The 144179-nt window shown below is 37.7% G+C and overlaps 2 protein-coding genes across 3 annotated transcripts; both read left to right on the top strand.

Annotated features, from left to right (window-relative positions):
• The first annotated feature begins 57985 nt into the window (after window positions 1-57985).
• GUCY1A1 (guanylate cyclase 1 soluble subunit alpha 1) lies at window positions 57986-94251 on the top strand. Of its 2 annotated transcripts, none has more exons than XM_054291582.1 (9): window positions 57986-58065; window positions 80618-81015; window positions 83615-83676; window positions 85259-85317; window positions 86117-86826; window positions 88266-88751; window positions 89273-89416; window positions 91261-91415; window positions 92579-94251. In XM_054291582.1, the coding sequence occupies exons 2-9, from the start codon at window positions 80767-80769 to the stop codon at window positions 92778-92780; spliced, it is 2067 nt and encodes a 688-aa protein (XP_054147557.1). In that variant the 5' UTR covers window positions 57986-58065; window positions 80618-80766; the 3' UTR covers window positions 92781-94251. The 2 variants fall into 2 exon arrangements, with proteins under 2 accessions (XP_054147557.1, XP_054147566.1); XM_054291591.1 differs by lacking the exon at window positions 57986-58065 and adding an exon at window positions 73881-73895.
• Window positions 94252-100517: 6266 nt separating this feature from the next.
• Window positions 100518-142426, top strand: GUCY1B1 (guanylate cyclase 1 soluble subunit beta 1). Its single transcript, XM_054295213.1, has 14 exons — window positions 100518-100593; window positions 100865-100938; window positions 116361-116461; window positions 117465-117583; window positions 121899-122096; window positions 130655-130885; window positions 131279-131395; window positions 132221-132354; window positions 133030-133227; window positions 134871-135108; window positions 135958-136098; window positions 137236-137390; window positions 137705-137831; window positions 141107-142426. Exons 1-14 carry the CDS (start codon window positions 100591-100593, stop codon window positions 141128-141130), a joined length of 1860 nt encoding a protein of 619 aa, XP_054151188.1. The 5' UTR covers window positions 100518-100590; the 3' UTR covers window positions 141131-142426.
• The last annotated feature ends 1753 nt before the right edge of the window (window positions 142427-144179 follow it).

Here is a 144179-nt window from a genome sequence, read left to right as displayed (position 1 = left end):
ATGCATCCCCAGTAGAATTTCCATTTCACCTGTTCCATTGTTCATGTATGCACAAGTACCTGTCTGCAGAAAGAAAATGCTTAATTTTAAGATCAGACACAGACAGAATCTTGCAAAATCAATTTTAAGACTAGAAGGAACCTTAATAATCTCAGATTTACTCTTCTGCATGCAAGTGATAGGGTTTGTAGACAGCAGATCTGTGTATTTTCTGCTTCTAGTAGATATTCAAGGTTGATACCAGAAGTACTTCAAGAAAATAAGAATCATTAAGCGAGATCTTTTGACAGATAAATGGAACGGCCACGTTGCCATTGCTTTAGCTGATACCAATGTTTTTGGCTCTCTTTGCAGCAGACTATGATTAACTGCAGTCAGTTCATGTATTGGTACTTAGAGAATGGCTATTTATTGGGGCACTGATCCTTATCCCAGTGTTTCAGTAGCCAGTCATCTAATTTGATAAACTGTGGAGAAATTTGTAACTAAACGCATGATTGTTTTTAAGTTTCAGAGCAATGCTTCCTAATTATACACTCATTCCTTAATTCCAATATTTTTTTTTACAGTACCAGAGTGTGCAATGTCTTGTTAATAATTTTGGAGCTGAAGTCCAGGAACTAGACTGTTGTAGATGGAAGGCCTTGGATACCTCCTCTGGTAACGGAGAATGGCCTGGGTAACAGAACAGATCCTGGGTAATAGTCCTGATACCGAGGGTAGTAGAATTGCCCCGGGGTGGTGACCCAGCTGGGCTGTTTAGCTTTAATGATACAGAGGGTGAAACTGATGTGCTTCAAGCTCAAGCATTATATTGCTTCAGGGCATTTCTTTGTGGGGGAAGAAGTCATGAGCAAACACATTTGATACTTAATCAATGATCTTTTCATTTTGACACCTCCCCACCTCCTAAAGGAGACAGCCCTCAGGGCATAGGGAATGAAATGGAGTCATTGAACTATGGTTTAAAACCTTTCAGCAGATTGAAAATAGCTTTCCAATATTAACAATTAATTTAATCTCTGCCTGCAGAGGTTTTCTGGGCTAGTACTCAGACAAACCTCTATTGATATGAGAAGATAAGAGAACATATGAGAAAGATTGTTCCTGTTAAGCCTTTTGAAAGATTAGCAGTTTCAACAGTGATGTATGCTCCTGCAATTTCTATTTGCAGCCTTTAGTTTAACCTCTTCAAATCTCTGATATAACACTAGAAGTGCTTATAAACCCGATAGAGTGGATTTTTAGAATTTGTAGCTACATATGAGTTAAAGTGGGTTCTTGTTACAAAGAACGTGTTCTTTATTATTTTTATTTCAGTGAAACAAATTTCAGGAGCTACGTTTGAGAGTATATATTCCAGGATTTAATTCATCCCCTGGGTTTCAATAATGCTCTGATTTACATTCCACATAATCCCCTAAATCAGCGCTCCTACTCCACTCCCTATCTTTAGCTACCAGTTAATGCTGCGCTTATTCTTATATCATGACTCTCCATCAAGGAGAGTGAAGCTCCTTGATTAGAGTAGAGATGGTGTGTGTTCCTGATGGGCAGAAAAATGGAAGAAATGGATACCAATCCTGACACCAAGACCTCATTTACAACGTGTGGCCCCATTGTTACACACAGCTGCCGACAGTGCATGGTGTGTGGTGAAGGGCATGGCACAGCTCTCACTACACAAAAGCCATCAGGAGAGTTTGCGTGCAGCAGTTACACTTTCTACTGTCATCTCCCTTGTGAGCTCTCCCTTTCTCAAATATCCATGTAAGACATTGTGGGAAAGTTTGTTCACCTTTCCTCAGAGAAGTAACACCATACCCGCCCTTTGATATCTAAAAGAAGCCTCCTGCCCTTTTAGAGAAGCAGAGGGATTGGGATGCAAGCAAGCCACTTCAGCTGAAGTAATTTTGCTTTTCCTGTGTCACTAAGAGACACAGCAAAGAGTGAATGGTGTTTCTTCTGTTTCAGAAAATCCTTTATTTGTGTTCATGTATTTAAACAAAAATAATACTGCTTGGTATATGTGCCAGCATGTGATACTGTTACTTGCTATAGGATAATGAAAAATTCATGCAGTATGTGTTGGCTAAGAATGTCTTTCTTTTCTAAAGCCCAAAAGGCAATACTTCACAGAAACATTGATTCAAAATAAAAATATCACAGAGAACTTGTCCCCAGCATGGTACATTTAAAGCCATTTAAAATGAAGAAAGGAAAAAAGGTCACATTAAAGGGAATGCAAGTTTTATTTAATTTGGATAAGCAGACAAACTCTCCAGGGCAGGAACTGTCTCCTTACGTGTCAATATAGTGCCTTACACAGCAAAGCTATTACCCAGTGGAGCCTTCAGACCCTTGAACAACACCACCACTCAGGATTTTTGGAGTTAAGGGAAAGGCTGAGGCCCTTAATTGATTTTCATTGGTGTACCTTTTTCCTCTGGCTTTTATTTGTATCCTTTGCATCTCACTGTACTTAAAATACAAGCAAACCCTGCTGCAAGTTACATTAGAGAGACTGTGCTATTAAGGAATATAATTTTCTAATACTTGTTAAGAGGATTCTTGTGGCACACAGGCCTTTCAGTTTGTCCATGGAGAAATGTAAGAGAGGACCAGGAAAACGGCAAAGTAATTGCATGTGATATTTCAGTAAAAATATATCCAAAGATAGACAGTTTGCAATGTAATTTGAACTACTGAATTTCAAAATAGAAAATTACCTGCCTAATAAAAATATCACTGGTTTCAGTTCTTATATGAGTAGCCACTTACTGCCTTTTATTCTATTAACAATATCTACAACAAAAGATGCATATCTCTGTAGGTACAACTGAAATATTAATTTCACAATTATAACATTTATGGTCTTTAACTAGTGGCTTCATACAAAACAAAACAAGACTAAAAGGATTTGTGGGATTGTCTGTACTGCCCAGCAGTAGTAGGAAGTCTTGCTGCACACAGTGCCTGCCCTGATATGGTGGGGGAGTGGAGTGGCTTTGATATATAGAAGCAGTAAAGGGGGTGGAATTGGCAAGATTTAGGGATAGAAATAAAATCTTTAGACCAGCTAACAGAGGTGAAAAGGAGCAAAAATTCTTTCTGGCAGAAAACCACTTCTACAGGTTTTACAGCTCTTCATTCTGAGAGTCCATCTATGTTTATTCTGAGTCTGCTGAGTGATCCACTTGTGAGCTTACCTTCTAAATCTTGCCCTTCTTCATATTCCATTTTTTCTTACACACTTCTCTAACCAGCCAGTCAAAAACATGCAGTAGTAACCCTCCTTCCCCCTTTCAACTATTGCTCTCCTGCTGTGGGTATTTAGGCTTTGGAACAGATGAATGTTTAATTTATTGGATCTCCAAGCAAATTTTTTATAATTGCTTACTTTTCCCTCTTCCACAAACTGAATTTATGCTTAATTACATCCTGACCACCATCTTCTGACTGTTTTACTCTATTTTAATGAGGGACAAGCTGTGCACTAAGTAGCAGAGGTTTAATCTCAGGACATTTTATGGCTCAAGTGATTTCATCTTAAAAGTACATGAGTTATAGAAGACAATAATGAGACATTAAATAGTTATGAATGTAGAAGATGGTGCTCTTGTATAAAAAGAGTACAGAATTAGTTTGATAGCTTTTATCTTGTGTATTTGAAGTATTTTCTAAGATAATAAGTTTACCTGTCCAATGAGAAAGTTTATACATATTCTAGTAATTTGTTTCTCATTACCTTGAAATTTAGAGAGTCACTTGATAAATCCTAAATTGTGCACTTACATGGTAATGTTCTGTCCTTTTATTGTTCTGCTAAATTTGCATTCCAAACAATAAGTATCTTTTAGTGCTGACTAAGTTAGCCTCAGACAAGTGATTTTTTTCTACCAGGAATGTCAACTTTGCATTTGACAGTTGGCACTGTCATTTTTTTCATTATTGGACCAAACCTAATTTAAAACACATAGATTCCATCTGTCAGGTGTTTTTTTAAGAATTGAATAGGTTACTATTTGTCACCCATTATTAACATGTTAGGGAGACCATGGAACTGCTTTCATTTTAAAGAAGTAGTTTTACTGTGCATCGCTCCCACAACCACAGTGCCCTTCTTGTCCTTTTCTAAAGAAAAGTTACCTCAATCATTTGGGAGTACTATTTTTCTGCATTTGATGTATTAACTGAATACTGAATTTAGTTAATCTTCAGTAAAGAAAATAGACAGAAAATATTTCAATCAGAAAGTTTTCTAAAAGCTACAAAGAAGCTTTCTTACTGACTGTGATGTCCTGTGTAGTCAGGTTGGTGATAGGTCTAAATGGATATTACACAGTAAATCCTTTTGAACTGCTTTTCACAGGGAGAAACCCTTTGACTGAAAGTGATTATTAAATCCATCCTACAACATACTTGTTTTGAAGTTCCTCTGTTTGGGGATGAAATATTAAAACAGATACAGATTTACACTTGCTATAATTTAAACTTGGTGATGCTTTTCCTTCCAATAGAACTTCTGTCATGTGCTACCCAAAAATTCTCACTCTAAAATCTCAGTACTGAGACTTTGTGATATGAAGGCTTTTCACTAAATAAGACCTGAGCTTTCCAACCTTTAGAGACAAGTCTGCCCTTCTTTCAGATTGTATGGAAGAGTTTGCCTTTCATGGATGTGCATGATCTAACATGATGTGAATCAGGTTCCTCTTGGAATGATGGTTATTTTGGGCAAGTAATTTAAAATTACCAAACACAACTTTTTCTAATTTCGGAGCTCATACCCATCAGTCCCCTTCCTTAAGCTGAGGGAACATCACTGCCAATTGAAGATCTGTAGGAATCCACTTATATGGGGCTATAGACAAGACTGTGGGACTAAAATGACAATGCAAAGACAGTGGCCTGGCAATAGTTATATTGAGTTGTGTTGCCAGTGTCTGTCAGACTATGTTGAACTCTTTGTCTCATAACTGTTGGCAATGCCAACAAATGGTAGTGGGTTTTGGGGTTTTTTTGGCTAAATAGAGAAAGAAAAAACCCCAAACTTATAACAAAAATCTTAACTCAGGTTTCTTCACCTTTCACATCTCACTATTAAGATCATAGACAAAGAAAACCTCAGAAAATACTGTATATTTCTTTGTCCAAATTTCACATGACACAGTGGATTAATATTTGATCCTTAACAATGGTTTGCCTACTCTTGCTATTCTGAATGCAGGTGAAAAGAACAAAGAGATACACATGTAGCATTAGCCTGTTAATATTAACTTCTCTCAAAGGGCAGTTATTCAGGAATTGCTTGATTGATATGAGTCTAAAGACTTTGTGTTCGTGAGATAAGAAAATGACTAATCTGTCCAAATTGTCCTCCTTGCCTTTAATAGGCTGTATAAGGTATGCAATACAAAATTCCCCTTGTGTGAATGTGTGTACAGAACCAGTGACATATTAGATGTTTTATCCTAACATAAGCATTTCTTTCTGACAAAATTTGAATGGATTTGGTCATAACAGTGGGAAATGTGAAAGACCTGTAAGACCTGTGTCAATAAAGGGTTTGGTTACCAAATATGCTACATGTTTTTCTGTGCTTTCTGACAGAATAGTTCAATGCTTTGCAATGTAATTCAGCTTTCCCTTTAAAACCAAACACAAAGACTGCTTGCAATTCATGTCAAACCCCATGTAAATACTGCTTTGCCCTTCTGCTGTGCTTTCCGGATCAAAAGCATCTGCAAGTATTTCATAAATATTTTTCCAGCCCCCTTGGAGGCTAGCTAATTAAATTGCATGACTTTGGAGATATATCTGGAAACAGACTCTGAAGTTGAATAATGTGCTAGAGAAAAGGGCAGAAGTATGCATCTTAGTTAAGAACAGAAGCCAAACCATGCAGGTACTAGCCATCCATTTTAAGTTATGTGACTGCCTCTCACCTTCTTTTGGTTAGAGCTATTTTTTGACCATATACACATACATGGTAGTATAGTAAAACCTGATGGTTTATCTTCCTCAATGTGCATAATTTAGAAATATTTTTTCCTTTATGCCTACATTAGCACTTTTTCATTATATGGTTCCTTGGTGAAATGATTTTGACACTCGCTGTTCTGACTGCTCCCTGGATGCAGTCCCTAAGGGTGGATTTGGAGGAAAAGGCAGCTTTGTTCTTTTAGAAAACATGATCTCCCAACTGAGCTCCTGTGACTTGATTGATTTATAATTGAGGCAATTCTGATTTTACACCAGAATCCCAGTTCTACACCAGCTTTGCAAGTTTGCTGTCTTACAGGAAGGTGCTTCACCCTTAGAAAGGAATTAATTTAGTGCAGCAAAGTCCTTTCTCTGACAAGCACACAGGACTAGCAGCAGCAGTGTTGAACTGCTGGCTTTGATGTGAGCAGGGAGCAGCTCAAGCTGCCTGGGGTGCTTTCCCTAGGACTGCCACAGTTCCGCACCACTGGGGACCCTGAGCGGAGGAGGTCTCTCATAATCCTATTGCAGGGAAGTTTGGGTTGCTTTTGGCTTTTGCTAGCTCACAGCCCTGACAGAGCAGCTGCCACAGCTTTCATCACTGGATCTGGCAGGACTTGTGCTCCAGTGATGAAGCCAGGACACTGGTAACAAAATATTCTTTGCCAGATTTACTCCACAAGGAAGGAAGCAGATTCATCCTGTGCAGGGATAGCAACCCAGCATTTCATGTGGCAACCAGAGCTATTCTAAGCACAGAGGCTGTCAGATTGCAAATATTTGGATGAGACATCACAAGAAATATAATGTGAAAGAATCCTACTGCTTTCTTATTAACACAGTATTCATCATTATCTGAACTCCAGCATAAGCTCAGGCACCAGTTGGCCATTATGTTAATCATTTTTATGTCTCAGCTCCAGTCACAGAAGAAAAGGAGTTAAATAACTCAGTTTACAGCTACTAAAAATAAACTTGCAGACTTGCTGGATTCCTCTGCATTAAAATGTAAACAACTGTCAGCTCTTCTGGAAAAGCTAGTTTTGCCCTGCTAGTAACTTCCCCAGGAGAATTTCTGTGTTTTTTAAAAGTTTTATGCTGAAGATTTGTTTCCATAATTGGGACTGGCCAGCTTTCTCTCAGAAAAATGAAATCTGAACTCTTTCCAGTTAAAACAATTGCTACTAGAACTTTGGCATGCAGTCCCTGGAGAGAGTGGTGTGAGCTGCTCCAGTGGGGATTGCAGCCAGTCATTTTCAAATTTGGGTGCCTCAAGAGAGGTGGTTTAATCCATATTTAGACACCTCTATTGGAGGTGTCTGGTCTGGCTTCACTGCCAGCACCCACATATCCTATGGGTGTCTTCCACTGTCTGTCAAATCCAGGATATTGGAAAGCAAATCTATGTCTTTCAAGGGCCTAAATTAAGAAACATTTTTTTGGCATTAAAAAAAATATCTCAGGCCAAAATTTTAAATGCTTTGATCAAAATGTTCTTCTCAGGTTGTTAACTTAGTTTTGAAACTGGTCTATTAAGCATGTGCTCATTGCTTCAGAGCACCACATGGCCCTCTCTACCTGAGATGGACTGATGGAGAAATGGAAGTCCTGGGGTAAGAAAAAAGATAGAATATCATTGATTAAGTGCAATTTGATTGATATACTGCATTTAGTTTTAGATTGAGGATCTTTGCTTGGGAATACTTGGACTATATTATTAAAGCACGTTGAAGTCATTGTGTAAATAATACAACAATTAGCCAGTCAAAACATTCATCTGACTACAATATACTTCCTTACTATTTAAATTGGCTTGGAGAATCCATTTTTGTTTGGTTTAGACATCTGTCAGTCACAGACAGCTGTTATCTTGCAGAATGTCTACATCTCACACATACTACTTTTTCAGATCTGGGAAGTAATGGATTACATAGATAGACATAGAAAGTTGGCAGATGGGTCAACAACTTAAATAAATGCATGAAAGAATAGTCAGAAAAAGCCAAAGTAAAAGGGAAATAATGTTTCTTCTCTTACTTTGAGGAGAGAAAAATAGCAACAGAGCAGATAAAAGATTAGATATCCCTCAACAGGCAGTGTAAACCATCCTCCTATCACTGTATAATCACCCAGTACTCCTGTCAGTTTAAAAAGCCTTCCAAGGGTAGAGGCTCTACTGAGTCTCTAGGGAATCTCTTCTAGTGCTTCTCTACCATTAGAAATGTATTCCTGCTATTAATTAGTTTGCAGAGAGAAACCTATTCCTTTTTGTCCCTGGAGGACATGGAGAATAGTCCCTTAGCTCTAGGAAAACAGCCTTTTAGGTACTTGAGAACTTACATCCTCCTTCAGTGACCTCCTCTTTATTTAAAACATATCAATTAAATCTTTTTCTGTATTTTTTTTCTCCTAGCCACCAGTCTTTTTCTTTGTTCTCATATGAGATTTATCCAATTAGGAAACAAAAATCTTCCCAACTGGACAAAAGTCAAATCTGGACCAAAAAAAAACCAAAAACAAACAAACCCAAAAAAACACCCAAAAAACCCCAAAAAACCAAACAAACTCAGCTTTTCTCATAAGATAAGAGGCTTTGCAACTAAAGTAATGATTGTTTGAAATTTTTTTTGTTTGAATCTCACACAAATTAGTTTAATTTGATATTTGCTTGTTCAAGCCTTAGAAAAAATGATGACCAACTTTCCATACTTTCTGTAACATGTTCCTTTCTGCAGTGTCATGGCAGTTGCCTCTTTTGCAGGCGGGGTAGTGCTGATCTACTTAATCATTCATCATGCTGAAACTGTTGCAAAATTTTGATCTTTTTCTGTTCCTTTGTATTGTTCTCTGAACCTCTTTGTTGAAAGTCTTCTTGCCCTTCCCGTTTGCACCTTATACATAGGTGGCTTTAAGTGAGAATTTATGTAGTCTGGCTATGAATTTTTATAGTTCAGCCATTTCACGTTTGCATTCCTTAGAACTTGGGCAGGTGCCATCCAGCTCTGGTGGTTCGAGTATTCTGTCAATTTGTTCTATAATCTGTTCCACTAACACTTCAGTTTGTGACAGATTCTCTAACACCTCCTCTAAAAAGAAGAGTTTCAGCATGGAAACTTCCCTAAGTTTGTACATGGCAAATGCTTTTATGCCTTGCTTATCTATTGGCTCTCACACTTCTCTGGCAAGCTTTCTACTCCTGATGTGTTGGAAAAAGAATTTATTATTACTTTCCATGTCTTTGCAAGTTTTTTTTCTCAAAGCCTACTTTGGCATACACTTGCATTTAACCTGCCTGTGCTTGTGGCCTTGTCTGAGACCCTCAGTCGGACAGAACTCAGCTTTATGAAGGCAGGCTTTTTGTTCTTAACAACTTCCCTGTCCATTCACCTGAGGCCAGGCTGGAGGAGTCTTTGGATCTACTGGACCCTTCCACTTGGTCTACTGGAAGATGTTCCTGACCCCTGCAAAGAGGCTCAAATTAGAACATCTTTAAGGTCCATTCCAACCTAGCCTAGGTTGGACCTTTTTGACTATGACTCTATGATTCAGTTTAAGTACCCTAATTTTACTCTTTTAGGGCAGGAGGTGTACGTCTGATGAGAGCTTCTGATACAGAGTCTTCAAATACACTCTACATCACCAGTAAAAATGTCATACTTTGGACCACCTTGTTTACCAAAATACAGAAGAATGATTTTGACTTAATTCCTAGAGGGTCCATCATCTCAAATGGTGGTTTCTTTAATGTTTGATGTTTTTCTTCCATTCTTCTTTCCTTTTTCCTCCTTAAAATGCCCCCTGTAGCATTTTCATACAAAGCATTAGCAGCTGGTTTCCACTTTGTTTTTATGAAGTCTTTATTCCCTACTTGTATGGACTCCCTCTCTTTCTAAGTTATTTTGTTTTGGATTTTGCTTTCTTTGTTGTTGGTGGTGGTTTTGTTGAATGGGCTTTCTTAGTTTGGTTTGGTTTTCTGCTTGATTTTTTTTGGTGGTGTTTTCTTTTTCCCCTTGTTCCCTGTAAATCAGAACCTATCTCATTTCTCAGCCATGCATTGCAGCTTTTCTTTTCTGCCTAAATTTTGCCCTCAGCATGGCAGGAAGATTTCAGAGACTGTGAATTCTGAACATCCTGGTTTGCATGATTTAACTTTTGCTTCAGAACCTCTCTCTTACCCTCCTTCTGGCTTGAAAGTGCTATGAGGTTAAATCTTCTGCTTTACATACAGTCTTAGTCATCTGCTTTCCATATCAGGATATATGTAGTGAGGAGACTACAGAAATATGCTTGCAGGCCCCTTCAATTATTTGTGTTTATGAACAGATTTTAATTTTCAAAATTTGCTTCTGCCCAGAAAGATTAGCTAAGGAATGCATCTCTTCTCTTTAATCGGGAGAGCATGTTTTATGAATTACACTATTTCTGTATACTTGTGCTGAAATCAGATTTTAAATCTAAGATAACTAAATTAAGAGATAATAGCAGAATAACACTAAACAGGGAATTCATCAAGGCAAACGGTCTATTGAAGCAAGAATTGTCCTTATACCAGGAGACTTAAATATATCTCATATTGCACAATTTGACAGTTGACCTTCCAATGTCCTTAGTAAATATTTCCATTTAAATTATTTCACAATGATTACATCTATTTTTATTCTTTTGTGTGTGTATGTATATTCTATTTGTTAATAGTGTTTGTTATGTGACCGTAGTTTAAATTATTTGGGTTTTTTCTTTTATTGTTTCTCTTTTCCAAAAGTTTTGAATTTTTCCCTTCTGCTGAATTCTCTATAATTTCATTACTGAAAATTAGGTAAAAAGTAAAACTTCCACAATTCAGCTTTGCAAACCAAGCTCAATGTAAAAATCCCTAAGTATTTTTTTTTGCAGGGGAAACTATATGTTCAAGTATACTTTCCATATACCCAAACACTTCACATTAGCGCACAAGCATATATTTTTTATTCTAAAATATTTGATTAATTTCAATATATTAAGGTAGGACAATGTACTGGGGATGACTATTCCAGAAATCTCCAATGATTTTGCTTTACTATGCTATCAGTGTTTATTCCAGGCAATCTTTTTCATTCTGAGCTTCTATTTTGTATACATTTCATGCTCTTTCAAATTTTCAGTGAGATTGTTATCTTTATGGTTCACAGGCTTTGGGAAAATAAAAATCCTATGAAAATAGTTATGTCCTGATGAGGAGAAAAGGCATACTGAGAGTCGCTGAACAAGTACATATTTTCTGTCAAAATTTTCCCAGTAAGCCAGGGAATAAACCCTCTTAAACACATACAAAAAATTATAACTTGTAATATGCTTTGGTTCAGCTCATAAGCAAAAAACTCCTTTCCCAAAACAAAGAGCTGTTGAAATTGCAAATTTGTATTGGAAATCCCCTTTGGTGGTTTTGGTAATGTGCAACTCTTTATTTGGCTACAAACTAAACAGTTGGATCAACATCTTTCTTCTAGAGAGCATGAACAGGAGCAAAGGGATGGGAAAAACACTTTATTGTCATGCTTCTGAGTTCTCCAAGGAGTGGGACAAAGCTTTGATCTAGTGAAACTAGGCACAGTGTATGTTTCCGCAAAATCTCAGATCCTGGTAAACTCCCAAACATAGCAGCATATTCACACAGGTCATAGAGCATCCCACAACTTAAGTGCTCTTCCCTCATGTCACAGCTGGGACAGAATCTTATACCCGAGGCAACTCCCACTTCCTCTTGTTCACAGGAATACATTAAAATGAGGGATCAATGGGGGAGAAAACACAGTAATTCTTCCTTCTCTAGAAGATAGTTTGTATTGTCCTAGTTTGTTCATTACAAAAGGTCCTGTTAATACCCACTGAATGACAATTAAAAGTTCATCATTAAACTGCACATACAGATGTGCTGTATTTTTTTAAAAGAAGCATCTCCCATGTAAACAAGGTGATACTCTGATTTAAAATCACTGTGTCAGCTCTGATGAAAATCATCATGTTATAATAAGCAGCAGTTTCACCTAAGCATAATTTTATCAAGAGTTGGAAGACTTTTTTTGGCAACAGCAAATACTCTTTCAGGTGCATCAGGCTTTTCTTGTCTATCAGAGTTGGTTCAGGATATCACACCGGATACAGGCAGCAACCACATCCAGCCGTCTGTGCTTTTAAAAGAGGTTTTCCTGGTTCAAATCCCCATCAACAAAAATAATAGTACTCACCACAGAAATCAATTTGAAAGTCAGCTGAATACACCTGACAGAGTGTGTTTGTACAATAAACTCCAGGACTGAATCTCCACCCTTTTGTCAGTTTGTGGTTTGTATCTTCACAAAAGAAGTTGACCTCAATATTTTGCAAGAATTTTTATGAGCATTATTTCCCTTTAAATATTAAAGAAAAAAATATTTCCAGATGCTCCATTGCCTTGATATGCTGCATACACTGACTCCCCTGTGTCCTGCAAAATTTGATTGTTCAATGGAGAATAACCATCAAAGGTTTTTCTTGAAGAAAAGTTATTTGTGAACAATTCTTTCGATCTATTGTTTCTTTCATGCAACTACCACAGATGATCTTTATTTATGTATTTAAAAAAACCCAAACAAAATGAAATTAAAAACTCTAACATGTCAAGCTTTTAAGACTCATTAAAGACAAAATAATCTTAACAGAAACCATTGAGACAAATAGAGAGCAGCCCAGAGGGCACAATATGTCTCCAGCTGGCTGAACATCTCTGCAGAGAGAAAAAGGAAAGGCAGTTTGTCTTTCTGAAGTGTGCAGCCAGAACAGACCTCCTAGATGTAAGAACAGGAGTTACAAATTTTGGCAGGTTGCTCTGAACCACTTTATTATGCTAGTAGAGTACAGTGCTGCAATTTCTGCAGAGCAGGCTGCTTCTGCCACTCTACTTGAGATTTTCCACCCAAACATGACAAAGATAATAGGAGTAAAATAGGGTAATTATTCATGTAGGTAACTTAGTAATCCAGTAATATAGGCCCAGAAAGCATGAAAAGAAAGGTAACACTGGAACTTATCAGGTCAGAAGTTCATAATGAAAGGCATTGCTGGAGAAAAAATGGTCAGTTTATTTAGAATAAAGTGGCATTAACAAGGAACACATTGACCAGGTTTGAGTGAAAATTAAATCCAAAGAAGAATAAAATAATCTCAAGCCCTCAGTCTACTCAAACTCTCAGTGATACTAGAATTTTCCTCTCAGTGCTTGGAATTCAACTGCTTTTAGCATTAGAAACAAGAATATGTTCAAATGGTTTCCTCCTGAGTACTCAGTTTCTATGAAGCCAGTCAGCCAGTGATGCAGACACTGATGCATTGGTTTTGTGTCATTTCAAAAACTGTCAGTTCCATATAATGTGGCTACTGTTCTTCTTGGGGCTTGCTTCAGTTTCACACCATCGTTTTAAACATGTGCTTGATCTTAGTAAGAGCAGAACTAAGGATATTCAGTCCAAAGGACTGAGGCATGCATTTGGTGCAGAAAGTTTTCCTTGGTTGTGAAACCACATTGTAGAACAGAGGAGCACTGAAAGTGGCCTGGCCTCACTCACATTCTCTCCCTGGGAAGGTTCTAAACACGTGAAATTACAATGAAATTTAATTGTAATGAGATAGAGAGGAATTTTATTCTACTACAAAATGCCCTTTAAACCATCTATCCTTTGGTGCCTGCTTGTCTTCTATTTATTCCCAAATGTGGAGATTAGGTAGCAGATTGCATTGCCATGTGAAACTGAAAATGCAAATAATCTGCATTTTTTAACACTTTTGTATGAAATTTCCACAAAATGAGAGTGTGAATTGTGATTTACGTTTGTATTGAAACTAAGTGGGATCCTGCTTTTGGAAAAGCAAAAAATAATTCCTCTAAAATTCCTCTTGCAAATTGTACATAAATGTTAAACTGATGTGATAATATTTTAAACTCCTCTGCACAAACATTCTTGCTTTATGTTTGCATCTAGATATAAGGTATGTCTATTTTGGCTCTTGAAGTTGCAGCTGAAATATTAAAGAATTTCAGGTACCTAGCTGGAGCATGACACTGACTGCAGTTAGTGAAGCTATAAATGTCTACTAAATAATCACACAGAGAAACCTCTATATGCAAGCCAAATACCATAAAATTTCACAATTATCTTATGAGATAAATGAGACACATTTAGAACAGAACACAACTTTCCTGTCATCTTAAATTCCAGTAGAAGTTTGGGGAATATATTTAAATACTGAAGTGTAGCATTCACGTAATGGTCTTTGTGATATGTTCAGAAAAATGAGCAAATATAGGTTATCATTAAGTTTTTATCTATTTGAAATTAATTCGATGTTAAGTACATCGAGAAATAGAAAAAATCAAAAAACTTATTTTTATCTTAACCATCAATTAGTTTCTATCACTGTGGCCATCTGTATGTGTTCAAGATTTTGACACATATGATGGTAATATTTTTGCTGAATGCATAATGAAAGCATTTCTCATCTGCAAGCAACAGTCATTTCTGAACATGTGCCAAGAGAATGCTGCCCATGGAAAAGAGCAAGAAAAACCTTGCTGCTTTTTCCTTCAAGGTTTTTTTTTAGACTTTGTAAATAGACAGTTCATTGGGATGACTGTTCCACAAGGAGACCAAACAGCAGCAGAGGAGAATTGGAGTGTAATTGGAGTGTTATGGCAATTCATCATACACAGTGGGATAGGCTATGATTGTTGGGAAATTAACAGTAGCCCTCATTGTAAATTTGACTTCTTGCTCAGCTCCTAGCACCCTCAAGTTAAAATGATGACCAAGGCAGGTGTGAAGCAATTTTTTACCCTTAATTCAGCAAATGTGAAAGCCTTATACACAGTTAAAAGATAGGCTTATTTTGAGAGCAAATTATCTTTTCTGAGAAGCTGAAAAGCAAGTTACTTCTTGGATTCTGACTTTGAATAACCTCTTTCCCTTAAATTAAACTTGTACCTAGAAAGTCACTATGTATTTAACCTTCCTAATAACACCATATGTAGGAGTGTATACTTGACATAAAAAAATTCTCCTCCTCTACTACCCACACAAAAAAGAGTTACTGATGATCATTTCAATCTTTAGATACTGTTTAGAAAAGTAAGGAGGAAAAGTGTTTCATAATGGATTAACCTTCACATGGTGTCTGAAGTAGGAGTCCTGTAGAAATGAATAATTGGCAGCTTCTGGCTCCTTCAAATTCATGAAAACTCCCCACACTTCATCGCTTCAGAAATCCTGCTTATTTGATGTAAACTAATACTCACATTTCTTCCAAAGTCCATTTGCCACTAAGGTAGGAAAGTAAATTCAAAGTATAGCTGTGTTTTCTTGCATCTGTATGTCAGGAAGACTAATATGGCTTTCTGTGCAATACTGGAATAGTAACACTTTCTTCTTCTCTCATAGAGGGGCTATTAAGACAAGCATATTAAGAGCTGTGAATGATTTCCAGGTAGACCACTGCAATTATCTCACTAAATATGAAATTTAGCAAGATATATGCCTCTATGATAGGGAAATTTATTTATTCATATGAAGGAAAACTATGTGCGGGTTTTCTCTTCAACAGGTTTCTCATTATCCCATCCTTTCCATTGAATACTTTACTTAAGTTCTTCTGTAACAGTTTTTGCAGTGATAAATTACCACCTCCCAAGGGTAGTCTGACCTGCATCCTTCACCTCCAGCCAGAGATGTAATCTTCTCTGTTTTGGTAGTTTGGGTGGGAAGGTTAATATAACCCCATGAGCCTCACATTTCGTGTGCTCATGTAGGGAACAGTTCCAGGCTGAAATTCCATTTCTGAACATTCCAGTTCAACACTTGACATAAATGGATCCTGTGATAAGCCACTGCTGTGGCTGACCCCAAGGTGAAGTTTGTCACATCAATTTGGGAAGCATTTTGAGGGCAATTACTTACAGCAGAGCCGCCCAACTATCACACAGAGACAGGGAAAGGAGAAAGCACTTGCGAGGTCTGCTTGTGTAATGACATGTGCATCACGTTGTCACTGGCTTAACTAACTGTATGCATGGCTAAAGTACAATCTCCTTCTGGTTTTTTTAAAGGACAAAAATGAGAAAAGAAGCAGCACAGAATCACGGTTAAAACCTGCAAGTCACTCTAGCTAAATGCTATATATAGACAGCATTCCCTTCAGGAATGAGTGAAGAAATGTCATTATTTCAGCTGTGGCAATGTGAGCAGGCAGAAACAATTGAAAAGTGCTGGAGCGGAGATCCTTAAATGGTCTAGAAAGAAATACTGTCTGAGTAGGCTATTTTAATGTCCAATTCTCTACACCATTGATGCTCCAGTAGTACATTTTTTTGCAGTTCTGCTCTAGTCTTTGTTCAGTTTCTGAAATCAGAATAATACCAGCACAGCAAGGAGATAGTACCATTTATGCATGATAAAACAGTGAGAGCTCTCCTCTAAGTATCATGAGAATTTTGGGCAATGCTGCTCAGTCTCTCTCGTGGCCTCATCACAGAAATGCCAGGTAGCTTGATGGAAGGGATCCTTCTGCTGTGGATGAGAGTTTGTAAACCCTGAGCTTTTTTACTTTATTGGATGTAGAAGGGCTAAAATATCAAAGGAGCTGGTGAAGCTGTATCTCATTCTAGCTTGCTCTTCTCCAATAGGCCCTGATGCTTGTGTTCATTCCACTTCCAAGCTACACCCTGCCAAATGACAAGAAAGAAATCAGGTCATCTATGAGTCAATCTGTCTACGCCTTTCAGCTGGCCAACTGGGGCAACAGAGGTGTAGTACTTTGATATTTAGCTAGGTTTTAGCTTGCTCTTAAACAGCCAAAATAGAAGAGAGAGAAGTATGTGACATTGCTTGTCATTCTCTGTATGTAGGACAGATCAAATTCCCCCATCTGTAACACCAGTGTGCAAATACACAGCTCAATAGCATCTATACTTGGGACAGACACATGATAGTATTTCCCTGTCAGACACACTGTGTGATTATCAGTTTGCCCAGTTCAAACTGGGTGAGAGGTATGCTGAAAATAGAATAAGAATTAATGAAGACAGAGTTTTGTGAGAAAATGGCTTCCTGACCATAAAGTCACTAGATGCTATTGCTCTGAAGCAGCAAGTAAAGGTGCACAGTTGGTTACTCTGCTGGTTTCTATCAGGATAAATACTAAAGAGGAGTAATAGTTATTCTCAAAGCTAGAAAATGGGAAAGAAGTAAGAGGAATTATTTGCTTGCAAATGGAATTGAAACTTGAGATTCTGGCCACACTCCAGTTAGTAGAAGTGAGAAATGAGTGGCAAAGATCATAAGAGTTATGTAATTTTTATTTGAAAACACTGAGCCTCTTAAACACATTTACCAGCAAAATAGAAGGGACTATATTTCATGTAAAGGAACAGAATAAGTCCATCACTTTTTAGAAACTGGATTTTAAAATTATTAAAAGGATGGAATGCATGTTTTTCATTTCTCAGCCCTTCTAAAGTCAATACATACTAGACTAACATTGTTTCTATAGATTTAATGTGAAACTTCTGCCAGAAAAATCATACTCTTTGTTGACTCTGCAACAGGCAATTTAGAAAGAACACAAACCAGAGGTGAGAGCTGTATAGCACAGCCAGTGATATAAGTATATAAGAGTTTTGACTAAAGTAAACATTTTAAGGTTAGGCAACAGATAAATGGTCAAATATCACAGAAAATAGCAAATATTTATACTTTTTAAATATCTGGTGACTTAGTGAGAAATAAAACTTTGAGATGGATTGCTAAAAAATCCCACCCTGAAATAAAAGACTGGAAGTAATTTTCTATTTGGATAGTGAATAAGGAGTAACCCCTCACACTGCAGTGGTAATTGTGACTTCTATCATATGTGCTGCAGAGACATTAGAAGAAGTGACAGAAAATTTTCTACTCAATTCTGCTGGTGTAAAACAGACAGGGAATAGAAGCAGAGCCTCCCCACAATATTCTGAAATATTCTGGAGCAGTTTGTCTTTCCTGGAGGTGTGCAGTGTCAGGATGACCTGTTGATTGTTTGGTAGACATTGTCAAGGGTAAGTAGTGGCTCCACTTTTTTGATTAAATATTAGCTAGTGAGAGGTCTAGAAATTCCTATCAAACAATGCATTTGGTTTAATAAATGCTATGGAGAATGAGGGCTTAACCAGCAGTCTTAATGGTAGTGTTGCAATCAGAGAAAATGAGCTCAAATATATACACACTTGTAAATAGAAGAGAAAATCTGGTTTGACTGATTTTTAGTAGTTGTTAACTACTGCAAAGCCATATCCTAAAAGACACAGTCTAATAAGCCTGCAATAAGAATTAGATCCATTAAAAAATAGTATGTCTGGAAAATTTGTTCCAGTACAGTTGAACTGATAAAAATACCACTTCTGATCAGATGAATAGCAAAATAAGACTGCTCTACTCAGGAGCTGAGATTCTAAAGCTTTGATTTTCAGGCACAGCCCTGTCTTCAACATTTTTTTGTTACCTAGCTATTGATCATTGTACAATAAACTGCATTGACAAAGAAAATTATCACAAATTGCAGCAAGCAGAATGACAATTAGTAATAAGAAAAACAATTCTCAAAATGAGTGTGGGTACACTCAGAAGCTGGTTGCCCGTCCCTAGAGGTGTTATAACTAATTGGAATTTTGCCCACTGGCAAAGTTGTCTCTGATGGTGTATAATGGATCTGAGTTCCAAAAACACAGTAAGGTCTTTGCTTACCTGGATGACCAAGAGGCAAAAAATTAAACTACTCAGCAGGTGACTGTAAGTAGTTAATAGAGGCTTACCAACAGTAAATTATGCTTTACAGACCTGTTTACCTTCTACAATAAAATAAACAAAATGGCTATATGCATGGGGGATCAAACAGTTGTCTGTGATGTCTATGTTGGCTTCAGCAAGGTCAGTTTTACACCATGTTTCATTATATCCAAGATGGAAACCTCATTTTCTGGGTCGATGCCTGATTAGGTTGATGAAAAACTGCCAGGGTCATGAGGGCAGTGGGTAATGGTCTCTCCTGGAGATTCAGCTTAAAATGGATTTCCTCAGGGGTCTATCCTGTGAGCTGTTCTGCTTTGTAGCTTCACCAAAACTGTGGATGAAACAAGACTGATGAAGCAAATGACATACTAAAGAACAAGACAGCTGTTCAGAGGGACAAAACTGGGCAGACACAGAACTCACAGAATACAAAATTGTCAAAGGGAGAGTCCTGTGCCTGGCATGAACCAACTCTCTGCATTGTTAAAGGCTGGGCACTGCCTATCTGATTAGCAGTTTTTCAGGAAAGGAATTGTAAATCCTGGTAGACATCACTCTAAGCACACATCAGGTGTGCTCCCTGACAGCAGCAAAAGCTAACAGGCAGTAACTTACTAAGCAGAACATAGACAGATGACCAAGGAAGGTGACTGTTCCCCTCACTCAGTATTTGTTAGATCACACCCAGAATACTACATTGAGTTTGGAGCTCTTGCTGTACAAAAAAAGGCAGTGATAAACTGCAACAAGCTGTGTCACCAACATCATCAGGGCATGAGGGCAGGCTGAGAGAACTGTGTGTGTTCATCTTGGAAAAGCTGTTTTGCTACTAAAAATTTTCCAGTACCTATGAAAAACTACAGAAAAGATGGACCCAAACTCTTCCCAATAATGCATAATGGGAGGACGAGAAAGAATGGTCAGCAATTAGAGGATTCTGACCAAACACTGGGAGAGCTCTCAAGCTCCAGAGCAGGTTTTCTTCTCAGTAGGCTGTGTCAATTCTGTCCTCAGAGACCTTGAAACCAAACTGGACAAAGCCCTGAGCAGCTGGGGCTGAATTCAGAGTTCATCTGGTTTTGAGCGAGTGAGTGAATACTTGAGGAGGAGGCCCACTGGTTTTTGGCCTGGTGGTTGCTGTGCTGTGTCTTCCTGGTTGTACAAAATATTTCAGTATAGAAACACCCAATGTAAATAGATGAGAACTTGAAATCTGCTTTTCTAGCAAGCTGATATTTTTTTAATTGCTCTAGAATATTACTCATTTAACAGAGTCTTCTCAATGCCACTGTATCAAAGTCTGTATCAGTCTTCTCAAAGCCACTCACACACCATACCTTCTACAGCTTCCCTGATTGTGAACACAGAGTCCAGCATGATCTTCCTGCTGCTGCACAGTACACATAAATCTGGCTAGGTTTTTCATCTCACTCCCCTGTAAAAGCCTGACTTTGAAGTCAGAGTTATCAGTAATGTTACCCTATCTCTCACTGTATCAGGATGCACATTAAAGGCACATGCAGGGGAGGAAGTTGCATTATATATTTGAGCATGGTTTTTAATTCTTCACTACTCTTTGTCTCCTCAAAAAATCTGCTCCCTGTCCTAAATGTTCATCGTAATAGCTAAAAACAGAGTCTGAATTGCTTTCCAGCTTTAATAATGAATCTGCAAGTGAAGGAAAAAGGTTTTGTTTGCAGTTTCTGGATTTTTTAATAACAAAAATTGTTTCACTTAATTCATTTATGTAAATATTCCCATGGAGTAACTGCGTCAAACTCCTTGACAACTTAGACCTGCTATGCTTGTGTTACTGCAGAGCCTCCTGATGCCTGATGGCTTTGGCAGAAATGTAGTAAACAGACATAACTCAGTTACAGGAGTTTTAATACAAAATTGAATTATTTTTTTCATAACATTGCTGTTCTGAATGTTTATTAAACTGTCCTGATTTCCTTATGTGTTGATTAAATGGAAGTCAAACTGTTAAAAAAAAAAGTTGATGATATTATGCTGAGTTTTTTGCTGATCTAAATTGGCACAGTACCAGGTTTTTTCTAGTAGTTTCAGTAGAACAGCAGAAATTTAACAATCATGCTTTATAGCTCAGGCAATTTAAAGCAATTAAGCATAAACTTGAGCAAATAATCAGCAGGCTGAGGAACCCAAGTGTCTCTGGTCTGTTTCCTTTGTTTTGTTTTGTTGACCTTCTTTTTTTTTTAATTGTTTATTTCTAAAAATAAATGTTGCTGTAGAGGCACCTCTAGAAAGCAAATGAGTGGAAACATTCTGTCGTGCTGCTGTGCTTCTGTGCTTTGGGGATCTCTGATGTGAACAAGGTAGTAATTAAGGTAATCTCAGACAATACAGGTATTATCAACAAGAGGAGGCAATAATATCTAGGTTAGTTCAAGTGTGGTTTTTACAAGAAAACCTGTAAAACTTGTGTTTTGTTGCTTGGTAACTTTGAAATCTAATAGGAATTTTTCAAAAGCATTCTGGTTTCAGCATTTTTCAAAGGTATACTTAACACAACTTTTGATATTTTTTGTTATTTGACTGTACTATTGCATATGATGAAACTTTTCAGCAAGAAACCAAGCAAGATGTTTCAGGGTTCATGCACAGATGTCTGACACAGAGCAAAATAAATTGACTTCCAAACAGCTAGAAGATCAAGTGATTTGCAGATGAGCATGGAACACATAAGACACACATATCTGTAGCAGAGAAATAAGAAAGAAAGGAAGGCAAACTAAAGTGGGGAGGAAAGTCACATACTATTACACCAGCTGTCTGTTGATGAATCCTAAAAACCCCATTCAATGAGAAGGTCAAACTCTGAGCGAGTGGTAGTGACCGGGAAAGCAACGAGTCTGTCACAGGCACCTATTAACCTTGAGACCTTGCACAAATAATGGACATAAAAACAAGCATAAAGGAAGTCTGAATGTTTATGGATTTCAAAATGCTCCGAATTATGAAAGCATAGTAGATCTGAGTGCAAGCATTAAGGCATCAGTTAACATGTTTATGCTTCATTCAGTTGATATATATTTAGGTGAATTTGAATTTGATTCTATTTTGATGCACTTTGAACATCAGCACGATTCTAAGGTTGTTCCAAAGAGAGATCTACTGATGATATAAAATGGAATTGTCTTGCAGTGGTAAAAAAGAAGAACTATCTTTGAACCATATTTCTAAGGTAATTTCCAGCATTGACTCCCAAGTCTTCTCATCACATTACTGTAAATGTTCAGACTGATGGACATGATGGCTCTAAGAAATTTTTTTTTCTGTTGGTTCATAATTTTGTTGAACACACTGTTGTATGCAATAGATTTTACCCAGAATTTTTTAAAGTTTTTCTCATTCATACCTAAGGCTGATATGCCTAAGGAACTTAGACAGAAAAATGACATAATCATAATAATGATTAAAGCTCTATTGGTAATCTATTTTCTGTTACTACTAATAGAAATGTGAAAGCACTTGCACAGAATATGAGTAATTCCAAGAATTAGAATATGAATAGCCTAGATATCACTGGAAATGGGATTTGGAACTATGGCAAAGCAGAAGTAATCCTGCCTTCACAGCCCAAATGGAAACAAAATTATTCTGTTGCTGAATGTTTGAAACACAGTGACTCTGTAATTTGCTTGGAACAAACATCATTGGTTTAGGTGACATAATTCTCTTCATCTCAGTCGTCACACAAATCAGATCTACCCTGCCCTCAGGGATTTTTAGAGGCTTTGAACAATGAGTGATATTGACATATTTTTAAATATTCCTCTCAGATACTTGCTAAATTATTGATGTCTGTCAACTCAGTGATTATTTGAAAGAGAAATATTGACATAATGGAATTAAACTCTAAAACAGAGTTTTTACATCTGTGTCAACAAAATACAAGTAAAAAAAAATCAAGAGAAAGATAATGGGGTTTTAAGGTTTCAAGGGTGGTCTGGACTACAGCCTGAACTATGACACAGATCAATTTAGGATTTAAAAGGAAATTAATATTTTCTGAATGGCTCACATTGCTCTGAATGCAGTTGATTGTCACCAACTTCTCTAACAATTAGATTATTTTGAGATAATTTCAGAATATATTAACAGGGATAATAACAGAATACTCAATTTTTCCATTGGTGAAATAACACTTGTCTCACAGGACCATCTGACCATGATAATAGTTTTCTTTTATTTCTCAATTGCATGTTAATATGGAACAGTGAAAATAATTACTTTTACAATGAATCTTCATTGTCCTAAATATATCTGTCTGGGAACTTGTATACAGAGGAACTGCAGTGATCTAATGAATGATGCAACACCAAGGCAGTTTATTTTAACTGGTGCAAGTTTGTCTGTAAACATTTATTAGTTTTGTTACAGAAAAAGATAACAAACTTCTCTTGCATCCCAGAGAGAAACAACATCACACCACTTACTTGCTGATTGTGTACAAACACAAAGGATCCAACTACAAACAGGCTGACTTCTGCCAGCTCACAAAGCACAGAACATACTGGTATCTTCCACCAGTCTCACAAACTATTTAAATTTGAAAATTTAAACTTAGTGTTAGCTTGCAGCTTTCTTAGGGACAGACCCTTGGAACCCAGAGCTAAATTGAAGGTCCAAGGTTCTCCTGCACAGGTCGTTAGGTATCCCAGAAAGAGGCTTTTATTTACAGTCCCATTCAGCACTTCCTGCTGGCTAGAAGGAGAGTCAGAGACTTCTCTCCATCCCAAGGACTGTGGGGACCCAGCTCAGTTCGCTTGGAGAGGGTACTGCAGAGCTCTCCCCTAGGAGTTGTTGCCTTTTAAAGGGCAAGATTAGCACCTCATCAGACAGTCGCATACCACAGAAGGAAGAGGATCTTCCTGTAATGTGCCAGAAGAACTCTTCTGTCCATGATGTAGATTCTTCAAAGTCAACTTTCCTTTCTAAAGACTAACCTGTTGTCTATAGATATATTATTTATAAGTTTACAAATTTTAGGAAGAGATCACGGCTAGGAAAGATAACAGCCTTTTCCAGCTTCAGGCATTTAGTGGGCAGGAAATGCCAAAAATAATGAGCGTAGCAGAATGGAGACATGGTCAGCCCCCTCTTTTTCACAGCCCTTCAAAACTCATTTGAAAAAATCAAATACAGGTCATCCAAATATTCTTTGTAAACAAGTGGCAGATTTAAAAATATATTTGGGTTCTGCATATGTAAAGAGATGCTTTGCTATTTTGTTAATGCCACAAGAGTTAAGAGTAAATCCAAGTGCTCTACCAAACACCAAATGCAGAGCTCACATGCATATACCCTGTGGTGCACAGGGTGAAGTGGGACTGGATTTCTGCTCGGTTTCCTTTATTTCACTCTCCTTCATGTCTGTGTTTTCAGATGGGAAGGACAGCAAGCCTTGACAGGTGCACAAGGCCCAATCTACAATTAAAGTCACCACATTCTGATAAAGTCTGGTAGTACAATATTTTTTGACAGGTTTGCTTGTCTGCTTCTGAAATATGTAAAATATTTGGCAACAGGATTATTCAATCCTGGCCCTGTAACTTTATATAGAAAAGGAGGTTAAAGTTGCTTAGAAAATGAAAAAAAATTCCTGCTTCCCTGGTGATTTATAAACATCTGCTCCCTGTATTTGCCATCTTGTTTCTTACTGCTTAAGTAGGTAACTATTCAATTAATGCACCATGTGTGAAGTTAATGAATGTTTATATTATATTATATTATATTATATTATATTATTTTAATTTTATTATATTATATTGGACTAGCTTACCTAGCTTACCTAAAATCTCTATTCCTCTTTTCTCCCTGAATGTTTGACTTTGTTCTTCATTTATGTGGAAAGCTTGGAGGCCAGAATAAATATGTTCTGGCAACTAACATGTTAATGCATACCATGTGGCATATAATTCAAACAAGAAATAGTCCCACTTCCTCTTCTTTTATTGCAATCTACAATGCTCAAATTTACTGCATTTGTGTATAAATAGATACTCTCTTACATAGGGCATCAGTCCCTTTACACATGAAGTATATAACTTTTCAGAATACTAAAGTGTTCCCTCAGGAATAAATCTGAATTGAATTATAACTAACACACAATGCATTTACTATCACTCAAGCTATCTGTGTGGCTATACGTGCTACTTGAGTCCTACAGATGTTATATGAGCAATGCTGCTTTTTTGACTTTTACCTATATCCACGAACAACAGTCATGCACAAGTTCATCCTCAATAGTGCTTAATAGCACTATTAAACTATAAGTAATCCTGTTGTAAGGATTGTCTCACACTGGAGCAGTTCATGGAGAAATGTCTGCTGTGGGAGGGACCCCACGCTGGAGCAGGGCAAGGACTCCTTTCCCTGAGCAGTTGCAGAAACAACCTGTTTCTGCAATAACCCCCATTCCCTGCCTCCCTGAGCCACTGTTGGGAGGAGATAGAGCTGGGCAGGAGGAAGGAGTGAGGGGCTTTAATACTTCCTTTACTTTTCATTATGCTGCTCTGATTTTGATTGGTAATAAGGTCTATTAATTTCCCCAAGTCAAACCTGCTTTGCCCATTATAATAATTGGTGAGTGATCTCTGGCTCTCCTCATCTCAGCTTGTGAGCCTTTTGTTTTATTTTCTCTCCCCTGACCAGGTATAGAGGGAGTGATAGAGTTGGCTTACTGGGTACATAACATCCAGCCAGGGCCAACCCAACACACACCACTTGCTCTCTTCCTGGGTATTAGTTTATTGCTAGTATTGATGATCAAGCACCAGTATTGTCTACAATGTTTGTCTTTGCATTTCGAATGAGAACTTTGAAACTCACCAATAAGATAGCAGAAACAGAAACTGAGAAGTTGGTGCTTTAGCCAGATAATATTCAGCCTTTTCATCAGTTACTCTAGCAAGTATTTCCTCTGCCAGCCTGTGCTTTGCAGCTTTCCTTTGGATTTCTGCATTTATCCTGAGCTGTAGTAAAAGTATGGGAACACAGTCCATGGACATTTATGTAGTTAACTGACTAAAGAAAAGATCCCAGCCATAGCTGCTTTTCACAGTGCTCTGTCCAAATTTACAAGCTAGCTGCAATATCAAGAACCAAGGCTTTCACACTTAACTCTACTTTTCATAGACTTTGAATATCATCCATCCTGTCAAAGACAGCAACTTGTATTTTTTCACTGAATTTCATTATTCTGAATATATAACTTGATAAAATGCCAATATTCTGCTCAAGTTTGGCTGCAGTACAGTGCAATTACTTTTGTAAAGGAATTACACACTGAACTCCCTTCTATTTAGTATAAAGATGTGCACATGCTGGGCTGTGCACATGAGGTGACAGTCTAACATGTTGGAGCAAACCTGAAAGGACTTAGTCAATATGAAGATGAGTATTAACTTTCCTGTCCCAGACCCTTTAAAGTTTTTCCATGAAGCAGAAAAACAGCTCTCAAAGAAAGAATCTTATAAGAACCAAGTTCTCTCATGCTGGTCATGAACATATCTTTTTCTATCAACAGATACAACAGAGTTCTATTTTTACTTGGTGGAAGGATAAAAAAGATACTTTCTTGCCTTCTTTTAGCTTTAAAACACAATTCAGCTGTAAAGGTTGCTGATGGTGATCATTTTAGAATATTCATCCCCCAAGGATGGTAAAAAAATGCCATTTTTTGAAACCTTTTGCCTGTGACATTCTCCAATATTGATACTTCCTTTGCTTCTTTTTTTTTCCTTTTTTTCTTTTTTTAAGTGAAACTTATAACTGAATCTGAATGGTAAGATGTTAAGTAATGATAGAAAGAGATTCATAGAGCGAGACAAAATCTGAAGACTGTTTTGAAGTGTCAGGTCTACCTGACTGTCAGGCAGGCAGCCTGAGATAAATTCACAGATTCAGAGTAAAATTCAACAGCACAGGTCTCAAGTGTGCTGCTTTTAATCCTAACCAACATTTACTTCTGCAAGGGTAAAATTCTGCTTGTTATGCAGAATGATAAAACCCTGGATGTTTTATTTATACTGATATTTGGCAGTGAATTTGGAAGACTATTAAGTATATACTGCAGCTTGAGCTAATGTTCCATATGTGCCTCACTTTCCATATGAGCCCGAGCACAACAGTTTGTGGATGGCTGCATAATCAGTGAGTTTGGCATATGATGGATGTGAGAACAAGCTTGTGAAACAGCAGAGATATGCAGGGAACCAACTCCTTAATGTACCAAGATTAAAACACATTTTTGAGACTTACGGAGTTTTAGTTACGGCACGTATGCAAACCTGGTGTCAAAAGTAGTGATGGGATGGGCTACAATGCCCAGGGAGGCATATATTAGACTGGTTCACTTAACTTAGCACAACAAAAACTGGGTGCTCTTTTTAGACATATTTCCTGATGTGTCATGGTATACCAGGGAAGAAAAGAGCTACCAGAGTTATATGAGAGCTATATAAACAGTGGAGGAAAATTTAAAAAGCCAAAACTTGCTCTGCATAGCTTCAGGAAATAAGACAAAAGTTTCTTACCATTTTCAGTCGCAAAAGAATGGGACAGTCCTCCAATCGGAGTTGTGCTAGGAAAGCAAAACCACCTGAAATGGTTTAAAGACTCATAAACTTATCAGCTTAAGAGGAATCACAAAAGTGTGTATCATGCAATAGCCTGGTTTCAACCTCCTGCTCCTCTTACAGCTCTGGGCTCCTTTGGGAGTGTATTAGCAAGGTTTAGAAGCCTTTGAAATGCCTTTGTGGTGTAAGTGGCCAAACTTTCCCCAGGAGAATCAGAGAGGGCTGGCATTTATCTTCTCATATTTGATTGCCTGCCTCAGAAACCACGGAATAAAATGTGGCAGCCTTGAACCCAGTTCTGTTTGTTTTCAGAGTAATTATCACTGTTGGCAACTCTGACAGGAGAGGGAATGACTCAGAGTGAATCAATATGTCCACAAGCAAAAGCAGAATGTTCACAGCCTAAACAGGACACAACCACAGTTGCATAGGCACAGCTATACTACAGTCATAATAGAGCAGGCTATTATACATGATACAAACCAGAGATCAAATTTGCCTGCCATTAACATGTCCAGTGCACACCAAACCTTAAACACTATTCTATTTAAAAGTTTAACAAATAACTACCTATTAATCTGGTCTAAGTGAGTGTAGCCTGCAAGCAATGCCTGCAGTTTTTTACTGAAACAGATGAGGATTTGCAAATCTGAAAAATTTTTAAAAATCACCTCAGGACTAGAAATAAAGTTATGGTAACTGTGGCCATGAGTTGTGAATATAATACAGCCCAACATAAATTATTGCCCCTTGCACTTGGAGCAGTCCACATTAATCTACTGCATAATGTAAAACAGATTTCATCTGGGGATACTCTGATGCATTGGAGTTTCCTGCACTGTGGCTCAGTTCAACCAGGGGAAAAAGAATCTGTCTCAGAATAGCAGAGGATATAGCTAGTGAGAATAGTATTCTAATGCAAAGAGGAAAATTTGAATTGGAACACCTCCAGATCCAGGATGATCTGACACTAGGTTGACTTTCTGGTCTCACCCCTTGGCTATGAAAAAAAGGGTTATCATCTGCTACAAGACACATGAAAGAAGTGGCTGGACATGGCTAAAACCAGATAGATCTGGACTGTTGTAGCACAGCTGTGTCTTCAAGGACCTTCAAGTAAAAAATAACGTGCAACGGGCTTGAGGGATTGAGCAAGTTGTTGGAATATAATAGTTAAAGACTTAGAGAGAATTTACATTTCTAGTTCCACTTTAGACCAGCTCTCCTATCCCTGTGTTTTATTATCTAACTCTTATGAGCCCTGTGGCACTCATTAAAAATATAAGATGTCTGGTCTGCCCTGAATTTGCTGCAGGACTTTGTTGCCTGCTACATTCCAGAATGCTCCTTACCATCCTTGGCAAGATATGTCTTAAGTAAGTCTGGGATAGGAGAGCTATGTCTCAAATTACTGTTAAGGCTGTTTAGCCTTTTAGACTTTTTAGAAGCAAAAGAAATTTACAGTGAGCTACTCCATCTAAAATGGCACACATCAAATATTTACTAAGTAAAGCACAATCTTAATGAAAGGCCATTTTCAGAGCTACTGCCTAACATTTAATATGCAGTGATGGGTGCATAATTTGTCAAATTAAAGACTTAAATATCTTCACATCTTCTAATTCATCATACCATTATTGAGAGTTGAAATAAGGGTAATGCTTCTTTTTTGGTCTTTGTTTGTTGGTTTGTTCTATCAAAGAGAAGACAAACTGCTTGCAAAAAAAAGGACAAAGTCACATCCAAATGAAATGTTGAATTAATGGTCACCAGGCAGTTGCCATGAAATCTCTACTGATAGGAAAGCTCACATTGCTGCAATTTTTGTTTTTTTTGAAACCACAGATATTTAGTGCAGTGATTCAAAAATAAACACTTCTATAGTGCTAATACTTACCTGAAACCTTGGGGTACCATTTTTCACATGGATTTCTTTTCTGAAGATGATGTGAAGGGTTGGAAAGCAGTTCTACCACCAAATAATTCTAAAGAATTTAAAGCAAGTTCTTAACATGAAGAATCCTTCATACTTTTGCTTTTTTGCTTTTTTTTTTGTTTGTTTGGTTTTTTGATTGGTTGGTTGGGTTTTTTTCTTTTCTTGTTTTGGTTTTGTTTTGGTTTTTTATTTCATTTTGCCTTGTTTGTTTCTTCATTGTGTTGGGTTTTTGTTGGGTTTTTTTTTTTGCTGTTTGTTTGAGGAACCTCAGCAATCTATGTGCAGCATAAAAGAAAGCTCAGTACATAAATAAGAATATTTTTCCTCCTGCAGTGGACGAGCACCAACGTGAATTACAGAGCTACATGCTTTGACTCTAAAAATTCCTCAATGCACATATACATGACCCTACATCCCTGCAAGGAGCTGTTGGCATGCATTACCACACCACTGAGGAATTGATCCTACTTCTCAGAGACTGCCCTGGCAAAGAGGCACGTCCCAGTGACACCACTCTTTCTTCTTTCTACCAGCTCAGCATCACATTCAACAGCACAGATGCAGATTCCATACAACAGGGCTTTGGCCTTATCTGACTCAATGTGATAAAAAAGACTCACCAAAAGAGGGACAAACAAAGCACCTGGCCACACTGGAGATGGTCACATCACATTGTTGAAATGTAATTGCAGACTGCTCTGCAGACATCCTCTTCCAAGTGTATTACCCATATCTGCTTTTCAGTTCTCTGCAGTGGAGCTGCATCATTGAATCTCCACAGCCCTGTGTCAAGAAGGCCAGTCCCATGCAGGACAGAAAAAACACTACATGCCTATGCAGCCACAGCTGGCAGCAGCTGATTGATAAGAAAACCTGGCCATGCCCATCCACCCCCGAATGTCACAAAGGCACCAGCTAAGGAGAGAAGCTTCCTTCAACCTCTGTCAACTGAACTGGCACCTCTCCTCTGCAATAATTTTGAAAGTAAATAGGAGAGGGTTATTTAAATCTACAGCATCCTCCTAACACTTCCTTGGCCAGTGTGGAGTCCGTATTCCTCATCGGGGAATATTTCCTACTTCAGTGTTGTGCCTTTATTGCAATGCTACTGACCTTTGCTGTATGGTGAACAACCTGTTCCATAACTACACCATCAGCCTTTTTCACTGTTTCTGAACACCACTGAATCAATACCTAGTGCATCCCAAGTGAAGGAAAATGCGTATTTTTAAATCTGCTTCCTATATCAGGTGACTACCTCCCATCAAAACCAGTGAGTGCTTTCTGTTGTCCTTAATATACTTTTACCAAGATGAGTGAACTGTCACCTTCTTGCTGGAAAGTCTGTTTCTTCCATGTAGAATATTATAGTTTTTAAACTTTGAATGATTTTAATGTCATTAAAAAAAAAAAAAAAGAAAATAAAAGAATCCTAGCTATTTTTTCACCTTCTTTTTACTTGTAACTCTGGAAATCTGGCAGCAAAGTTACAGAAAGCACACTGAAAAAAATGCTGTGGTTTATCTTCATTTAAAAAGTACAAATATGAACCTCTTTTTCAGAAATGCAGTTTCCACAGTGACCATGCAATATCATCTGCTGTTTGTCATATGGTGGTGTAAGACACCCACTTTTGCTTGCTGATGTCAAAACAATAAATGAAAACTGAGAAATCCTGGCATGCATTGCTACATATTCTTAATATAGATGTGAAAATAGATACCACTCACAGTTTTGTTTAGTATAATCATTTGATCCTCTGACAGAGAAATGTCATAGATAAATATATATAGCCTGATCATCACAGTTATTTTATATGCCTTCTGCTATGAGCTTCAGTAGGATGTTTGCACAGGCAGTGGAAGTAGTTCTAGTTATATTCTCCTTATCCCATTTCCAAAGCTTATTCTCTGTAATGCTGCAGTGCCCAACAAGGCCAGGCAGGTTCTACCCTGTACCAAACAGTCACTGATGAGCCCCATCTTTCCAAAGCTATCAAATGCATTTCATTAAGTTTCTTTGTAGCTCTAACCTCAAACTCATTTCTGTAAATAAAATTCCTACATTTGGTGTGAACCAAATAGGAAAAAAATGGCCCTATGGGACAAATCTGCCTAATTTTTTTCACACAGGTTGGTAATTTTGTATATTCTTAGCCTTTCCAAATTACTATGCACTTCTCTCCTTTCTCACTGGGAGTTTTCACTTACTCATTGCTTGTATGACAGTATGCAACCTTTGCTATCAGGTGCAGTTATCCAGGATTTGTGATTTTGGAATGAAGCTCCAGCAAATACCATACATTTAGACATTAAACGTGAATTTTCTGTCCCTGAATAGCAGTTTTGCTAGACTGAAGATGTTGCATTTTTACTTAGTAGGAAAGATTAATTATTAGTAGGAAATACTGATTGGATTCAAATTTCCAGATATATTTATCAATAACTGGAAGCAGAAAGTAAGTCTCTCATATTTGATCCTCATTCACAGGCGGCTCATTTCCACAGGAACAGTCAATGTCATTTTTACGTGACAGCCCTTGCTGGGGGCTGGATTTAGTCTCAACAATCTTTGACCTGATGCCTTGCACAGTGCTTTGAACAGTGCTCCAGGAATGAAACAGTCTCATAAACTGCAGGTATAAACCAGCCAATTTTATATCCATGCCTTTGAGGAGGCAAATGGCTTGCTTTTGGTACTGCCCATTACCTGCAGGTTTTGGGGGGCACTTAAGTGCAAAAATAACTGTAGGAAGATGAAAATGCTACGTTTCTGTGCCAGCTACTTCTATTATTACATCTAATTATTGTGAAAACCTTTCCCCAGTTCTCACCAGTAATTTTTTCTCTGAAATATCATGTCATAATAGCTGCTATCCAAACTCTTTGATTCAACTATAGTTATTTTAAATTCCCTAAACCACACATGGAACTGTCTTGAGACAAGTTTACAGTGACATGCGCTGCACAACTCTGTCAGAGGCAAAGCAAAACATGACTCTATAAGTCAATTTATTTTTTTTTTCTGAAACTGATTATACTGTCATGCTTTATACTATACAAAGGGTAGGAAATTCAAGTTTTAGTGCTAGACTTAGATGTTAAAGCAGCAGAGGACATGGACTTGCCTGAAGTATAAATTTTTAATTGCTCTTAGTGTGTTTTCTTGTGCTTTCCCCTCACTTACTTCAAATACCAGCAGGCTTGTGGAAGTACTCAGCTGGTTACTGTGCAGTTTTATTCATTTTTACTGAGACAATAACCTAGAAAGTAGGAGCTTGGCTTGAAAAAAATACAAGTTTCAGAGAGAATAGGCAGAAAATTTCTAATAGACTTTCCATAAAGATTGTGAAGAGTTATTTAAATACCTGATATCCTCCAATGTGACCACCAGACTTGAGTTTCTCCTATGATATGATATACCTTTATTTCCATAAATAACTGAACAAGTAAATTATATGGCTGGTAGTTTGTTTTATTCTGAGCTGTTTTATGTATACTGATGATACTCTAAAAGCACAGTTTCCCAGGATTTTACTCAATAGAATCCAATCTAATTGAGTCTTACTATTTTAACTAAGAGATGAATACTCAAAAAGCAGCAATTTAGGCAGGTTACAGACCAGGTCCAGAATAGGTTTTGAGATTTTTTTTATTTTTGAAAATTGTCATTTTTTATTCTGACTTATAAAAATGTAAATTTTCAGACTACTTCTAATGTTTAAAAAAGATAAAACCAGGTACAAATATATTGACTACATTGCAGTATATTGTTGCAGAAGGAGAGGGATTGTCCCAGCTTGACAGGGCTCCCAGGAAGGCAGAACACTCTTGCACAGGCCCCTTGTCTCTGTGCCCTGGCCATAGAGTCTTGCTCTCTTAGCCCTCGAGTTTTGGAATACAAAAATCAATGAGCTATAAAATATGCAGACCACTGATGACAGCTTTCTGTAGAATTAATCAAATTTTATGTTCCCATAGCTGCTTTCCTGCCATGTGTCTAGGAACTGTTAAAGCCTAACACTTCAAAAACAACCTAAAAGGCAGGTCCTCTATCATGTTTTTATAATCAGTTGCATATTTTTATATTTTCTCATCTTATGTCACCCATAAGGCCCTATATCCTTCTCTGACTATATATTGCTAGATCAGCTTCAGTAAATTCTTTCCTTAATAGGCTCTACTACACAATATCTTAAGAAAGCTTCTGGATAGTCTCACTTGGTCTGTCAAAAGGACTAATAAAGTTTACTTAGCACTTTGTCAGATTATGATTATTTTTATGTGGGTTGAATGCTACTCCTGTTATATTTAATCATGTCATGTTTGAAGAGCTGCAAGTGAAAAATCCAGTTGTAATCAAGAAACAATGTTTGCAAATCTTGAATAAACAATTTATGCAATTTAAACAAAACTGGAAATCAACTCTGGCATTTTAGTGCCTTCCACAGTGCTTTTTCTTTTTTAAGACAAATTATGGTTTCATAACTTCCCATAATCCAGAGTACAACAAGCATGTGAAATGAAATTTACTTTTTGTTATTATTTTCAGGTTTATTCCACTGCAGACATGAACAAAAGACCAAAATACTGACACTGGTTTTAGAGGATGGCAGTGCAGGTAGCCATGGCAACAGAGAACTAACTCTGTGTGCTCCCTCCCAGGTGTTTCCTGGGTTTGACAGGCAATGTCAACATGCCCCAAGTTAGTGCTGCCACAGGCACATTTGATCTGTACCAAGGATGGTGAGATGAGCACTGACTCAGCCACAGCCCCTGAGCAGCCCAGGTGTACTAAAATCAAAGTGTTTTCTTCTTCCAGGACTCACAGTCAGCTGTGCTGACTCTCCTGTGCACTCTGATGCGCAGGCAGACAGTAATCTGCCCTAGCTTTCTTGAAGGCAGTAGTTCAACCAGGAAAGCCAATGCAGAGGAAATAAATTAGACATTTGCTTCCATAACAAGATATCTGTGGCACCATTGCAGACCTCTCCCTCAGCCCTGGAAGTACTGAAGTGACAAATGTTAAAAATTTGGAGACTGTCAAATGAAATACAGTATTCCAATTCAAGTCAAACAATAGGAAAAGAAATGCAGTGTTTTGATATTCCTGATGAAAAATGAAAAAAGACAGAGAAAGTAGTCTTTCTGAGCACAATTTCAATGCTGTGTTCTCTGGGTTTTGTTAAGAAGTATTACTTTTAACTGGGTAATACTATTTTTAATTCTTTTCAGTTGCATTGTTTGTGTACCTAACTGAATGGAAATTTATGTGAACATAAATTTGTATTTGCTTAGACAAAGGTTTTCTTCCATTTTTCCCTCATGCAAAGACTTTATTTTCCATTTGTCCCTTCTCAGTGAATCACAGAATGGGTGGGATTGGAAAAGACCTCTGGAGATCTCTAGTCCAACCATCCTGCTAAAGGAGGCTCAGCAGGTTGCACAGGATTGCATCCAAATGGTGTTTGAGTATCTCCATGGAAGAAGATTCCACAGCTCCTCTGAGCGGCCTGTTCCAGTGCTGTTGCCCTCAAAGAAAATTTTTTTTAATTCATTTTCAGGTGGAACTTTCTGTGTTTCAGTTTGTGCTAGTCCCCCCTTATCCTCTGACTGGGCACCCCTGGAAAGAGTCTGGCCCCAGTCTCTGAACATCTGCCCTCTAAGTATTTGTAGGCCTTGATAAGATCCCCTCTTCTTCAAGCATCTCTTCTCAAGGCTGCACAGGCCCAGCTCCCTCAGGTTTCCTCTTAAGAGATGTCTCCAGTCCCCTCATCCTCTTTGTGATATGGTTAAACTCTCATGGTGAGACTCTTTCAGATGGCTCTGAAGGTGGGCGACTCCTTTCCCTTTCTGGGTTGTGTCCAGTAAAACAGCTTTGAGAAGGGGCAGGGAAGGGAAGTGCTGCAAGATTGAACTGTTATGTTAATACTTAAAAACATCCTGCACTCCAGTAAAGTCTAACACATAAATTCTAAAATTTTGACAAATAGGAATGTTGTTTACCTGATCCCAGGTGGTTTCCCAGGGGCACTGTGGAGGAGTTCTTAGATTAATGATCTTTGAATATGGATTTGAGGAAGATTCAGGTCAGTCATAGCTGTCAGTGTAAACAAAGACCAATTCATTTCAAGGCCAGGGGTATTCTCACATGAGTCATATACTGATAGAAAAATCATATGACAGAAACAGAATACCAGGTTGGAAGATATTAAGGATTGTTTGATCCAACACTTCTTGGTAAATAAGGAATAAGACCCAATAACTGCCCTTGAATTTGCAACCCTAAATGAACACTAGCAGATTCAGAATTCCTTACCCAACCATATTCTTCTGTTTTAAATTTAGTATATAAGCAAATTAAAATAGTCAAAGGAGTCCTATCAATGATTCTGCATGCCATCCATTAGCAATATGACCAGGGGATCTGCCGATTTTTTTTTTTTTTGCTATCTCTGAGGTCTGCTTCAAAATTAGTCAATGTAAATAAAAGCTTCAAATCACAAGAGAAAATATTCAGAATGTGCATTATTCAACGTCTCATTACCACAAATGTGCGATAGTGTTTCCCTTGCAGATTTTTAGCAATCACCATGAAATTTCCTACAGATTTATTAAGTAGCTTGTCTCAGACAACTCAGTGTGTGTATTCCAGCTAATTTGGTGATATTCTATAACTGTTCTCAAATACTGTCATCAGTATCCACTACAGATATGGCAATAGCCTAGAATAGATATTATATAGCTATTTAGCTATTATTAGCTAAATATTTATTGTATTTATTAGCTAATATATATTATTATATAGCTATTATACTATTAGCTATTTATATAGCTATAGGCACAGAAATGTACTTGGGGATATTAAAATGTTCAAAAATATATGAATATTACATTGAAATAAGTAAGTACACTGTTTTCTTAACCAAGTGACTTAAGGTGGATTGTTGGGAGTTTGCTTTATTTTCTTTTAAATCATATTATGGAAAAGTTATTTATTTTAAACAGTGGCAAATATCCTAATATGTTGCAGAACTGCAAAAGTTAAAAAAACAAAATGGAAGTTTTAAGCTCATTGTTATTTTGTCAAACTGTTTGAAGGATTTCAAAAGTTTTCAGCTGTTTTTCAAACAGTTTATTTGTCAAACTGTATGAAGGATTTCAAAAGTTTGACCCTTTGGAGCCCCTTCCATCTACGCAAACCTCTAACCCAGTTTTTCAGTTCACAGAATGCATTTTTCTCTTCTGTTTTACTTGGCTTGAATTTCAATTGGAACTTCTCTTTCCCACAGTGTACTCTGAAATGTCAGATGAGAGAGAGAGAGAGATCAAGCATTTTCTTAATGGATGGTGGAGTCAGCAGCAAAGGTCTGTGACTTGCTAACTTAGAGTCAGCACCCTCTTCTGTAGTGTATATCCTAATTCATCACCATGCTCTTCAAATTTGCAAACACATTTATAATGCACCCTCAGGAAGCATGCCCTGGCCAATGGGCTAAAGGAGGAGCGTGCACAGCAACCCTCACCCTTACTGCAGGACATCCAGCCAGCCCTTGCACCCTGTACTGCAGCAACTCACATCATCGATTTCTCATCAGCTACACAGATTTCAGTAATGCCAGGAAAATATTCTAAATCTTTGCACTGCCCTTTGGAAACACCTGATGAAAAAGAAGGCTTTGCATGGTTCTTTCAATGTCATTGTATGTGAAATTGAGGTTGGTTTATAAAATAAACTGATGAAAAGTAATTATGTGGTTCACTTGTAACACTTGCAACAAGAGCAGCAAGTAATATGACAGAGTAAAAAACCTTATGTACTTTAGCCCAAGTAGTCTGTTTTGGTCTGATGCAGTCATGCATCTCCTAAATAAAAGACAAAATGGAAGAAAAACAAGCTGCAGCTCTGTAAAAGCACCAAAAATCATGGCTTGTATATACATATATATATATATATATATATATATTTTCCAGGGAAGATATATATATATATTCCTGGGAAGAAGGATCTGACTGCATCTTCACTGGACAGCAGTCTTCACCCTTTGGCTGTGAGAGAGTATTCAATCACAGAGTTTCTGTTTTTAAGCATTGCTCTGGAGAGCCTGTATTTCTAGCACTCTAGCTGCAACACTATCAAACATCTTTCTCACTATAACTGTAAATGACCTTGGACTATCAGCTAGCTGTTAACCTGCAGGAAGCCTCTGACTTGATCAGTGCTGTATGAATCTACAATACCGACAATTGATCATGCTGCACATCAGTATCAACTGTGGGTATGGCCTCTTTGATGTTCTTAGCAAATTCTTGACACGTATTATACCTCACATTTCCCAAGCTGCTGTCAGCCATTCTGCTAGGAGTAAAACTGTGGCTCAGTAGAGCAGCTGACAAGTTGATGCTCATGCATAAGCACATCAGGTAGAAAGCCAGTCCTACAGGATGATGTGTGCTGTGCTCAGAGAGATGTTTTAGTGTGTGTTTGTCTTTGAATGCAAGTGCAGCCTAATTATTTTTGGGAGCTGACTCAGATGTTTAATATCATGTATGTGTTGACCAAGTTGGCAGAACTGCAGCCAGAATGCTGTGCACTTTGCAAGGCTGAGCCCAAGGGGCCTTTTATCTCAAAAAACAATGGTTGCTGATCATACTGCAAAGTCAGCCACTCATTACTGTTGCATGCTGAGCGCCAGTCAGCTGCTCTACAAAACGCATCAAAAAGCAGTTAGAATAAAGCTTTGCATTGAGATTATTTAAAAATTTTTGAAAAATTCTAGGCAGAAGTGCTAAAAAGTTTGAATCAAATTGTAACATTATAAGTTTATAAACTTTCAATGACTTCATATATGCTGACTCCAGTGTAGCCACATGCTTCACTCTTTAAGCAGAATTTGGCTCTATGGCAATTTAAAGAACAAAAAAGGATTTCAAACTCGTTTGTGGATAAATACTTTGTACCAAAAGCCTTCGTATTTCAAAATAAATTACTTGCAACACTTTCTGATTAGACAGTATTTTTTCAAATCAAGTTATCCTTAGGAAAACAACCCCCTCCCCATATTTGTATTAAAACATGGGAAATGTTTTTGGAATAAGAATTCTAAATATTCATGACATACATAGCTATTTTTCATCTACTGGTGATACTTATGGGGCACTTTACTAATTTGTCTTTAGATTCTGAGAGGAGAAAATTTTTTAGCAGAACTGAGACACTATAGAGACTGTTCACATAGTTTACATGTAAAAGATGCAGATGGGATATACCCCCCTAGATGATCACATCTGATTTAAAACTTTCGACCACACTCACTGTGAAGAGGTTTTTCTTTCACTGCCCTGTGTTTGATGACCTTGATTAAGTTTGTTTATGCTATCTTGACACTTTTTGCAGTATGTACTGGGAAGATTATGTCTCCATCTCCTGTATAGATGCCCATGAAGCAATAAAGAAACCAGTGAGACCCTCATGAGCCTCCTCTTCTCCAGACTTAACAAATTAAAGTCTATCAGCTTTTCACAATATGTGCTCCAGTCTGCCAAATGTTCTGGTGGCTTTGCACTCCAGTTTTTCAATATCTTTGGAAGCACAAAAGTGTCATTTTCACACTTTTTTTTCCCCTGTGAGCAGGAAAGGCTAATAGTTCCCATGAGATGGTGCCTTGGCAGTTCCTCTGCAACATCCTCAGTCTGGGTTTGTGACAAGCGACAGACTTCTTCAGATTACTTGTGTGTAGGTAAATTGACTCTTCCATAACTGGAGTAGCACATACTCAAGATGATGATCTGTATTAATTTTGCCTATGAAATCAGGTTCAGGATATCCCAGCAGAGTCATGCTGGCACTAGACTGGAAACTAGAAGCACTATAGCAACATTTCCATTGAAGATAATCCAATTGGAATTTTAATACACAAACCCTATGATGAAAAGCAGTATGTATTAATCCAAGCAGAAACCTTAACTAATGTGGCTTTATTCCTCCCAGTACTCAAGGCCCTCCTTTTATACATAACTGGAAAGTCTACATTGTACTGCAATGTGCAGTATAGACAGTCTTCAGCAGAGCCAGCTGCATTCACTGTAACTGGAGCCTGAAAACTTTCTTGTTCTACCAGATGGCATAGTTTTTACTCCTGACATAGAAATGAACTTATAGCTGGTCTTTATTACTTTAAAAGAAAAAGCAATTAACTCCCATTTTGAAATCTGTTTATCTGCTTTTTGAGTGCACATAGTACTTCTGACAGCCCACTTCATATTAATCCTGACATCTTTGATGGTCTGATGGTCTGTTTCTACATGAAGAAATCGTATTTTTCTGCCATGCTGGCATTTCACATCCCACTGAGTTCAGAACAAAGGTGGTTTTGCTGTGTTGCTTGAATGTTAAGTTTAGAATAAGAGCTGACAATTTAAGACATGATTGATATGCAGAATCTGCATCAGATTCTTTAAAAAAGAATACTTCGCTGATAAAATCCATAATGTTTTCTAGACTGGTGCATTAAAAGATAAATGTACTATTTACATCAATAAATTGACATTAACATACATAATAAATTAACATTTGCTATCGATAAATTAACATTGCATGCTAGATAACACTAGTGTTAACTCTCTTATAACAATTACAAGAATGGTTAATACGATTCTTTCTACTTTATCCACACCTGAAGCATGTAATTTTGCTTCAAACAGCAAAAATCCGTCTCAGGAGGCAGTAAATACAGGAAACTTGGATGCTTTCTTTGTGCCCTCTTCTAACTCTACATGGTGTCTACATGATGACATCAGAAGACTGTAGGCATGTCAGCCTGTACATATTTGGGAGAGAGGACCAGGAGAGATGCAAAACCTGTTTTCTTGGTGTTGCTCCAGCCAAGGACAATTCAACACCAGCTGAACTGCCAGTTTAAAGCTCATGCTTTAAAGCTTCTCTGCTCTACCATGTAATACAAAAGGAATATTATATTGTCTGCCTCACAACATATCTCACTGAGCTCTTTTCTAATCTGTTTTCTACAGCTTTGCTGGAGCAGTCATAGGGATTTGGTAGGTTTAATTTTATTCCTTTGAAGCTATGCTTATTTGTTGATTTTTTTACTGTAATCAGCTAAGGCAGGTGTTGGGATTCAACTGCAACTGTAATTATGGTTCATTTAAATGAAACTGAAGCATGGTTTAGCATCATGCAGCTAGGAGGATCAGCTTTATTCCAGAAACTTCCTGCCTTTACTAAAGATAGGAAGTCTAATAGTTTATGTGAAATGTATAATGTCCCTAAATGTTCCTAAATAGTATTAAAGACCATTCTCAATAAATTTTATTATGTTAGTGCAAAATTTACACATGTAAAAAATCTGCGTCTCAGCAATAACAAACTCTGGTGCATCAGCCTTGAAACTACAATTAATTTTTTTTTAATCTATTGACTTAACATTGTGTCACAGCATAAACACCAAGTTCATCTTTAAGCTGTAAAGATGCAAATGGGACAAGGCTAAGTTCAATCCTCTTGTATGAAAAACTGTCCTCTATTTTTTGAAAAAATTTCCTTTGTTATGAAAAATCCTGCATGTTCTGTTTCTTATTGTGGTGTCTCTTATCAATGAGACATATCAACATATTTGATATCATATCAGCACTTGTAAGCAGATCTGCTGAAAGTAATTATAAACAAACCAGACTGGGCATGTTCACCCTCACTGTGTTGTGTAAATTTAATTTTAGTAGTTTGGTTTTCTTTTTTTTCAGCTTTTTCAAGAAATTTTCTCATATTGCAGGTTTACACCAAGCAGCAGACTGAAAGAGCTATATAAAGACTCCATAAAAAGACATCGATGAAAATATTTTTGTAATCTTCTGAGTGGTATGTCTCATACTGGTGGCCCAAAAATACATGGCAAGAGTACACCACCCACACTGCAGCACTTCTCATGCACCAGGGTGGGGAACAGAGAATTATCCTCTAGTCATTCTGCCCATTTTGAGCAGCTGACATTTGTGCAGTTGTAAAAGGAGAGAGCTTTTTCATCTACTAAGGGATATCGGATCCTTTAATTTATTGAAAACAGGATTCATTTAACTTGCCTAAATGGGTTGGATACTTTTCTATACATAAACATATATACATATATTTATAAAATCTATACATAAATATGAAAACATTTTAAGCTTCTGTGTGTCTTCCCTGGTTTGCAACACCAAAGAATTAATGAAGCAACTAACTTAGAAAAAAACTGGTCCTGCAGAACTGCAAAAAACAAGAGAAACAGTTCCTAAACTTAAATGTTTATTTTGATTTACTGCTGAGAAATACAGATGAGAAGAATTTTGCTTGCCTCCTGTTCTCATAAATTCCTAGGCCAGTTTCCATAGAAAAGTTAAATCTGATTTTGGGAGTAAGGACCTTGGCAAAACACATGCCCAATGGATTTGTATCATAGATTGTCACCCTATGGATGAACACTGAATGTTGCCACTGCAACAGATCCTTCTAGCAATATTTACTGAATAATGATATGAATGCAGCATAAAAAGGAATGCTGTACATGTTCTCCTGCTGCACGCAAGAAGGAATATACAGACCCAGCTTTAATATGGTAAAGACAGGAGGCTGTGGTGAAGCAGTTTTCCATTCTGATTACAAGGAACCATCATTCATAAACTGCAATTTTCCATTCCTGTCAGAAACTTTGTGGAAAGAAGAGATTTTCTGCTTAAAATCAAGTAGTCTAGAATGCTCCACTCTATTGTTTGCATGAGAATTACTCAGTATTTTAAGGGGCCTAGCCCAAAGCTTCCCATATTTTGTAAAAGACTGTAGAAGGGTGATATTCCTTCTATTCTATTTTGCTTAGTTGGCTTATCCTGCTTTTTGTTATGGGCTGAAAAAACTTTCAGACGGACACATAAAAATCTAGCCATTCAAAATTAGGTCCTTAAAAATGTATGTATAAACCCTATTTATAGATATATGCATCCACTCTAATGATATACTCTTTCTGAACACTTAAAAAATGGAAACAGATTTATACATGTATTTATGCAGTGTGAAAGTCTAAAAAATTAAATTTTATCTAGCACACATGATGAAAAAAAATTTTAAAAGTATCATATTCATAAAGCTTTTGATCATCTTTTGCACTGATAGTTACCAAGATTTATCTTCCAGGTGGTTTCTGAAATGAGTAAATTAAAATCTTTCCAAGAGCTGCAAGGCACTAAAGGAAGGGAAGGAAAGAAAACCTCAAAAAGCTACCAAGAGAAACGAAGAGAACTCAAAGAAAGACTCAAATTCAAAAAGAACACAAAGAATGGGCTCAAATTCAGCTATCAATTCATTAATTCCTTGTCTCAGTGGTTGGAAATACTCAGAAATAAGAAATTCAGCTGGTTAATAAAGGAAAACAGTAGCTAAAAGGCTTAGTCCAATGTAATACAACCCAGAACCGTAATCTCTCTCTTATTTTGGAAAGTCTTCCCCTTAAATAAATTGGAGTATATATTTTGCAAAAAATTTGTTTGTTTAACTTTTAAATAACATGGAGAATTATTTTCTAAAACACATACTTCTTGAGTGGAGATCCTATGGTATTTGCTGAAACTTCATATCCAGTATTTTCCAGCTCTCTGAACCTTGATGGAAGTCAGAAGGTCAAAAATAGGAATTTTTTATAAATTCTTTTATTTCAGTTTTTATCATAACTTTACTGTACTGCAATTTGTAGCCTTCCTTCCTCTCTTTTATGCAGCTTTATTCAACAAGGCTTGACTTGTACATATATTATACTTAGTTATAACAATTGCTTCTTATAATCAGAGCAAATTACTTCTGCTGTAATTTGTCTTTGGAATCTGTTCTAAGTTGCTGAACTTTTATGTGTTAATCCACAGCAGGAAAGCATGAATATTTCTGACAGGTTTTCAGACTGAAACAAACATTACCAAAATACACACAACACAATGTGTTCATAATTAATTAGTTTAACCAGGGCACTTTAATTTCTCATAGACAGAAATTTGAATGAATTCAAAGAAAAATAATTTAATTATAAATATACTTACAGTTGAGCATAATGGTGCCATCAATTTTTTAGCAGACTCCACATTACAGTCCGTGGGGGATCTGTTAAAATATTGATAGCAGGATATGGCCCATTATGAGGACACACATTGTGTTCTATTTCAAACAGACAATTAATAAAGATTTGTTTCAGGAGGATGTAAGAAGGATAAACAGTAAGGCTTATTTCAGTATGTCACTGGAACATAGTAGGAAATCTGACCTATTGCCCTCCACTTTTTACTTTACCTTGTAGCATGAAATTTATTTAAGGGAGGAAGGAAGGAAGGAAGGAAAAGAAAAGAAAGAAAGAAAAGAAAGAAAAGAAAGAAAAGAAAGAAAAGAAAAAAAAGAAAGGTATGAACTAAAATACTTATATTACAATATATTTTCCCCCTCTATTAATTATCAAATAAAAATTAGAGTCCCCATATGGACCCAAGTACTCAAGAAAGTGAAATTCTTTTATTTCGTTCTTGCTTTTATCTCATACAGGTTTACCAGAATACCAAAGGATTTTTCCATTGTTCTGAGGGAAGGAAATAAGTCTCCATTTTTAACTCAACCTCCTTGAAGCCTTACAGAATGCATAACAGTCACAGACACTAACACAGTATTTCCTGTCTTTTGTCCTTTTCTTTCTTCCTTAGAAATAAATATCTTTTATAAATGCTGTCTAGTTAATACTTTGCAATGTTCAAAAGAGGAGGAGAATATAATACTGGTGGCAACTTACTTTTTTGAATTTTTATGTGATACTCTGTTCTTATTTTTCACTACGTTCCCACATAAAGCATTCACTCCTTCCCCTAATTCATTTCCTCTACCTGGGAAAGGGAGAGAAACACAAGTGTAGTGAGGAAGCAGAGGATAATACAGACTGTCAAGCTGGCATAGCTCTCAGGACCCAAGAGTTCAGACTGACAGTCTCCTTCTGTTCCTTGTACACTGGATTCATTGCCATTTTGGGGTGGGAGAAAACAACTTTCTTGGGAGAAAAAGGAAATTTATTGCCTTCTAGACAAGGATCGTAAAAACTTATGAACAAATCCTTTATTTTCAGGTTTCATAGTTTTAGTAAAGTGGAAGCTTACATAACTTACTGTTACTTATTTTAGCCAGCACAGCACTATAGGAAGATACAGAAACAGCCAGCTGACAGTGACGACATTTTGGCCAAAGGAAGTTTTTGGCTTCCCCTGTTGGCAGGGCAGGGATATCTCTCAGAGCACTGATTAGGGGGCTTATAGCTCCCTTTAGCCCCCAGAAGGGATAGAAATTTGGAGTGTGTGTCCCAGCTGCCAAGCCTGATTTGAAGCTGGAAACAGTTTATGTCAGATCCCCTATGCAAGGGTAATTTGAATTTATAGGTCTTGGAAACACATGTGGCACCTGTACAAATGCCAAACCAGCTCAAAAATGGTGAAATTATGCTAAATAATGAATAAAATAATCAGATTTGACTGAGCTATCAAAAAAAAGGGAAAATAAGTTTCTTGTTTTCTTTTTCTCCATCTCTCACCAGTGTTCTCTCAGTCTATACTAATACAGAGGTCTGATCCTGATCTCACTGACATCAGTTTCAGCAGGGCAGGAGTTACAACCTTGAACTTGTTCAAGCATGGCAAATGAAGAAGCTCCAGCTGACTGCAGCTTTGTACAGAACTGAAACCAGCAGTCTCGGGGTCATCGAGTGCCTACAGTGCTGCATTAACACTTGGTGCAAGAAGGATGTTCCCTCCTCTTACCAAACAGGTCAAGAAGTCAAGTTTTTTTGTTGTCTTTTTTCAATACAAGTCTTGAAAAAGTACTTAATTTTTGTTTGCATGGAAAGATGTTTAGATGGAAAGGTCTTTACATGAAGCTCTAGAGCTTTGCATCAGGCAATATGACAGGGATACTCCTTCATGTGGACATGTGGACAGCATGAAAAGGGGATTTTAGGAATTCCAGCACTTAGATAGGGAATAAAAGATAAGACTACCTGAAGGAGAAAGCATTAATCACAGAAATCCTTAACTTCAACTTCCAATAGGATCTATGGAAATTGGAGACTAATATTTCTTTCTATACTCATCAACATTTTTACAGGCATAAAAATGCATGTTAATTAACATATAAATAGATCAACAAATAAAAAAAATATAACAAAATTTGGATGGCACAAATTTGTTTTCACAAGTTTGCATAGAGAGAATATATCGAATAGCCAAAATAATTAATTTTCAATTTTGCTTTGTAACAAAGCTAATTTCTCCAGCATTGTAAACTTTTTTCCTTAATATTTAAGGTAAAAAGCTAAAAAAAAGCTGTTGAATAAATTATTATCTAAGAGATAATCTTTCTGGTGCAGCATCCATCTATCCCAGGAGTAGCACTACTGAAGGGAATGAAGAATGGCATCCAGTAGAAATCAAATAGTGAGAGTAGATATTGAATTTACATGTTGCCTTACATCTGCCTTATCTGTGTATGTCATGACTGCCCTTGAAGCCAGCATGCCAGCAGTGTGAAGAGAATTTTGCACCTCAGCTTTCTGCATTTCTTGCCTTTGGATATAGTGATAATGGTGCTGAGTGTGAAGCTAGGCTACTAACATGAGCTCAGTCCATAAGCAGCAGGCTTTTTCATGTACCAGAAATTTCTTTTTTTTTTTTTTTTTTCCCAAAAGAGCCAGATGGAAGTAACAAGTGATATGTTATATACAATGTATTTCATGTGCCTGCGATGTCCAGAAGAGCTGCCTGAGAGAGAGCAACACAAATGAATGGTCAGTTTTATTACTTTCAGTATGTAGTGTCATTACCTGAGCTGAGGCCAGAAAAATGGATGCAGAGTTCCTAAGTAAGGATCTAAAGCTGAAGAAATTAAACAGCAGCCAGGGTGAGCATTTGGTTGTGACACAGTTCATCCTGTGCTATAGCTCCCAATACCCACTCCTACACATCACATCAGCAATATTACATTGTTCATTTGTGTATGCAATTCATTTCCAAAATACTGAGCAATATCAGCATATGTACTTCAAATATGTTTCAAGTTATTCCACTTCATATGATAAAAGCAAGGGTTTATCTACATTAAGGACTGCAGAAGTAAAAATATTTCCTTTGAAACAGCAAATAAATTATTTTTTCTGGTATCATCTAGGGACAGGAAAGTTAAATTGCTTTAGACAATGCCTGTCAACCCATTGCATAAGATAAGCTACATTCAATCCTGTGAAACATTCCTTTCCATAGAAAAAAGCACATTACAATGTGCATATTTATTCTCATACATAAAAGAAATGTAAACATTGCTCCAAGTGAGTGCATATGAGAGTAAGACACAGTGAATCACCTTTTGGAAAAACAGAATTCATATGGAAAAATTATTTTACTTGGAACCTTGCTGCATGATATTGCAATATATGATACTGTTGTCATGTTGTATCCTATTTCTTTAGAGGAAACAAGGGACAAGAACATTAGTCTTTCACCCGGATAAGATGAGAAGAGTGATGTCTGTGAAGATGTGGATTGGAGGAGAACGTGCCTCTGGTGGGTAGAAGCCTTGAGAGGTGCAAGGCAAGGGAGGGCAAGAGGGGAACAGAGCAGCCAGGGGTGAGGCAGTCACAATCACATGATCAATCCACTGTATTGTAAAAACAACAGGATTTGTCCCAAATGCACAACTGCATTTCCTAAACCTCCATGACACAATTGAGTGTATTTTCCTAATCATGTTTCAAAAGTAGTTGCCTATGTGCCATTCCCTCAGGAGGTTAGAGATGGAGCTTTTCTAATATCTAAGAAGTTCGGTGACCATAAAACTGTATTAAGCAGCCCTTTCTCAAAAAAATTTCAAAATATGTCTATCTATGTGTTAAACTACAGCAGGGAGCAAAAATTACAATAAATTCCCTTTATACATTGTATCTATATTTAACCTATGTTTGCTTTCTTCTTTCTGTGACATTTTATACATAATTTTTCTGCTGGTGATATTTGACAGAGTCAATAGAGGAGATGAAAGAGTATAACTAAAAATAATCAGAATTATTTCTTCTCCTCCCTCCTTTTCACACTTCCCATTTTCTGTCAGTTCTGTTTAATTTCTACTTTTTCTGCTTCTAGTAAATCTGTGTCCTTTAAAATTCAGCCAAAGCTCTGACAATTATATTTTTTTTTGTTCTGGTATACTAGTGATAATAAAGATTCTGCTGGATAAAAATTTCTGTTACTTAACAGAAACCTAAGCTATGACTCACATATTAGGTAATCAGTATTTTCCATAAAACTTAGTATTCTCTATAGGTAAGACACAAAGTTTTTAAATTTCAGAGATCAGCAGGCACAACACTGATTGCTAAACTTTCGGTGGTTTGTGATTTGTTTTTCTTTCAGTCTGCAATATGGGCAAGATGAATTGCCTGCAAAAAGGCAATATGAATAACTTTCAGAAAATTTATCATGCTCTTTAAAATAAATTTCTTGTTGATTTATTATAATAACTACTTGAAATTAAAAGTTCTTCTATTAATGCATGGTATACTAAGAGATAGTATATTCGATGGCCACAACAATTAGCTCTTCTAATCCTCCAGAAGCTTCAATGAAGAGCTTTGCAGTAGCCTGGCTTGGTAAAGAGACTTGTATTGGCCTCCTTCACTAACAAACTCTTGAAATGCTACATTAAACTCCGCGTGTGTGAATAGACCTAGTAGGAATCCTTGGTGTTACTGAGAATGAATAAGTCAGTGCCGTGCTTGGACCCAGGGCAGGAAAGTCCATGTGGATGCTTTGAGATTCCTCCTGAAGCCAGTGAGTCATTCCAGCGGTTGCTTTACAGACCCTCAAAGAGAGGCTGGCTCCCAACTGCACACCACAGCCTACTCTAGTAACCTACTTCAGAAGTCTCCCATGTAGTTCTACAACAGGACACCAACACCTGTTTTTCTGATATTAAGAAGAGGCTCTTTCATGTCACAAATGACAAATCCACCTGTGGGACAGCAGCAGTTTATGCATTGAGGTGATTCATAAAACTGAAATAGAATTAAAGCAGATGGAGGGAAGTTGACTCCTGCTTAAATTCCTATGCATATGAGTTGTCTAACCTTGAGATCTTTTTGTTATTGTCAACTCTTTGACAACATTAAGATTGAAAAACAAGAAGAAAGGCAGAAAAGAAGAAAAAAGAAACAACACCTCAGTTTTGGCAGTTCTAAAGCTATGGCTGCTAGGAAAAAAGGATGATTATGGTAAATGTTCAGATTTTCAGCTCATTCATGAATGCAGTAAGTAGATAACATTTTTACCCACGAATATTTAGAAGCTGTTATAAATAATCTATCCATTATTGACTTGTCCAGAAACTCGATCGTCTATCTGTACATGTGAGTAAAGAAACAAGAGCTTGGCTAAGTGTATGCTATACAAACAGGGAGAGCAGATTTTGTCAGGCTTTTTCCCCAGTGTAGGTAATATACTATTTAAATGGTAATCTGACTGTAGGCATGTTTCCATCACACACAAGCAGCTTGGCTTGTAAGGTTGCCTAGTTCAATCAGATGTTAACTGGGAAAATTTACAGAGTAGTTACAAACAACCTAAAAATGCAACCAAAGAGTATAAATAAAGCATAGAGTACCTGGGTAAAATTAAGTGGATAAAAATTCGCAAACTACTTTAGAAAATCTTTTATTTCAGCTATTTCAGTATACAATCTAAACCCAACAATACAAAAATCTCTTTTGCAAGAGAACCAGGTCCAAACATTTCAGACCAACAGCGTAAGTTGTTGCCATTCTTTATGCCAAAACAAGCATTTTTTTTTTAAATCAGAACAATCCCTTTTAGCAAGTCCAGAATTTTTTTTTAATTATCATTCAAGACATATGCATTTTTAGATTTCACAATGAAACGTTTATGGCTTAATTCAATTTGCAATTCAATTACATATTAAAACCAGAAAAATTAAAAATTAAATCAGTGACAAGGTCACGTTGCTGCAGCTGTTCAAACAGAAGTAGAATCACCTCCAGAACCTGTGAAGTTATGTTTCATCCCAAAGCTTACTAAATTAAGCCATTTTTTTAGAAAAAATGGCAGGTAAGCAATCTTTTGAATCTTTTCTTCCTGGTCCTGAAAATTCTTTCTTATTTGGATGCATTTTGGACAGGCTTATTAACAAGGTCTATTTTAGTCTCTTGACTGAAAAATCAAACTGAAGGAGACCAGGGCCGACAGGTCAGCACCATAAAATGATTTTTATCTTTTTCTGGCTTTGTTTTTGTTGTTGCCTTAGCTTTTGATAGTTTGTTTTGTGGGGTATATTTGTGCTTTTCTTAATCAGGAAAAACAATGAAATACACTTCTGAGGTTAGAAAAGCTTTTATGAAGAGACAGATTATAAAGAGAATCTTTAACACACCACCACAAATAATACTAGTTAAGCTACAGTGATATTTCTATAATTCCTGTCTAACTGAAAAATCCATAGCTTTGTAAATAACTTAGTACACAGTGATGCTGCCCATGATGTCTTTGAAGCATGCTCAGAGGGAGTATTAACAACTGGAAACAGAACAAACCCTTCCTGAATACCCATCACAGGGTTTTTCCACCATCTACATTTTCACTTTTAAAACAGGTTTTAAAGTAAATAATTTTTTGTTTGTTTGTTTATTTTTAATTCAGACTTGTGGTGAAGGAGCTGTGGTTCTGTTACAGGAAATGTCACTGGTGATGCTGAAGCCAGCACGTGGGTGTGTAGGAGGACAGTGAGCATTGGTGCATGTGTCTGCAAAACCATGCATGTGCTTTGTGGCATTTTGGTCCCTAATGTTAAGTAAGTAATTTGAAATTTTTACAAACATATTCAAATGTACTTTTGACTCTGCTTTCTTAATATCTTTCCACCTAAGGAACTACCTCAAGAAAATCATGTTCAACCTAGTGATACTGAATAAGTGCTAGGGGAAGTGATGAAGCTAACAGGTGCACATGATCTTTACTCTTTGAGGAAGAATGCCTTTTACTCTGCTGGCTGAAGGATATTTTTACTTCAGATTTAAGGATGCATGATCCAGCTGTGCAAAACTCCTCTATCACAGAGCTCTAACTTTCAAGACCTTTCTCATAAACTAGTTATTATAAGAATAGCAAAATCAAAAACCACTTTAGAAGCTTTTAAATTTCTCCTCATCAACTTTATGAGTGTTAGTTTGAACAGAACAAGCCTAGGCAGTGCTGGCACATAGTTATTAATGCCTATCTGGCAGCAAGAGCAGTGGCACTTGGTGTAATCTAGCAGTGGAAATTTTCACAGAACAGCTAATAAGTATGGACTTGGAAATTCGGGGGCAAAAGAATAAAATCACTCAGTGGAGCTTCTCTTTTATGAAATTCACAAATTTTTTTATTCTTACATATATTTTTTTTCTTTTGCCAGATATTTTTTTGCTGGCTTTTCAGAACATGGCTTCTTTTCTCTTTTTCTTATTCTGTTTCTAGTCATTGTATTAAGTCAATTTCAGATTTCATTCTTTTGTTGTCTTATTATCATATTTAGCTATTCAAAACTGAGAACATGCTACTTTGTACTGATTTAATACAAAGAATCTACTCATATACTTATTCCGTGGAAAGGTCTACAGAACAAAAGGAGTGTCAGGCTCATTATAGGACAATATGCTCTGCAAGGAACTAATTCTTTGTTATGAATACAAGTGAGAGGTGAAGGGATAATGACAAATGTTCTCATTTAACATAAGATAGAAGGTTTCTGCCAAGATGTAGAAAAAAATCACTGTAGGAAGTTCAAGAGTGATGAAAAGACACCCATATATTTGGGGGGGAGGCAGTAAGAAATCAACATTTTACTTTGTAGGAAATCAATTCTAGATATGCTTAATATGACAAATTCAGGTGATAATTGCCTGCATGTGTGTAGTCCTGTAAGAAAGAGGTTCCTTCTTTAGTACTTTTCTACTTTTCCTAAAAAAAACACAAACAAAACCAAAAAACAAGGCAAAACAAAAACCCAAAACAAAATCCCAACATGAAAAAGAAACAACTGGTTTTTTTCTCCCAATGAATTTTGAGCTAAGTTTTCATTTTCTAGTCATGATTTGTCTGACTAGATAACTTGAGATTAATGAGGTCACTGTAGCTTAATATTTATTTGCATTTATTAATATCAAACAACACAGTTTAACAGGGCAGTGGAGGGGAGGTGTTGCAGGCTTTTTTATGATGAATTAGAGAGCCAACTCCAATCAGTTTTTAGTGGCATGATGAGTCTATTCAAAATTTCCAGAATTCAGTAGCAACTGCTGAGAGCTAGATTCTGATGGTGATAACACCTTTGCCCTGTAAGTAGCCCATTATATTTTAACTCTGTGCAGACCATGCTAAGAAGTTGCAAGCCAAAATGATCCAGGAATAAAAACTAAAAAGAAGAAACCCATACCTACAGTACTGGTTTGCCAGTCAGTAAGCATTGTCATGGTAAGTAATTAGAATAAAAGAGAAATTTTTATCTATACAAATTAACATTTGCAAAACAGAGATCAAAATAATTTTATTTGCAGATGTTCTTGCTTTTCCAGTGATGAAAATACAGTACTGTATTCCATTTTCTTTTGACACTGTAGGATTTCCAGAATAGTGTCCCTTTAACTACTCACAATAGTTCCTCACAAAATCAAGGGTAGATCCAGATGTTTGCATAAAAGTATCTAAAAGAGGAACTTCCTGAGCTTGTTCAAGAATATTTTCATGAGCAGTAATTTCTATAGAAAATGGAGAGAGGATATGTATAGGAACTAGGATTTAGCATATATTTGTCCTCTCACAGCATCCAAACAAGTAAAAAATGGCTGGAATCAATCATACTTAACATAATGCAAACAGAATCTTCTTAATAAAAACAAACAAGCAATTTTTATAATTACATAGTTACAAAACTTTATCTAATTTAGAAGATTAGAGACTGAAATATTGAATGAGAACTACTTTTATGCACAAGAATTATACTTGAACTTATTTTCAATATTGCTAAAACAGCATATAATTTGAATGCCAATTTGTGCACAGGGTTTTTTCTTCTCACATCATTTTCACAGTTGAATGAAGCTCATATTCAGAGACTGTGAAGAAAGGGTAGCAAAGAAAGTCCACAGCAGTGGACTACAGTATATAAATCAAACATTTCACAAAACTGAGCCTATTTAGTTATAAAACTTTTTCTAGATTTGAATTCTTATGCCTGCAAGAATCAATTCCCTAATGTGATTATAAAATGTGAAAAAGGCTAAAACATGCTGCAGCACACATGCACTTTATGATGTTTGCTCCCTGCACTCCTGCTCCCTGAGCTTGGTGCTCCCTTTTGAAGCACTCTGCAACTCCTTTCCTGCTGCCAGCCTGCCTGCCTGCCTGCCTAGGCTTCCTTTCATGGAAATCAAGCCACAGTGGGAAAGAATCCATTTGCAGAGCTTGTCCATGACAAAGTCAGGGTGTTGCCAGGTCATGCATCTGCAGCAGGGAACTTAAAAGTTATTCAGGATCACACATCATAAGCATAGCCAATGTTTAGTACAACACAGGACAAAGATTTCATAACAACTCACTCAGGACAGGAAGGATGCCATAACAATTTAAGTTAGAGGAGGATGCAAAGATTTTTTCAATTATCCAAGATGGAGCTTGTATTTAAAATTGATAGTTTCCTAAATATGACTTCATAAATGAAATAATTTTATCATCTGGCCAAATATCACTGCTTCCTTGCCTAAAAAGAGGTATTAATACTCAATCAGTACAAACAAGCATTACACCCATCTTTCAACTAAAAATAAGAATGTTGGGCAAGAAAGAAAATCCAGCTGGAAGATGTTTCCACAGGAAGTCTGACTGCCTCTATCTTCCAATGAAAATGAAAACCAAGAATACTATTTATCTGTCACTGTTGTTACAACTTTTGTAACATCCCTGTGACTCTCCATGGTAATTTACCGTGAGAACTTCACAAAATTGTACTTCTGTACACAAGATACATACTGTTAGAACACACATAGTAAATCTAATCTACCCTCCAGGAAACAGCAGTTTACCAAGAAAACTTTCAGTAGAAACAAAAAATCCTTTTTATCTTCAGAAAGTTTGTGTTCCAGGACAGCTTGCTTGCAGGTGTATGAAGTCCATGAAAGAAGAGGGAACCTGTGCTTTTTTTAATTAATTGAAAAAACTCCTCTTCAAGGCAGACTTGAAATTGTGCAAACCTTTCTTTGTTGAAAATACAGACATTAATCCTGATAAATACTCAGATCTGACTGATCATGGCTGAATAACTGTGAGAAAATTACAGGAACTATTTGAAAAGGGAGTCTTTCAGTGAAAAAGACTGAAGGTAAAACATCTAACATAGGTACCCTTTTTACATATTTTCAAACAGCATGAGACACATTCCTGAAGAAGGAATTTATGAACCTTAAATAAGAGTGATTTCTAACTGAGAGGATTTAATATTGTCCAGAAAGGGACATATTGAGTTAGAGGTGGATAAATCACTGAAACCTCTTCTGAATTTGATGTAATTTGGTAAGATGCCTTTAGATATATCAGTGGTAGTATATCCTCCACTGTGTTTTCAAGTTCCTATAGCAAGAAACAATAAGAGAATATTAACCAGGTGGCAGAGATACCAAAGACCCACAATTAATCTCAGTTCATATGTTTTTTAGATAGTACAACACTAAACTCACTCTTCAGCTGGCATCACACCTTTTGGCACCTAGATTGATCTTAGAAGGCTGTTAAAAAGGCACAGTAAATGATACAGAGTTTTTTTCAGTTTTTCAAATTTTCATCCATCTTCAAGCTTAATTCTCACCTCCTGTTGTGTAACCCCTGATTTGATTAGTAGTGCCATGGATTAGGTGACTGTCACCTTTCTGTGTTGTGTGCATCTCCTCTGCACTGGAGTGGAAAGGTAATGAGTTTCTCATGGGAGACTCCAACAAACACCATTACATGACAGTCCTGAAAATGCATCATTACACAGTGGGATAGAAATTAATTACAAACAAGAAGCATGATTAAAAAAAAAAAAGAAGAAAAGAAAAATAAAAATAATCAAAGCTACAAAGCCAAGCATTATAGTTAAGGCAAGAATTAAGTTTGTCCATGCCTTGAAAAAAGATGCACAGCACAGCCACATCACCCCTTTATTATTGGTTCAATAATCCACCAATTAGAGGTGAACTGAGCCAGGGAATCCATGAGGACTGTGATTGACCACATTGACTTCACAAGCAAAAACACAGATGAGCACTACAGTCAAGCAGACTTCTACCGGGAGCACTGCACATTTGCAGCAGTGCAATTTCTCCTGTCAGGGGTAAATGCAAATAGGATCATTTTAGGCTGCCATAAACATTACAGAGCCTGCATTAGGGAGAGCACAGCCAGCAGGTGGCAGGAGGTAATGCTTCCCCTCTACTCAGTACTGGTGGAGAATGTGAATTTCTGGGTCTAAGCCTGGGCTCCCCAGCACGAGGGAGAGACATGGGCTGACTGCAGCAAGTGCAGCAAAGGCTGCTGAAATGGTTAAGGGACAGCAGCATCTGATGTACAAGGGCAGGACACAGCTGTGGTTGCTCAGACTAAGGAAAGGGAGGCTCCTGGAGATCTTATCCACAGGTATAAATATCTAATGGAAGAGAAAAGAATAGGGAGCTGGACTCTTCCCAGTGGCATCCTGTGCAAAGACAGGAGGACAGGAGGATGTGTATTTCACAAACTGAAATACAGGAAATTCTTTTTAAATATGGGAAAATAACTTTTTTTTTTTTTTCTGTGAAGGTTGTCAAACACTGCAATGTGATGTTTAAAAATGTTTTGGAGTCTTCATCCTTGAAGACACTAGAAATTTGGCTGGACACCATGCTGAACAATGTGTTCTAGTTCACCATGCTGTGAGCAGCAGGGTTGGATTAGCTCAAGTCCAGAGGTAACTTCCAACCTCACTCTTTCTGCCATTATCTGCCAACATCTCGAGCCCCACGGTGCCTGAAGCCATCCAGGCTGAGCCATCAGCTGCTCAGCACCACAGCTCTGGGCTGCAGCTTTCTGTATTTTCAGAAATTTCAGTTGCCATGGGGGAGATGATACATTTGAGAGGTGCTTCTTTGAAGACATCTGATTTGGGAACTTGAATTAAATACAGCAGATGCAAGTAAATGGCAGTTTAGGAGTGCTAATTATGCTCTGAATTATGATGCCCTTATATTTGATTATACATATATCTTAGCACCATTACATATATTACAATCTTTCCATCTTATTGGTCAAAAAAAAGAACTTGATTTTATAGAAGAAAATTAAGAAAATGTTGCCATTTTTAAGTGTGACATAAGTGTTCCTTAAATAAAACGTGATATCTTTTTTGGTATTTGTAGGATCTTATGGATCTTATGGAAGGAATTTAATCTAATTTTGTTTGGAGCACTAACTTTCCAATGACTAAAGTAAAATGAATACTGCCTTGTATTAATTAATAGTTTATTTGATATAACTTGAAATATTATTCTCTTCTTTCAAATACTCACTGCAAAGTTCCTATTCCTAAGCATGTTCTTTGCTTTATTTGGTGCAAGGTTGCAAGTCACTGCTAGTACACACATAACAAATGACAGGGATGAACAGTGACTTTCCAAGAACTTTGGGAGACCTTGGTGTGCTGATGATTCAGCTCCTCACCAAATGTCCAAATTGGCCGTTCCTGTCCAGTGTTTGTTTGTCCCTGGTCACAGCAGGATTACACTGCAGTGATCATCATATCTAAATCTGCATGGCACATCCTGGAATAGGAATTCTCTGTGCAACAGAAGCTCGTACTCCTTTTGGTACAGAAACCTGATAATGGAATTCACTTATATCAGTTGCTCAAAAGCTGTTTCTACTTTTTTTCCCAGAAATGTCTGGTTCCCTGAGGCAAGAAAAGTGAGACTGAAAAGTGAGAGTTAGGGTAGTTTGCAAATGAGGGCAAATATTAGCAGGGCCACACCTTGCCTTGAGACTAATTTTTGTTTTTGAAGGCAAGACACTGCATCAATGCATTATCTATTGATGCAATATTTTTATGAGGTACACAAAGTCTTATGCTATTTATCACTCAGGTTTCATATTGCTTGTCAATGACTTCAGAAATGGCAGCAGACTGGGCTCTGGCAGATTATTTTCAGTTGACTAACTGCTGGCTGAAGGAATTAATCACTTCTTTAGCTGACAGGTTTCTCTTCTTTTTACATGGCAGGCAGGGAAGTATGGTGTGAAGCAGATATATTTATTAAACCATCTTCCAGTTCTGACAGGGAAGCAACAAAACGTTCACACCTTAAGTTCGATACCCTCTATTGCGTAAAGTTGGTCTGTTCAAAACCACTTGGAGATGTGCTACTTTTGTTTTGGTTGATTTTTACACTTGCTTTCACACAAGCTTATTACAGTACAATAGTCAGTCAGCCACAAGCCACTCTTCCCTTGCTGTGTAGGTATGGTCCTGCTCCAAACTCATCCTTCAGCTAACAACAGCCATTTTTCCTGGTGAAATTTTCTGTTTGTTTCCATGTGACTTACTAAGGCAACTGTTCCTACTGTGAACTCAGTCACTATTAATTGTCCAAGGCCGACAAAATTATTTATTCTCCTGGGCTTCCAAAAACTATCCATTGGTTCCATCCAGTGAATCTACCATAAAAAACTTTGGTAAAGATTTAAAATTTGTTGACTTATCATTCTGGTGGCATGCATGAATTAAGAGCACAATTTCAGACCTGGGCAACTCTACAAGGAGCGTTTTATGAATTTGTGCTCTAAATTGAAGTTGGCCATCTGATATGCTGATGTTGAGTAAACGATTCTTTTATTCTGTGCTTATCTGGAAAGGCATTTCCTTTCTTTCACTGCTTAGATATGAGCTTAAATAGCAACACTCCAAGGCCACAGTAAAAAAAGGTGTGTATCACATATTGCACGGAATATCACTAGCAACAAGTAAATATAAGCCGTGGCAGAGAAAATGCGAATAAAACAAATATGGCAGCACACGTTTTCGAACAGAAGGGTATGTGGAAGGATCCTGGTGTGGAAAAGACGTCAGTAAGCACAGCGCTGTGCCCCCAGTGACACAGGCTCCCACTGGCGCGGAAGGCGCAGACAGGAGCTCCCGGCTGCGCAGGCTGACATTTCTCCGAGCCCAGACCCGTGGGGGCCGCAAGGCGAGGGGGCACCGGCGGCGGGGGGGGGACCGGCAGGACGGGGGGGTACCGGGGAGCCCGCGCCCCGCTCGCAGCCCCCGCCGGTCCCCGCGCAGGGACCGCTCCGCGCCGGCGGCGCTCGGCGGGGCTGGCGCGGGTCTGGCACGGCTCTGCCCGACCGGCCCGGCCCGCGGGGCCATCGCGCCGCCCCCGGCCGCCGCCCCCGCCCCGCCGCCGCCCTGATTGGGCCCGCGGGGAGGCCCCTCCCGCCGGGCCCCGCCGCCGCCGCGCCGCGCCCGCTCCCCAAATACACCTTGGCGGCGCCGGGGAGCGGCAACGGCGCCTGCCCAGAGCCCCTCGGCGGGGCTGCGGCCGCGGGCACCCCGCGCCATGGTGAGTGAGTGACGGAGGCAGGCAGGGAGGAAGGGAGGGAGCGAGGGAGCGAGGGAGGGAGCGAGCGGCGCCCGGGGCGCGGAGAGGGGCGGCGGGGACCCTGGACAGCGCTGGGACGGGGCGCCCGGCGTGACCGCGGGGCGCGGCCGGGGCCGGGGCTCTCTCCGGCCGGGCGGCGGTCGGTGCTGAGCGCGGCAGCGGGCGGGGGGCGTGAAGCGCTCTCCCCTCAGCGCCCCGAGCCCCCTGTGCGCCCTGCTCCGAGGCAGACATGGGCGTGAGCGGAACAGGGATCTATTCGGGGCTGGAAGCGCTCGGGGAGCCCGCTGAGGGCTCCAGCCACGGGCGGTACTCCGGCGGCCTTTGTGCATTGTGAGGCTTTCTAAGAATTCGCGACCTGCCGATGCTCGTCGAGCTAATTAAATCCATTCAGCCTGGCGTTACTGCGTTATGCTTAGGTAAGGTTTCTTAGCCGGTTTTCAGAGCAATTTCCATCATTCCACCTCATGAATGAGACACCAACCTGATATTTCATCACATACTTGATGCTCTAACAATAACTTGATTTCTGCATCTGCTATTCCAATTGCTTATTTTTCCTAGGAAGAATAAATGAACCCCCAAACTGTGTTGCATTCATGATGATTAGCAGTTTTTCAGTCAATTTCCTCCCTATTCTTTCCATTTCTTCAAGACTTTAGGCTCATAATCCCTTTTCTGAGTGAATAGGTTCGTTTCTGTGGCTAAAGCCCAGTGGGCATTACTGGCCTACGTTTAGTATTCCCTTATAAAATCATCACTATCTATAATCATGAGACACTTGAAAACTTTTTCTCTCATATATAAAGGAGTGCTTTTGTACATCTTTAATACATCTTTTAAACATCTTACGTCATGTCTCAAGCTTGATCTAATGCTGCTTCTAAAATGGCTCTATTTTCAGAGCTGGTCACTAATTCTGGGGATGTAGTAAGATGGCTTTCTAAGTTCGAAGGATGATTTAACAGGGAACAAGTGATAAGCAAGGATGCAGTGTGTCTGTAATGCTGTATTTGGGCTTTTCACATCCACTGGACTACAGGTTACACTGTGCTGCATGTGGGTTGCTCTAAAGAGAGATGGTCAGACATTTGCTATTTGGAATACTAGTAGGAAAACCAGCATTTTTATTCACTTGGATTTTCCATTATTATGTCTGAGAATACAGAGCTACAGAATAATGTAACTGAGGAATTTTTTTCATAACAAGTGTAAGAGTTTAATTATATTTGTATGAATAGAACAAAGTGTTTTACTTATTTGGAAGTGGTCTAATCTTAGAATTTTTCCTAAGACAAAACTCCCAATGTAGCCACTCCCTTTTCTTGTAGTTAGAATTGAGATGATTTGTTTCCAAACTACAAAAAGGAGTCGTAAGGAAACATACACTTTAAATCATATAAATGGGTCTACTACTTTCCTAGGGTCAGGAACAAAAGGTGGTGACAGGCTGTACTGGGAAGAGATTCCTGTAACAGACCATTTTACATAATTAATCAGAGAAGATAAGCAATTCAGGCATCCCGGGAATGTGTGCAAATGTGTTACAAATGTTCTCTTTGTAGGGAAGAGAATTGTAGAGAAGTTTCTTGCTTGGATTGTGTTGCTCTGGGGTGCTACATCCGGCCATACGTTCTGATGACTGTTCTCTTTGCTTTGCCAGTAGCAAGAACCTTAAATGAACCAGGTGATTGTAAGGAAGCAGGAGGAGTGCTGTAGCAGTGATAGAAAAACTTTGTGCTCCCATTCTCAAAAAAAAAAAGGCATTTGCTGCAATCATGCTGATCCAAAGCAGGCAGGAAAAGTATGGAAGGAGAGAGAAGGAAAGCACATTTTCAGATTTCCTGGTTGTACTTCCTTTTTCTGTGGAAATATGTAGCTTGCAGCTATTATGAGTCATGACAATGCAAGATCATGAGGCAAATATTGGAGGAGAAGGTAAGGAATTTAGTTCTACAGTGTTTTTTTTTCCTTTTTGACATCAATAAAATGCCTCACCAAGGTCTCGCTGCACTCTCTTCCATTGGTTCACTTGCTGAGTACTCAAATTAATAAAGTTTTTAATAAAACACTAAAAATGAGAAGTCAGGGTCCATAAAAGTAAGTACTTGAGTATATTTATCTTACTGGGATTAATGCTTTCTTTAAAAAAATCTGTTCTTAGCCTTCTATGACAGTCTGTTTCAAAACAGATCCCATAGTGAAATCAAAACATAAGTAAGAGTTGATAATAAAATTTAATATGCCAAATATCAGTAGCAGTCAAAACCTGGTTATGTCATCCTATAAAAGATAAAATATCAGTGCTATTATGAGTATGAATGCCATCTGTTTAAAATTCAAAAAAAAAAATTACCAAGACTCAAAATAAGTTATCCAAGAGGCCAAGATAGAATTTGTAGCAAACACAGCTATTTTCCTCTTAACTGAAATGAGTTTTCAACAAAAAATCCTGTACATCGTATTGTACTTTCAGCAATCCCCAAGAACTAAAATTCAAGCACCTCAGTAATCTAAGCAAGCATATGGCATGTTGTAAAATATCCACAAGGAAATATGTGCAAGGAGGTACTGGCTGTATTTTGTATCTACTTTGCAGACTAGCAACAGGTTTTTATAAAGAAAAAAATATATTTTTTCTTTATAAAAGCTTAGTCATTTAAGAAAAGTTCTGCATAAGGAAAAAGAAATCTTATTTTAAAAAATTCTTGGAAACTGCAGGATGTGATTTAAAGTATTTTATTGTAATGTTATTTAGAAATCATTGCATTTCAGATGGCACATTTTATTAACAAATGAAATTTGGGCCATTAGAGACCAGCCATTAGAGTTTCTTTGCTGAGAGTCCTTGCACTTTTTGTACTATTTAATTTTTAAAGACCTTTATTGTCTACGTGTCCTAAAATTTACTGCATTTATGGAGATGTTTGCCATTACAATTAAGATTTTTAGCATTTGAAATTTAAATTAGGCCAAATCTCATATTTAACATTACTTTGAATATTCTTTCTAGCATATCTTCACCATTTGAGATATGGCTGTATGATGTTTGTATATTGTATGGCTGTATGTATGATGTATATTCAGTGCGTCTTCCATGAATAGTTGTATGACAAGTAGAGATTCAAGTTTATCATTAAACTTATTATCTTTTTAAGTCAGTTCAAGGCATTGGTTTTTGTTCAACAAAGCAACACTGCTCAGGGCAGAATGTTAGTATCTATTTAATTTTAAAATTACAATAGGATTTAAGCATGTGCTTAAATTGACTATGGCTTCTAGCTATGGTGTAAACAACAAACTAATTTTTACTAATAAAAGCAGCAAAATTTGCTAGAAAAAACAGATTTTGTATAAGGTTTTTGTTTATAGATTCTCATGCTTTGAGACAACTGAAAAAAACATGTTAATATCTATAGTTAAGCCTTTTATTTGTGCCATAGGTACTGACTGCAGCTCATTTGGTGATATGCTTTTCTTCCATTTTTTTTGGTTGTCCTAATCGGATGATGGCAGCTGTAGGTCAGTGCTAGGAAGTGGCTCACCACACAGGATATTTATTTCTGTAGATGTGGTGTTGAGAGCAAGCTGATATCAACTCCCTTTTTGTAGGAGTGCACGTTTCACTGTTCTGCTGCTTCATGACCTAAGCCAGAGCAAATATGCTCCCTACAGATTAATTTTACCTCACCACAGAGAGGCCGCACCACGTCCTGTCCATTGATTGTGACCCCAGGCACCTCTCTGAGCTTCAGGGCCTGCACAGGCCTTCAGTCTCTCCACCCTGTCAGAGCATAGTACTTTGTGATATTCACTTCCAGTTGTTTTTTTTTAATTAATGTTTCCTGTTATATGATAGTTTTGTTAAGTGGAATAGATGCCCTTGCTAAGAATATTACTGCTTTCAGATTTAATTGAGATTAATTGTATTCTAACTGACATTCTCATTTGATTCAAATGTCCCCTTCCATGGTTCAGGCCTTTACTGCTACTTTTAAGCACTCTCCCAGTGGCAGTATTGTGGTACACATTATTCTTGATTTTACTGCTCTGACTCTTTAAATTAGTTCCTTTGTATTACTTAAAGTCAATTTGTGAATTGATTTTCTTCTTGCATATTCACTATTCACACTCGAAGTAGCTGTTCCAAGAGAATGGTGCCCTGCTAGCAGAGGCATTCAAATGAAATCCCTTGTGCAAGTCGACCCCAGGAGGGTAATTCCTTCCAGGGAGGGCACTAAGCCCAGATGATAACCAAGCTGTGACCTTGTGTTATTTTTTAGAGGGTATTTCCTTCATGAGAGCCCCCATCTCTATTTCCTATGCATATGTATCTGCCTGTGAACAGAATGCTGTGCTGTCCCTGATTGAGTGACAAGGCCACTTTTTCTGTGCCCTAAGGCAAGGGGAGAAATGCCTGGAGGCTTACACTCCTGCAGGGGCTGTGGGGCATGGAGCTGTCTGGAATGGGATGGCTTGGGGCTGTGGGTCACACTCTGGAACCCTCCCTTGGGATGGCTTGGGGCTGTGGGTCACACTCTGGAACTCTCCCTTGGGATGGTTTGGGGCTGTGGGTCACACTCTGGAACCCTCCCTTGGGATGGCTTGGGGCTGTGGGTCACACTCTGGAACCCTCCCTTGGGATGGCTTGGGGCTGTGGGTCACACTCTGGAACTCTCCCTTGGGATGGTTTGGGGCTGTGGGTCACACTCTGGAACTCTCCCTTGGGATGGTTTGGGGCTGTGGGTCACACTCTGGAACTCTCCCTTGGGATGGTTTGGGGCTGTGGGTCACACTCTGGAACTCTCCCTTGGGATGGTTTGGGGCTGTGGGTCACACACTCTGGAACCCTCCCTTGGGATGGTTTGGGGCTGTGGGTCACACACTGGAACCCTGCCTTGGGATGGTTTGGCTGTGCTTTGCACTTCACGCTTGGCTATGCCCATTGATTGTTTCAGCTAAGTCCATATAGAAAATAGGTCAGCCATGCAGGGGCTCAGGAAGAGAGCTTCAATTGTGTAGTTGTAATCTAGAAACAGGACGTGTGTATCATCTTGGAGGAGACTGGAACCACTTCCAAAGATGTTATCAAGCATTGTGGAATCTAGCCCTTGGACAGCTATTTGTGTTAGAGAGCTGCAGGGAATATCCCATGCAAGTCATCCAATTGCCTCCCCATGAATGAAGTTAAAATATTTTGTTAGAAGGTTGCATGCTAAGATTCTTTGATTATTTTCCCCTCCACAAATGGAAATTGAAAGAAACATACATTTATGAAGTGAATCTGTTCCTCAGCCCTGTTCTGAGTTATTCAGAACCAAAATACATCATGCTTTTGGGGAAAATGTATTTTGTGGGAATCCTCCTGGTGTAATTCTTGAATGTCACTGATTCCAGACAGTGCAGTAAAACTTGTGGTTTCTGTGATGCCATGTACATTAGTTGCTGCTAAACTCTCCATTTTTAATAAATAATAGTGCAAGACCAAGTTTCTCAATAGTATATTAGACAGAAGTGTGTTGTGCAGCAATGACTGCCTTTCTAATGCTGACCAAAGTAAATGTGTATTTAATTTCATTTTAACCTTGCATTTCACTTGGCACTTGATACAGATGCAGACTGGCAAAAATTGTTCAGGGAAAGCTGATTGCCCTCCTCGGCAAATGCAGAAACTCTTCACACACAAAAGAGCATTAGTAAAAGCCTGAATACAAAGGAACACCTCAGCAATATTTCTAGTTTGTTATTGGGAAAAATTGGGATTTTATGTTTGCTCATAATGATTTCTATGATTTGAAAACACAAGACAATATGCTCAGGTGCTGCCTTCTGGTTAATAGGGAGGGGCATCTGCTAACACGAATAGCTGTGTTTCTCCCTAGCCCTGACTGCTGGCATCCAGGACCCTAAAATACTCGTTGCAGTTCCCGTTTTAAATAGAACTGCTAAAAATGGCAAAATTTCCATGTCTTCAGAGAAAGCATGTATCAATCTAACTTTAAATCTCCTTTTTTGTTGTTTTTGCCGAAATTGTCTTCATAGCTGTCTCTTGTCTCTTTGCACTGGCAAGCTGAAAGTGCAAAACTATTTGCCTTCATGATGAGAAAAATCTTTGGCAGACAGATAAATTTCTGAAATTTTAGTGAAAATGGAGCCATTAGTCCATAGAGCTCACGAGGCATATTTAGAGGTAGGATTTTAGAATTTCCCCATTAGAATGTTATGATGGGGGAGAGTCTGGTGGCTTAAGTAACTTAGCAAGGCTTTTGGTCAATGGGGAACCAATTTTTTTTCTCAAAAACTGTGACAGAAATAATTACAATTAATTATAGCTTTAATGAAATGCTTATTTTGATACAGTTAAAGTTCCCAGGAAAGTTGCATGATATTAAAAACCAGCCAAGGAGAAATGCATTTCCTTTAAGGAATTATGAAGCCTTCAGAAGTAAGAGAATGACATGAAACCTGCTGTGTATTAGCCATGTGGTTTTAGTATGAGGATCCCTTCCTTGTTCTGCCCCTGCATCCTTTCATGAATCCTATCTTCAAAATCTGTTATTATTTTATTGTGTAAAGTGTTCTCGTCCCACTGTTGCTTTTAAGATCTGGCTGCCAGTTTTTATAAGGTCAAACATAACTTTTCTAAATCACTCAGATCTAGTAAACTGCCCAGCAAACTTGTGTAATCTCTTAACTTTTGCTAAGACATCTGGATACACTTCTTAGCTTGGCTGCTGTGTTCCTTTTGTGATCTCCAGCATGCTTTATTTCCCCATTTATAAAGGAGGCATTGTTATGCTCCTTTCATATCCCATTTTTCTGTTTTAGCCATTCAGAGGGCAAACCCTTCAGGTCAGACATCATCTTTTGCTATATATTTCTGTATGGCCCTGCTATTAATTGGAGCCTTCTGGGTTAAAATAAGCACGTAATAGGCCTACCAACAGCAACAGAGAGAGAGAGCAGTATGCAGGGTATCAGTGGCACTATTTCTCTGCTAAGCAACCTGCCCAAGGATCACCTCACAGAAGGTTAAATACCAGTATTTAAGCGTAAACAAAAGTTCTGTAAAAAGTTTTGCAAGTTGTGATCTTGCTGACTAAATAGTGAGACCTTCATGAATGTTGGAAGGTAATGAAATGTTTCCTTTTGCAGACAAAGCATTTGATTGTGTAGTGGCAGTGAAATAACAGAGAGGAGACCAGTCTTCATCTCCAGTTAGGCACAGTTTGCAAAACCTTTTGATGTTCTCATGAGACAGAGACCACATTTGTAGTGTGACCCTGAAAATCTGTTGCTGATCTGAAAATTAGTATCAGCTTCGATCAGGGTCGGACTTAGCCCTGAATGTCACATGCTCCTGATCTGTGGGAGAGGCAGCGTGATTGTCAGCTATATGTGGAAAAAGTCACTGACCATAACGACAGTAAATTTTAGAACCAACAGAGGCATGGCTAGTCACAGTTTGAAGTGTGCAGCTATACCATGCATGAGATAGAGGTGGGTGGGCATCATGTCACTGACTATTCTCATAGCAGATTAGAGACAGGCACTCAGAAATGCCAGTAAAAACGGGCTTTGATGGTTGCCTAATATATGAAATGCGGTTTCATGGTATCTTCCTTTGAGTTTCTCTTTGAAAATTATTTGGAGTTCTAAGCAATCATAAGTTCTAAGCAAAAATGGGTTCAAACGATAGAGGGGAATTAAAAGGAAAAAGTATCTTTTCAAATAGGCTTTGAAACAGTGAAAAACAAGGACTACTGATAGGATACAGGGTTATGCTTTACCCGTAGCAAAAGCGAAAACAAAATATCTATCCCTGCCTGTGTTGTGGGCAGAATTTTGTTAGTAGGAAATTGCTAGATGGAAAAATAAGATGATAAATAAAAAAGTGGGAGTGGCAGAAAAGCATCTAAAAAAATAGTTAGATTTTATTGCCACTTTTGTAAGCTATTATATTGTAAATGCTGATCAGTTTAATGCTGGAATAAATATCCAAAAAAGGCAGTTATATGGGTTTATATGACAAATACTCAGTGTTTTCTTTCCCAGCTGTTACACTGCAGTAATGGAAAATGCTCATGATCTTTAGTAAAATATTAATAAATGCATTCTGATCTTTAAACTTAGGTTTGGCACTCTGTCTTTTAGCAAAGAAGCTGCATTACTTAGGAATGCAATCCTAATGTCAGTTAAACATAGTATGGGCATCGTGGGATTTAGATGCCTGTTATAAACAGAGTTGAAAACCCAGAGCAAAGGTTTACAACGTGAATATACTGCAGTGATACTTGTGATACTGTGAGAATTTAATTTCTCCACAAGATACTTGTAAAGTTAGTGCTTGTGTCTCGTTAAAGCTTGTCAGGTACAAGTATTTAAAATAAATGTTTTGTATTTTCCACATCACCTAAAGTGTAAGCAGAAATATCAAATATTTCTGACCCCATACAAAGGAAGACTATACACAGTGCAGCAGCCTTTCTTTCCTCCCTTACGTGTTGAGAGTGCACTCTGCAAGATTCGTGCTGCTTCAAAATGCTCTAGAATGCCAAAATGCTTAAAAAAATTTGTCTTCATCTTGGCAGGAAATTCCTTGTGAAGGAGATACTACTTTTCTTTATCCTTAAACTTAAGTCTGTGGTTTACATCCTCCAGGAACTTGTGCATCACATTCCCTCCCTCTGCCCCAGCTATTCCCATGGCTTCTCAGCCTCTACTCCCTTGGAAAAGGGGAAGCTTGCTATGTAGCATTCTCTTTCTGAGCACATAAACAAGTACAGAGGTGGAACACATTATTTGTTACATGATTTCTTTTTTCAAGGGTCCAGTGAACAATAATTTTAACTGTCCAGGCAAAGGAGCATATCTCTTCAAGATAATATTCAAATAACATTCAAAACCTATTTGAGGTACTACTCTTGAGTACCTATCCACTTGATATGGCTGGAATTTGATTTTGGTTCATTTTTAGCTTTTCTGCCTCAGTTCACTAGCCAGTTGCTCTGCTCTTTCACCTCAGAAACAGCTGAACTGTGTTATTTTCTGCTTGGAGCTGTTATTCACAGAACTAGTATGCAACACAGCAAGTTGGAGACATCCTGTTAGGTAGCTCCATTTTTGAAATGAACGTAATTTCTTAATATGACAAAAAAAAACAGGTGTAAAATTTCCATTTTACATATTTAAAAAAACAGCACATGTGGAATTCATATGTTATTTGTTAACATTTTGGTGGGAAATTATACTTGAAGGACCTTTGTGGTGGTACAGCCCCTACACTTCAAGTAAGCCTTAGGTCTCTGGGCAGCTGAAGTGTTGAGACAAAGATGTTTATCAATAACAATTGGTTTTAGTTTGGGTTCTCAACAAAGTGAATCTGAGATGACTCTGTTGCTACTTTTCTTTGGCTCCTGTTTGGGAGCTCCTCTAGACCAAGATGTGTTCTGTGCTCATTTTGCCTGGGGACTGAAGCCCAAAGCCTCCCAGCACTGAATCATAACTTGCCACACCTTGAGCTAAGAACTGGATGCCTGTACAGTTCCTTCCCTTCTGTGGTGGCAGTGGGAGGAAGGTGTGCTTGTGGTTATGGGTGATTGCTGACACCAGTGCACTTTCATGCTGCCTCGCTGCCATGCAGGTCAGGGCCTTGAAGGGAGCAGGTAAGTAATGCTTCCATCCTGGCATCTCACATACACGTGCAGCACTAACTGGTACTTCAGAAGGCCTGATGGATTTCTTATAGACATATTGTAGGTTTCTTATAGACATATTGTAGAACAAAATGTCTATATTGTACAATAGGGACATATTGTAGAACACAAGTGAAATATCCTGAAAAAAAAAGAAAATGTAAAATTATAAAATGGAACCTTAAGTCGGTAACAATGGACATCTAACCTTAATGTTCGAAATCAATTTAAAACAAAATACTAGAAAATAACACAGGAAGTTTTTACTTCTTTATTAACACAGGGCAGCCTCATTAAACAATGCTGCAAAACAAAGTATGTCATTCCCAGCCCTCCAATAGGTGCTAGTGCAGCAAACCAGTGAAACTAGAAATTGAATCTCGATGGCCAAATCAAGGTAATAAACATGTATGTTTCCTTAATTGTGCATCAGAGAGTAATATATAGCAGGAGTGTTGGTTGAAACACAGAAACAACAAACAAAAAATTTCTCCTAAAATCTAAAATACTGCTGGAAAACTCCATGAAATTGGCATGTCAACATGTTCTATAGGCTATACTGACGGATTACAGAAAAATTATTTGCATAAGAACCTACCAAACTTCAATGGATTTGTAGTAGAGAGAAAGCACTTTATCAGTAAGAGAACTGTCCATTCCATTACAAATAGTTTTGCTCTATTGGCTGTGTTTTCCTTATTTCTTATGGATTTTTTGATCCTCATGTTTTTCTATAGGTTTTCCTCTGTTCTTTCCTCCATGATCCTTTATTCTGTCTGCATCTCTCTTTGTCTTTCACATAATAAAGAACAGCAAAATAAATTAGAAAAAATAGGAAAACTGCAATCTGAGGAGTGGAGACAAGCTCTGATCTTTCAGACTTCGGTAAGAATACTGTGATGTTAACGTCATTGTAGCCAGCGCAGTTATACAGGTTGTGAAGTGAAGAAATGTGGGTGATTCTAGGTACCCTGCCTGGAATAAGTCCAGGAAGATTACCCTGTGGTTCATGCAATGCACAATGTCTGTATTTACCCAATGAGAGAAAGACCTGAGGACCTTGCACAAAAAGTCACAAAAAAGCAGCAGAAGAATTACAGTTAAAATATATTTAATTTGCCTCAATAATTAAGCCCTGCAATTGTGCCTTGAATTAGAGGCTGGCAATTGATACATCTGATAAAGTTTTCTGAATTGTTCTTTGTTAACCTTTTCCTGGATTTCCATTTTTCAGTATCTCTTAAACTGTTTAATCCCTGTCTGAAACACCTGCCACAGAAATTGGTGAATTTCAGTGGAATTTGCAAGCATTGCAAGCTAAGCATCTATTTCATCTATTTCTGGAAGTGCCAGTCTGTAACCAGCACTTAGGCACAAAAATATCCAAAACTGAAACAGAGTTTCAAAAAACTGGATGTTATTATTTTTGTTCTGTTTGAATATTCAACTTTGGTATTGTTATAAAAGGCTGCAATTCAACAGCTAATGTACTTGAACCTGTATAATGCATAGCTTGAAACATGCTAAATCTTTCTAAATGTATCCGTTCTAACTGGAGGAGCAGCACTGACCAAGGCTTCTACTATTTTAAATGTTTTACCTATAAGGATGTGTCTTTTTTAAAATTGTTTATCACTAGTGAGGATTTGGAAATGTAGCATTATAAATGTTTTCTTTTCCTTGGTGTCATGATCAATACCTCAATGATCCTCTGATTTTCACTGTGTCCATTATTAAAACAATAAGCTACATTTTAATGACTTGAGAAGTTTCTTTATAAAGGAGCTCACACTTCTACATCTCACTAGCCTTGCTATGATTTAGATATGTCAAAGCTGAATCTCCCATAAATGTTTTCAGCTTACTTTTTCACAGGGCCACATTTTCCCCTCAAACTGCCACCAGGGCCAAGGGGAAGATATTGCAGAATACATGGTGAGCATGGCAGTTCTCTCTGAGTTAATCTTGCATTCCTTCTCTCTGCTGCTCTCATTTATATGTGCTGACTTTTCCTGTGCAAAAGTAATCTGAAAAACACTCTGTGCAATTTGATTTCATTCACATGCTTAAAAGAAGTGTTGAATAAATGGAACGGAAGGATTTGAAAGAGCAATAGCTGTGGTAACTTCAGCAATTGCACTGGAGACAATAACAAGCATCTCAGATTGAACATTCAACAGGAAGCCAAAATCTGCTTCTGGATTTATTTAATCTTTAGTTTTGTTACACACATGGTGTACACTAACAACAGGCTAATGTAAGTCATTAAGTGCTTATTTGTTGTGATTAACAAGATTAATTTCCCTTAATACCACACGTGCAAGCTCAATATTTTACAAAAGCTCTCATCTTTACTTAGCTTCATCATTTTAGTGAAAAGGGAAGCCTGTGTTTTTAAGGACAATATAAATTCTTATATTTACCTAGCTTTCTCTGCTTTAAATGCATATCTGCTGTATTTTGCAGAAGAGTATTAGAAAGCACCTAAACAAGATACTCAGAGTGGTTTTGTAAGGTATTCTTAGAGCATTCAGTCTCTCTGGATGTGCTGATAATCTTTTCAAAGGTAAGATGCTTTTGTGTATTCAAATCTTTTTTAGAAGAGCAGATTTTGAAAGAGGTGGGCTATGAATAACTATATGAGCCTGTACCATTGTGTGCAAAATGACAGGCCAATCAGTGACATAAAAAAGGAAGGTGCTAATTTACAGTGCACATGGGCTAAATCAGCAATTCCAATTATTTTTAAACATGTTTTGTAGCAGAAACCATCTGTAGGCATTTAATCAAAAAGGAAGGTGCCTCTTGGTCCTGCTCTGCAAATACCGTGGAAGAGAACAATTGGGAAAGTAGCTGATTTCTCTTCTCCTTCAGAGCTGCTTTTTTTTGCAGGGCCCTACCTAAAACAGAATCAGTAGCTGTATGATGGCTATGAAAACACCCCTTCAGCCATCTATTTGGGTTGTACACATCTTAATATTTTTTTTTAGAAAAAGTACAAGGACATAACCTCAATGCTGCAGGACAAACCATTTTTGCTAATTACAAGTTCCTGTTATTACCTTCCCATGCACAGTTTTTAACCTTTCTGTAATCTCAAATGACCTCAGTTCTGTGATTATTGCATCTGAACACTTAGCTGCAAAAATCCAACATTAAAAAGCCAAGGTCATATTTTGGTTCAAAAATAAGAAAACATGCAAATCAGTATTTCAGTGACAGCAGTGACAGACCTTTTAGGTTTAATCCTATTCCTGCTGTATCCAGAAACCTGCTGTTGACTTCAACAGGAGTTGGCATGAGTGCTTAGCCCTGAATAAATATGAAAGGTAGTTGTCAGTGATTTTCAGCATGAAAATGATTTTGAAGACATTGTAAACAGAAGTGACAGGTGGCAAATACCCAGTCAGAAAACTCTGCAACTGAACTCTGCTAATGAAACACTTTTCTTTCTACAGACCTAGTTTTCAGACACTTCTCTGAGATCTGTGGAGTCCATGGAAACTTTTAGTACATTTTATTTATAATACTTTTATTTATAAAACTTGCTGTTCATTATAATTTAAAGCTGAGAACACAAAGGGAATATTTAACTATATGCACTGTCTTTAGACACTACAATCAATGTTTTATATTGCTCTACCATGCTCCAGTGTATTTGGGAAAATAATATTTATGCAAGCCTGTATGTCAGTTGTGTAAACTGTTACATCAACTTCAGCAAGAATACATGCAGGTACAAATCTCAGCAAGATAAGTGTCTTTCAAGAAGTAGAGGAAATTTTTTATCATCTCTGAAAGATGCTTCACAGTTAATCCAGAGCATGGTACTCAAATGAGAAGCTACTTCATGCTTTAGAAATTTGGAGTTGTTAAATACTTTGCTGTTTTATTTATTAAAAAAGAGATGCAGCAATGCTGGCTAAGTCATGAATGCTAGCTGAAGATTCACTAATGGTATGGGATAAAAGGTTACTAGATTTCACTTTAATCACAAAATAATTACTATTATTTTTTAGTTTATTTGCTCCTTAAAAGCATTTTTTGTCTATGAAATAAACAAAAATCAGATTTTGCAGACATGTAAAGTTAAAGGTCAAGTTAAATAGTAAAGTGCTATGCATTGCTAAATTTGAGAGATTGAGCTGTAAGTAGGCATTTGGAAGGAATCAGTAAGCACAACAATTAACAATGACTTCATGTTCTAGACCATCAGTGCTTCTCCTTTTGTGGATTCTAATTAAATTCCATTGGCTGTGGGCAACACTTTGATCTTTACATTTAACTCCTACAGACTGTCGTGACCACTGCATGTCCTCAGGATGAGTTTTAATTCTTAAAAAGAAGATATAAATTTATTTTTCATAGCTTTTCTCTTACAAGTTTTATGGAAGTATTGTAGTTTCAGGGACTGCAAATGTAGATTATGCTATATTTAAAAATATATTCCTTTAAAGTATGAGAATAATTTCCAGATGCATTGCACTGCTTGCCCTCACTGCAGCAGCTCCTCTCCTTCCAGTTCTTTCTCATCCGGGCACCCGGATCACTCGAGGTCTGTTATGTCAGTTCAGTATCGGGATTTCTCAAAAAAGCAAAACCAAAATGCAAGCCCAAACCCTGAATAATGCATCACGGTTACATACAGCAGGTCTCTAGTTTCTGTTGAGGTATCTTTATTGCTGCCTCAGTGCAAGTGGCTGTGAGCAGAGCAGCTCCAGCGCTCCTGCAGTGCAAGGGGCCGTGGCTCTCGGGGTGTCTCCGTCAGGGATTACTCAGCTGGGGCTCCAGCCCTGCTGCGGGCCGGGGGTGCGGATGTGTCACAGTCCAGGGCTCCTTCTCATCCTGAGCAGAGCACCAGGTGCTGTGAGCCTGCCTGCTGGGCTCGCTGGGGACTGTTTTCACAGAGGTTTTGACTCACAGGAAAATAATATTTTTCCCACGCTGCCTCCTCAGCATGCCTCCCTGTTATTTGGTCCTAGCATAGGAAAATATTTACCCTATGAAAGTACTTAATGTGATACTTAAAATGGCAAATATGTATTTTATCAGCAGCATTTGGGAATCGGTTCTTCCTTTAGCTACATGCCAAAACATGGGTGTAGTAATTAAGGTTCCCCCCGTGCTTTTAATTGAAACCAGAGATGTGGCTGCAATATGACTTTCACATCTGGAGTCTGGGGTTCTCCCAGGGGTATATTTGGATCCAGGGACTTGCTTCAGACCATTACAGGAAAATGAGTCAGTCGCAAAACCAGTATAAGAAATCTCAGTAACTTTAAAATGAGGGTTCTGCCCTGTATTCAAGAACATTAGTTTCAATATTAAGGTATAGTGTTTGGTGTTATTACACAAATGCTAATATTGTAAAGCAGCAGAAATGTCTGTCTCGTGACCTTAAAATAAGACATATTAGTAGTTTTGAAGTTGACATGTGTTCTGTGAAACTTGTTTTCAAGATAGATGACAAGATAGAAAAGTAGATAATTTTGTTTTTTTCTCAGAAAACAAAGGTAATTGTTTTCTTCATCTCCTGGCTTGGTAGCTGTCTAATGTTGCAAATCGCAATCTATTCAACTTGGAGCACAGAGGAAACATTTGATTGTGTTTCTCTGCCTCTTAAAACAATTTATACAGGAAAAAAAAAGGTAGAAAGGTGAGGAAATTCCACATTGTGTGGGGAGAAAGATTTCTTGTAAGCAAGGTCTAGATTTTTAACTTGCCTTAAGCAGTCATATAGTAATATAGGACAGTCACTGGGATGAGTTGCAACACTGAAATTGGATTTACTAAAATGTTTGGACTGTTAAAAAAAATGATTTATTGGTGTGATTTGTATTATTTTTAATAGCTGCTTTACTATATTTTACTTCGTTTGGTAATCACTGTAATTTCATTAATTCAGTAAATTCTGTGGTGTGCTATGGTATTTCCTTATTATCAAAGGTATGCTGTGACTTACAGAAAAATTTTGTCTCTCTTTGTATTAGAAATAGCCCTAAACAGAGGGTGAGAACACTGGAACTGGGCTTGCACAGCACACAATGGCAGTTTTAGTGCATTAAAGAAAAAATGGTAAAAGACTTAAAGGACTCTGAGGTAAAAATGGATCGGAACAAGGATTGACTTGAAAGAAAGGAGGGTGGAAATTTTGGCTGGACAAGAAGGGAAGTTAATGCCTGGCAAAGCATATTCATTTTGGGAACTGGAGTGGAGTTTGAGATTGCTGATTCTAGTAATTTCTTGGGCACCAGTAAATTATTGTGGAGTCCACTGTTCCATATCGTGTCTGATCCTGATCTGTAGAGAGGATAACAACCTTTTCATCTGTTTTTGCCTTTGCTCCGGTAGCAGAAATATGTGCTGTGAGAAAGCCTAGAATCTTTCAGGAAAGGAAAGTACCACTTTGTAAATGAAGTAAAGCCCATGTCTACAAAAGGTGGTAATGATTTAGGATTGAATGGTCACATTTATTCAGGGGTTTCTAGACCTCAGCTCCTTGGCTTTGCAATATCCAAACAAATTAATGCTTTGAAAGTGTGTGTACCCAGGACATGTTTAAACTAAAGGTGAAGCAAACAATGAAAGGTTAACTTATTTGTACAGGATTTAATAAGATAATAAATACTTGCTTTGACTTATTAAAATATGAGCTTAAATATTGATGTGGACTTGAGGTGCTTTCTTCTTAGTATTTTAGAAACAACCTCAGGATCCTTGGAAATGGACCAATCACCAGGGCTTTGATTTTGTTGCTACCTACAGCACTTGTAGTAGAAAAAATAATATGCAGATGTTGTGCTTAATATTACTAAGAAAAATTATAATATTTAGTTATTTTAGCTGTGTTTGTCAGCTGATAGACACAGCAGCTAAAATAGAAATGAGCTGCTACTCATGATAGGGAGGGTGCTGGATCCTTACGTGTCTCACTAGAAGCTGGTTGCATTTTGCCTGTGCATAAAAAGAACAGTTCCTGCCTTGCTCTCTTCAGAGGCACTGATTGGCAAGGGGCAAAAGGCAATGATTTCTGAACCCCACAGAGATTAGAGCTGAGTGGGAATAGCAAACCCCTTTCTTACATAAAGGCAGAAGTTAGCAGCTGCTTCTGTGGAGGCAAAGGCTTCCACACCACTCCTGCAAGTGCTGCAATCTCTGTCGTACTAGAGAAAGTCAGATTCAGTCAGTGATATCTTTTGACTCTGGCAAAATGGACTATTTTTTTAAATTATTGCTCAACATGCAGCAGTTCACCTAACAAAGTGATATGTATGATTTAAAATTTAAAAATGACATACCATCATACCATATTCTGTCTTATTCTGAGTGAAGGACTCTGCTTGTCATAAGATAAAAAGTATTTAATGTTGCTTTTAATTTTTGTGCCATATCCATAAATTAAGATTATAAACTACCTTTAGCTACTGTTGACAAGCAGTATTGCTTGATTTTTATAAATGGCTGTGTTAATATTAGGGAGGATTTTACTGTATGATTGATTCATTGATCTGTATTACATGACAATGTCAATAAATGTTGTAATAAAGGAAGTATTCAGTAGCAGATAGTAAACATAAACATAGAGGAATGTGTTTTTGACTTTGAGATATGTATAGATGTAAACTTAGAAATGTTTGTACAGAGCATTTTGAGCACTGTTAAGTTTTTCTGCAGCTATACTATGTAAAGTCATCTCCATTTTTCTGAGTGGCACAGTGCCATCTTGTACTCAGTCAGACACTAAATAAATTGGTTCCATGTAGTTTGATCTCACAGCAGATTATTTAATTTTAATTTTCAATTTGTTTCCCAAGGTAACTACAACATCAATTAATATGCCAGAGATGAAGAATTCACATTAGACACTGCTACTCCCCTGGGATGAGCTCTCTCAAACCATGTTTGGAGAGGAATCAAAAACAGAAAATATTTTAATGTTTCTTTTTGGGTTTTTTTGTTATGGTCAGAAAATGTCTAAAGACATGGCGAACAGTTGGAGGGCTGGTGTTCCTCATTCCTGAAACACATCTGCAGATGTTTGACTTAAACTGTGATGTGTGGTATCATGTTTTTCGTACCTTTTTAAGGTCCATCATACTGCTGAAATTGCTTCTGTAATCTCTGCACTGGGAATTCATTATCTTTCTCCTGTCAGTCCTTTAACATGTCTAATTACTATATGAGTGAGACAGATTTTCCTGTAATACAATAGACTTTTTTTCTGAACATTACTTAAATTAAGTGCAAGATGCACTTAGGGTACCAGATGCAAACTTGATGTTTTAATTAAAGAAGACAGAGGTTTTTTTCAGTATTTGAATCCTCTAAAGTGTAATGAATTTAGGTTTTCCTCTTTGTTTATTTAAAGATGTGATTTAAGAGGTTTTGTCATTGCAGAGGTCAGGAAGAGTTTTGAACTGACCACTGCTTGAAAATTGTTATACCTGTTAAATTGATAATGGTTTTGAACTGGGATCTCTCTTATCAAAGAGCCATACAGTTTGTTTCTGGGAAAACAAGAACTTCAGGATCCTTTGAAAATGGTTCTTCAGAAAACTCTCTCTATGTCTTCATTATTTGGACTTTAAAGATCTGGTATTGGTTTTGTACAACAGTGTTATTGCTAGAAACATCATGGATATCCACATTCTTACCAATCAATTATGATATGTTCATAAATAGCAATTGGCAGGAGCCCAAAGTAGTGTTGAGATCAAGGGCAAAGATTCCAGTCCCCACCAGGGCAGGACAAGGCTGAGTGTACGTGTCCTGCAGCACACAGGGTGGCTTCACAAAAAGAAGCTGCAGACGCAGTAGCTGCATGTCCAGCAGCTTTGTCAACTCAGGGATCTTCACATTAGTGTCCATTTTGCCCCTGACAGTGTCTTGTCCTATGACCATCTTCTGGGACATCTTCCCAATTGACAGCTTCTGGAGACTTTTCAGGTGTAAAACAATGGCATCACTTCCTTTTCTGAACTGATTCTACCTGCCTGGATATTTTTCCTATCACAATAAATGTGATATAGTTAAAATACTATATTATAGCATGGAAGTGAACCCCAAATACTTCCAGATTATTGTTTTCTAAAAATAGAGAAATAACTTAATCAGCAGGAAAAAATCCAAAGAAACTGAAAACTCATTGGTAATTGATGAAGGTCATTCACTTTCTTTGTTCTTAGGTTAGTGCAAATGTAGTACATATTTGTTGCTGTCTAATCTAGCCATTAATTCACTCTTACGTTCTTCACTCGGAAATTTTTTTAAGTCTGTTTAAGTAGCAGCATATGCATTTGCAGTGTTGCATTCCCTGGGAGATGTTTAAAATGTTTAATTCTACATTCTTGTCCAAAAATGTATTTCAGAGTCTTTTTTTTACTTTCAAACTGCTGATATACTTGACTTAAGAAATTTTAGTGGTTATTTTGTAAATTCAAAATTTACCTTGAAATTTAAGGCCTGAATCCAGCAAAGCATCTGAGTATAAATGTAAGACCCATCAGAGCCATAATTTTTTTAGGTTTGACAATTGTGCATGTATATATGTGTGTTTAACTTCGGTGCACACATCAGTCCAACTACATAAAATATGGTTCTTTTCTGCTTTTATTTCTTAGTGTAGTAATATTGGGTATGTAATGGCTTCTGAATAAAAATATCCATCTATGTATCCATAACAATGCTTACAGTATAAAGTATTATGTATATTTATGTATTTGGAGTATGGTTCTTGCTTGACATTTTTCACTGCCTTATTTGCTACCCAGTGTTATTCAGCAATAAAAACTGAAGTATTGCTGATGTCCATGCAGGAGAAACAAATGAGTTTCTGTGTAAAAACTGAAATCAGAAATATAAAATGCTATGTAAACATTCTTCAGCCTCTTGTTCTTAGCATTGTGTTTATTGATTCTTAAAATACGACATTAATTTTGATAGATGTCCCCTAGAGCCTGGCCTGACACCATCAGTATTACAGCATGCTTTAAAGGGGCTTTTCTGCCAAATATTTTTCTCAGCAGCAGGTCCAATCAAAGTAGCCTCTGTCTGTTTCTCCTTTTTTCCGTGCCATTTGTGCTGTGTCTGCAGCATTCCTCTGCTGTGCCATTCATTCCAGCTGTTTCAAAAGCAGCAGCTGATAACCTGTATCAGGGAATTAGTTATTTTTAACCCTGATACAGTTGCCGTGTGACCCCAAATGCCCTTAGGGTGTCTCAGGGGCAGAAACAAATGGTGTCATCCACAGGCTTATTAAAGCTGTAGTGCCTTTGAGAGAAGTAGTTTTTGTATCTCCAGAGAGAAAAATGTAATACTTAGCTGCTTCCAGAGTTGCCAGAAGCTCTCGAGGATTATTTTTTAAGAGTATTATATGAGGATGAGAGGATCTGATTCAATGAGATACAGTCAATAGAAAATTAAAGAAAGAGCCTTTTTCAGACTGCCTAACTGAAATAAATCATCTTCACTAAACCGTGTCCCTAAGTGCCACATCTACACATCTTTTAAATACCTCCAAGGATGATGATTCTACTGCTTCCCTGCGCAGCCTGCTCCAATTTTTGTGCACCCTTTCTTTGAAGAAATGTTTCTTAATATCTAGTCTAAACCTCCCTTGTTAAAACTGGAGGCTGATTCTTCTTTGACATTTGTTACTGGAGAGAAGAAACTGATCCTCAGCTTGCTACAGCCTCCTTTTAGAAGCAGTAAGGTCTTGGCTGAGCCTCCTTTTCTTCAGGATAAACACACCCAGCTTCCTCAGCTGCTTCTTATAAAACTTGTACCCCAGATCCTTCCCCAGATCCGTTACCCTTCTCTGGACATGCTCCAGCACCTCAGTGTCCTTCCCGTAGTGAGGAGCCCAGAACTGGATGCAGGGTTCAAGGTGTGATCTCACCAATGCTGAGTACACAGGGACAATCACTGCCTGGTCCTGCTGGCCACACCATTGCTGATCCAGGCCAGGATCCATTGGCCTTCTTGGCCACCTGGGCACAGCCTGGCTCATGTTCAGCTGCTGTTGACCAGCATGCCCAGCACCTGGTCCTTTTCTGCCAGGCGATTTTCCAGTCACTCTCCCTCAGACTGTAGCACTGCATGGGGCTCTTGTGACCCAAGGGCAGGGACAATCACTTTGCTTGTTGAACATCACATGATTGGCCTCAGTGCATAGATCCATCCTGTGCAGATCCCCCAGCATTCCCACCCATCTTTGTGCTGCCTGCAGACTGACTGAGGGTTCACTCAATCCCCTTGTCCAGGTCTGGCCCCAGTACTGAGCTGTGGGGAGCCCCACTAGTGACTGGCTGCCAACTGGATGTAACTCCATTCACCAGTACTCTCTGGGCTTAGTCATCCAGCCAGTTCTTTGCTTGGAAAAGGATATTCTTGTGAAAGCCATGAGCTGCCAGTTTCTCCAGAATGTTGTGGGAAATGGTGTCAAAGTCTTTAATTGAGTCTGGGTAGATTTTATCTCTTTCCTTCATTCACTAAGCAGGTCACCTTGTCATAGAAGGAGACCAGACTTGTCAGGCAGGTCCTGCCTTTCCTAAACCCATGCTGGCTGTGCCTGATCCCCTGGTTGTCCTGCATATGTTGTGTGATGGTACTCAAGATGATCTGCTCCATGACCTTCCCTGGCTGACTGAGCCTGACTGAAGTCAGGCTGCAAGGTGATATCCTCCCTCTGACTTCTTGTGGATGGACATTATCTTAACGGAACTCCTGTCAACTGGGACCTGCCCAATTAGCCAAGACTGCTGGTAAATGAAAGATGATTTGGTGAGCTCTTCTGCCAGTTGCCTTTAGACTTTTGGGTGAATCCCATTTGGCCCCATGGGCTTGTGTATCTTAAATTGTGTAGCTGGTCACTGACCATTTTCTCCTGGTTTATAGGAGCATCATTCTGCTCTCTGTCTCTGTCTTCCAGCCCAGGGTCTTGGTGTCCTGCGAGCAACTGCTCTCACTATTAAAGACTGAGGCAAAGAAGGCATTGAGTACCTCAGCCTTTTCCTTGTCCTTTGCCATTATATTTCCTCCTGCGTGCGGTAAAGGATGGACATTCTCCTTAGCCCTCCTTTTGTTGCTGATGTATTTGTAAAAACATTTTTGTGTTTTACAGCAGTAGTCAGATTAAGTTCTAGCTGGGCTTTGGCCCTGTAACAAATGGAACCACTATTAAAATTAAAAGCTTAATGTGTTGTTTGGAAAATACCACCTTCAAAAGCATAAAAATCCCTTAGTGTTTCCAAGCAACTGCAGTTGTGTGGTCAAATTCCCAAGATGTGAGTTGTCACCAGTCAGTTGTTTTTACAAGAGACTCTAACCTTTGGTCTTGGATGGTTTACTGTTTAAGTACACACACCAACTTAAGTCATATGTTTCTCTGTTACATAAAGGATATCTTGGACATCAAGTAAATTTAGATTTAAGTATTCATAACTAATCTGTTTCATGTCCCATATGAGATAGTTTTTAATAGTTACTTATAAAGAATCAAAAAGGTTTCCTCATTGGAATTCAACTTTCAGAAACCTCATCCATCAATGTGACCAAATCTGTGTCAGGTAAGACAAGTCCTCTGCCTTGATCACTTGAGTCTCAACTCGTACAAAACTTAACCATGCACTCAGCTTGAGTTACACAAAGCACTGAAGTCAGTAGATACTACATGCTTAAAATGGGACAAGAGTAAGTGCTTTCCTGAGCTAAGTCCTCAAAAAGCCATTATTTTAATGTACTTAAGATAAAACCAGCACATGGTCAGAATTTAAAAGAGAAAATAAATGTTTATAATTCTTTTTTTCTTTCTTGTTTTGTAGGGGCAGAAAATTTTTCCTGTGGTGATTTATAGCTACCAATAACCTTCCACAGCGGTTGCCTTATCAACTTATTATTCTGGCATCTTCTGCTCTTGTTAGTAAACACAGAGCTAAGTACTCCTAATCTCAAGAGAGAGACTTTGTACAGTATGTTCTGTACAAAACTGAAAGACTTGAAGATCACAGGAGAATGTCCTTTCTCCTTACTGACTCAAGGTCACATTACTGAGGAACATGACAAGGACTGCACAGAAAACAGCTCTAGAGCAGCTTTGCCCATCTGCAAAGAAGTCCATGAAAAAGATGGTCAAGGAAACCTTCCACAAAGGAAAACGAGCAGAAGTAGAGTGTACCTGCACACACTAACTGAAAGCATCTGCAAACTAATCTTCCCTGAGGTAAATAGGTACTAAATAAAACTTTAATAGCATTTAACTATAAATGTGAAAAAAAGCATTCTATGCCTGCCTTTAGATGTAAGCCCTTAGAAATTTGCTTTGACTTAAAAGTTTGTGTTCTTTTGTAGTTCTCCCTAGTTTAAATCCACTACCATTCCTTCTGGACATAATTTTGCCACAATCTGTGTCATAAACATCATTCCTTCCACTGTATTTCCCTTATTTTTGCCTTGCATTTGCACCCTTACACTGTTCTTTTTAATTGTTCTTTTTAAATCCATCTATTTCTGTACCATTTTTAACATAGAGATATAGTAATAGTAATTCTGCCTTGTTACCTAATTATGTAAATTATGTGGTCATCTCATCAGTTCACCTAACTGAATCCAAACTGCTAAGTGCATTAGTCATTATCACAAAAAAATTAAAATAGATGTTTCCATCTGCTGTGATACTAACCTCCTGCCATGCTATTTTTAAAACCATTACTGTTCGTATTTACCACAAAGATATTCTTATGTCTCTGCTCAACTTAACTGAAAACAGGCCTAGGCTTGCTTGAGTGGAGATGAATACCATGGTTTATCTCTGTAAAAAGAACATGAAAAATGCAGCTCTCTGACATCCAGCTCTTGGCCTTGTCTCAAATTCAGTGGGAGGTTTGAAGGAACTGACTGACATATCGGGACTGGAAATAGCAAATGGACAGTTCTGTACACTCATTTAATTACAATTCCATTACTTGGACATTTGGTGTATCTTACTTAAAGTGCTGGAGTTTTTTTAAATCTATTTGCAGATCTGGTTATGCAGATCTTTTTACCTCTGCTGCATTTATACAGATGGAATGCATCCCTTTAAACCTTTAAACTGATCTCTAAATTTATAAAGGAAAATACTCGTAACCCAAAAATGAACTGGCAAAGCACCCTTTTCAGGGTGTCATGATTGCTGCATTGCTTTTCTAGTATACAGTTATTCATGGGATTTTTAATAACTGGTATTTTTTTCCTCTTTAAAGAGTGGTATAAATGTATGCAGTTGCCTATTACATAATTATGATAGGCTAGTTCATCATCTGGGACAAAGCTTGGCAAAGCAAAGATATTATGACCATGTAGCCTAGGAACCACTGAAATTCAAGGTTATCATTGTTATTATTTACAATTATTCAAGTCATATGCATCAGAACTTTGTCCAAGTCTGTTCTCATGCTGATTTAGGTTCAAGCAAGCCCTAAGCATTTTCCTAATCCTATTTTTCCATAAAAGGGCCTTGCTTGTTTAGAAAAATATTTTCCATTGCTTAGAAAATTTACCTTACCTAAATGTCATTGAGTAACATCATCTTCCTTCCAACTGGAAGCTCCAAAATGGAGCTGCATCATGACCCCTGTTGAACTGTGAGCTTCTCATGCAGACAGTGAGCTGTGCTTGGAAGTCCAGGACAAAGTGCATTCAGATAACTTTTTGATTAAATTTGGGATATAATGTAGTGCATATTGTTTAATTTGCTTCTTTCTTTACAGAAATATGGAGAACATTGCTCATTTATAAGTAATGGATTGGATGGTGTTCCACTTACTGTATTGGTTTCTACACAGATGTAATTTATGTTGTGTTCATATACGTGTTCTATATATTCATATATAGATATGTATATATGCATCTAATTCACTTTAGATTTTTCATTGGAGAACATTTACAGAATATTTCTTTCTTTCATGTGATATTTTCTTTGGTTGTGCAAACGTTCCTTCTGGAAATACAAAAAGTAAAAGATGCAGTAAAAGCTGCTAGTTTCTTTAGGGAAAGAGAGCCAAAGAAAAGCCAGGCCACAGGAAGCCTCACAGCTGAATTCTGTCATGCCGGTGTAGTACTATTCTATGACCCTGTCTGTGTGGGAAGTTTGGGGTTTGAATATCAGAGACTACATACATATGACAGCTTTACTGGCCCTAACAATTTGAAATACACATATTTGGAAAATGTTCCATCTGTTCCAATTAGGAACTGCAAAAGGGATATGGAATCATGGGATTGAAGTATTTTAAGGCAAATATTCATTATGCTCTAAAGTTTCTTTTATTAGAGAATCCTTTAATAAAGGCTGTCTACAATGACTAGATTTTCATTTGGAGGATTTCGTGGCATACACAGCAAAAATTATTCTTTTCTTTAAAATAATTTTGTATTAATGGTACTTTGTGGTTTTTTGAGGGGTGGGATTTGTAATAATAGAGAGCTGTGTTAGTTATTTCTTAGCAGCACTGTCTTTACTGCCACCTGAAAACTTGGAGCTGAAGAGCATCCCTGTTTTTAAAATACACTACCACTGGTGCACATGAAGTGAGGGGCTTAATTACTGAGGGGCTTAACTTTTTAATTTTAATTACAGTGGTACCGGAGCTGAAGAGATGAACATAAAGTAAACCCCATAACAACAGAAGTGACATGCTGTTTCTAACAACAATACTGTCTTGAATAAAAGTTGTTAGTCCCAAGGATGGCAAAGAAATTCTGTGTATAAAAATGTTACCTCATGATTAAATTTTCAGCAATGACATATATACATATGACATACTTATTTTTTTCCCCAGTTTGAAAGGCTAAATCTTGCACTGCAGAGAACACTTGCAAAACACAGAATAAAAGAAACCAGGTATGTAAGTGTAATGGGTTTGTAACTACGCTGCAATAATGTTGTATCAGTGCAATAATGTTTTTCAGACAGGAATGGGGTGGTGACAGGGAATCAAGACTTCTGGAGTTTATATTCAATTATCTTGTCAAATTGGTGTGTAACATTTCAAGTAAAGTAAGCTAGTAATGATTTAGTTTATTTTAAAATATTCACAAAGTTGACTTAATGGACAAATTGTACAGGGAAGCAAAGCAGGCAAGGACTTTGGAGGAGCTCAGAGCCAGCTTGGCATTGATGGAGCAATAGATTGGTTGTATATGGATCTAGCCCAGTGTTTCTAAGATCCCGGGGAAAGATTCTGAAATATAATTAGTATTATACAAAATAATTTGGTTTCTGACACAGTGAACACTCTTACACTACAGATACTGACTTGGATGTTTTCCTGAGCTCACTTGGCTTCTGGTTTCTGTTTCTGAGGAACTCAGCTCAATTTTCAGCACTTCTTAGTATCCAATATTAATCATTTGAGACTTGTAGGGAGTTAGAATTTCTTTCCATCTCATGATACTCTGATGATTCTGTTTATTGAATGCATCTGAAAAAATAAGCCCATCAGTTTAAATCTGCTTTCTGAAGTGAAGAAAAATAATCAAGTTGGAAACTACACTGTTGCTCACCATGATAAGAATAGATAATTGCAGTGTATCTTTTAAATTATACTTGATATTTTTAAAGCACTTTACATACATTGACTGAACCAAAGATAGCAGGTCAGATGTGCTTTGCAATTGCTGACTGGCTTATTGCTATGAATGTTTTCCCATTCTTTAATTATGTGTTGCTTCCCTGGAGTATCAGTTGAAAAGAAAAAATTACTGTGATATTCTGAAGGAGGCAATAATGCCAATGTAAAACAAATCTAAGTGTCTGTGTTGTTTTTGCCTATAAATATACCTATAATATTCCAAGTGAAGAAATTCAGAAGGCATGTATCAGGCATTTATTGCTTATATGAAGATTAATCTAAGCTATAAGTCTTTCTCATAACTTGGAGTCAAACATTCAGTTTGACATTTATTGTCCTCAGAGAACTCAGAGGGCTGCAGTTTTGTGTCACATATCTTCATTACTAACAATGAACAAGTAATTTTGGAGTTAATAGTTGTTATTTGTTTTTCCTCTCAACACAAAAATATGTTCTGGCCTCTTTTGAATTAAATACACTATATAATAATTCCAAAAAATGCTTGAATACAAATGCCAATTATATTTTACAATATGTTAGGAAATTTAGTTTTGGCTTCAAGGTAAAAACACAAACCAAACAAAAAAACAGGACTGTTACAATGACAGGCAATAGCATTTGACTGAAATCCACAATTTGAGCTCAGACCACAAAACTTTTAATTTACCAGAAATGCATAGGATAATCTAAGATCCTACCAAGACCCCCTTTTGAATTAATTAAAAACTTATTATTTGATCAGCAGAACTGAGTCTATACACTTTAAAGACAAGGTAACTTCTATACTTATTGTCTTTACCACATTTATCTTGATAATTCAGGGGTTTTATTATATTTTTATGATCTTTGCAGAAAAACTGGTGATAGAGAAGATTTTGAAAAAATAATCACTGATCATGCTAATGCAGCAGGTAATTTAAGCTTGTTTAGTAATATATATATAAATAAATAGAGTATATATTATATATATATATAAAACATATATTTTATATAAATTAGTCTTGTTACTAATATTTTATTTCATATTCTGAGGACTGTTGTATGTCAGAAGAGAACTCTATATTTTTAATATGTAACTCTTGCTACATCTGTAATAGTAAATTAACATTTCCTGGAACTGAAATATGGTCTTCTGTACACTTAAACTGTTTAACTGGTCCAGGCACACAGCTGGTCTGTGAGAGACAATACTTTTTCAAAGGATTCCCAGTAACAGTTGGAGAAATGGAATATTTCCAACAGTCAGTTTGCATGCAGCTATCTGGGTAAAACAAATTTACTAGCAATGATGTGAGCCATTCAGTGCCAGTTGGCCTCAGTGCTCCAGAATATTCCCAGGGTTATTTAATGTACTGGATTACACATAGTACTTAGATCTGCCGATCCTATTTTATTTGTGTGTTAGTTTTTAAACTTATTTTACTCCTTTAGACCAAACTAAAGGAGTTGAGTTCAATCTTGTGCCAAAACTTGTATCCATTTTGTCTTACATCTCTACAAAGAACACTGAATCTTGGATCTTTCTAAACCACAACCAATCATCTCCCCATTTCCAGGCCTTGTTTCCTGGACTCCTAAATGAGAGTGCCTTCAGGTGTCAATGCTGTATCAGGGAAGGGTATTGATTGTTTGTTTTGGAAAAAAATGGGGAGGTTAGCCTGTGATTCAGGATGATGAGTGCAGCTCTGACTAAAATGTGGTTCTGTGCAGGTGTTCCCGTGGAGTCTCTGCGGGAATCTCTTGGTGAAGAGCTATTCAAAATATGCTATGAAGAGGATGAACACATATTAGGGGTTATTGGAGGCACCCTTAAGGACTTCTTGAATAGTTTCACTACTCTGCTGAAGCAGAGTAGCCACAGCCAAGAAGCAGGAAAAAAGGACAGACTTGAAGATGCCTCCATATTATGCCTGGAGAAAGATCAGGACTTCTTAAATGTTTATTATTTCTTTCCTAAGAAAATCACAAGTCTTATTCTACCTGGTATCATTAAAGCAGCAGCTCATATTTTGTATGAAACTGAGGTGGAAGTGATGCTCATGCCTCCTTGTTTCCATAATGACTGCACTGAGTTTGCTAATCAGCCTTATTTGCTGTATTCTATACAAGTCAAAAGTGCAAAACCATCCTTATCTCCATGTAAACCACAGTCTTCACTTGTGATTCCTGCCTCTGTGTTCTGTAAGACTTTCCCATTTCATTTTATGTTTGACAAGGATATGTCAGTTCTTCAAATTGGAAATGGGATAAGAAGACTTTTGACCAGGAGAGAATTCCAGGCTAAGCCAAATTTTGAAGAGTATTTTGAAATTCTTACCCCCAAAGTAAGCTGCACTTTTAGTGCAATAATGACCATGCTAAATATGCAGTTTACTGTACGAGTTAGAAGATGGGATAATACTGATATGAAACCATCCATGGTAAGAGACTTTTTATCACCATTACTTCTACCAGGAATTTTTTTTTCTTCAGATGGAGTTAAAATAGCCACAAAACATGGTGCATTTTGCATTATCTACCTCTGATACAACTGCATAATAATGATTTAATTAGGATAATCAAATGTAATTCAGATTCTGAAGCCAGTGTTCAGTCAAAACTCTGCTTTAGGACTTCTACAGAAGTAAAATCTGACTGCAAATTTGATTTATTTCAATAATTTGAAATACTGAGATAAAGCCATGCTGCTGAGAGTAAGGGCATCTTCAGCACAAAGACAGTGGCAGGAAAAGCTTTAACAAAATGCCTCTGAGTTATTTGGGAACAGTTCTAGGTTTGGGGAAAATAAACAGATGTTTTCTGTGCTCATTCAGCCTTTGGTGTTTTGGAATCTTTGATACTCTGATGTTTTCATCAGATACAATCACCAAAGGTTCCACTTAGTTTCAGCTGATGGGATTACAACTATCTCTGCTGAAGCTGGGTCTGTGACAAATGACCTGGGACAGTAAAAAACATCTCGTATCCAATGACTGTTTTTATTTGTTCCTGGTCCCAGATAAATTCCAGCTTCTCTACACCTGAAGCACTCCGGGATGAATTACCAACTCAGACTCAACACTCCAAAAACCTCAATGAGGAACAGTTAAGAAGTTTTACCCAGTTACTAACGTAGCTACTATTAAAAGCTGTAGCTACTTCATCTCAGATCCATTTCTGGACTAGAATGGTTACAAGGGGTAGTAGAGTTGGCTTTGATTCTGCATGTACTTGCATATGCAAATGTCTATTAGTAAGGAACAGATTTTATTAAACAAGTGGTCTTTCAGGGCCATGTTAAGCTAAGCTCTGTAGCACCTTTCACATTACAGAACTGAATACAGAAGGGACATAAAAGCACTTCACATAAAATATTTTTCCTTTTTAGACTATTAAAATTGGATATTCCTGCCATTTCTGCCTTTTATTTTAAATTTCAGTGAGTACTGAACATCCTGTGATAAAACTGAAGCAGATTTTCTCACTTTACCTTACGGGGAAAGTGGTGCATGAGCCAGTTATTAGTAGAAATTCAGAGGCCACTATAGTGGCACATTTTATCAATTGCTGATAATACGCAAATTTTTTTTTTTTAATTTTCTTTTCTCCCTAAGATAAACTGATACTCAGACATAATTAGGCGTTTATCCTTAAGTTGGTGTTCTCTTGTACCAGAAGACTAAATAAAAATGAACTTACTTGATGGCTCTGTGATTCAGCACCCCATGTTTTCTCTAAGCAACTAAATAAAAATGTAAGGACTATGGGCCAGTCTTGATTTTCTTACATTTTAGCAAAGTGTATTTTCTCTAAAATTTCTAACTTCTAGACCATTGCCTTGCATGTTTTGCATGAATTCTTGTTTCTTTAACTGTTTCAGGTAATGGATCTTAAAGGCCAAATGATCTATATTTTTGAATCCAGTGCCATTCTATTCTTGGGATCTCCCTGTGTGGACAGACTAGAAGATTTTACAGGACGTGGATTGTACCTGTCTGATATTCCCATTCACAATGCTTTAAGAGATGTTGTTCTGATAGGAGAGCAGGCCAGAGCCCAGGATGGACTGAAGAAGAGGTTAGGAAAGCTAAAAGCAACCCTTGAGCAGGCCCATCAAGCACTTGAAGAGGAGAAGAAGAAGACTGTAGATCTTCTGTTTTCAATTTTTCCTGGAGAGGTTGCTCAGCAGCTGTGGCAGGGACAAGTTGTACAAGCCAAGAAATTTAATAATGTCACAATGCTGTTTTCTGACATTGTTGGATTCACTGCCATCTGTTCCCAATGCTCACCTATGCAGGTTATCACCATGCTTAATGAGCTTTATACTCGCTTTGATTACCAATGTGGAGAGCTAGATGTCTACAAGGTACACCATTCATTGCTTTTCTTTGGGATTCTGGGGCAGGAAAGGAAATTAAGAATAAGTGGGACAGAAGATAACAGAAGTCCAAAAATTATTTTGCTATAAACCTTTTTCAAATGAAAGATAAAATAAATCACAAAACAAACAAAAACAGTGAACACAAACAACTGTTCATTCAGCCAAGAAAAAAAAACCATCAAAACCTAACAGTTAATTTTAAAAATTAATTTCAATGACAGTGCTGTGACTCTGGAGTAAACAGGTGTTTAATGTAGCTGGGGGTGCCTGACTGTAAATGAAAAATGAAAACTATTTTAGAATTATGCCCAGCAATAAATAAAAGTTGTGTAATTTTTCCTTTTGCATGATACTGCAAGATTTGTCCAGTACTTAAATAATTTTGCAGGAAAACTAAGACTTACTCAAGAATTATGTTTTACTACAATTCTTACTGAAAGAACTTAGGCAGTTCTTTTATATTTATCAAACAATCTAAGTGTAAGGAACAAATATGTCTGTTTTAGGTGGAGACCATTGGAGATGCCTACTGTGTTGCTGGAGGCTTGCACAAAGAAAGTGAAACACATGCTGTTCAAATAGCACTGATGGCCCTGAAGATGATGGAACTGTCAGACGAGGTGGTGTCTCCCCATGGAGAGCCAATCAAGGTCATATATTTTATGGTATTTTATTTGGTTAAACTGAGCTCCTTTGTTTGTTTAATTGCTTTCTGGGATTTTGTCTCAAGGAATTTTCACATCATTGCATTAACTTAGGGAATTTGGGGAATCAAGTGACTGTGGCTGGAGAAGCTGACCTTTTTAGATTTGTGGATGAGAGTTTTGTAGAGTGGTAAAGGTGAAATAGAGATCCGAAAATCAACTTAAAAGACAAATGCAGTGAAGTGAATAGGTGCAATCTGACATGCTGCAGTTCTTGTCTCAGTAGCAATAAAACTGTCAGTGGCATGGAATAGTCTCTTTTCTAAGGAAATGACTAATCCTCTTTCCAAATTAGACTGCAGGTCTTTTGACGCAGAAGCTATGAATATGAATGCCCAAAGACGTTCTGATTGTAGTAATCCACACAGCTTTGGAGGATTCCATTGCTGCTCTTGTTTCAGTCAGATACTGAACCACCATAAGATAATGGTGTTAATGCTGTCAAAGCAACTGTTAAATTCAGTGGTAATTATATTTATGGCTTCCTTTCAGTGAGAACTTACACATGTACTGAAATTTTCATATAGGATTATGTCTTACTGAGAAAGAAAAAGAAAGGTCTGTGTGTATGAAAAAATATGTGGACCTTCAATGTAGTTCAAATGGCCTGGAATAGCCATCCTATTATTTTTAATAGAGGTGTCTCAGTTCATTATGTCTTTCATTTCCTAATTTTTAACATTTATCTGTTCATTGTTCCTCCAGAAAGCTTAGTGGTTTTCGTTTTTTGGTTTTTTTTTTTAATTTTAAATTAAGGAATACTTGTATTCCAAGAAAAAGAAAATGGCTATTAAGAAGATTATATGCTCCACATTTATCACACAGAACAGCAGTATTGTATTATAAATAAATATTGTTCTTTTTGTATTTTGCAGTATCAAATTAAGTTACACTTAAAAAATCTGGAAACATTCTGACAATGTTATAATGGGTGTATAATTTACATGCAAATTCTAGTGCTACATTTTTTAAACTATTTTAAAATAAGGATAAAATGTAATATTGTGTAAGTACCTAACCAGAAGCTTCTTAGAAGGAAACTATATTTTTAATGAAAGCATGCATCTATTTTAATTAAATGCTTCATGAAAACATTGTATATTGTGCAAAGCAATACATTTGTCACACAATCTACTGTCATTTTTCATATCAATTGCCAAGAAAAAAAGGTGTGACTGCAAATGGCATACTTTGAATCAGACTTGCATTTTGATGAACATATTTCAGCCATCTTTTCAATGTGGGCGGATTTTGGTATTGTTGCAGGTTTTTCTACTTTTACACTCAAAGTTAGAAACTGCAACTTCTTCACACTGGTATGATACTCTCTTGGTACGTAAAGAGTAGTATGCAGAGTAGACATACAAGGTTCGTGGCATCATACCATTATTTAGTCAGAATGCTGTTCTGAAGAAAACACCTCTACATGTGTATAATGCACATGAGAAAAAGAACACAGCTCAGAAAAAAACCTAACAAAAAGAACCATAAGAAAACCAGCAGCAGCTAAGTAAGAGTCAAAGATCTGACTATGAGCTAAGTTCACAGCAGTTCACATTTTGATATGGTAGGATTATTGACTAAAAATGCAGAACAAGATAAACTTCAGCTAGTTCCCTCTCCCTGAGCAGTAATGACCAGAGTACAGATATTTTAAGGAGACTCTGCTAACCCTGTTTATTTGAGTAGCTCATTCTTTCTTTATATTTTTTAATGAAGAATAATTTATAAAAGTGACTTTACCAGTTCTATTTTACCTAAAAGTGCTGTTTTCTTTCTTTTGTTTAAAGATGCGTATTGGCCTTCATTCTGGATCTGTCTTTGCTGGAGTTGTTGGGGTTAAAATGCCTCGTTATTGCCTTTTTGGAAATAATGTGACCCTTGCCAATAAGTTTGAATCTTGCAGTATACCTAGAAAAATAAATGTCAGCCCAACGACTTACAGGTACAGTGCAGTATGTAAAATGTCCACCTGCAGTAGTTACTGTAGTGGTCTGTTATATTTCTGTTGTTTTTTTGGCTGGGGAAAATAAGCAAAAGTATAAATTATTATTACTTTTAAGGAAGCTCTGCTACCCTCACTGTAGCCTGGACTGTGATCTGTTTTTCTTACTTAGCTTGTACCCACTGCCACATATCTGATAATGCCTTGTGGCAAGGTTCTGCATCCAGCTCAGACAGTGAATTTGGCACAGGATCTTTCCTGACATCCCCTGCAGCATGTGTTATGTGACATAGATGGTGCCAAGCTTAAGATGATTTTGGATAGGTGATTTAGAAAAAGCAGCACAGGTATTAGAGCACAGAGAAAGTAACCCTTTTGTTCACGCAATCTGAAAATGCAGAGAGAGCATTAGCATCACCAGTGCTTATGTATGTCAACATAAGCAGTGCTGGCCAACAGTGATTGTTTTTCCATTCCACTCATATGGAAAATCATTTTGAATCATACACCTAAAAAGTAGGCATGTTGATTAATTGGTAAACTATTGTTGTTGTGGAGTTTCTTTTTTTTCTGAGTGAATGAGGTGTTAACCTCCTTTTTGTTTGGTGTATTTTTAAAATTTTGATTCATTCACCAATTCTAAAGACACATGGATAACATTTTGGCACCTTGCACAACTGCTGTATATGTCAGTAATTGTTTGAAAGCTTTGGTATGAGTTAACCAACATTTATCCCTACAGAGAGCAGTCTCTGTTTCAACATGTGAAAAAGCAAATAATATTAGAATTGATAAGAGGTTCTGAATAGTTTAATAAGGTTCACAGTATTCCCTTCTTTGAAATACTAATTATGGTGCATTTGACGTGTGGATGTGAGCAAGCTTATAGCACTAAATAATTCTTGAAAAAAATTACAACAAACATAGCACCTATGCGCAAAACATTAAAAAGACAAAAAAAAAAAGAGGAGAAACTGTTATTTGCACTGATGCACACTTTAATAGGTTTTCAAAGTTACCAAGTAAACACTATTTTTTGTATTTCCAGTAAATAACTATAAAAATTAAATTGGATTCTCCCTGCCATATATGAAGAGTTATTGAATATCTGCAGTTCTTAGTGACTGGTTGATTTTAATCAATATGTTTAATTTTTTCTTTAGGTTATTAAAGGAATACCCAGGTTTTGTGTTCACACCACGCTCAAGAGAGGAGCTTCCACCAAATTTTCCAAGTGATATCCCTGGAATTTGCTATTTTCTGGATGCTTATAATCAAGGAACAAACTCACAGACTTGGTTTCAAAAGAGAGATTTGGGAGATGGCAATGCCAATTTTTTCGGTGAGGAAACAGGAATAGACTAAATTGTACATTCACAAATGTATAGAATAAATTTATAAATATTTGGATTTTTTTTTTTGGTACAAATTGAAAATTTTTAAAACTGTATGAAACATGAAAGCACTTTAGATTGTTAACACCTGAAAGCCAGTATTAAAATTTCAGGAAGTATGTCACTGACTACTTTTTATTTCTCCTTTGCATAAGGAACATAATCGCTAAAGTAATGTTGCAATGTCACTGTTGGAAATGCTACTATAAACTGTATTTTCCCTGTGGTAATTTGTAAGTGCTACAGTTCTCTCTATACTGAGAATTCTAGATGTATTGTATATGCAGTTTGTCAGGAAATGTAATGTGCAAGTGATGCAGCCACATGCAGTGTTGTGAGCTGGTGCTTATCAATGACTATGAAAATGTATTTTCTTAGAGATTCCGTAAGAAAATGTCCATTAAAATATTAAAGTATGTCACTGCCATCACGTACTCCTTCTAGTGCATCATTTGGGCCCCATCCTAGAAGGCTGCTGACCATCTTCTCACATTGGCTGGTCAAAGTATGAGGGTGCTCAGCATTTTCTGGATCAGGCTGATAATTGTAGCTAATACACATGCATAGCAGAGCTGCTGCTTACTGTTTCATGAACTTTATTTTGTGTATAAAATGAATATAGATTAAAATACTGTATAATCACATACTAACATCTCTGTAATCATCAAACTATTTTAGTTCTTAGGGTTTTTAAAGTACTTAAAAATAATAATATCCACTTGTTATTATGTATTACAGCAATAAATGTTTTCTTTTTGTTGTCAATTAAATTTGAAATGTTTTAACAGAAGTGTAATAAAATATGCTTTGGAATGTTTGCTTAGAAATGGAATTCCAGTTAGACTGTATGGAATGGAAGCACACCAGCTTAAATCTCTGATCCTTATCTGAGGATGCAATGTGGGTGTGAGGTGCTATGGAAATGCCCACCGCATGCTCGGTCTGAAGTTGCCAGGGGAATTTTCAGGTGAAAAGAGATGCTTTTAAACATCTGAGAACATTTACAAAGATTAGTACTACTACAGTACAGACTTCTCTGTTGTGGCTGATGGAATATGAGTGGAGAATCCTAAAGGCTTTGCCTGTGGAACTGGCAGAACAGAGTTAGTTAAGAGTTCTGAGTTGAGGATTCTGCCTCTGATTAGCAGATCCATCTGCCCAGAAATTCCTCTGTGCTGTACAGTTTGATCCCAACTACAGGCTGGAGAACTGCACCACTTAAGCACATACTACTACTCCCATTTGTATCAGGTATTATTATTATGACTTCTTCAGCTCCTGGGGTTTGGCATATCAAGCCGTAAATGTCTCTTCAAACCACTAAATCAGATTTTGGTCTCTTAATATTTACAGGGAGCAATTTTATTAGACTAAGATACAATTTTGTTCATTTTCGGATCTTGACTGGTACATTCTGAAGCTCAATAAACCATTTAATCCTACTAGTGTTTGGTAGAAACTCATACATGTGGCATCAGAATCTTGAGAAAAGACCTTAAAAGAGACTAGAATTAAAAATGTTTTAAAGACGTATTTCACTTCAGATTTCCTGTAAGGAGCATTTGAACAAAACTTGAACCATTGAATCCTTTCTCAGGTCTTCTATATCCATCCAAGATGCTTAGAAATAGTTCTGTGGCACAAAAATGGAACCAGAAAATTTATTTTTATTTATATATATATATATATATGTATGTATGTATGTATGTATATGTATATATTTATGCACACACACACATATATATACATATATACAGGCACATGTATTTGTAACACTTTGGACCCCAGTGTTTCAAGGAAACAAGAACTATGCAAATCTCGGAAACTGATCTTTCCAATATTATATTGGTCAGATAGTTCTGTTCTATTGAGAGAAATACCCAGAGGTTACTAGCAGTCCTGTGTGGGTACTCCTGGATATAGAATATGGGGGCGTATTTGACTCCTGACAGTTCAGTAGGCTTATGTTATTAAACCAGAAATTACTGAGGTCAGTATGAATCTATCCATCCTGTTAAGAAATGAGTAGACTTTTAAATAAAAAGGATTTATTTCACAGACCAAATGGAAAGTACATTTAGGAGGGAATTTCCTTTTGTTCCCAGAAGACAACTATTGCTGACTGGATGAGGGCCATGCTCAAAGCCAAATTCCATATAAATCTGTCATCAGATAGGATGCTCATCGTGGCAGTTCTTGATAACCTTCCTTAGGTGACAGCCTTCCAGGAAGAATTCTGCTGAGGTGCTTTAATGTGCACAGAAAACAACATACTTGAGTCTAAGGGAAGTAAACAGGATTTAGGCACATATTTAAGACAAAGATTCATGATAGTGCTTAAAAGGTACTTGTGTTCAGACGTGTTCTACAATAAATCCTTCATAAGTCCATTTAGCTTTAAACATAATTTAAGAATTTAGGTGTCACTGAGAGACCTAAATTAAACTGTTCCTCTGTTTAAATTCTTTTGCAGAATAAATATGTATTTAACAAGGGACAAATATTTTAATTGATCTTTTCACTTAGATCTAAAATATTCTTTTCACCTTTTAACTAATCATTTCATTTAAATTGAACAAAAAGAATCAGAAAGCTAATGAGCAGGTTGCTGAAATAAACAGAAGGAAGGCAATTTAGCTGACGCAATACTTGGACATTTTGGAAGAGAATAATAGAGTTGTTTTTAAGTTGATCTCTTCTGTAGTATAGTGTATGATATTGTGAAAATGTTCAGAGACTATGCAATGCTATTTATATGAATATAAAAATACCTTAGTATTATGTCCTGAAACAGTTTTGTTATGTGTGAAATTTTATTTTATTAGTTCATGAAGATTCTGTGTAGCTGATTCCTGTTCACACTTACACTATGTGATGGAAGATACACTTTTATCACTGCAATTTCTTTGCCAAAGAAGTGTAAATGGCCCTTGAAATAAAAAGTGGGTCCTTTGAATCTTAACACTGACATAGCTAAAGTGTAAGCTATACCAAAAGAATTCAATTAATTTTATTTCATTCAGGCATGACCTGATAAGATTTCAGGGGGATGTCAGAAAAAATTTGCATTGCTGGTGTCAGAGGAAGTGCAATTAGTGTGGAGCTGATGCTTTCCTTCTCTCTGAACTACTGTGCAAAACCAGAGCAAAGGGAGTCAGGGAAACTGACAGAACAGTGAAGTGCACAGATAATTGAGCCCCTGGGACAGATCTACTTCTTCCTGGGAAAACTTGTGAAGGCAGAATTGAGACCTCCCCCAAACCCAGTTTATTTCTCCCATCATTTTCTTTTGCAATCTTTCCAGAAACAGCTGCAATTAATAGTACAGGGGGCAAAATCAGTATTTCCAACAAAAGGCCATCAGAATTAAGGGAATGCTCTTGAATCTTGGCAAGGGGACCCTTTTTCAAACCCCACCCATCCTACAACCTACAGGCCACTCCATCTGCTAACATTTTTTTTAATGCCTGCCCATTGTTCTGCGAAAGCGGTGGGAGATTTGCTTCCTGCAACAGCAAAGACTTTTGTGGCTGTTTGCCATAGAGTGTACAAGGTACTGAGTTGCTTTCAAAGCTCTGCTCCAGTTTCTCTTAAGTCAGCTTGGCAGAAACCAAATATAACTTTCTAAAATGAGAGCTAGGACTTGCTTTCCTGCCTCTAAAGTCTGCAAGGTGTGTGCCATAACAGTCTTTTGAGACTTCTAAAGCCACCTCTGATTGTGTGGCTATTTACAACTGCATGGGAAGAAAATAATCAGATATAAGGTTTGTTTGGTCTTGGTTTTTTTTTAATTTTCCAATCCTATTTGCATATGTTCACTGGTAGTCCTTTCCTGCAGAGCATGGAGGGAGAGTAAAAGCTACTGCCTTAGGTTAGTGACCATTGGTCTGATACCGAAACACAAATAAAAGAAGAAAGATAATCGATGAGTCTGGAACCTTTGCTATGTCCAGATGTAACAGTTTAAAGATACATATTCTTCAGAGCACAAGCAGTAGGATCTGAATGTTAAATATGCAGTTAGGGTGGAACATAATCTGGAAAGCCAGTCAAAGAAATAATAAACTGTGAAAGAATCTGAAATGAAGTAAACAACCTTATAAAGTTGTGTGTCTCATCTGCCTCGGCAGACTTTTGATGCTGAAAGCAAAGTCAAGCCAGTGGTTTCCTAATAGAAATGTAAATGAGCACATTGCTTTGCAGCCTCGTTATAAGATGGCCTTTGAAGATCTGTGCTAAAATTGCTTCTCATTTTTTGAGCAGTAGAAAATTACAATTTTTTGTGCTACTACAGCAAATGCATATCCTGCATACACAGCAGCACACAGTGGGGAAATAACTGAGAGAATACATGCAGTAGCATCCCAAGGATGTGAAAAGAGCTGGACTCAGACACAGAAACATTTCCACTCTTCTGATTTTTCAGCCCAAACAAAATCTGCCAAAGAAGTATCAACAACAAAGGCATTCCCAGGGGCTTTGGACTACAAGCACATGAAAATGAGCAGAAATCTTTCCACTGATTGCAGATGATGTTGGGGAAAATTCATACATATTATTAGTTCGCTCTGCATGGCTAAGATTACATTCCTCTAACAGGAGGATGCAATAGAGCTCTCTGTTTCTCAAATGTACACATCTTACTGCATTACAGAACAGCATGGGAATATTTAGGGCTGGTTCATCATAGCTTGTCAATACCAGGACTGAAAAATTAATGGAATTGTATGGGAGAACATTATATAGTGGTATAGTAGAAATAATGAATCTTGCTGAAGTGAACTTACAAGGGTGTTTCTGCACCTGAAAAGTATTGTTATAACAATTCCAAGTGTCAGGTCTCAGACCATAACTAGAAAATACCTATAGTTCAGTCCATGTCAGTAGAGTAACTCCATCTTTAGCAAGTGGAATCCAGCAGTACCATATAAGGCAGTCTTTTTATTCAGGACTTCAGTAACAAAATAAACTGTAAAAGCAAAGTCCAAAGTAAAAAATGCAACTTATTAAAATACTTCCTTTGTTTTATAGTGCTTGGGCATTAACACAAACCATATTGAGCTGAATGTTACTGTCTCAGCAGCTGCCCTTTCACACAGCATAAAAGGATCTTATGCTACTCTTTGCTTTCATGAATCTCACCAAGAATTGCCAGATGAAGTCAGCATCTCAAATCAGGAAGAAACATATTAAAATAAAACATGTATAACATGTACCTAGTGCATGAGGGTCACCAAATGGCAATTTGATTGTATGCTATGATAGAATAATTTATCTTATGACATTGAGCCTCTCCTTCAGAAGAAAGCAAATCTTCTTGCCTAAGACTTCCAGACAGTCTTGATTCAGCAGGTCCTAGGACTAGAAGCTAGTCCTTCTCAGCAAATCACTTGGTTGAATTCTTTAATTCAGCATCTTCCAAACGAGACCTCTATTTTAGAAAACTAAATCAATGACTGCCTGCTTTCACTCTGACCATGCCATTTTCACTTCACGTTTTACAAATCTCACCTTGTCTAGAACTTCCATTTGTATCATATTGGGTTAATCTCAAGAACAGCCTGTAAATGCAACCTACCAAGCCTGAACCAAATCAGAAGAAAGGCAATTTCATATTTCTCTCAGACAATTTTGACCCTTGTAGATGTCAGCACTTTCAAAAAAGTGTCACTCAGGTACACAAAATCACCAGATAATCCACCTTCTGAAAACCATAACTAAAAATACTTCATATAATCTCTCTAATACTTCATGAGCATGAGGGCTCACTCCATATACAATGTGGATTCCCTTGAAACATGTGAAGAATGTTTTTTACACCTATTCTCCATACAGTCAACTTGTTTCCTGCCTGGGACGTGCTGCCAGGAATTCCTTGACATTTGTATCCTCAAAACTGTTTTATAAGTGCTTGAGGGAGAAGACCAACCCCACTGGAGGGCAAAAGTCCCAGGTGTTCTCTTTTCATTGCCAGCAGTAGGCACACAAAGATGTAACTACAACATTTGTATGGTAGGATGAATTTTCCCATTTTTCCAAAATTCACTTCCTACGAAAATGTAAAAAGTAGATAGTGACCTGACACGTTCAAATCTTAGTTAACTGGTGCCAACCCCTCTTTAGCTACAGCAAAGCACAGCCTTTGGTCTGGTTCCAGCAGTATGATTTATTACATTATCTTTGTTTCCAGTTTCCTGGAAATTGAAAAGATTTTTAGAGATTTACATCTCTTCATTTTTTATTTGGTTTTCTACACAGAGATATTCAACCAGGAGTTTGGAACCGTTTGGGGTAATTTTTCTAAATATTTTCTTTCTCCCTTAAAATTAGCATATTACTTGTATGATTTTAACTGGTTATACTGAAGCTTTTGTTCTCAGTCATTCTTTTAAAAAACCTAAAATTGGTTTTCCCAGTAGATTTGGACTGTGTTAAGTAGAACTGATGACTAAGCCTACAAAACCTAAAACCAGAGTTTGCTTCTGCTGTTCTTGGAATGTCTACTGAGATGATTTTGCTAAATTTCTAATGTCCATCCATTCGTGTCCTCACTTACTGGAACTTTTAAAAGCTCTTAACACAGATTCAAAAGTGGACCAGGCAGTGGTTGAAATTTCAAAAGATTTTACATGCTGCCATTTTTAAACTTATTTACATGGAACTTCCAACATCAATGATTCATGGTTTTTTTTTTCAAGAACTGTGTGAACTTAAATAAGTTAACAAAATAAGTTAAACTTATTTTGCATTATTTTACTAAGGTCTGAACTTCTGTGATTTTACCTACATTTAGAATTGATCTGGTCTGGCTAGTGTTTATGGCTTCATGCAGCAAGGTTTCTGCCCAAGAGCTACTACATTGGTAGTCCAGTAGGTACTAATCTCCTTGTCCTCCTAGATAAACTAACAATATTTTTAGTATGTTGTGATTCTTTTTAAACAAGTTTTTAAAAGTTACTGGTCTTCTTAGATTTTTTATTTCGTACACTGGGGCCAGGTCTTTCGATTGTACAAAGGGCTTTAAAATACATGGTGCTGTATAATCTTTTTTTATTCCTTGTATATGACAGCATGAGGGACTGTGCTATTTCCAAACTGGCCTTGGCATATTGTCCCTGCTCAAAATCTCCTGTTGTAAGGGTCACCCCTTACCTAGAGGACTGTCTAAGAATCCATGTTCAGGAGGTTAATGATACAGCACTGCATTTACTCACACTGACGCCTGGAAGGACTCAAAATCACACAAAAACACCCCATTACTGAAAGCACTTCACTGCCTTTGAGAAATGAGCGCACAGGAGCAGAAATGTCTGGGATCACTTTGTCGCCCAGATTCGTCCGTTTTTTGGGGACATTTTTCTCCCTAAAAACAAAGTGGTTGCACGAGTTCAAGAAGCAACTCAAGCATTCTTGCGAAGGCAGCCGCTGCACGGGGAAGTGCCCTACAGGTTCCCACCCAAGCAGTACGCGCAGGATGGGCACGAGCAGGAACGAGCCGGTACCCGGGCTGAGCCCCGGCTCCGGGCCGGGCACGGGCAGCGGCCGCCCCTCAGCCCCGGGCGGCGCGGGCCGCGGCCCCCGCGCGGCCCTCGGCTCCTGCGGCCCCGCCTCCGCCTCTGATTGGAGGAAAGCGCGGCGGCCGCGCCCGCCATTGGCCCCTCGGGCAGCGGTCGCGCTCGCCATTGGCTGCCGGCGGGTGCCACTCGGGGCGGCGGCGGCCGGGGGAGGCGGTGAGGCGGCCGGGCCCATCCTCTGCTGGCGGCGGCGGCGGCGGCGGCACCATGGTGAGCTCCGCCGGGCCGCCCGCCCTGCCCGGGGCCGGGCCGGGTCCGCTCTGCCGGCACCGGGCCCGCGGTGGGAGGGAGGGGGCTGAATCCCCTTGGGAAGCGGGCAGCCGGGCCCATAGCTTTGTTTCGGGGGAGATGGGTGATGTTTCGGTGGGGTCGCTTCCCGGCGGGGTGATGGGCAGGGTGGGGTGGGATGCTGCGCGGCGGGGGAAGGGGCTCCCCTGCCGCCCGGGGCCTGACCGTGCCGCCACCTCGTCCTGCCCCGCAGTACGGCTTCGTCAATCACGCCCTGGAGCTGCTCGTCATCCGCAACTACGGCCCCGCCGTCTGGGAGGATATCAAGTAAGTGTCTGTGCGCGTCCGTCCGTGTGTCTGACTGTGGATGCGCGTCTGTGTGCGCGCCCGTCCGCGGGGTTGCGCAGGGCCGGGAGCCGGGCCGGGTACCAGCGCTCCATGTGCCGTGCCGGGTACCGGGTACCAGCGCTCCGGTTGCCGTGCCGGGCGGTCTGCGGGCCACAGGGGCTGGCAGCGGCACCGGCACAACAAGCGGCGGCACCCGCAGCTCCGCGGGCCGGCAGCGGCACCCAGGACGCGGCTCCCAGCCACGCCTCGTCCCGCTCATGGCCTCCCTTAACGCCTCCAAGAGCCCCCTCGATCCATCTTTCCCGGTGCCCAGGAGCCGCAGCGGGGATGGCAGTGAGCCCCCGATTCCCTTAGATAAGGAGTGTGTGGCAGAAGCGCTGTCCTGGCATCAGGCCACCAGGTGAACCATGCAACAGTTGCATCCCTCTGCATCCCTGAAGGAACTAGGATACAGTGTTTGTTTAATAAACACTGTGTAAAAATAGTGTCAGGTTTTGGTAATGTCCTCAGCTCGAAATCAAAACAGTCACTGATTATTTAAGAGGATGTACATATGTAAGGATGTAGGTAGAAGAATGGTTTTTGGCTTCATTTCTTGAACCTGGTTTCTTGAGCCCAGCCCTTGCTTTTCTGGTGGTATAATGTATTTCTAAGGAGCTGACTGCCTTCACTTTAAACCTTTGATCAGTTGTGAGCTTGCACTAAAAGTTTTAAATGAGTGTGCAAGCAAAATTCTGTTTACCTTAAAAATAGTATGAACCACTGGGCAAAACTGCAACAAAAATTTTTGAGAGGTTGTAAAAATCTTACAGAGTTGTAGGTTTACTTCATCAGGCTTTAGGCAACATGTGGTCAGAAGAAATGGTTTAATATGATCTCTTGATAAGGCAGAAGTCGATTACCCAACTTGGAGAAAGTGATCCTCTTTCAGCTGGACGCCTTCTATATGCCTCTGTTGCATTTATTTTAATGTGTCAGTGTTGATGTTGATTTTATAATATATTGCTGTTGTCTTAATACAATTCAAAAGGCCAGTTTTGATTGTGAGATTTTTGTTACCATGACATATTTTTTTTTCATAAAATCATTTGTTAAGAGTGTGGTAACCTTGCACAGTACCATGAAATCAGAGAATCATAGAAATGTTCTCTGGAAGGGGCCTCTGGAGGTCATCTAGTCCAGTTTCTGTTCCAGCCTGGATTGGAACCGGCACTAGATCAGGGCTCAGCTATGACTTCTCTCTAGCCAAGTCTTTAAAATGACCAAAGGTGAGTCCACAGTTGTGGTTCAGCAGGCAATCATGGTTCTATTGATCCCTGACAGGTACTCTGTAAACTACTGTTTGCAAATACAGTTCTGTGCATAGCACAGATGAGCTTTTAGTGTGTGCCACAGAGTTTTGTGCTATAAGTAAGACATTTATTTTCCTTACATACTAAATGTTTCTAAACACAGTGATCTACTTTGAAATCCTGAAAATTTTTGAATCCTGAAATTTTTTGATTTTTAAAATGACATATATTAATTAGGAGGTGATAAAATAGTGACACGTGCATAATTTTCCATGAAAATTAAAATAAATAAATAGAAGAAAAATATGTGTAAAATGTGATGTTCACTATTTCTTGCCATGGCATTCCTTACCAAGATGCTTTAAGTACATGAACCACTTTTTGTCCAGATTACTCACTGAATATGTATTTGTATTTAAGATCAATCCATCAGAGAATATAAAGAGTTTCATCTTCTAGCATGAGACCATACTGCAGACTGCCAGAGCACAGCCATGATTCCTGATGCATCCTGTCTCTTTAGATTTTGGAAACACCTGATGGAATACTGTAGATAATTAAAGCCCATGAGGAATATTACTCATATAACATTTTGGAGAAGTCTAATAGAAATATACAAAATACTTTTCTAAGGTCAGCTGTGATAATTCAGGAAGCTGGTACCTCCTGTTTCTGCTTTTCAAGTGAGAAACATTTGTGTCTTGTGGCAGCCCAGCAGGTAGGCTCTGCTGTTAGCTCACAAGAAGATGGCTCTCTGGAAGGAAACCAGCATGACACCACCCAGCAGAAAATTGGAATGTGATCCCCAAGAAGGAGCCAATGCATTTGCAGCAGCTGCCATAGCTCCTTGTGTGGAATTGCTCACCATGGGGTATTTATTCTGCAGGATTTCTCAGTTGTGTATCCAGAGTTCAGAAACCAGTAAACCAACCCTTCCTGGAACACATTCTGGTGCTGCTGATTTAGGGAATGGTAGTGTCAGCTGGTAGCCAAGTGATGTTGATGAAAAACTTGGATGTTTTACCTTTTATAAGATAATACAAACTTCTTGCAAAGGCTTTTTTTGTTAGAACTGTTAATCATTTAGGAAACAGCAAGAAAGTACAGAACAGTGTTGTGGCATGCTGAATTGGATCTGTTGAATCACAGATGACTGGAGAAATAATTATTGAAGTCAGCAGTCCTTGACTGTTTCAAAAAAACCCAAGATGAACTTTTCACTGTTAGTAAGCTTGAATTTGCAATAGAACTTCAGCATTTCTGAATATAAAGAGACCTCTGGGTAGTTCAGTACATTTCTTATCTAAATTTTTTTGGTTTTTTTCAATATTGAGCTGGTCACATAATGTTATTTTGTTCTCTCTGAAGTCAGCACAGAAGATGTGAATCAGCACTGCAGAGTGGTGGGTTATGATTGCTGAGTGATTCTGAAATGCCAACAGGTGAATTTGTACTTAAAGTTGATAGAAGGGGAAAGAAAACATGGAACTAAATAAACTGAAGTAATGAAATATGGTCATTCTTCAAATAAAGTGAATTTTAGAAAGTTAAATGCTGAATTGAAAGGGTATTCTCCATCTGACACATGGAAACTCTTTTGTAGCTTGTTCAGTCAAAAGCGGTGTTGAATGAAGTTCTTACATAGAGAATTTGGGTACCCAAATAGTTGAATTTGATGCTCTTGCAAGAGTGGTGTTTTCAGTGCCATCACTTACTGTTACCTGAGTTAACATGATGATTTCAAGTCTCTGTGCCTGATATTTTTTTCATTTTTAAGCATTATTGTAAAACCATGATCTCTTCAGAAAAAGATTCACTGGTTTTTAATGACCCAGAGTGGAATTCTTGGGAAAGTTAGTTAGATAGAAAGTTCTCCATGTTATTTTCACCCACTTAAAAAAAAAAAGCATAACTGAACAAAATACTCTTTTACACATCATATAAAAGGCACTAAGTTAATGGAAAAATTACAGTATATACTTTGATACAGGGCTTGACTTTCCTAAAGAACTAGAATTAAAATGCTTGACACACAAAATGGTTCAAAGCCTTCTATTTCTGAACCAGCATTCTGGATCCCAAATAGGTTGAATTTAAAATAAGACCAAGAAAGCTGGCATATAAGTAATGAAAGTTAATCTTGATTTATGATGACTTTACTCATTTTCCAACAGCAAAGTCTCAAAATTTTGCTTCTCCTTAGGGTTTTCTCTGACTGCCACTTGCAGAATTAAGAATTTGAACTAATAAACAGGGGTTTTGTTATGAAGCCCTAAAATCATTAGAGGATTTATCCAGCAAAGCTGGATGAGCAACAGGGAGTGAGAGGAAAGTCCTCCTGTAGCTTCTGAATTCTGCAGTAGCAGAAGTTTCTTGGTGGAAAGTGAGGATGAGTTACTAGTAAATCAACAGTTAACCTAGAACTGTTAACCACACTGTTGCTGAGAAAACAGTTTTCATTTGTTCCTTCCATGCTTAAGAGAAAACCTCTTGTGACTCCTTTATTTTGTACTTGTTCCATGCAGAGGGCTGGTTTAGACTGTGTGGCCACAGTTGCAATGGCTGGTTCTCAGGGTGGTTCTCAAGATTCCTTTGGCATTAGATATCTTCAAGTCCTCTGCAGCCAACATAAACTCCAAGTTGTCAGGCCTGGCCGTTCCCACATACATGCAGTTCTGGGCTCATGTCTGTTTAAGGCCAAATTTGTACTGCTGGGTGGTGTGGTAGTGTGTGCACACAAATGTAAGTAGTGCACATGGAATTACTGTCCATGTCCCTGTCCAAAACAATGCAGAGAGATTACTCACATTGTCAAAATAAATGAAAATTTCCAGGGCTTAAGAAATTGTATTCCCTAGTATGTTTCTATGGCAGGCATGTTTTTATGGTGTGTGATAGTACATTTTTAAAAGAGGCCTCTACCATAAAATCTGAACAACAGGTATCACTTAAGGCTGAGCTGAACAGCCAATGTATGTGAAATTCTGGTCACTCCATTCAGCAGTTCTAAGGGTTTAATTGTGTGACAAGCATTGACAGGGATGTCTTCTTGAAACAGCTCCAGGTCAACTTGTGGGAGCTAGAGCAATGCTGTCAGCAGGGAATATGTACGGAGACTTTTTTCCTGTGTTTCCCAGCACTATTCCTCTGTGTTTGATTAAATGAATACAGGATTTTCCCACGGGCTCCTAAATCTGAATTGAGGCCAGGTTAGATGCTCAAATTGTGTGACACTTTCAAACATATTGCCAAGAAAATGAATGAGAACTCAAAAGTCTAATAAAGAAATGCATTAAAATGCTTCATTACAAGCCTGTAGAGTAAATTAATATTTTCCCCACACAGGTATATGAAATATCTGGACTTGGGAAATGAAATGGCACAACCAGTCGGCTACAGTCTTCATCTTCCTTCTGTTTTTATGGTAGAAGTTCCCACAAAAACGTGTAGTGTGGAAAAACTAGAAGTTTTTCAACTGGAAGTTGAAACTCAGTGTTTGCTAAAAGTAGCTACATAGAGGTGAAAACACTTTTCATTTTGGTTCTGGAGAAGTGTTGAAACTTGCACAGTAGAAAAATCGGCATTTTTTGCCCCTTGGCTGTCTGTACCTTAGCATGGGGATATATAAATCAAGTAATAGTCTTACATCCCTGGTGCTCAGTGCTTAATGTAGAATTAAGGTCTCTGCTCCTGCCTTTGCCCTGCTTTGTCCTTTGGAGGGGTTAGGATGGCTTGTGCTGTCCACACTGTTAAATGGCAAGGCTCCAGGTCTGGGGAGCCTTCTGGCCAGCACAGACTCTGCAGGGACCCAGTGGTCTGGAAGTGCACACTATGGAAGAGCAAAAGCCAATTGCTTGTCCTAGGAGGAAGGAAACTCATTCCCCAAGTTTCACAGATTATCACCTACCAAGGCTCCAGTCTCTTAAAAGCTTTTTCTTCTGTAAATCTCCTGTTATGGTTAAAATGGTAACACTGAGGATTGAGTAATTGGCCTGGTGCAATGTGGAAAAGGAAAGTGGAAAGCTCTGCTCAGTTTCAAATTGGGTTCAGGTGAAGTAGAAGACTGTACCATTTGGGGAAGTGAAAGAAACTGCAGGGCCTGAAAATGGAAACTAAACAGACAGAAACTTCCACATCCCATTGGTGAAGGTTAACATAGGTCAGACTGTAGTGACTTGGTGTGGCTTTTACAGTGAAATGTAGGTGGTTTAAGAGTGCATATTATGGGGTAAATTTTCAAAGGCATTCCTAGCAGTTAGGTTTATTAGTAGTGTTGTAAGTTGCCGGCTTAAGTCAGGAAAGGTAGATGCTTTTGTTAATTTACCTATCTAAAAATGGTACTCCACTGATTTCCCTAGCATTTAGGTAATTAGGAACTCATTGACAGGATGTGCTGTTCTGATTAATTATATTTGTAATACATCTAGAATTTACAATTCTAAAATAGTAAATAACATAAATTAATAATATAAAATGAATATTAAATGCCTCTGAAAAAATATTTTATAATTTTTTTTACAGGAGATGGACTTGGATTGTATTGTTTTGTGAGAATTTCTCACAGCAAAAATTGTCCATTTTTGTATTACTTAAACAAAGCAAATAATAAAAAACTTCTTTAGTTGCAGAGTGAAGGCCCTAGCTTGGCTTTCTATGTCTCTATGCTGTGTTCAAAATGTCACTTTGTCAGCGATTTTTTTTCTTTTTAATATTATATCAAAACACAACTTATATTTCTTGACAAATCCTGTGAGAAGTAAGATTTTGACCTACTGCTATCGCTTAGCACAGTGTTCAGATGTAGTAATAGCTCCTACTATAGTGTAGTTTGCTTTTCAGAAACCTAGGAAAATATGCACAACAGCTCTAGTGAAAAACTCTTTTACATTGCAATAGCAAGCTCCTACAATTAGTGGGAATTTAGATACTTTGTAGGGCTGATGCTGGTAGGCTGTAAAGTCCATGAATGTTTTGTTTTAAGCATAAAAAGTGCTTAGTATCTTAAAAAAACAGAACCATTGATCACATACTGGGCACCCTAAGTGAATGAAACCTTTTTGATCTGTGGTGTTCTTGCCTATTTTAAATGGAAATGGTGTAATTGGCCTCATGAGATTGTTGGAGACCTAATTAATGCTTCTGCATGCAATTAGTGGAGATCAATTCCACAGGAAAACTTATTAGAAAGGAATAATTCTCTCTTCAGAACTGGATTTGAAAACTGCTGTAAATCAAGCCTGAGATTATATATTGAGGAATGGGATAAAGCAAAACACAAAATAGTTATGCATTAGTGGAGTAGGAGGTAGCCTCTACTGAGGGAGCTGGAGGCCTGGAGGAAAAGGGACATCTTTTGTGGGCTCCTGGGTGTGGCTGGGATGCTGGGAACAGGCAGGGAAATGTTGCTTGGAGCAAACTGCTCTCATGGTGCTGAGAGCGCCTGAGTCCATCTTTTCTGCTTTCACTAAACTGCAAAGAAAAATTCACCAGATGCTTAAGGCTCTTTACGAGATGTGTTTTATTTCTTTGTAATTGTTCTGGAAAGGGTTTTTCCAGTTTTGAGCTGACTGTAGTTTCTATATATAGGGCAGCCCTCTAGAAAGCATGTAAAACAGTGCCATAGTCTGTAACAGTCTGTCTGCAGTGATAACAGCATCACTTCTGGTGGCAGAGAAGGTGGATAATCAACAGCTTAGAATGTAAAATTTTTGGAGAAAATCTATTTGTGTCTCTAGGTACATAAGCAAATAAATATTGATGTGCATGTGTATGTACGTATTAAGTCTACATAATCACCGTGTGGCCTGGGCAATAAAAATGCAATAAAAATGGAAAGTAAACAGCAACTAAGAATCAAATATCTGTACAAAATGTGACTGGGGCACTTCAGTTAGTAATCATCTGTAGTGGAAGCAAGTGACAAAGCCTTCCAGTTCTCTTTGGTATTTCTTGTCAAGGGGTTGATTTGCAGGAGAACCTCAGTGTAAACCTCCTTGTAAATTTCTAGGTGTAGGTTTTGATGTGTCCCAGACTTCAGTTTTATTTTATCCTATTAAAGCCTTATTATTTGTCCTATTAAAGCCTTTGGGATTTCTCCCATCAAAATGCTGCCTTTCCTGTTCCTTTCTTCTGTACCTCTCCCCCCAGGAACTGTAGAATTCTGGGTGGTGACCAGGTCAGTTATGGAGTGCACCATGTAGACCCGTATACATACCCATGTGCTGCAGTGGGGGCAGTCAGTCCCTGTGAATCCTCTTTCCTTCTTTGTTGAACTGCTGGGAGTTTGCTCAGTATTTCCCTTTCCCAGCCCACAACTAATTATTGTGCTTTACAGTTTACTTGAACTTACTGGTTCTTTCATGCTCAAGTGTTGCAGACATCCTGTGTTAATTATTTTAACTCTCTTGTCACAATGCACGCTGGTGAAAGAAATTGACTGTTTCACTAGAGTTTAGATTGTGAATCCATTCTTATTTTGGATCATGTTGTTTTCACTTGTAAATAATTGCAGTGATCTGTTAAAAAGCAAGAAAATGGAGGTTTTTCTGCCTCTTTCAGTACCATGTGGGTTTACCCAGTGCTGAAGGCAATGTTCTGTTCGATCAATCTCAACAATTTTGAAAAAATACAGATTTCCCACAAATAGATATGAGAAGGACACTTTGGAAAGCCATTAGTGGTGAAATGACAGTAGATGATTCTTTTTAATCCATACCCCTTTTAACATTATTGAGGTTTTATCCAGAAAGCAACATTTATTTGTGTTTCTGTTTTAAAGTCCTTGTTTCATACTATTCCAAAGTTCTAATCAGTATTTTAATTTTTTTTAAGTGGTTCTGACTAGATGATTCTTCATGGGTAGGGAGGTTAATACTTACAAGCTTCATAGGGTCAGAACACTATAATTCCTGCTATTTCAGTTCCTCACAGCGGAAGGACCTGCTTGAAGGTCAGGAGTTAAACTCAGTGGATGCCAAATTATTTAATTCCTCTGGGAAAGGGCTGGCTAAAATGAAATACTGGCATGTTATGAAACTTGGTGTGTGTGTTCTTCCAGAATCTCTCAGGTACTTTGCAGTTTTCCCAGAATTAAGTGCTTTTAGATGTGCCAGGATAACAGGTGTTATAAACACATCATTCACTGTTGTTAATGAAATGCACGAAGCAGTATTTTGTAAATACCATTCTTTTTATTCCACTTACGTAAAAGGAAGCAAAATAATACTGGCTTTATATTTTTAATAATATTTTTAGTGTTTGTAGTAGCAGCAAGGAACTTGTACTTTTGTTAACTGTATCTTCTAGTATTATCTTGTTTTGAAAACCTACATTAAACACTCCCGTATCCAGCCTGTAAAACTGGGAAATAGCTCAGAACTGTGAAGTCTATAAATACACCTATTTATTTTACCCAGAACATCATTTTCCTGGACAGATTCCCATTTTTATTTAATCTTGTAACTTAATATAATTTATGTTCTTCCCAGCTGGGTATTTTAAAATATCCTTGGACCATCCAAAACATGTACAAGCCTGTTTTCTTTTTTTCCTTTTCAGAACAGAGGCTCAATATTTTTAATAACTTTTAGTAAAGCGTCTTTGTGAAATACATGGAAAAAAGACCCAAAACATTTTGAAAAAACAACTGTCTGTGAAGTAATATGAGCAGTGAGTTTGCCATTTTAATGTAAATGAAATGCAAAGGCAATGATTCTGGGTTCACAGATACCATCTTTGGGTCTGACCCATGTAATCCTGTTTAAGAGTGCTACTCTTGGAACGGAATTAAACTTGACTTGCTCCTATCAGTGAGATCAGAACCATGCTGGGTTTCTAAGTGCACTGGAGTTATTTTGTCATTAAGATTGTTTTGACTGATCTCTTCAATTTAACAAGCACTTTTCCATCCTTGGTACACCAAGAATACTGAAGCACAATGGTGGCAAAAGTCCCAGCAGAAACAATATGTATCATGGAAGAAGTCCTGGAGGTGGTCTTGGAACTAGCTGCTGTTTTTGGTGTGTTCAAGGTGACACACCCAGTGCACATACTCTGGGCTAAGTTTTGGTAGGAAGAGATCCAGTTGAGCTTTTGGGACACTGGATGATCTCTTAAAGTGACACCAGCAGCTTCTGAGCAATAATGTTATATCACAGAGAAGCCTGTGCATCTTCAGGATGCAAAATAATTGTTCATACAGTCTTCTACCATATTCTTGGTCAATATTTGCTGCATGCAAATGGGAAGGGTTCTTCTTCTGTAAGAATTTCTTAAGATTCCAACTTTTTGACTGGCTACAGAGGCAAGATAGCAAGTATGACTTCACAGGAAAAAAAAGCGTTGCCAGTGGCAATCTTCCTGAGTACAATTTATGCAAATCCACTTTAAATACTACAGTCTGACTGCAAAACTACATTAAAACTCACCTTGTGCAGAATGGGCTATGTATAAGTAAGACCAGCCAGATGTGACATCTTGCCCAGCTGTGTCGTCTGTAAAATCTCCAAAAATGACAAAAGAAACCCTTTCTACATCAAACCTCTTGAGATATAAAAATGTGTGCATCCTATGGTTTAAACATCTGAAGTGCAGCATCTGTTCTGATTTTAGGAATAGTTCTTCTCAGAATGCTTGTCCACACATAGCATTTCAGCCATTTCTGTGAATTATGAACATCACCTTTGAACATTAGTAGTGTGTTTACAAATACTAAACTAGTTGCACAATGGGAAAGATTTTCAAAGGGACCATTGTACACAGATGTATCACCTGTAATGCTGTTCTGTGCTGCTAAATTTTTGGGGGTGTTAGCATGACTGATGGAGGAAAGGCTGCTTTAAGACTTGATCCTGCTTTGATCTATTCAATAGGAATTTTTCCGCTGATTTCAAGGCCAAATCTTTATGTGAAAAATATCCTCTGTATAGCTGTTATTTTCCATGGTGCAATGGTTAAAGTTCTTCTCTTGCCCAAGTAAACTGCCTCACATTAACCTGGATAATAGAAACATTCTGGAGGAAAACAAAAGCATTTTAGAAAAGTCTGTGCTGGAATCTTTGTTTCCCACAATTGAAATAGCTCTGTGTAATCATTCAGAATTAGTCTAGAGTAAATAAAAAGGGCTGCCAGACTGTAGAAGTTAGGGCAGGCATGTCATAGGATGTAAGTTTTGAACATGAAATATCCCATCTCGTGTGACAGGAATCAGTTTGGGAAGAGCATTAAAATCCTGGGGTATTTCACCATTTTGAACATAAATTTGTAGGGGAGCAAACCCCACATTTTTGTCTCTGTAAATGTAAATGAGACATTAATTGTAAATTCTGTTCTATTTGACTTGAAACTTATTTTGAAAGAACAGCCATATAAAAGTTAGGAGTTTGCTACTGTAATACTGCTTCTTCACTAAAGAAATAAGCAGGGCTTGGGAATTTGCCAGAGCTTGTTGCTTTTGGCTCATTTCCAGTCAAGTTCTTAAGAAAGCTACCAACATGTTATTGCTGTTAATGTCTTTGTGATCAAACACCACAGTCTGCAGAAAACATTAGAACTATGCTAATTTCCTCCCACAGTTTTATCTGGTCAAAAACTGTAACTTAAGATTGCAGCAAAACATTTCAAGGGAAATGCCACAGGTTTTTTGTAAAGCTATGGATTATGAAGTTTTCTCTAAAATGTGGTCAGCCAAATACAACCGTAAGGAATTACAGGTTATGGACAGCGGACCACAGCAGCTTTGCAAAGCTGAAAAAGCAGCCTCACTCTTAACATTAATTCTAATTATGACACTATCGTATATTTCTTCCTCTCACCTGTGTTATAAAACCATTTCCTGAGTGTAAGTGCAGGCAGCTTTGAGAAATCAGGTAGGGTCAGGTAATGAAGTGTGAAAGCTGCAGCCTTGGGGAAGCAATTTGAGGTGTTCACCTGAATGACACTGCCCTGTGTCCTGGGCTGCTGGAGGTCAGTCATGGTCAGCCTCTGGTGCTGATAGCTGTGATGCTCTCACACAAGTTCTTTAGAGGCCCTGCTGTTTTGTAGCCTTGCTGAAGGACCAGTGCCTCTGAAAAAGTAGCATTGCTTTCACTTTCCAGTGGCCATTTTGGATGAACTCACAGCAGCATTTTCCCATCACATATGGTCTTAAGAGTAGTGTTTCAGAGAGAAAGACTTTTGGAAGCTCTCACTGCTGTTAGATAACTGAGAGAAGCAGAAGGGCTTCAGAAGCCTGTCCACAATCACTGTGCCTATGCGTGGTCTGTATGCAGAGCAACTTCTGTGAACAGGTGATGGAGCAGACAGGGAAATTCATCTAGCAGAAAAATAATACAGAAAAACAGATGTCTAACTGAATTTTATTTCAGCTCAACACCTATCTAAAGTGCTGGGATGCACCAGCACAACAGATCTCAGAATATGAAGGAATGGACTTGGAATGGAAGAAGAAAGTTCTAAAATTTAATAATTTTCAAGTATGCATCTTAAAAAGGCAGTTTATCTTTTGACATGGTCTTTGATTAGCCATTGTCATGATATTTGCCATATTTGTAGAACAAGCAAAGAAATTTTTGCCTGCATGAGAAGTAACTGAAAAGTGTAATCCCCTGCAGGAGTAAATATTTACTTTGACAAATTTTCTAGAAAATTTTGCTCAACTTAAAATATTTTTAGTGGGAAATACATCAGTAAGGCTACAGAGAAGATGGCTGCTGAGTGAGCCAAAGCATCTAGAGTAAACTAGGAAAAAAATAGTTAAAATAATTAAGTAGAATAGAATGAAATAACTGAAACAACCAGGAGTGATTTTAAAAAGTGGTGTCTCAGAGAAATCGCAAATATTGAAGAAAAACTGTGACAAAGTAAACTAAAGACAAATAAAATAAGAAAAAGAGAAGCATGGCTTGGCACAGAGAAGTAAACAGGAAAAGTTCCAGTCAATGTAGTTGGAAAAAAATGCAAGAAGTTTTGAAAGAGTTACCAACATCTAACTGGGTCAATTTTTCATAGAGAAAATTCTCACACAGAAAAGCTGTGTCTACTGAACTGTGTAAGTATGCAGGATTTTTGAGGATGTTCATTGCTTTTCCAGATGTGTGTATTATCCTTTGTGGTTTGGCTCAGATCAGAGAGACTAAAAGAAAGCACAGCATGTATTAGAGATGTGGGAAAGTTTGTTCACCCTTTGCAAACATCCCTCCAAACTAGCTGGCTTGTTACAGACCATGGTATGAGAACCAAAAAATCAAGATGGTTTTCTTTTCTCATTCATTTCAGTTCTGTTCTTGGGAGTTGTAAACTTTACCTTCCTGTCCCTGATTGATCTCTTATGTTTCAAGACATCATTTCCCACCTCTCTTCCTGCTTAGGACCCTGCTTAATTAAGGTTATTATAATATTTTTCATGTCATTGGATAAAGAATGATGTTACTTTTAGGTGGAATGATGAGGTACATTTAGTGACACCTCCCCTATAACCTTGTCATTTTTCTTTAGGAAAATTGCTTAGCTTGTGTTCAGTTCATCATTCTTGGAGTGAGTATAAAAATGATTATGTCAAGTAACAGTTTCAATACTTCTGGTAAATAAAGAATATATTTTTATATATTTTTAAAATAATATAAAAACAGTGTTGTGTAATTTTTGGACAGTGGGAAGAATGTGAGGAGCAAGATTAAAGGAAGATGAAGAGGAATAAGAAAATAATGGGTTCCAGATATCCATTAAGTGAACAGATTACCAAAGACTGATGATTACAAACTGGAGGGTTAGATGACAAGTCATTTCACTTAAATCAATAAAATACTGCCATATGAGATGGGAATCAGTCCTCCCCAGCAGTACCATTTGCCATCTAGCAGTTTTAAGATCAGCCAGAGTACTTAATTCTCAGACCTCTTCCCTTTGAGTACCTCAGGAAATGTTTCTATTTCTATGGATGGATAATTCCACTACATCTGTAAATGCTTGAATTGTTCTGCAGGCATTATTATTTTGTATTAATTTACTTTTAAAATCAATGACACCATTTTAGGAAATTGAAACCTGAGTTACAGTCAAAGAATTTGATTTTAATTTATGGGTGATTATGTTATGATAACGGAGAGAAAGTCTTTGATATGAAAGGGGATGCAGGATTTTACATAGTAGATTTAGAATTCTACTTTTTATAGGTCTTTATAATTCCTCTGGTGACCCAGAAAAATTCAGAAGTTAGAAATACTGGCTCTGTAGGCTTGAGCCATATCTCAAAGAGCATGTCTTTGTATTTACTCAATTTACCAGTCGTACTCTGGTAAAAGCTCTTCATTACCATGGTACTAGTAAATAATTGTTTACTCACTGTCCTCTTTAATTTGTACATTAGAAAAACAATTATACTACTACCAAGTTGAGGAATGTCTTGATTTGCATCCCTTGTCCTTAGAATTTTTTAAGAACCTACCTCATAATCTGCCTTTTTTATAGTTTTTCTAATTGTGAGGGTATTTTTCTAAAGAGCAACATCGGGTACTGATTGGTTTTTTTTTTTGGTGTGATGCAAGATGTGATTCAGTAATTCACTTCAAGGCTTTGCTGTCTCTTTGCCTTTCTTTTGACTTCCTGAAATGAACTGCAGCATAGAGATACATTTAGATGAAAGGGTGTAATTTCTTTTTAATAAGGTAGCTGTGACCCTCCACCTGCAAATATAGTAATGATGCTGTGATCATATTAGTTTTGCTGAGCCAAAATATATTCTAAGTACATCAATTATAGCATGAGTACTTACAAATGTCTCATTTCATCATTATTTCTGCAAAGCACACTATCTCTATAGAGAGTCATGGTAGGCAACACCACAGGAGGTGAGCGCCTATTTTAAAAAGCACACTGAGAAAGGAGGCTGTGCTCATTTTCCAGATCAGGACTTCCATAAACAGGGCACGACTTCATCAGAGAACACAGCAGGCCTCTCTGCACATCTCCTCATTTGGTGAAGAAAAATGTGCAAGGGACATAAGAGCAAATACAGAATGCTGCTTTACATGCAACTGGGCCGAGCCAGGGCCATGTCCATTGGCATGCTCTGTGCACAGCAGCACCAGCCCCATGGGAGCTGCCTCTTCAGTGTCCTGGGCTCTGCCTGCCCATGGCGGTGCCCCAGGAGCTGGGACTCACCACTCCTGCAGCACCAGTGCCCTGGCTCCTGTGCCGTGCAGACAGGGTAAAACAGGGAGCAAGGCACACGTGGGTCCTCCCTGGTAACTCACTTGTGCCAGAGGCAAAGCTTGGGAGGCACATTCATTGTCTGGGGGATCAACTTGTTTTCCTCAGTAAAAAAACAAACCCTACAGATTTGTGCTGCCTTTTGGACAAGCTGCTGACTTGATGTTCAAGTTGAAGAGAATAGGAAAGGACATGAAAAACAAAGCAGTCATTTTGTTTTGGTTTTTTACTTGGTGTAAGTGTGCACAGGACATATATATATGAGTCTTGTCTTGAACCTGGGGTAGAGAGTTGTTTCCTTTAGTGAAGAAATGTGTATTTTTATTCTGCTTTAGCTAAGTGGTGACGTTTTACATGTGAGAATAGATGTGTGATATGAGAACAAGGCCTTGCAAAATCCTAGCATCCTTTTTCTTCCTATCTGCTTGGTGTGTGCAGAATTCTGAAAAAAGACATTTGATTTGGTACCTGCATCTGTATTTTAAATTCCTCTTTGGACGTATGTGCAAATGGTTGCTAGAAACATCCCACGCCTTTTGTAAATAAAGTCTAATTAAAATGTGATGGAATGAAAAAGCAAAAAGTGTTTAAAGAGCCCATCATGGGATGCATTATTGGATAGTCTCTTATTTTAAAATGCAGATTGTGTCTTTACTAGTACGGCAACTTCTTTTTGAGGCTCTGTACTGAAAAATCATGTTTATTTTCTTGTAGCTAATTATTATTTTCAGAACACTTGTGGTCTGAAATATTTGTATTGTACACTAATGACTGGGATATGGGAAAAATTTATTTCTAATTATCTGTCTTAAATAACTATACAGGCTTATTTGTTTTAAAAGACTTTTATCCATATGGTGCTTTTCCCTCAAGCAAAAAGATTTTATTCCATTTTCTTTTTAGGAAGGAGGCGCAGCTGGATGAAGAGGGACAGTTTCTGGTCAGAATAATTTATGATGATTCCAAAACCTATGACCTCGTTGCAGCTGCAAGCAAGGTCCTTAGTAAGTAATGCCAATATCTTCTTTACCTATTCATCAGAAAAAAGGTAATATCCTCCTGCCCCCCAAATCTATGCAGCAGAGAGGAACAGGATTTAGCACAGGGGAAGTGAAAATGGAGTATTGGTCACAAATTTTTTTTTTAATCTTAGGAGAGAGAATTGTATTTCTTTATTTCTCTAAGAAAAATGTACTTATTTTATTGCTTGAAATTATTTTTATTATTTCCAAAGTATTCCATGTTCAACTGAAGAAATATACCTCATCCACACAACACGGGCAGTGTAATGAGCAGTCGTGAAGTAACAACACCTGCTGCAACTGCAACTTTCAACCACTGCTGCAAGAGCAGTGAATGAATAAATGTATGAATGAATGAATGAATCCTTGATCTCTGCTGAAGAACAGTGCTGAGTCACAGAAATGCTTGTGGCATGGACACATTTCATTTAGTTGCATATCAGCCATTGATTTGGGTTGCATTCATTTTCAATCATTGCAACTCTGGTCTAGAATTTAAAAGGTAGAATTATGCCCATCAGCATTATTTTATCTGCAGGCCCAAGTGGGGTATGAAATTGTTCTGCATCAGTAATTAGCCAAGAATCTATAAGACTGATGACTGTAGTAATGCTGAATTGGAGCAGCTGATGTGGTTTCATGCTATTGTAAATTGGAATCAGCTCTGCTGAGGCAAGCACTACTAACAACCAAGTTCCTTTATTTTCAGGAAGTGATTCATTTTTCTGTATCAAAATCTAAATGCTATACATGTGTGAAATGCACAGTGTGGTGAAATAGTAATAGTAATTGGCAAATCTTAATGAAATTCCTCAATTGGATACTCTTTATTTGCCATATGAACCCTGAATCTTGCTTTGTTCTTAACCTACTGGATCTGGATAGTGTTTAGGTACTGTCTTTCTTGTTTTTGAATGCAAAAGTAAGGAAATAAGTGCATGAAATACAGTGTTTGGACTGAATCATATTTTCCTGTTTTAACTAGATTTAAATGCTGGGGAAATTCTTCAAATGTTTGGGAAGATGTTTTTTGTGTTTTGTCAAGAATCTGGTTATGATACAATTCTACGTGTCTTGGGCTCAAATGTCAGAGAGTTTTTGCAGGTAAGAATTTTTTGCAAAAATGTTTCATATACCAGACAGAATTGTTGCCTAGTCAAAAGAAATTTAATTTGAAATTCCAAAGAGAAATTTGCATCAGGAGTATTCATATGCAACTGATTGCAGGGGTGGTCTGTGATAAGTAGACTTACCTTATTTATTGTAACAGAAAATGTGATCTTCAGGTTTTATGATATTTCTTCTGTTATCTCTGACTTATTATAGATACTGGATATTTCTAATAGTATGTTATGTACAGAGCAAGGGTTCATAACAGCTTATCTCTTAAGATATTGTCCTTCATCCATGAACTGGGGATGGGATACTGCAGAACAGCATGATACTGCATTATAAACACAAACAAAATTAAAATGATTCTTTAATAGCAAGGAAGAAATGTGGGGTCTTCTCTAGAGTGTTATTTCTAGGTGTAGAAAAATGGCCTTTTTGTCACCTGAAGATTGTTCACTTCTGTAAGCACTTTGTATTTAAGATTTGTGATCTACATGACTCTTAGAGAGAACTGTTTACTGTAATGAGGTTAAAAGAATTGAACTGGAGAGTGCCCAAAAGCTGTCTATCAAAATTCTTGATTTTCTCTGAATATATAGGAGCCTCTTGTCATCTGTACCCTTAAAATCTCTCCAGCATTAAGGGAAACAGCAGAATCATAGTTTGTTGGATTACTTGAATATTTACTTCTGTGTCTCTCTGTCCCAAAACCTGCATCATTCCAGAGCATCCTAGATGCAGTCAACCCAGACTTCTTGTACAAATCCGACAAACTGTAGTTGCTGGACAGAACAGGGTATGTGGATGTTCCAACACATCATGGAGCAATCTGTAAACCACTGTGGGATGTGACATCCTTTATATTTCATAGCTTCATTCACAGGCTACCTTCAAAGCAAGCCTTCAGATACTTTGGTTTTATACAGGAGTAACTTTGGTTGCTCATGTATGGGCCAGAAATACAGATTCTGTTTGCTTTCCCTCATGCCCTTTTCCATATACTTCTCTTTTCATTCCGTACCATGTGTGCTGGTGGAAGGACTGGACATGGTTGTTATACACACCAAACATCTACAAAAGTGGAAACAGCTTACATTTATATTCTTCGAATGACAGTATTTTAAGTTGCTTTGTTTGAATTTCAGTGTTAACAGATGACATTGGCTATTATATACTTCTCTAAATGTTAACAGGACTAATGTGTTAGTAGCTGTGCCAGAAGTGTACTTTTTTAGCTTTTTATTGCAATGGAAAATCAACACTACCTGTGATTTATTACTTTTGCATCTTCCAGCAGTCATATTAGGTCAGGAAACGACTTTATATACCTGTTACAAAAATAGGTGCAGATTGGGTTTAATGTCCCAAACTTTTCTCAGATTCTTAACATAATAGAGTTCCAAAATGTGCTTCTTGAAATGTATACGGAGCCCAGGATACATACAAAATAATTGAGAACTGCAGTTTTTTTAAAATATATAAAAATAAATCTCACATTTATATTCCATTTCCTTTGACATCTCAAGAAAATTTCATTTATTCGTAGTTGAAACACAGGTACTTCAAGCTTCATGAAAGAGGAAAATAAAAAGGGCAACTAAATCAAATATTTATACTTTATGTGAAAAACTCAAGCATGGAAAATTTGCAAATGATGTTGGAAGACACTGTGCCAAAGAGAAGCAATGTGAAAAGAGGTACCTCCTAAGAAACCCAAAGTGTGATTTATGTTCAGTTTAGTAACTTTCTGTTGAATGAAAATCAAAGTGGTTAGTTCTCTCATTTAAGGAATTGTTTACATGGCTGTTTAGACTTTCATACTTGCAGTGCATTGAAATTCAGGGGATTAATTCCTCCTTTAGATAAGTCTCCAGGTGCTGTGTACCAGACAGCACTGAACAGCCTATCTTTGTATTTCAGGTGCCAACCACAGCTCTCACTTTTAGACAGACCAGGATCAGCCCCATTTAGTTTGACTGCTTGTTCTTTCCTGGAGATTCCCTTGTGTTTCTCCATGGAGCTGATCACTGTTCTGATCACTCATAGCTCTGGAATTGTTCTTTGGTCCCAGCACAAGCTCTGGCATACATCTGAGCAGTGTAGGAGCCAAGAATTCAGGGAGAGAGCTTGGCCTACTATGATCTGTACCTGACCTCACCTCTGGCTCACAGCAGGTGAACATACAGGAAAAAAAAACATTAATTCTTTCAATTCTATCAATTTGAAATGGATTGAGCACAACAAAGAAATAGGAGTAGGAGTAACAATGACAGTGTCTAGGTCTAGGAGTGGTTTCAGCTTCAGGATCTGGAAAAATCTGTCTACTCCTTGATTATGTCTCGGAGAGAGGTTTTGAATACAGTGGGCTGTAAGTCCCCACTCTGGAAGATTAGAGAGTAAAAGCTGAAGGATACATCACAATGACTTCACCTGTGACACTGCTTTGAGAGAGTCAGCCATAAAGGAGTGGAAGGGTGGCAAAGTGGTTTTGCAGGGTGGGGCTACTGCCAGTTGTTAGTCACACTTGTGCCAAATCTTTACTTTAAATGTTGATACTTAGGCAATCATTTTACAAAAATCCTGTCCTTGACATTGGCTGTTCCCTGTTTGAAATTCTTCAGCTGGTGACTGTGTAACTGAAAGATTATTGTCTTTTCCCATGTATCTCCCTGGGAGTTTTTCTCCAAAAGGTCAATATATCCCAGCTGTTTCTGAGGCATATCTACTGAAACTGCAGCTCTGCATCCATTGAAGGAGATGGTGGGGCAATCTTTCAGAGTCAGTCATCTCTCTTGCTCTTTTCTCATCCACACTCTTTCAAAGCAGTCTCTTCCAATTTCATTGTCTTGAACCCTGCAAAATTCTTGCAGAATTTGCCTTCAAGCATTATGTCTTTTTGTCAGTGCCCACTAACAGCTGGAATGAATTGACACCCAGATTGTTGCCTCTTCATGTTCTAATTTGGAGATGTTGATATAGCAACAAAAACATGAATTTGAAACAAGCTGAAAAACTGAAGGAGGAAATTCCAGGCTAAGTGCATCCCACGGAATTCATTGCTAAGAGTGTCATTTTGTCTGGAGGTCTCCGAGAGAAAAGGCAGCTGTTCAAGCACTTCACAGCTCACATGAAATCAAGTTCAGTGTGCCTCCACAAATTGATGATCGACAGATGCTCATGAAAGGTGGAGAATTTCCCAGACAGCACATTGAAAATATTTTCACTTCACTTCCTATGTTGGCAGAAAACAATATGCAAAGCCTGGTGGTAGCAGTCACTTGCAGGGCAGTGAGAGAACAACATTTAAAATATGCAGTAATGTTCTGGACTTAAGATGCAAAGAGTTGTGTGAATTTTAGAGAATAAATAAAAAATTGTGAGTTGCAGCTCTATCCTGCAAACTAGATTTCTCTTTCTATGTTAAACGTACAGTAAATAGCACCTTGGATCCTTGATAGTTGCTTCACAATCAAAGTTGAATCAAGTGTTGTGTTTTAAGTGTGATTTTGATCTCACTGTTCTCTCTAATATCCTGATTAGGTATGCCTAAGTTTATAATTTAGCTTTTCTCTCCATATCACAATTTGTCTGGTTGAAATTTAAAGTTAAACATATGAGGTATCTGGGAGAATAGCAGGGAAAAAAAAATCTCTTCCCTTTTTTGAACAACTTTTCCTGATAAATCATTACAACAGCTGTGCTATTTCTGTTTATTTTGTGGAGTTTTTCAATTATTGTCAAAAGAAAAGATATATTTAAGTTTGGTCTTTCAAGCATTTAAATCTTTACTTTAAAATTTGAACTTTGTCAGGCCCTGTAAACTTGATTTTAAGGTGTAAGAACTAGGCTTTTTCACTGATAATAAGGACAAAGATTTATGTTTATTCAGACATGCTTATTTGTATTTGGCTCCTGAACTCATATTTGAAGAGTAGATTATAGAGACAAGAATTGGGAGGAATGAAACTGGATGAGGAACCAGACTGAGAAACACACAGAAGGTCTTTAATCATCTGAATGTTTCAAAATACAGCATAATCAAGCACAACTTCCTGCTATCTGGAGTAATTTATAGTAGTCCTTATTTTTATGCCATTCATTGTTCAAATGTTGCCATGGTGGATAGAACATTTTGGGCTACCTGAAAAGCCTGCTGTGATGGCAGGTCTACAGAGAATAAGGCAAATGTGTAGAAGTATGAGCACTAGGAGAAAGGGGGCATTCAGATTGGACAAAATATGTGCTTAACTTCTTCATAAATAGTGAGTGAATGCCTTATAATCATGTTTTTAATTTCTTCTTCCAGAACCTGGATGCTCTGCATGACCACCTGGCTACAATTTACCCGGGGATGCGAGCCCCTTCCTTCAGATGCACGGATGCAGAGAAGGGGAAGGGACTCATTCTGCATTACTATTCTGAAAGAGAAGGTCTGCAGGATATTGTCATTGGCATCATCAAAACAGTAGCTCAACAGATCCATGGTACAGAAATAGACATGAAGGTAATGTCTGAAGCAGTATACTCATTTTCAATAGGAAAAAACCAAGAAAATCAAAGGTGAAGTGATGGCAAGCAGTAATTTTCACTGTTGCTATCTTCTGTGAAGAAGTGGCATCAGTACTGACTCTGAGGAAGAGCCATCACCATTTGTGTTGCTTGAAGGACACAGCTATGTGCTGAGAAGGCCAGCTCTAATTGGCAGCCAGACCTAACTGGGAACAGTACAGAACAATATCCCCTTATTCAGAAAATCACATGTAAAGAAATTAATACTGGCTCATTTGGGGTGCTTTTTTCCCCCCTTTATTTTATGTTTGGCATATATTTCTTACTGTCTGCTGTGTTCTCTGAGAACACAGACATTTCCTCTTTGTCCTGTATTCTTAATCTGTGTGCAGACTGTGAGGCTGATCTTCATTGGTGAGGCCTGGGCAGCAAGCACTGCTTTCTTCCCAGCCAGCATGCCAAGTTCTGGCCAGAAAAAAAGATATTTTTATGGGTTTCCTGCTGTCATTGCATGGAAGTGTGACTGGATATGCACCTAAAGCCCCAGAGCCCCAGAAGCGAAAAAAATGTTCCTTAGTTAATGTAATGACATGATTGCTCTCTTGCTTGTAAAATGGGAAAGCGACTTCTTCTTTGCCCATACAGAGTAACAGAAAGATTTGATTAATCAGGTCCTGTATATGTAATAATATAAAATCAGAGTTTGGTCTAAGGTGTGGGGGGAGAAACAAAAAATGAAAGCTTTTTTCCGTTAGAAATATTGAAACTAATATAATTTTTTTTTCATCAAGTAGAAAAGAATCTAAGCAGATACATCAATCAATCTTTGGGGTTTTTAAATATTCCCTAGTCATATTACATTTCTAGCAGTTTCATTGTATGCTCTCTGAGAAAATCCTCTCGTTATTTTATCACAAAAACATGATCTTGCTCAGGTAAGAGATTTGCAAGCAATCCAATAACAAAGATATTTTTACTGCCATATTGAAGTATTTGCCTTTTAGATTTCCTGTTCTAAGCTAGCTCAAGTTTATAGTAGATGTCTAGTTGTGTGTAGTGGGTGATATACTTGTGTCCTTGTTTAGATTCTATTTTGTAGAAAGCCACAGTTCAAACTTTGCAGCAGGTGTTGGTAATCAGATACAGAAGGATACAACACAATCAAAACAATCCTCTTTTTAGTTCCCTGTTTATTTGAAGTGTTGAGACAGACAAGGAGCACCATGTTGAAAAGTTGGCTGCAAAAGTGCTGAAGCTGTTGCTTGACAAGCATTTCTTTTGGTAGCAGCTTAAGCAGTCCCTGTTCTCTCAGTGCTCAGGTTTGTCCTTCAGCAGCTTCTTCAGCTCTGCCTTCCAGCTGGTGTCAAGTTATAAAATAAACTATACTGAGGAAGTGAACTGGGCTCAAAACAACAGGGTTTCTTTTTTGGATTTTTTAATCTTCATGTGTTCCTTTACGTGGCTTAGTGTTTTGTCTCTCAGAGGTCCCACACAGAGGCAAAAGTGATCCATGGGGCAGAGGAGAAATCTGGGTTGTCCAAAGCATCTAGCAGCACAAACTTTTGATAAACTGTCCTCTCAATCTGAAGGTTACTTTGCTGAGAAAATTGTATTAATATCCATCTAGAACTTCTCACAAATAATATGTGTTCTAAAGAGGTTAAATATTAATTATGTATTTACTTCTTATATTAATTTGACTGTTTTAGGCTCTTCTGGAAATTTTACAGTTGTACTGTAAGCAAATAGATATTTAATAGTATTAGTCTACTACTAGAAAATGAATGCAAAGTCTAATTTAAATCTACACTGTTTTTCTAGACTGTCTGAGGTAGAGGCACATAGGTGCCTAAAAATAGTATTAAACTCTAAACTGAAGAAAGTTTATATTGTCTTATTTTGTCTGTTACCCCAGTTTTAAACTTCTCCCTGTTAGAATGTACCCTTAACCCTGAACATTTTCACGCCTCTCCTGATTAATAAAGCCCATGTCTTGACATCTCTAGGACATTGCACACTGCTGTACTCCACTGGTACTCAGAAACTTCAGTGGTAGATAAGAAGAGAACTTATTCTCTAAAAATGAAAAAAAAAAAGCTGAAATTTGCAGCTTATCTACAGATGCTGAAGTCTTCCAGTGTTACTCCACAGGTCAGATATTAATCAGGAATGGTATGGAGTGAAGGTTTTAAAGTAAAGTCGGGCATTGTTATAACTAGGTAGCTTTACTGTTCAAAATATTGAGAATAGGAGAAAAAATTGACCAAATTCTTTCATCTCCATTCTTTGCCTCATAATTTAGTGAGTTAATGCTTTGTGTTTCAGTCTGTTAGCAATGCATTGTTTGAAACAGCACAGCCCAGAAGAACAATGGAATTGCTTTTAATTCTTTCAGGTTTTGTGGACCAATCAGTGCCTCTACTGTAAAATTCTTGTTTTGACCTAATTATCATTTTGCTTAAGGAAGAATGGGGTTTTTTTGAATCTGATAAAAACCTCAGTGCCTAGCTCAAAGTTTCCAATGTTATTACAGGAGTCATCTTCTGACTTGCAGAAAGATTCTGACTTGTCCTTTCAAATGTCTTTATCCAAACATCTTACATGACAGTCCAACACAGGACTGACTTAGTAAGTTCTGCAGTTCTCTTTATATTAGTATAATGTTGATATCTGCAATTTGATGTTCAATACTTTGTTATCCACTTTTCTTCTCCATCTGTTTTAAAGAAATGCTTATATAAATCTGCTTGAGAGAATACATGCTTCTAATTCTGTATTTCCATGAAACTTTGGTTGAATTTGTGTAATATATTACAAGTCTCTGTATAGGTGGTAACAGAGATTAATTGGTTTTGATAATGCTGGTTTTGTTTCATTAAGTGGTTAGATTTTGTTTCATGGGTTACAGACTGGCTGAGGTTGGAAGGGACTTCTGGAGGGCATTTTGTTCAACCTCACCTGCTCGTGCCTGGCCACCTAAGGCCAGCTGTTCTGGGCCATGCTCAGACATCTTTCAGCTACCTCTAGGGATGGAGACTCTGCAAATTCTTCAGACAACAGGTGCCAGTGCTCCATCTCTCTCATAGTAGAAAAGTGTTTCCTGATGTCCAGACAACATGTCCTGTGTTTCAGTTTGTGCCCATTGCCTCTTGAGCAGGCTCTGAAAAGAGCCTGGCTCCATTCTCTCTTCACCCTCCCTTCAGGTATTTGTGTGCATGGATGAGATCCTGCTGAGCCATCTGCTCTCCAGGCTGAGCAGTGCTGGCTGTCTCAGCCTTTCCTCTTCTGAGAGGTGCTCCAGTGCCTTGGTCATCTTAGCAGCCCTCCCTAGAGGGAGTGGACTCTGTCTCGTAGCTCTGTGTCTCTCTTAAACTGAGGAGCCCACAGCTGGACACAGCACTCCAGGTGTGGCTTTCCAGTGCTGAGGAGAGGGGAAGGATCACCTTCCTCAGCCTGCAGAGAAAACCAGCTAATGATCGCAAGAGGAAACTAAATATTAAAGACCTATTGTTCTTGTTTTGTCTCACATTGTTTCTTTGGGTGGAGAAGTAGCTGAATAAAAAAAAAGTTTTCATTTTATCATCTTTTTTCAGAGTCACACAGAACAATTTTGTGTGTGTATATATATATATATATGTGTGTGTGTATATATATATATATGTATCTAAACCCATACATCTTCTGAAATAAAGTAGGGCTTCCTTTTTCCAGAATGGTGTCCTTTGGAAGTTTACTTTCTCTTTGAACACCTAGAGTGTGTGTGTGCAGAAGCAAAGAGGGGATGGCGTTGGGGGGGAAGTGTAATTTTGTTTCTGTTAGATGTTGTTAGCACTGAAAGGAAACCAGTTTGTTTTGAACTTGGATTCAAAATTCCGGCTGAATAGTTCAGGAAAGCCCAAGTTGACATTAATTAATTAATTACTTCAAATCAAATTTCCATTATCTTCTCTGATATGGTAATCCATTTTTAGCAAATAGAGCTAAGACTAAATCATTTTTGCGTAGGTATTGTCTCTAAAATTGTTGCTGACTTTGTGTATGCACTAAGAATGTTCGTGTTCTGCCAGTCTCAGTATGAGAACTCTGAAAAATCATCACAGTGCTGGTGACAAACTTTGTCATGAGATCTGTGTTAGCAGCCTACTGGCTATGCCTTCTCTTGCTTCACTTGTCAGACGTTATTTGTATATAAATGAGGGTGACCTGTGAAGGTGAAGTCAGGACAGGGATTCCCTCAAGGCTACTAATGGTATGGACAACAAAGAGTGTTGTACATAATCCAGCAGAGCCCAAAAATCTGTTGGGAGAGCAGACTTCTGCAGTTCTGTTATTTGAGAGCAGACTGTCACAATCTTTTACATAGGGAAGATGTTTTACAATATAAAATGAGAAAAGAACACGGGAAGTCCTTGAAAAGATGATAATTTTAGGCTTATAATGGCAGTGTGAAGAAACAAAGTAAAGATGTGACCAGCTGGAGAGCTGATCTAAAAAATACCTGGGTACTTGTCATGGAAGACAAGCAGTACTGGTCCACACATTACAATGCCAACTGTGTGTGAAGATAAGTCAGTCATGGAGCATGGTCAGTCTCTAATTTTGGCACTGGGGCAGCTGTAAACTTCACTATCTCCAGGCACAGTGGTTTGGTGAAGTGAGACAGTCTGCTCTGAAGCCAGCTGCCAGGGACAGATATCCCCATGGTTCTATCTTTGGGTATGCAAAAGTGAAAGTTTTCCACTGCTATTTCCGCAGTTGAACTCCTTTGTCTTGGGATCATTCTGAAGCAGCTACAGCAAACTTTGTTAAGGAGCATTGCACAGTCAGTTTTGATCAGAAGAGATCAAGAATTTCATGCTGTATTGGCCTTTAAAGGGCAAAACCCCCCTGTTTTTGTATTAATTTTCACAATCTCATCAAAAAAGAGCCCTGTCCAAGGACATTCTGTCCTGCCATGCTGAAATACGAGTGTGTCCTGGGGATATGCTCAGATCTACAGAATTGAGTCTTGTAGACACATAGTGACAGCTTAACAGATAGCATGTGCTCATTATTTATTCTGTATCACAGCAATACTTCTTGATTTAATATCTTGTGTGAAGCTCACCAAATACATTAAACCACACTCATTTTAAAATAACTTTTCTCTCAATTGTCATTCCCTGAAATATTGGTGTGACTTTTCACTTGATTAGGCAAGGACAAACTCTGAAGCTACATCTCCTGGAAGGCACAGACAGGTTAACAGTAAGATGTTATATATTCTCTTTGAAACCGAGAGAATGATTTCTCCCTTCAGTTTTAACTGCAGTTACTATGGTGATTGAGCTCTTAGACATTGTGAACTGATGTCACTTCACCAGCTAAGACTGCCGTGGGAGGAAGAATTAGACTTGATTGCTGGCTTTGTTGCTTTGTGACTGAACTTTGATTTGTCAAGCATTTATCAGAGGCTTCTTCAACAATATTTAAATGATACTGAAATTGTGTGGCTTGCAAACTTTGCTTGCGGAATGAAACAGTAGATAAGTTCTATTCTACTTAAGCTTATCAGAGTATCTAGGACAGGTCCTTATGCCAGATAAATATCTGGCCAGTTAGGTTGGATCTATAGGTGCCAGGGTGAAGGAACAGAATTTAACATCTTATATTAACAGTCAAAAGTGCTAATTTTGAATTTGCTGACAAGCTGAATGACGTAATGAGATAGGAAGATTAGATAGTTCATAAGTTGTGTGAGCAGAAAGGACATAATGAAATTGCATATCCATTGGGAAGTTAATTAGGGATGCATCAGTTGATTTTGTAGCCTGGAGAGGGGTATGATTAGAGCATCTGTTAATAAGTGTCTGTGCATGAATGATCAGAATAAAATTTCATAAACCAGCCATGTCCACAGCATATCATGTTTACCAGGAATTTGCTGCTGGCTCCATGTCTGTCTTGTAGGTCTGACACATGTCCATGTGTTTGGCCTGGTGTTCATTTGCTGTACTAGCATGTTGCACTAATAGAGCAGGCATTTCTAGATGCCCTGGAGTCTGGTCAAAAATAGTGTTTCAAATGAACTTGAAGATGCTTGGGAAATTTGCAGCTTTTCACTGTTACTGGCACAGTTCTAATCTGTAAAGGTTAGGAAAATAGCACAGCATGTGTGAGGACTGACTTTGTCACTGTGTGAGCTTGTCGGATCTGCAGAGGGTCATGGCTCAAACTAGCTAGATGTCTGGAAGCATGTAGCAGTTCTATTTTTATAGGTAGTTTTCTTAATCTAAGCCTGAGTTTTGTTCACTGATGCATCATTCATTTATAATAGATGAAATAAAATGGGAAGTTATTAAAAGCAACCTGTTAAATGCTGCATTGTAGCAGGAAAAAGTCTGTAAGTACAAGTTGGTAACAGAATACTAGTGTGCAGTGACTAAGATGGCTATAAGGAGATAATCTATCTGGAAGATGATGTGTTGTTAGTATGAACATTTCCTTAAAAATTATTAGCTTCTATAAAATCATCTTTGCTGAATTAAGAAGGTTTTTATCCAAAATATGCAGGGTTTTTTTTTTCCATTTGTGGCAAGAGCAACACTTTAAGATCCAAGATTGGAAATAATCTGGAAGCATAGATCAGTTCTAGAGATAAATCTTCAAAATTTTAAAAAGGTTTCTGTGTGAATTCTCAGCTATCTCTGGCCACAATAATGTTACTGTTAAAATAAAACCTGTGGGAGTGTGCATGAATGATAGAAAGTAAGAGCTAAGACTCTTGACTGCCTTCTGATAATCTTCAATATGACCACGGTCTCTCACAATTGCAGGGGTAATGACTTAAAAGGAAGATGTGGAAAACCTTTAAATTCTGAATTCAGAGGAAAACTAGATGTTCATCTACTGTGTTCCATTCTCCTAGACAAACCCACTTAATATGTTTTCCTCAGATGACCACCATTGATTTTTTCTGAGGCTTACCCCTTCTTAGGTCATAATTTCCCACTTATCTTTGTCATACACTGAGATGTGGATTACTAGTACAGTTTTTGAGGCAGTTAGGTTTTCTCATCATCAACATTTGAATTTATTTGTACATGCAGCTTGTGGTACCTACATTAGCTGGTAAATTTAGTAGGCTGATCTTTCTCTAAGTTACTTACATAAGCAAAAGAAAGAGGAGAATAATGCAGCACACAGCTATAGAGCACCTAAATCGGGCTCATGCTCTAAACTGTCCTCCAGAAAAGCCTCTTTCCTTCAAATGAGCAGTCAATTTATAGATCAAAGAACACTGCCACCTTAAATTAGTTATCATTTAACAATAAAATACTGTTTTGTTGTTTTACACTCCTCCATTTGTTTAGGAACAAAAAAGGCATCAGCACTCCCTAGCCCATCAAGTACTATTTTTGGCAGTTTTGGAGATCAAATATTTAATAAACTTAACATCTTAGGGATCAGTTGCAGTGTTTGTGCATATCTGTTCTGTTTTCAAATTGTAACTGTTAATCTCTGTGGTTAAGACTATGTGTAAAGGGCAAAATCAGGATGCTTTAGAAATTTTAAGAAATGGTTTTTTTTGCTTCAATGACTTTAGGATCAGAGTCAACATGAAAGTAGAATCAGGTGGAACATGTTCCAGAAAAAAGCTGCTAAACAATACTATGTAAATAGAATTGTTCTTTCCCAATCATTAAGTGTAATTAAATTTGAAAAGAGGTGAATTTGGCTTCTCAGGGTAAATGATGTTATTCTACTAGTTATTACCTTAAATTATATTGCCATACATGACTCTCGCTGCAAATAAACTAATCCCTATTCATTTCATATTTTTTACTAACTTTGAGTAAAATTACTGAAAGTGTAATGCTGTGTTAAGGACACCTTTTTGCTATTCCACTGATGTAGATGATTCTAGTTTTGCTGTCATTTCCTTTAATGTGGAATACAGCCCAGAGAGGATTGCTTTTAGTTTTGTCTGTTGGCTCTGATCTTGCAGTCTGCTGGAATGTATAAGGACTGTATATCCTAACGTGTTCCATCCACTTTCCTTCTTGCTGTCAGTGACACATCCACCCTCTTAGCACTATTTAGTCATCACTAAACAGTCAGCACTATTTGCTGTTGTGTTATACGCCTTGCAAACATCTTTGATCAAAATAAGGATTATGGGGTTCTGTGGGATTCAAAGCTCACACAGGTTCATTTCAGGGGAAGGGGCCACCCTATTTTCTGGCAAGAAAAAAAATCAAGTACAACCTGAGCCTTGACCCCTCATTTCAGGATTTGCATTTCACTCAGGCTTAATAAATTGTATTTGAGTGATCTTCACTATATTGCTCTTGTAGAGAGCAACTGTGGCTAAGCAAAGGCATAATTATTCACCTGTAATTACAAAGACTGTGAAATCACAAATTCTTACTAGAATATGGTATTTTTCAAGATGTCAGTATAATTCTTGAATTTATCTTTCTCCTCTAAATACATTCCTGTCTCCATAGTAGCACTCCAGTTACTATTGAGTAGCAGAGTTTTCAGTTTTTCATTTTTTCTTAATTTCTCTAGGTTATTCAACAGAGAAATGAGGAGTGTGACCACATTCAATTTTTGATTGAAGAAAAAGAATCTAAAGAAGAGGACTACTATGAGGACCTTGACAGATTTGAGGAAAACGGTACCCAAGAGTCTCGCATCAGTCCCTACACTTTCTGCAAGGCATTTCCTTTCCACATCATATTTGACAGAGATCTGGTGGTCACACAATGTGGCAATGCTATATACAGAGTCCTTCCACAGGTTAGATGATTCTTATGCATGGATAGCCGTAGAAAATTCATAGTGATAGATGCTTCACAGGTTAATTATAAAGATGAATAAAACAGATTTAGGATTCTCTGTCTAAACAGCATTCCAATGTAACTGTATAATATTTACTAAATTGTGCTTCTCTTGTTAGAAAAAGGACTTGAAAATAACCTAATTCTACAACAGCTTTGTTCCTTATGGTCATGTCCATATGCAGTAAGAGAATAATTTAAAAACTTTGTTATTCAATGAAGAGATGCATAAGTTCTCTTCTATTTGGTATTGTCATCTAATAAAATGAAATATAATTACTCTGTGTATATTTTTATTATAAAGCGTAACACTTGGGGTTTTTTTCCTCTTTTCTGTTTTTTAATATTGTAGCTGCAGCCAGGAAATTGCAGTCTGCTGTCAGTTTTCTCCTTGGTCCGGCCTCATATTGATATTAGCTTCCATGGGATCCTCTCCCATATCAATACAGTCTTCGTACTGAGGACTAAGGTAACTAGAGAATATTTTCCCTGTTTTTCTTTAAGGATGTGTGCTTTGAAGAGATAAGAAGTGCAGAAAGCTCAGAAGTCTTCACAGAAAATTCTCTGTAGTATGCTCAGACCTATTTGAGTCTTGAGCCAAGAGAGAGTCACAGGTATGAATTTGTGAATAGATGTTAAGCAGAGTGTTTTATAGGAGTGATGAAGTAAGCACACTTCATGTCTCATGCTTTCTCTGCAAGGTGCCAGTCTAGTTTATGGTGTTGTATCAAAGCAAATGTAGAGAGGTAATTACATTTACTTTACTTCAAAAGAGTGTGGGAGACAAATATGAAATGTGTTCTTGCTTGGACTCCTATGTTCATACAAAGGTCTGTGTCCTGTTCTCTAAAGAGGGCAGGAGACAAGGTGTGTGATATGAGCAGATGCAGTGTGTAGAGTAATGCCTACTACATCAAGGACCCTGTTTATTTAAAGAAAACTGTACCTGAGGGAAACCAGGATGATTTCTTAGAGATGATCTCAGGCACAGATAAAACTTCACAGAACAGGCAATACTATTGTTAAAACTATTGTTAAGGAGCAATGTGGAAAACAAGGAATTAGGAACATGAATGTAAAGAAAGATACCATGCTTTGTGTCTTCAAGGCAGCAAAACGTAGTATTAAAATACAGACAGTGCATGGTGTTCAAATGAGAAGTTAATCAGGGTTTAATGTAAGCTATAAGTCTATTCCAAATGTTCTGACTGCCTTTGTAGTGAATGCATGTACAGACTAGGCCTGATGCATAACACACCATTGCCCTTACACAGTGGTGGCTTTTCATCACCAGGAGGGGCTGTTGGATGTGGAAAAGTTGGAGTGTGAAGATGAACTGACGGGCACAGAAATCAGCTGCCTACGCCTGAAAGGGCAAATGATCTACTTGCCTGAAGCAGACAGCATTCTCTTTCTTTGTTCACCAAGGTACTTCAAACCTGGAGAGTTCTATGTATGATATTGATTTTCATTTTACAATGACTAATTTTAAGAACACTTATGAGAGTAGTACTACAGAGACTAATTGGTTCAAGTATTGATTTAATTGGTTTTGATGTGTTTATACAAAAAGAGGTAGGAGCATTTAAACATTGGAACTTGACTGAGTATTAAATACTCAGTATAAACATTGTCTTGCTCTTGCCCAGTTTGTACAAATGGTTATTCCTCATATTCCTTTTTTTTTTTTTAGCAAGTTTTGCTTTTTACTCAGAGAATGCTAAGAAATGTGACAATGATTTGGTTTTCTATGTGGATTCGTGTATTTTTGCAGTAGATTGGTGATAAAAAAGTGGTTGGAATGGAGGATTGAATGGAAAGATTCTTTACATAACCTCACTTTGTGTGCTGAAGTACATGCATTTGATATGCTCATGGAACTCTTTGTGAGAATTCTGCATTTAAACACAAAAATCAAGAGCTGTGGGTTAAAATGGATGATCACAAATAAGGTTTTCCTATAATATGTTGTACAGCTCATCACAATTTCAGAAGCTTCATCTTTCTACTGTTATTCAGCAGACTGGTGTTTATTTGAGTTTTAAATGCTCCTTTGTCAAGTTTCATTTTACCCATATTAGTGTATATTTCTCTGCTTTGCAGTGTGATGAACTTGGATGATTTAACCAGGAGAGGTTTATATCTGAGTGATATCCCACTGCATGATGCCACCCGTGATCTGGTTCTTTTGGGAGAGCAGTTCCGAGAGGAATACAAACTGACTCAGGAGCTTGAGATCCTCACCGACCGACTGCAGCACACTCTGCGTGCACTGGAGGATGAAAAGAAAAAGACAGACACGTAAGAACCAAATCCCAGTTTTGGGCTGAAACACTCAGAGCAATATATTATTTATAGCTACCTTCTTTAAAGAATAACAGAATCTTGTAAGGAATATCAGAGATAATCAGGACTGGTAATTTTGGAGTCGAGAAAGAACATTTAATAGGGTATTTCTTTATTTAGATTGTCAAATGTCACCCACAGTCTAGGCCATTATATGCCTAGATGCTTTGATGGCTCCCTCCCTGACAAGAAAAGTTATAAAAAAGGAGCTGACGATTCATTTTTACTTGTGAATTACCTAAAATTTTGGAAACTTACATGGGGTCACTGTAGCGAAGGTGAATTTGATGAATGCCCGAGTGGAGTCATTTGACAGAGTTCAGTAAACCAACTTTTGTCTTTCTGGCACAGGATAATAGAACAGAAAAACATATCTTGAAAGCAGTTTGTGTAAGGCTGAAATTTGGGAATAGCTTAATGCTATGAATTTGATGTAGTAGTTACTTGTAGAAATGAATTTGGGTTTATCTAGATATATGTACGTAAACATAACACAAAACAGTAAGTGTGCATTGGGCCCCAAATCCTGTACTACAGATACCTATAAAGTCAATTTCAAAAGTCATTTGTCTATGGCATTTCAGCTCAACGACTGGCAAATTAAAAAAAAGCTTTTGTGAAAAGTAGCATGGAGTTCATGATTGACTTTTACTTATAAAACACAGTCCCATCTCTGTATTAATTCTATTGACAGATATGTTTTTTCTGTAACGGAGTAATGGAAATTATTGTTAAAATACTTGAAAGGGATGGACAGGAGAACCAGAGAAAACAAAGCCTAAGAAGTATTTTTTCTCTTTATTTCTGTTGGCTTACTTTATAAAGTCATTTTATCTTCAGGAATTCTTGCCTTCATGGCAGCTGCTGGAACAGATAGTGTCACTTACTGTGTGATGTGCCAAAAGTATTCACTAATTATAACTCAAGTAGTGAACTTGCCAAAAATGCAGCTAATGAGAGATTGTGCAGGAGGCTGTGTACAAAATGATGTTCAAGATTTGTGAAAAGTCAGAGAGGGAAAAGGACCTTAAGATAGGAATTAGGTAGTTGAAGGAAGACACATGAGAATAGGGTGAAGGTCTGTATGTGTGATTTGTAATATGAACAAGTGTTAATACATCATATAGACTATTAAAAAGACACTCTAGACCCTAAAACCAGCATGCTCAACAGAGAGCAAGCATTTAGAAATGCATGAGTTAATCAGAGACAGAAAACTGTTTGATCTCTTCATAGTCTTTTTTGCAGTTTTTATGGTTCTGTGAGAAAAACCATGTCATATGAGCTGAGGATGTGGCAGAAAGAAGTAAAAAGAATCCTAGACACTACTAACAAAATCATGTCAGAAGAATTAATAATACGTCTCATTTTGTTGATAATTTAGATGTATACTAATGTGTTCTAAATGGTATGATCACTTCCTGTTTTCCAAATAACATATTCTTCAGTAAGCAGTTTTTCTATTGCTTGTTGATGGTGGGAGAATGTTATAAACCCTGTGGAGGGTTTAGGAATTTAATATATGAAGAGTGCTGCTGTAAACAGCTTTCTCCAGATTCTCTTTTTTCACTTTTGCCTTTCTTTCCTTGCCTGTGTAGGTTGCTGTACTCTGTTCTGCCACCATCAGTGGCAAACGAGCTGAGGCACAAGCGCCCTGTGCCAGCCAAGCGCTACGACAACGTCACCATTCTCTTCAGTGGCATTGTGGGCTTCAATGCCTTTTGTAGCAAACATGCCTCTGGAGAGGGAGCCATGAAAATTGTCAATCTTTTAAATGATCTTTACACAAGATTTGATATTCTGACTGATTCACGAAGGAATCCATTTGTTTATAAGGTAAGCATAAGATTTTTGAAGAATCTATTCTGTTACTTTTCTATAATTTGCTATGGTGTCATTCTTTTCCAATCTTCTTGGATTTTAGGCTTTAAAAAAAAACAGCTTATGTTCTCATTCTGAACTGTTCTATCTGATATTAGATAGCTACAGAAGAGTACTTTGGTTTTCTATAAATGTCTGAAGGAACATAAAGTGCTAAGTTCTCATCATGATTTCTGCAGTCACCCATTAGGTGGACATATAAATGTACTTCCACATTTAGCTGATGTGAACTCATACAAGCCACTTGTGGTTCTTCTGACCTTGTGCTTTAAGTTTTTCTGTTCTATTCCTGGGTCTTCTAATTGTAAATTATAACTTACTATTCAGTTACTCAATGTGAATTTCATGCCTTCATTCACTTCAGGAGTGAGGTGTAGTTGCAAGTGTGGCTGGTAGCAGGAAAGTACAGAGATAGATACATATGCATTCCATAAATATGTATATGTGTTTGCTTGTGTGTTTATATCTATGAGGTTCATTCCTAGGTCTTGCTAGAAGTGAATTTTGTGTCCTGTACCATGTGAATTAAGAGTGTGAGTCAGAGCAAACATAGAGCTCAGTTTCATTCAGAAGACACCAGAAGAGAGACTCAAGTTTACACAATCACAGTCATTGTAAGTTGCTACATTGTGGGTTTATGATAAATCCCCTTCAATAACAAGCAGAGATGACAGTAATTAGGGTGATTTGAATGAAAGGGAAAGGGAACTCTTTTAGAGGAGAAGCAGTCTTGAAGCACTACATCAATTCTAGTGCTCTAAAAACCATAATAATGAAGTAATTGAAAAATATCTATCTTGATAGGTGGAAACAGTCGGGGACAAGTATATGACAGTGAGTGGTCTGCCAGAGCCCTGCATGCATCATGCACGATCTATCTGCCACCTGGCTTTGGATATGATGGAAATTGCAGGCCAAGTTCAAGTAGATGGTGAGCCTGTACAGGTTAGTAAATGAGGGCTTGAATGAAAACCCATTCTCTGACAGCATGGTAATGTTTTGAAATAAGATAATGCTCTAGTCACAGTCCATGCAAGGGATGGGCCTTGTTATTGTTAGATTTTGAGACTGATATATATAAATAATATGAGAAGTCACATATAGCTGTGATATAGCCAGTTCCCAGACCTTAAAATGCTTATTATGCTTTAAAAGGTAAAGGACTCATTTAAGTCCACACCATTTATGTCTGTTTTCTGATAATTTCAATATAATCAGTGAATTCCTATTGTGCATCAAATATAGTCTGTTGGGTCTTCTTCAACTCAAGGAGCAGAAAAATAATATTCCCTCCCTGATATTTTTCATCACACCTCAGATCCTCATGTCAGAATGAGACATTATTGCATTAAAAAGAGAATTACAGTGTCATAGACGGGTATAGAAATGATTTCTGACACCAGTGTATATTAGTGGAATTTCACTCATTGTGGGACTTTCTGGAGATGCTGTAGCACTGATACATAACTGGGCAAGCAGCATTGACTGTCCTCATCAGAAGGCTGTGAGCAGAAAATGATTGAGTGCAATGCATATTTCTATTTACAAGAATGCTGCTGTTCTATCGCCTAGCTCAGAGCTGTGTACTTCAGCTGTGTACTTCAGTTTTGGGGCTTTACAGTAACTGTAATGTGCTACTAGAATGAGCTTCTCCAAACCTCTGTCCTATCTCTTGACCTTCTGAATACAAAATACCATGATTTTTCCTTTGAGAAACATCTTTTTTCTTGACCCATGCCATCCTTTTCCGCACCTTCTGAGCAGTCATTAAGCACAGACCTGCAGAGTGTGCCTCTCTGCTCACTGCTTTATTTTCACAGTACATAATAACAGCAGGGTGGATGCTGGAAAATTACAGAGTTTAACTGTTCATGTGGAAGGCAGAGGCATGACACTGTACTAAAGTTAAAAAACAAAGAAGTGACAAAACCCACAAAATGCAAGGCTTTGAAGAAGCAGGAGTAGCATTTTGGGAAAATAAACTCTAGTAGATATGAGTAGCATGTTGCCTGTGTTTAGTCAGAGGCATCAGATTAATTATGTTACTTTTGAATATTCAGACTTAATTTTTTCTCTCTAAAGATAACCATAGGAATCCATACTGGTGAGGTAGTCACAGGTGTCATAGGTCAAAGGATGCCACGGTACTGTCTCTTTGGAAATACAGTCAATCTTACAAGCAGAACAGAAACTACTGGAGAAAAGGGAAAGATCAATGTCTCTGAATACACTTACAGGTGAGTGATGTGTTATTTTTATTGGTATTGACATCTTAAAATAAATCACTTTGTCAGCATACCATAAAGGTTTTTTGGAGTTGAAAGTGACAGTCCTCATGCAACCATCATTTAAGTATGGAGTTCTTATGCAATTGTATGGCAAACTGCATTATGGTACACAGTTACTGGTCTGCAAGTATAATAGTGATGTAGAGATGGAGTTGAATCTTTTGATTGTCTGCTCATGTACATGTAGCATGTTTAATATTTTGCATAGTGTGTGGCATGCATGCAAAGTCCATTCATTTACATGTTTTCTCTTTCAATTTCAGGTGTCTTATGACACCAGAAAATTCAGATCCTCAGTTCCAACTGGAGTACAGAGGTCCAGTTTCTATGAAGGGCAAAAAAGAACCAATGCAGGTTTGGTTTTTGTCCAGAAAGAGTACAGAGACAGAGGTATGAGTAACTAGAGTGTAATTTTGTTTTTTTCCAAACATAAACATTAAAAATTTAATCTAAACCATGGAGATACATTTACATTTGCAAAACCAAATGTTCCACAGAAAAAAATGATGACTTTTGTGCAACACTCTTTCATTAACACATTTATTATCTTGACAGTACTTGAAAATACTTGATTATTTGTCTTTGCAGTTTGTGCAGTTCCTGAAAGAGTACTTTTGATTTCAGAAGGTCCTTGAGGGAATGCCAAGTGTTTAAATATTTATATCTCCCTCTTACAGATTTCTGCACTGTACTAGATTTTGCAATATAATGTCGGTTTCTGTTTAGCTGACATGTCTGGTTACCAGCACTTCAAAATTTGCCATTTGCTTTCTTGCAGTGAGTGAAAAAATGTGCTTTCAAATCTTTAGGCAACAGTCAAACAACTGTTTGCAAGCAGGTTCACACCTGATGTGTGTGGTGGTCTCTTAACCCCAGATGGCCCCTGCTTGTTCAGACACTGTTGCATGGTGGAGCTCCTGCTTTAGAAACACACAGGGTGAAAACTAATTCTTGTAAATGACATATCAGCCTAAGTTGTCTTCTCAAAATGAGGTGGGGTAGAGCTCTTCAAGCACTGAGGGACCTTTAAGCTTATGCCTCAGTTTCAGAATTCTGGGCATGTAGTATCCAGAATTTCAGTAAAAGCCAATGAGATCTAGACTGAAAGTGTGGTACAGACTTAGACAATGAGGTTACAGTATGCCAGCTGCTTTGCCATAGCTGAGCAGGTGCATACAATCCATCCAATATGTCAACAGGAAGAAAAAAAAAAGATAAAAGTAATTTACATAGCTTGAATTTTGCCCTGAAGCAATATAAAAGGAATGAGTTTTCTACTACGTATTTAAACTTAAAAACACCCTTGACTAAAATAATGAAAGTCATCAGTCACCTTGGCTGAAATAATTCTTGTAAGTCAGAGGAAATTAATTATGTGTCTGAATGCTCATATACTTCTGAAAGTGTAATTTAGGCTCTTAAACTGTTTAGGCTTTTTAGGAGATCTAATCCAGATTTATTACCACTGGTACCCACGTATATGAATATTGACATTTTAATGGTAACTCCCAGTATTAACCCTCTGTACTTTAGCTCTGCATTTTAATTCTGTATTTGAATATATATTATTTACAATTATATTGTGGATGCCACTTTTGAGAATACTTTTCTATTCTTATTCTACAGTAAGATAACTTCACATGGCTACCATTATTTAAAATCTGTATTTAAAATACATTTTAATTAAACACCTTTCACTTTTTTTCTGCCTTATAAATGTCCTATCATTTGTTTCAAGACACATTATAATTTTAAATGTAAATTTTAGAAAGTTACTGAGTCAGATGAGTATTTTCCTTGTTTTAGCCTAACATATGTTTAGTATGAAAGGTTCAGATAGTTTAAGACTTTAAAAGATATTGTACAACATGTGGTTTTGTTCATCCTCACAGCAGTCCTGAGAGACACTTGCTGATACTATTATCCAGTAATGGAGCTTTATAGAGGGACACATAGGTGCAGGAATAAACCTGACTGAGAAATATTGTGAGCCTGATTTTCAGGCACATTTAAGACTCACAGTTTAAGCACACTGAAAAAACCTTTCTAATTTTGTTAGTTTTTATTAATTCTGAAATTCAGATATAGATGTAATTCTTAGAGACAGAAGGACTTCTCCCAAGACAGGTATCTCTTCTAAATTGTACTAAGTTTGGGAGCACAGGAGAATAGAAATATACACTGATGTGGTGAACTGATAATCATTTTGTCAGAAGTGATTTTGAAAAGTGAAAGAATATATTCCTTTAACCTTTTGATTCTTTTCTACTGCCTGCACAATTTCATCTGTCCATACACAAAAAATGCACAAAATTTTATTCCTTTAAGATTTTCTGAACTATTTTTCCTGTGAACATACTCTTTGTGTTTTTTTTCTGGCACTTTATAGGCTCTGCATAAGTGTTTTGATCCAAAAGCAAAAATCAGATAACCAACTTTTTGTGTTTGATCACTTTAAAGTAATCACTTTGCTTTTTGCACACATGTAGTCTTGGTTTCCTTTTCAGAATATTTTGCAGAATGCTAATGTATTATTTTGTGCAGTGCTGTTTATTTTCATGTACAGGGGGACTGTACATGGCAATAAATAAGGGCATGTTTAAATATATTCAGAAACTATATGGTAAACTTCCTGAAAGGTCACTGCAGAATATTGCAAGTGGCATATAGAAGTAAGCATGAAAATATTTCTTAAATAATCCTGAAGACGCTTCTGCTAATTATGCTTTTATTGTGAAGTTTTCTACCTCCAGTATCTTCAGTCTAGGATTGATGCACATTAGTGATGTATTTTTCTTTTCATTATATTCAGTGGAGAGTTATTAGCTCAGCATTTCAAATCTATCAGCATATTTTACTCTGAAGACCAGTAATATGAACATGGTGAGGAGAAAGGACAAAATGTTCACAGATGCCATAAGAGATGTGAAAATGAAGCTAAAAATACACAGTTTCTCTGCTGGGCCAGTAGAAAATGATAGGGCTGAAGCAGCTCAGCATGCCTCAAACTTGATTCCTGGGTTGACATCTCTAATATCAGTCCCCATGAGCAGCAGTTACTTCTGAGAAAGACCTAAATTATAAGAATAAATGTTGGTTTAGAGTGCTGCTCCTTCACCTTTTTTCTCTGATATCTCTTCCATGATACCAGTACAGCAATAAGTAGAATTGCATCAGAAATGCACATACAACAAAGCAACTGTGACCAATTATTCACTTTGCATCTGCTTGTTTGCATAAGATTAATTATTGCTGGCTTCATTATTTTAACAGAGGTTCAGCTGAAGTTTCTTGAGAAACAGATTTGTTGTAAAAAAATAAATCTTGCCAAGAGCTTCAGATGTATGACTGCAATTTTACTCCCTCTCCAGTTTTTAATATCTGTCTCTTCTGCCCTGTTCCCACATTACTGGTGGGAACAAATTGAAATATCTCAGGCAGAGCTGGTAGTTCACCAGGACATGTAGGAATTGTTTCATTCCTACATACAATACATATGGAAGAAATACATGCATTACCTGTGCTTTTTGGGTTTTTTTTAGTTTTTACTATTTACTGATACTGGTTGCAAGTTGTAAAATGTATTTTGTCACTGCATTAACCCACCGTGTTGTTGCTTCAAAGAAAATTCCTTACTTCTCAAATTCTGTTTGCATGCTCTCAAGGAAACAAAGCAAGATGCTTTCTGAGCTGAGGGAAGAGGAGGAGGATGCTGAATGTGGTGCAATGCTGTCTCCAAGTAGGGTGCAGGCAGTAAGGTTATGTTATGGATGTTCTTTCACATTGTATCTCCCACTGCCATGTGCAATACCATTGTCCTTTGCCCTACTCCTGAAGTCATACTTACCATTTTTCTCCAGGCTTGCTTGCTAATTTTTTGTCCTTATTGTTTGGTACTGTTATACCTGGGCTATGAGCATGTATTTCAAGCTTTCCTTTTTTTGATATGCATTTTTGCATGTCAGTCATGTGACCATTCCTACCACCAGATAATATTGAATGAATCCATGTAGTATGCACGCCACAGCTAACCACTTCAACCTGATGCTTCCCATCTTCATCTTCATCTCTGAAGTACTGTGGTTATGTGAACTGATGACATTTCTTGAAAGATAGGTATTTCAGTTGATAGGCAGGACAGTGAGCCTAAGGAACTATATTTAAAAAAAAACTTAAAGCAGCATTATGAAAATAATTGCATATATGGTATCACATTTAGTTCTGCTATTACCATGCTTCTCATTCATTTTGTGAATAGCACTTGATGCTCTGTAAACTCCTGGTTAGAAAAAGGTTTCTCATGTGATATCATCCTGCATTTTCCCTTTGTGGACACTGTAAACATCTTCTGTATTGGGAGGGGGCAGCTGTTTTTCTGATACTGCCATTTGAAGCATGTGCCAATGTACTTCTACTGAAATGCTGTTCACTTGCAATGTATTTCTCATTGATTTATATAAACTAAATTAAATTGTCATATTAGTAATAGATTGCTGGACAATTTTAGATGACTCGTGGTGCATTGATGCTCATCTGATGTAGCCCCTGGCGTTGGAAGGCATGCTGCTGGGACATGGTTGATACAGTTGCCTTTTGGTTTGGTCTCTCTAATTTCAGAAATGATCTTATTTCATTCCTTGAGAGGACCTGGTAATATTCTAGGCATCATGACATAATTAAGGGATGTAAAGCTTGGAAAGGGTCATAGTGTGTTTCATCATATGACACAGTTAGTAAAAGTGGACACGTTTTCAGATGCATAGACCTTCCATAACTTTAATATATAGTGCATTTTTATGTGAATAGTATCTGTTCTTATCTGACTGATCATTTCTGAATATTTGCATTATAAAATAGAATAGTGCAATTACTTTGTGTATAAAAATTGTCTATATCTAGTATATCTTATTAGCACAGAATATATATGTATAAATGTTTCATGTTAATGTGCAAAAGAAATTGCAATAAATTATTTTTTCCACGGACTTCTAGAAATCTTGTGATTTTCTTTTGGTAGAAAACTTTATTTTGTTGCTTGATACAAAAAAAAAATATTTTCTCCATTAAATAATTTGCAGATCATATTTAAATAAATTGTTGAGGCATTGTTCCAATGTTTACAAATGTCCAAATGTCTCACATATTCACATTAATGGATCACATCCTCAAATTAAAGTAGTGTTCAGAATGTTGAGGTTGATGCTTCAAAAACAGTAGATGAGGTGACAAAAATGTATAAAACCTTCCTTTGAAACCCTTGGGCAGTATTTAACAATCTAACATTATTAGCTGTATGATTGAGCAGGAGGTACATTAGAAGCCCAAGCTTTAGGAATGGGAAATGAAGGGAGGAAACCTCATATTTTCTTCTGCATCATCTCACTACTGGACAGCAACACACCCCAAGACATCATCAGAGGTTGCCCTCTCTTAGATAGGGCCACAGCAGCAATGTGGACTGATCAAGTTGTTCAAGCTTACAAAAACTTTATGGTGCCTTTGAAAGACATGGAATTTGTGACAGCTGTGGTTGTGCATTGATATAACTCATATGCAAATGGTTCTGAAGAAAATGAAGTTCTGTATCACACTTCAAGCTGGTGGAAGATGGCATGCCAGAAAACTTAAATAATGCTCTGGGTTTATATTGTATCTTCTTAATAATTTCAAAATATTGAAGCTCCCATTAAGCTACCTTGTAACATAACATTTAAAGCTTATGGGAGCTTTAAAATTTTGAAATTTCTTAAAGCATAGAATAATAGCTCATATTGTGTTCATGTAAGAGCTTTTTATCTCAGTACAGTTTAGGCACTTAGCCACTTCTGTTACTAAAACTGGTCTCCACTTAAATGTTGCATTCAACTACTAAATTTACAGTTTGGTTAAATATTACTCTCAGTTGACAGTTAAACATTTCTGCAGGTATTTAGTTCTTTTATGTGTGTTCTACTGCCTCTTTTATTTAACTATAATGATTTACTTTTTCAATAGAAGCTCTCCAGCTGAAACATGAGGCAGAGTAATCATCAAAGTCTGTTTCAAAGGTCTTTATAAGTGTATTTTATTCTGGTATTTTTTGTTTAAAAAAGAAAAACTAGAACAAGGAGAAAAAAGGGGAGATCAGCCACGAAACTGCAAATTATGTAATGCTTAGTTGTTTGGAATCTCCTGGATCTTATGCATTCCTGTGAAATCAGATGGGCAAGGGAAATTGATTTTCAGTGGTGTTCATGCTTTGGCTGTGCAGGGGGCTCTGTGACCTCTGTGACTCTACTGCTGTCTTAAAGTGGGCACTGCAGTTGGCTTCCAAACTGCTGGGCCAGTCTTTGGTAGGAGCAGCCTCTGGGGACATAACTTCACGTTTGATTTTTTTTTTAACAGAATGTTCAGCAATGGATGAGATGCTCATTTGGATATCTGCTTACAGGATTATCGCAAAAATGTCTTTAGTGAAAGGGTAGTCAGGCACTGGAACGGGCTGCCCAAGGATGTGGTGGAATCACCATCCCTGGAAGTGTTCAAAAGGCAAATAGAGGCAGCACTTGGGAATGTGGTTTAGCAGTGAACACAGCAGTACTAAATTAACAGTTGGACTTGATGGTCTTAAGAGTTGTTTTCCAAAACAGGATTATCTGTAAAGGCAGTCCTCCAGGAGGGACACATGAAGACAAAACAGGGTTATGTGAGATTTTTTTTTATGACTTGGTTACAGTATTTGAGATGGTAGTGCAAATC

This window comes from Melozone crissalis, unplaced genomic scaffold (genome assembly GCF_028551555.1).
Source record: "Melozone crissalis strain CALT ecotype California unplaced genomic scaffold, PUWL_Pcris_2 ptg000006l_1, whole genome shotgun sequence".
In the NCBI taxonomy this organism is placed as follows: domain Eukaryota; kingdom Metazoa; phylum Chordata; class Aves; order Passeriformes; family Passerellidae; genus Melozone; species Melozone crissalis.
This window is presented reverse-complemented; position numbering and strand designations above follow the sequence as displayed.

Excerpts from the sequence above, each read along its gene's own strand:
- GUCY1B1 (XM_054295213.1), top strand. Across the intron at positions 131,396-132,220 it reads TCTTCGTACTGAGGACTAAG|GAGGGGCTGTTGGATGTGGA; the intron begins GTAACTAGAGAA and ends TTTCATCACCAG. Across the intron at positions 135,109-135,957 it reads GGAATCCATTTGTTTATAAG|GTGGAAACAGTCGGGGACAA; the intron begins GTAAGCATAAGA and ends CTATCTTGATAG.
- GUCY1A1 (XM_054291582.1), top strand. The coding sequence starts at position 80,767 with ATGTTCTGTACAAAACTGAAAGACTTGAAGATCACAGGAGAATGTCCT. Across the intron at positions 83,677-85,258 it reads CACAGAATAAAAGAAACCAG|AAAAACTGGTGATAGAGAAG; the intron begins GTATGTAAGTGT and ends TGATCTTTGCAG. Across the intron at positions 89,417-91,260 it reads CCCATGGAGAGCCAATCAAG|ATGCGTATTGGCCTTCATTC; the intron begins GTCATATATTTT and ends TTTTGTTTAAAG.